This window comes from Aulonocara stuartgranti, assembly GCF_965226115.1.
Source record: "Aulonocara stuartgranti genome assembly, chromosome: 7".
Lineage (NCBI taxonomy): Eukaryota > Metazoa > Chordata > Actinopteri > Cichliformes > Cichlidae > Aulonocara > Aulonocara stuartgranti.
The window spans coordinates 38,817,270-38,931,240 of record NC_138945.1 but is presented as its reverse complement, the minus strand read 5'-3'; the positions used below and the strand labels follow the sequence as shown (position 1 = coordinate 38,931,240).

The window sequence follows — 113,971 nt, the reverse complement described above, 5'->3', positions numbered from 1 at the left end:
TGTAAGAGCACATTTCTTCCCTTCCCTCCTATAAAGTGAAAGAGGAAAACTTCACAATCCTGAATGAGATTTACCTTTGACGCCATGAATTCTCAGGACTGAGCTTTAATTTGAATGCAAACTGTTTATCTCTGGAATAATATGTGCATCTTTAATCCAAGAAAGCAGAATTATTACCTTTTATTACTTCTCTAAGGTTTGTTCAGAATCAGAATCGGAGGCTTTCAAATACTTTCCTGTAAATAATGAAGACGAAAACAAAAGTTAAATTAATTTGAGATATGTTTACATTATAACACATAATCATTATTTATTAATTTACATGAGCATTTCTGCTGCTTTGCAGTCGTCAGAATGTCTTGGTTTGTATTTTCACGTTTATTAATTTATCAAACAGTCCGGTTTGGTGCGGAGAGCGCCCCCATGTGGTAGTAAACTAGTATCATAGTTTTGATCAAACGTTTAGAATCAGAATCAGAAAGGGTTTTATTGCCAAATGTTGAGCGGGTTTACAACATTAGGAAATTGCTGCGGTGCTTCAGTGCAAACATACTGTTATAAATTAAGCTTAAATAGACATGAAAAAAATAAAAGTAAGAATAAAAATTAAAAGTGCTAAGTAGATAGATATATACATGATATATACATGATATATACATGAGTGCAGGTGGTGATCAGTGCCAAACATGGAATGATGCAGTGAACACAGCGTAGGGTCATGTGTTAGTGGTGGGGACAGTCATGTGGTTATTGTTCATGAATCCAACAGCAGAGAGGAAGAAACTGTTCTTATGGCGAGAGGTTCTGGTGCGAATGGACCGGAGCCTCCTGCCTGAGGGGAGCAGGTCAAACAGACTGTGTCCAGGGTGAGAAGGGTCAGCTGAGATCCGAGCTGCACGCCCCAGTGTCCTGGAGGTGTACAGGTCCTGCAGAGATGGGAGTCTGCAGCCAATCACCTTCTCAGCAGAGCGCACAACACGCTGCAGTCTCTGTTTGTCCCTGATAGTGGCTCCAGCGTACCACACGGTGATGGAGGAGGTGAGGATGGACTCGATGATTGCAGTGTAGAATTGCATCATCGTCCGTGTTGGCAGGTTGAATTTCTTCAGCTGCCTCAGGAAGTACATCCTCTGCTGGGCTTTCTTGATGACGGAGGTGATGGTGGGCTCCCACTTCAGGTCCTGAGTGATGGTGGTACCCAGGAAGCGGAATGAGTCCACAGAGGTGATGGGGGTGTCAGTCAGGATGATGGGGGGGAGTGGAGCTGTGTGCTTCCTGAAGTCCACAATAATCTCCACTGTCTTCTGGGCGTTCAGCACCAGGTTGTTGTGGCTGCACCAGGACACCAGACGTTCAACCTCCCTCCTGTAGGCAGACTCATCCCCGTCCGAGATGAGTCCAATAACGGTGGTGTCATCTGCAAACTTGATTAGCTTGACAGACTGGTGGGTGGAGGTGCAGCAGTTGGTGTACAGGGAGAAGAGCAGAGGAGAAAGAACACAGCCCAGAGGGGAGCCAGTGCTGATGGTCCGGGAGTCCGAGACATTCTTTCCCAGCCTCACATGCTGCTTCCTGTCCGTCAGGAAGTCAGTGATCCACCGGCAGATGGGGTCAGGCACATTCATCTGGGAAAGCTTGTCTCGGAGATGGTCTGGAAGGATGGTGTTGAAGGCAGAGCTGAAGTCCACAAACAGGATCCTGGCGTAGGTTCCTGGGGAGTCCAGATGCTGCAGGATGAAGTGTAGAGCCATGTTGATGGCGTCATCTACAGACCTGTTGGCTCTGAATGCAAACTGCAGGGGTCCAGGAGGGGGGCCGTGAGGGTCTTGAGATAGGAGAGAACCACGCGCTCAAATGACTTCATGACCACAGATGTCAGAGCCACAGGTCTGTAGTCATTTAGTCCAGTGATCCTAGGTTTCTTGGGGACAGGGATTATGGTGGAGGACTTGAAGCAGGCAGGCACATGACACCTCAGCTTCACTACTGGAACTTTAACATTATGCACTCCATACTGTACAGTAACGCCACTGTTTTGCACATGTCTCACTCTGTATATTTTATTTTATATATTTTATTTATTGTTTACTCTATTTAATTTGTAAAATATGTGTATACACACACACACACACACACACACACACACACACACACACGTAGAAAAATATTTAGTATACACATCCAGAAATGCATATACTATTATATATTGTACATATATTTATTAGTTTCAGATGTAGCCATTCTTGTATTTTGCTTGTTTACATTATTGTATTTTGCACAGCTCTGTTGCTTGTGAAGCTCGCACACAAGAATTTCACTCACATGTGCTGTACCAATGTACCTGCACATGTGATGTGACAATAAAAGTGATTTGATTTGATTTGATTTGACATGCCTGCAGTGAGGAGTTGAAAATGCCAGAAAACACTGGGGCCAGCTCGTTTGCACAGTGTCTGAGGGTGGCAGAGACACACCGTCTGGGCCGGGAGCTTTTCGAGCATTCAGATTCTTAAACTGCTTCCTCACATCTGCTTCATGAATATGAAGAGTTGTGGTGGGAGGAGGTGGTGTGAAATCCTCTTTTGTGTGGGGTGAGGAGCGGGGTGTTGTAGGTGAAGTGTTTGAAGGTGGTGATGGCTCTATGGAGGGGGGAGAGGTGGGGGAATGAGTGTCCAAAGTGTCTCTATTGTTATTATTTACGTCGGTTTTCTAAGAATTTACCCTTAAATAGGGCTAAACCCTGGTGAACAGTTATTCACCGCCTTTCTTTAAAAAAGGAATCGAAAGGTCAAAAACACGTTTTCAGTGGGGATCCTTTGAATAATTTGTCTCTGTTAAAATGTGTCTGGTAGACGTAACTTTCAGGTCATAAAAGCTTTAACAACAACTTTAGATCATTTTGGGGTAAAGCATTTGTTTTAGATCTTGTTAGAAGCACAAACACTGATCCATTACTACACACATTTTCTTTTTGCTGGGCAGCACTAAACTCATCAGTGGCTGAGATTGTTAACATTTTAAAAATTAGTACCAGTCATTACATCACTCCTAAGGATCCCCCTTTCTTATTTGGGAGGTGTGATGGGATTACAAAATAATCTTATTTACATACTGCAGAGGCTGGTTGATGGTGGGTGGGGTCGGGAGAACCTAAAATCCTGTTTATTATTATGCAGTTAACCTCCAGCTTTGCTTCAGTACGGTACTTAACAGCCTCATTTGCACAGTCTCTTTGATAAAGTACTTTGTGTATTTCTCTGGCGATTCAGAAACTGGGTAATAAAGCTTTTAGCTCTCAAGAAGACCTGGGACCGTCATTTAAGTTTGAAATGGGACAATAAAAGAGTGGGAAAGGATATTTAGAAACATTCAAATACTTTCCCATGATGCAAGGGATACAATTTCTTCACTTTAAGATTGCGCATTGCTTTTATTGGACACCATACAGATTATATACAATACTGCTGTATAAGTCTTATGTACATATGCCATCGTTTTGTAATAAAAATCAGGAGTTTGGGACTACAATATATGAAAATATATGTGATGCTGTTTTCCCTGCGAGGTGAGACAGAAATATACTAAGATTCTGACCTAAATGACTGATCTGACAGTGAAGACTAAAAAACTAATTATTTAGTTTTTCAAATCTGATGACTGGTGGTGGGAGAAGGGGAAGAAGGTGGCTTCCATTTTTGTTGTAAAACAAATGTTTTAGAACAAACATGTTGAGGTTTCCATTCTCCTCAATGTGCACAGTGGAGTCCAGAAATGGCAAACTGTTGTCTTTTGTGTCTTCCCTGGTGAACTTTGTTTTTATCCACAGAGTTGATGTGAACAGTGAAGGATTCTACTTCGTTGGTTTTGATTTGTGGATAAAAACATAAATTTCAACACACACTCAGACAAAAACTGGTTGATCCCAAAGACAAAACTCCTAAACACAAATTTAATAATGTAGACTGTACAATGTAGTGAGGAGTGCTTAGACCTCTACATTGGAGAGACCAAACAGCCACTTCATAAACGCATTGCACAACAAAGAAGAGCCACCTCCACGGGACAAGACACGGCTGTCCATCTGCATCTAAAGGACAAAGGTCACTTGAGGATGCCAATGTTCACGTTTTGGACAGAGAGGACAGATGGTTTGAAAGAGGAGTGAAAGAAACCATCTATATCCACTGTGAGCGACCATCTTTGAACAGAGGCGGGGGTTTACGACACCAACTCTCTGCCATCTATAATCCAGTTTTGAGATCCCTTCCCAGACGCCTTGACGCCCACTCACATCCAGCCATTTGACCTCAGGAAATTACTTGATAGGATGGGGCTAGGTTTCAAGATGAGCTCATCCGAAACCTTGGCTGATTGTGACCACACCCGTTTTCACACCTTGGCTCCTGTGATTAGGTAGAGGATCAATAGGGGCCCATGACCCTCTTGGGTACACTCCCATAGGGCTTGAAATCTGGGACTCTCCACCAGTTGCTCTTAGGACTTTTTATATATTTTATTTATTGTTTACTCTATTTAATTTGTAAAATATGTGTACACACACACACACACACACACACACACACACACGTAGAAAAATATTTAGTATACACATCCAGAAATGCATATACTATTATATATTGTACATATATTTATTAGTTTCAGATGTAGCCATTCTTGTATTTTGCTTGTTTACATTATTGTATTTTGCACAACTCTGTTGCTTGTGAAGCTCGCACACAAGAATTTCACTCACATGTGCTGTACCAATGTACCTGCACATGTGATGTGACAATAAAAGTGATTTGATTTGATTTGAACTGAAGAAGGTTCTCAGATGAGAGGTGAAACGTCTTCAAGAAAACTTAAAGAAATTTAGATGCTTTTAATTCCAAGCTCCTTAGACTACAATGACCTAGATGACTGAGAACCTTCACAGACAAACTTCAGTGTTTGTTGTTGCTGTTTTAAGTATAAAAAAAAAAACACGTGAATCATAAATTAGCTTGTTGTTTCTTTTCTTTCAGATAGATTTGAATAATGATAATAGCTCTTTTATTTCCCAGTCAAGTTTAGTTTCGATGCATGCTTTAAAATAACTGCAGAGGCAAGCAAATGGTTGCTGAGGGGGTGGCAGGGAGCTCGCAGGAAATCAAGAAAATTAGAATAGAATAGAATAGAATAGAATTCAACTTGAAAGCACTTGAAACCGGCTGAAAACAGAGTTCTGATGGTTTTAATGTGCAGAGACCTCCATCAGCATGCTGAGGGTATGTGGCTACCCTGTAATAACAATAATAATAATAATGTATTAATACAACCGCCACACAGAAGCATAGCATTTAATGGTGAATTAACAGATCGACAACATGTTTAATTTTAACGAATGGAAACGGCAATCACTACAGCTTCTAAGTAAAAGTTATAACATTATGAATAAATACAAGTTGGCGGAAGTAAATAGGCTAACAGTGAGTTCCTTTGTTTACAGTTATGAAAATAAGAGTTCTAAATAAACCACTGTGCAAGTTTCAAAGCTTACAAATATATTATTTTTGTGACATGGTTTCATGTTTGATGCACTCAGGAGGATCAGGAGAACTGGAATTCCCACCCTGTATGAGGCCATGCATTATGGCATGACAACACAGTTTCGGAGAGGCCACTCCACTCCTCTATGCCCCCCACCCCGACAGACTTGACCTTTCTGAATGAGATGCTACAGACGAACCCGGCCTTACGAGATTGGTTTTTTATTTATTATTTTATTTTCTTAATATTTATTATTCTTGTTGGAGGTTCCATTTTTTAGGGCAGAAATACCGGGGTTACTCGCATATCTCACGGAGGAATAAACCATACACACGTTGTTTAGAGTTTTACATCAGAGGGACACACCTTCCTCTGCGCCATCATTTATTGCACACACACTTCCGTATTTATACCTTTCCGGTTAAGAGCACATACATATATGATAGGGCAACACCCCCACTTGCTCTTAACACTATACATTACACATTTACATGATATACATATTTACATGATATTCACATATCAACGTTTTATGTTCCAAACAAAATATGCGTAAATTTATCTATTTTCACTTTACTTACAGACTTAGTCATGATGTCTGCTACCATGTCTTCTGTTGCACAATACTTAACTTGTACTTCCTTCTCAGTTATAGCAGACCTAATAAAGTGATACTTGATATCGATGTGTTTACATCTTTGACGGTTTATAGGATTTTTGGACAATGCAATTGCACCTTGATTGTCTGCAAGAATGGTAACTGGTGAATATTGCCTTTTAATGTCCATGCCATTAAGTAGCTGTGAGAGGTATAAGCTTTCTTGTACTGTGGCGGCCATCGCCATGTACTCTGCCTCGCACGTTGACAAAGCTACTGTAGCTTGCTTCCTGGTTTTCCAGCAGATCACTGGCCCATTTTTGGATAGTACAAAACAATAACCCGTTGTACTTCTCCTGTCACTCAAGTCTGTGGCCCAATCTGCATCGCTGTATGCTATAAGATTTAGGTTTCCTTCTATCCTTTTATAGCACAGCTCTTTGTTTAGTGTCCCCTTAAGGTAACGTAATACATGTTTTGCTGCTGTCCAATGATGCTCTTTTGGCTCAGACAGGGATTGTGACAGTTTGCTCACTATCCAACTCAAATCTGGTCTTGTACATGTCATTAAGTAAATCAAACTGCCCACTAATTCTCTATATTTTCCTGAATCAACTGATTCACCATGTGCACCAAAATCATTTTTGAGTTCACAAGGAGTAGAACGTGGCTTACAGTCAGACATTTTGAACTTTTCCAGGATTTTTGTGATGTACCGTGTCTGATTTAGTCTTATCTCATGGTTCTCTTGTATACAGTCAATACCCAAGAAATGTTTGAGCTTACCAAGATCCTTCATTTTAAATTTCTCATCCAACATTTGTTTCACGTTTCTGATAGCGTCCTCACCGTTGGCAGCTATGATTACATCATCAACCCAGATGATAAGAATCACTGTCTCACTCGCTGTCTGTCTGGAATATACACAATGGTCTACAGGATTTTGTTTGTAACCTTTTTCACATAAATGGTCATGTAACATCTTATTCCAGTTCCTGCCAGATTGTTTCAAACCATATAGTGATTTGTTTAGTTTACAGACCAGTTTTTCACCTGTGTCTGACTTTACTTCAAAACCTTCTGGTTGCTGCATATACACCTCACAATCGATTGGGGCGTGCAAATAAGCAGTCTTCACGTCCATTTGATGGAGTTTAAAGTTGTGCTGTACTGCTAATTGCATCAGCGTACGCACTGACGTCATATTTGCAGTCGGCGAAAAGGTTTCTTTGTAATCAATGCCTTGAACTTGGCTATAGCCTTTAGCAACATATCTTGCTTTAAATGTTTTAGTCTGATTTGGGTTCTCTTTTATCACATACACCCATCTCCCCCCCACTGCATTTTTACCTTCTGGCAGCGTGGTTAAAGTAAACGTATTATTGTCTTTCAAGGATCTTATTTCATCTTCCATAGCATCTGACCAACACTTAGAGTTCGATGACTGCATAGCTTCTTCAAAAGTCTTTGGTATGTCGTACATCACCCTGTAACAGTAATCTACAGTCAGTGATGTTTGGTCGTCTTCTGCAGTTTGGACATAGTCTTTCAGGTAATCTGGCCTTCTCCTGTTTCGTTTGGGATATCGTTCAGACTCTGTTCTATCACTCTGTTTGTCTGAGTTTTGTGCATCATTTATGCCATTGTCCTGGATGTCACTTTCAGGTTCCAGGATCATACTTTCATCTGATCTCTGGTCATTCCCTGTTTTGTCCTTTCTAGCGGGGTACTTCAAGATGTCCCCTGGAGTCAAATCATCATCTCCATTGTCATCAACCTGAGTGGTCTGGGTTTGGTGCTCAACTACACTTTTAGTGAGGAACTTGACCAACCTATGTCTAAGAACTCGTCCTGTTTTAGGGTAGTAGATTAGATACGACGGACTGTTTTTATCGTAACCCACAAAAACTCCTTCGTCACATCTTGCGTCTAACTTTTTTTTGTTGTGCCCGTAACCATAGCAAACTGATCCAAAAATCCCCATCCTCGACATGTCTGGCTTCTTTCCTGTCAGCATGTAATAAGGGGTTTGCTTTGTGCGTCTGTTGTAACACCTATTACGAATTACTGCGGCAGTCATAACAGCATAAGTCCATAATCTTTTTGGCAGGTTACTTTCGATCAACATACACCGTGCCATTTCAAAAAGTGTTCGCCATTGTCTCTCGGCAGTCCCATTCTGATGAGGTGAATACGGCGCTGATGTCTCATGCCTTATCGTGTTTTTATTTAACAATGTCTGAAACTCTTTAGATGTAAATTCAGTTCCATTGTCTGATCTGATTCTCTTTACTTGCCCATAGGGGGCGACGTCTGCCAAAAACTTTTCAGTTGCTTTTACGGTGTCACTTTTAGCCTTTAGAAAGTACACAAACATTGTGCCTGAGTAATCATCAGTAAATGCTAACGTGTACCTGAACCCGTCTTTAGCTTCTGGTTCTATCGGTCCAGCTAAGTCAGTGTGCACTAGCTCTAATGCTTCTTCTGCTCTTTCATCAGGCTCTCTATTCCTGGTTTGGATAAATTTGCCTTTTGTACACACTTCACAGTCTTGGTAATGTTTAGCTTTACCTTTTATTTTCATACCCTCGGTAATGTCCTCTAGTTTAACCAAGTCTTCATAGTTGCAATGGCCGAGGATTTTGTGCCAAGTTTCTACATCATGACAGCCATTGCATTCGTCGTTGTCAACATAATGATCAGATGTAACACTGTTCAAATAGTATAGGCGTTCATATTCACTTATCTTAAACCTTGTCCCGTTCTTATGGATAAGCTGGTTGCAGCCCTTCTTGAAGGTTACTGAGGCTCCTTTGGCCGTTGCCGCCTGAACCGAGAAGATATCTTGCGGGTAAGAGGGAATGTAAAGTGCTCCCTCCAGTGTCGCCTTCACCTTTCGTCCCTCGCTGTCTTGTAGATAGACCTCCACATCTCCCCTCTTCAGTGCGACCCCACTCGTCCTCGTTCCGTCAGCTAATTCCATGAAGTGTCTTCCAGGTGTGAATGTCTCATCAAAACTCTTAAATCTCTGAATGTCCGTAATAATGTGAGAAGTGGCCCCTGTATCAACCATTAGGCCTCTCTGTTTCAGCCCTTGATTTCCACAGTCTTTGGCTTTGAACGCGAAACTATGATCTTCTGCATCAGTTACGTGTTTAGCAGTAATCTTCTTTCGTCGGCGACAGTCGCTGTCCTTATGCGTTGAGCTTTTACAGTAACCGCACCACTGCTTCACTTTTTGTTCTTTCCTTTCGGTCTTTGTGTAACACTCACGTGCTATATGACCCTCTTTTCCACAGTTGTAACATATTATTTCTGCATTGTCTCTCTCTTTCTTCCAGTTATTTGCCTTCTTCCTCCGACTCGCCGGGCTCGTTCAGAATGGCATCCTTTAGCCCAAGTAGCCGCAGGTATCCCAGGAACTTTGTTTCCCACAGTTCATAGTTTCTCTCGTCTCCGTCGAAGCATAGACGGTTCCACCGGCTTCCCACCTCCCTTCTGGGCCCATAACCTGTTGGAGGTTCCATTTTTTAGGGCAGAAATACCGGGGTTACTCGCATATCTCACGGAGGAATAAACCATACACACGTTGTTTAGAGTTTTACATCAGAGGGACACACCTTCCTCTGCGCCATCATTTATTGCACACACACTTCCGTATTTATACCTTTCAGGTTAAGAGCACATACATATATGATAGGGCAACAATTCTTTTACTGCTTATTTTTCATTTGTCTTTCTTTATTGTTGCTTCTTTTGGGGTTATTTTTACTTTTTGCCAAGCCCGCCCCCACATTAGCATGCGGGGCGTCGCTGAGCTCTAGAGGTGACGCCGTGCGCAGACGCTCCATACGTAACTACGTCGCGGACACGGACAGGATGCAGCGGGATAAGACAAGCAATGCCACCGGGGCTGAAAAGTAAGATTAAATCTATTTATTTTTCAATTTATCAAACGGGTTTGCTTTAGTTTGTTTAAGCTGCATTTGAGGCGCGTTCTGTGTAAGCCTTGTTTGATGTTACCACTATAAAGTCTCGTGAATTTTCCTTTTGTCCAGGCCCGACCGGGAGGCCGCCATCATGTCGAAGTACTACGACGGAGTGGAGTTCCCTTTCTGTGACGAGTTCTCCAAGTACGAGAAAATGGCCAAGATAGGACAAGGAACCTTTGGGTGAGTAGTACAAAGCAGGCTGGTTGTCTTACTGAATCTTTAGCTGCTTTGCGAATTCCGTATAAACGCCAGCTGTGTTAAGGCTAGCTGTGCTAACTGCTAGCCGCACGGAGTGAATGAAGAGCAGGTAAACATCGGAAGTTTCCTTCCTGTATTAGTCCAGCTGCTTATTAAGGAAGGCTGTTTCGACATGTTTTTTAAAAGGTATTTGGTTTGTAAAGTTGCAAAGCTTTCATGGGCTATGGTCTTCTGCGATCAACTGAAACAACAGGGCACCGAGATATGGCACCGGAATAATTTGTGACTGGCTAAATGAGCCACATGCTGAAAACCAGGCTCACTCATAGAGCACCAAAGAAGGCTTTGCGTTGTATTCTCAATGAGTGACATCTCTTCTCCCCTGACGTGGAAGAGAGGCAGCTTGACCTCTGTCCCGATGAGCTGATTCTCCGATGCTGTGCCATGCTTTTGTGAAGTGGGTGTTTATTCTAGGGCTGAGTATCGTCACTGATTTCTAGAATCGGTTTCAGTGCACGTTAGCATATGCTACTTCCGGTGGGGAAACTCCTGTAGGGCGCTTCGTTTCCGGTGTGATATTCGCGTCTTGTTTACGGTCGGGTTTGCATCTTCCTCTGCCTTTTGTGTGCTACCGCAGGTACCTTTGACGGTGCAAAACGTTTCGTCGACATTGTTGTGTTTGTCGGGGGAGAAAACTTACAAACATACAGTGCAGCACTTCAGTGATCAATGTAGCGATTCTGCGGTGTCGTCATTGTCGATCTCCTCGGCGGCACGGAGGAGATCGACAATGATCTACAGCCGATCGGGACGCAGAACACAATGGACTTTAAAAAAACAAACAAAGCATGCAAAATTGCACTAAAAGAATCCGCTAAATAGCGAAGGACCACTGTAATTGTGAAGATAAGTCACAACATACCCTTCGTAAATACTAACATATAGAGATCCTTACCCGCAATCATTCATGTATTCTTTTTTTAAATATCCTGTGGCTTTTTTCCCACGGTTTGTTGACATGCTGTGTAGATGTGTACTGACATCGACTTAACAGGGAAACATCTGGCTTTGACTATTGTTCACCTGTAGTTTGAATGCTGAACATTTGCCTGTTTAAATCACAAGTACTGTCACTGTACAGAGATGTCTTCTGCATGCAGTAATGCAGTTCTGCTTGTGCTGAGTGATGTAAACAAACAATCGATCTACGCTCTTCAAACATAAAAATTCATCATTTGATTTTTTTTATGACACAGCAATGGTGAGTGTTCCCACCCTCTGCTCTTTGTAACTTAACGTAATGATTTTTGAGTCCACCTTTGCAGTAGCAATTGACTTCAAAATAAAGCTACCGGAAATGTACAACCCTACGCCCGGTCTTAAAACAGGAAGTTAGCATTTTCTCGTGCACAGGGTCTATTTGATTAGATCCACGATTCGATTCCATTTGAGTCTGGGAAATTTTGTCTCAGACAGTAAGAAATATTATAATTCTGATTATTTATCAGTACATGTACATATTTTTATATCTATAAAAAGAAAGCTGACACCTGTGAGACTTGATCAGAGGTGTAACCATCACAGCAGATGACTTTGTGTCAAAGTAACAGAGCATAAAACACAGAAACACATGAAGGAGATTTTCCTGGCCTGTCTTTTTATAGCAGATAACTACCTTAAAATATTCTGCAATAGAACAAAAACAGAAAACCATGAATCAACATATGAACATTACCTGATGCTGCTGAAGTGAAGCAGAGCAAAGTTACAGAAGTTTAGTTAGAGAAACAGCTAAGCATTTTGCATAATTTTAAAAAGTTTAAATTTCTTCAGTATTAAACAGCAGAAATGAGGCTTTCTTTTTGGAAGTCAGTTGAATAAAAAAAACCAAACAAGCAAAAAACACAGCGGCTGACAACGCTGCACATAACGGTAGACTTGTGCATAATAAGGAAGCAAATAACGCAGAAAACAGATTTTTAGATTGGAAGAGACGAAGAGAGCTGTGCATGAAGTGTCATTTTATCGTGGTGGGAGCAGAACAGCAAAAGTAAGAGGGGATTCATGATGATGTTTATGTGAAGCATAGTTTGGATCTTCTTTTGCTGCTGGTTCAGTATAATGTGGTTGGAGAGAGACAAAGCCTACAGCTGCAGAATCTAGCGCAAAAAAGATGTAAACACAGAGCGTGGACCTGCCGATGCACCAGAACCTGTGAGCTGTTGGCTTTCAGTCCAGACAGGGTGTCCGTGTATGTGCCGTCAGGTCAGAGAAGCTTACGTTTTTGGTGGCTGTCGAAATTTTGTGAGGTTTAACCTGAGATTCTGGAGTTTCAGGCAAAATACGTTTATATTTAAAAATTGATTCAGGATTGTAATGAATCAATATCATTTTATTCAAGCTAGAATTGATTTTAATCGGAAAATCGATAATCAAAACCCACCCCTAGTGTTTAGTCTGTAAAGGTCTAAGTACTCCTGTTGTTGTTCACCTTTGTCTTTGGGATGAAGCAGCTCTTGTCTGAAGTGGACTGAGATCATGTCTACCACACAAATGCCAGCAGTGTTGTTTCTCTAGCCTACTATACATTAGGCTATATACTGTTTGAGTCGAGTAGTTTAAAAAGCCGACTGTTCTAAAATTTGTCTTTTGTACAGGGAGGTGTTCAAAGCGAAGCACCGGCAGACAGGGAAGAAAGTTGCACTGAAGAAAGTGCTGATGGAAAACGAGAAAGAAGGGGTAAGAAACCAGAGCATTGGCGTCATTTAAAATCCAGTGTCCTGAAAGTTGGTGTGGATGAAATATAACTGGTTTTCCTCCACTTTAGTTCCCAATCACAGCTCTGAGAGAGATCAAAATCCTTCAACTGCTCAAACACGAGAACGTTGTCAATCTGATCGAGATCTGCAGGACCAAAGGTTTGTGTGACACATCTTTGTGTGGATTTATTTCAGTTAGTTGGGGGTTGTTTTTAATTTGCTGTTCTCCTTTTCAGCTACTCAGTTTAACAGGTACAAAGGCAGCATCTACTTGGTGTTTGACTTCTGTGAGCATGACCTGGCTGGGCTGCTGAGCAACGCCAACGTGAAGTTCACGCTGGCAGAGATCAAGAAGGTGATGCAGATGCTGCTCAATGGGCTGTACTACATCCACAGGAACAAGGTTAGACTCTCAGAGACACAGTGGGTACTTTAAACCAAAGGAAATTCCACTGTCAGAATATTAATGGGGATCTGTTGTTCTTTGCTCAGATCCTTCACAGAGACATGAAGGCAGCCAATGTGCTCATAACCAGAGACGGCGTCCTGAAGCTGGCCGACTTTGGTTTGGCTCGAGCCTTCAGCCTGGCCAAGAACAGCCAGGGGAACCGCTACACTAACCGCGTGGTGACGCTGTGGTACCGACCTCCAGAGCTGCTGTTGGGTAAGAAAGAAACAAAAGACTTGTACTCAAACATAGTCACAGGTATAATCAGGAAAAAGTAGTACAAGTAAATTTCAAATGTACTCCTGGTGCAGTTTTTTAATTTCTGTGTATTCTTTGTTTTTGCAGGTGAGCGAGACTACGGGCCTCCAATCGACCTGTGGGGCGCCGGCTGCATCATGGCCGAGATGTGGACACGGAGTCCAATCATGCAGGGGAACACGGAGCAGCACCAGTTGACCCTCATCAGCCAGCTCTGCGGCTCCATCACGGCAGAGGTGAGCCTTCATTCTTCCTCTCAGACTCTGTTTGTTCTGTTTCTCAGCTCTGTGTTAACTTAACTAACACTCGGTTCTCCCATCAGGTGTGGCCCGGTGTAGACAAGAAGTATGAGCTGTACCAGAAGATGGAGCTGCCCAAAGGTCAGAAAAGGAAGGTGAAGGACCGCCTCAAAGCTTACGTCAAAGACCCGTACGCCCTGGACCTCATCGACAAGCTGCTGGTCCTGGACCCGGCACAGCGAATCGACAGTGACGACGCCCTCAACCACGACTTCTTCTGGTCAGACCCGATGCCGTCAGACCTCAAGAACATGCTCTCCACCCACAACACGTCCATGTTTGAGTACCTGGCCCCGCCTCGGCGGAGAGGACACATGCCCCAGCAGCAGCCCAATCAGAACCGGAATCCGGCGACCACGAGCCAGACAGAGTTCGACCGCGTGTTCTAAACCAGGTTCTTGACGCTTGGCAGTCCAATTTTCCTTCCAGACGTCTGTGGATTAACTGGGAGCAAACGTTTCCTCCTTGTCTTCACTGCATGTTTGAGGCAAAACTTCTTTTTTCTTACAGCTACTCATATCTCTGTGTTACAGAGTTATTTATGAAGACAGTGTTAAAGTTTTATTTAAGACACACTTACAAGGACACTTATTCTTCTGACACAAAGGGACGTGCATACCTAAAATAAAGTTGTTGTTTTTTTTTCTGTTTTTTTCTCGTCTTCCTTAAATGTACCTGGCAGCATGTGGTCCGACACATGTGTGGCCTGACTTGACCATCAGGATGTGAAGTGACTGAAAGACTGCAGTACCTCCAGCAGGGGGCAGCATCATATCGCTGTATATCTTTATACAGCACATGTACATAACGTTTTATACTCCAGCATCGCTGAACAAAAGTGTTTTTGAACTGTGGGCTGGGCCTGTGCCTGTAATGTGAAATTTGGGGTCAATAAAATATTTTAAACCCTATCTGATTCCTGATCTTTATTTAAAAAAATATATATATAAAAATTTTCTGTTTAACAGCTGTAGCTGTTTTAGTCTGGATGAAAAACCAGATGTTGTCTTCTGTTTTATACACACTCACAGAATACCACATCTGGTTTTTGGTAATGTTGTCAACCAGGTTTGAAACTGATAGTGTGTTACATGGGTCCAGGATCATTACTATTTCATTATTTTTAAATGACTTAATAAAAAGTTATTTTATTAACTTTTTCAGGGAAACAACACATTTATGTGGAGATCTCCTTTATTACATAATTTTCTCTTAGATTAATAAGCTTTCTGGAAATTTAAAAAGTGCATTGGTGTGCAAAAGTCTTAAGTCATTTCTTTATATTTTTCGTCCAGCCAGACTTTAATGAAACTTTCCTCAAAAGTGCTCTTGCAATAGTTGTCCCAGCTTTCTAAACTTCTTTCATTGGTTGCTCTTTCACCAAGCCGGGCATCTTAACTCGAGGGATGAACCTGTGTTTTGTCCAAACTTATAAGAAACCCTAAAGTTACAAAATCTTTAGGTACTTGGATAATAGCAGCCTGTCACAGGAAAAAAATCATTTGTGTTTCTGAATTATAAATGCAGAAAAGTACCAACAGATATTGCAGAACCATCTGGAAAGCATCTGATTGACAACAGCTTCATTCTTCATCATGACAGTGATCCGACACACACTGTCAGTGTAAAAACGCACCAGAGACGAGTCTCAGCGTTACTGAAGCAGCGTGAAACGATCCTGACAGAGAACAGAAGAAAAGGCAGAAATGTCCAAGCTTTGAGAGCTTTGAATATCCTTAAAGAAGGCTGGGGAACTATTCCTGATACTACTTAAAGAAATTACAGAAGCTGCCCCAGAGATCAGGCCGTGTCAAAGAATAAAGGTGCTCATTCACTTTCAAGCTAACAAGAATTGTACAAACAGGCTACAATAAATTGTTGCATCTATTCCCCATTTTCCAAGCAAAATATAAAATAAGACACGTCTTCTTCACTTCAGTGACCTACTTCAGTCCAGCGAGTTAGAAGCCTGGTGGCAGAAAGTGGGTTTATATAACATAATTTTATAATATAATAATTTATATAATATATATTTTGTAATTTAATTTGAAAATGAAATGTAATTTAAGAAGTGCTAAATGTATATTCTTATATCTTAACTAAAAAAAATTCATCTGAAAATGTGGTTGACTTGTTTTATGGATGTTCTACATGAGGCCAACAGAGGAAGGGTTTATTAATATGCATGTATCTGCTGTGTGTGTTTGTGTGAACCCACTCTGGGCTGGTAGTTTCCCTCCCCTCAGCCTAACAGCAGTCTGTGTGTGCTGTCAGAGCAGAGCTTTACAGATGATGGATTGCTCTTTTAGTTCCAGAGCTCATTCCCCGTCACTTCTCCTGAAGAGGAGGGTGTGAAGACAACGCTGACAACAACAACTAACATAAATTAGAAAGCGCTCCAGTGGACAGATGGGCCTCCGACTCCTGCAACCGGCTGCATGCAAATGGACTCCCGGCTCTGCTCCTGCCGCTGCTGCTGATGGTGATGATCTGTATGGATGAGAGGTGGATGGTCTGAGCTGTGCCAGGTTTAGGCCTCATCAGAACTGACTGTGAACTGTTTCCAAAGGCTCTTCACACTGATGTGATGATATTCTGGGTTCAGGAGGTGTTTAGGGGCAACTGCCATGTCAGACTGGGATAAATGTCACCTCACATGGAGTCCTCCATGTGGCAATGCTGCTGTTTTTTGGTGTGGCTGTGCTCTGTGGAGTTCATTTAATGTGGAAATACTGATGCATGCTCTGTTTTCTCACAGTCTCCAGGTCAGGAGCTCATCATCATATGCATTAAGAAAACCCTTCTCCTGTTTTATCTTCTGCAAAATCCCAGAAGAAGCTCCATTCTCTAACAGCCAGCAGGGGGCGAGTACTCTGGTTTCAGCCAAAATCTGATTGTCTATTAAGGAAATTATCTGACCTCAGTAAACACTAAGTCTTACTGAATAAAACATGATTCTTATTTTGTAAAATGTGGTCCCATTTAGAGTAAAACAGGTGGCTTAACAGGGTGGTACAGACCACCACATGCCCACGCTGGCTCACTTTACACCCTTGTAAGGTTCACTTCCTGCTTTTATCACATTTCCGGTTCCACATTTCCTTTTTAATTGCCCTCCTCAGTCTCACCTCTGTTCACTTATCTAGTCACACTGCCCTGTATATACGCTCTCAGGTGTTAAAGTTGTTGCCGAAATGATCCCATATGGTCTTCCGGCACCTTCATTTAATGTGTGATTAAATCTGACGGGCAATTTAATACAAAATGATGTCAACCAAGTTCATTCTTAATAGCACTGCAGCCCGGCAGTCCTTCCAGGTGACAAGACAGAGGCAGGTGAGTCATCGTGCAGTCATGCCTACACACTTTTAACCCTTATCATCCTAGTCATGTGCTGATGTGTCCAGACCAACACGGTACTTCAATATGGGGCTAGCTCAGTAACTTTTTATAAGTGGCAGATAATTTCAAATGCAATGTTTGAAAAAGCTAAAAGATATCAGCAAGTACACAAACTGCCCACTCAAAGAGTGACAAAAAAGATTAATGTGTGGTAATATCAGAGAAAGAGAGGAAGAAAACACCTTACTTTCAACATTTGATAAACTGGAAAGATTAAATTTAACAGTTAAGTTTATTTTAATTGTATTTAATGTCATGTTCAGAGGTTCACTGCACAGGTTAGATATAAGTAGCAGAAGAGACATCATGATCAAAGAATTCTGGATTGAATCTCAAAGATGGCTTGTTGAATAATAAGCCAAATACAGACTGAGTAACCAAAATCTACCTGTTATTTGCTCAATCCAAAAGCAAAACAAAGAAAAAAGCCAAGAAGGAAACCATAAACTCAGCACAAAGAATAAGCATGGAAGAAAGCTGGTGAGTACAACTCACTAAGACAAAGTTAGGCAGGAGATGGGACTATTTTTACACACAGAAGGATAATCAGGATGTAGACAATGAAGGCTTACCAGGTAGGAAGCAAAACTAAACAGACCAGAGACACATAATTACCAAAGTAAAGGAGAAAATGAATAACTGAAAGCAGGGAACAGAGAAACACGAATGAACCAAACAGGGGGAAACTCTGGGGGGACTAATCAAACTCTATAAACAAAAGCAGTAACTAGATCTACAATGCAAACAAGATGAAAGGCTCATAATGCTGAAAGTCAAACCATAACTACAAAATAAAAGATGAGCCATCCAAGTTGTCGTGTTTTTGTTGTTGTTGTTGTTGTTGTTTTTTATTAAAGTTTTGGATTTGTGTATATTTTGATTTCTATTCATTCTTCAAAGTTTTTGTTTTTTAAGTGTTGTTTATTGTGTAAATCTGGGTTCATGTTTTTTATTCGTATTCTGTGTTTTCAGTTCCTATGATGCTGTTTGTATTCTCTTTTAGTACTTATAGAATTTATCAAGACTTCCCTTGATTACCTCATGTGTATATTTATAGCCTTGTCCTACTTTGTTCATTTTCAGAATGTCTGTTTGCATATCTTTGTGTGCATTCGCTGGGTCCATTCTGTCAGAAAAGCCTGTGATTAATTTGCGAGACTCAAATGCAGGCTGTAGGAAACGAGAGAATTTAAACCAAGCTTTCCAAGATTCTTTATGCATTATCATGCAAGTACAACACACAGTGAAATGTGTCCTGAAAGGCTTGTTGACTGTGGAAAAAGCTGACTTTGGAATATGAAACAAACAATAAATAAATTTGAAAACCTAAAAAAGAGCACAGTCTGTGCGGAGCGGTCTGGATGTGGCGGCACCATCTTTGAACATTTGAAGGAATTACAAAGTCCCCAAAAAACACAGAGAGGAGGCACATGGGTGTGCAGACAACACAACAAGGGACAAAGGAAGACTGAAAAGATAAATGCACCAGAGGTAACGAGGAAAGATGAAATAGTTGGGGAACTAAACACAGCTGAAAAAAATCTAGAAAGTGAACAAGGGGAAGTTAAACTACACAAGATACAGGAGAACAAACCGCCACCAAAATAAAACAGGAAATAAGATTAACCTATAGGGAATTCAGAGGAAAATGGGGAACAGTGACAGACAAAACACAACACACCGAGGTGGAAGGAACAAAATGAAAAAACAGCAAGTTATATCAATAGCAGGCTGAACACTAACCCAAACACACACAACCCCAAATCAAAGACGACCTAAAATGCAAGACTTGAATAAAGTATAACCAGTGTTGGGGAGTAACGGAATACATGTACCGCCGTTACGTATTTAAAATACAAAATATGAGTAACTGTATTCCGTTACAGTTACTGTTTAAAAGGGTGGTATTCAGAATACAGTTACTTTGTTGAAATAAATGGATTACACTGCGGTACTTTCCTGTTTCATTTTGTCGCGGGTCAGGACTGTTTGGGTTTTGTTTGACAGCTACGTTCTGTTGTTCCAGGCGGCAGCGTTACGGTTGCCATGGTTACAGGGCGACGCTCTCTCTCTCTCTGCGACTGTGTGTTTCCTGGGTGAGAGAGCGCCTTTTCGTTGTTGTGCTAAGCTAACAGGCAGAATGCTACAAGCATAGCTCTAAAGCAGGGGTGCTCAATACGTCGATCGCGATCGACCAGTCGATCGCAAAGGTAGTATTGGTAGATCGCATGGCATTAAAAAAAATAGATGCCAGCCTATCATCCATCCCGTCACTTGATTGATACAGGGAAGCCAGTCAGATGACATCAGATTTTTTCTGACGCTTAGGTCGCTGCGCATGCGCAAACAGCGGCGCGAAGTGTAGTAAAACTGACAAGCTAGTCAGCGAGTTAACTCCAATTTTTAGCTCTTGGTTTCTTCTCTTAAACCTAAGAAAGGGTTAAAAATGAGTGAGGGAGCTGGACCAAGTAAGAAGACAAAAACGTATCACTTTCATACGGAATGGGAGGAGGACTTTTTTTTTTCCACGATGTCATTTTCGAAGTGCGTTTGCTTCATCTGCCAGGCTACCATCGCAATGCCAAAGAAGGGAAATGTGGAGCGGCATTTTCAAACTGTTCACGGAAAATGACAGGTAATGACAAAAAAAATTTACATTGTTAATTGTGTTGTGAAATATTGGATATTGCGGTTATGCATGTATATACATTGTAGATATAAAGAATCCTCAATATATTTATAAATAAGTATATGTTTTGGATTTTTGTAGTGGGTAGATCATTTTGACTTGGTCATTTTATAAGTAGCTCACATGCGGAAAAAGTGTGAGCACCCCTGCTCTAAAGAATGTAGCATCATGGGCAGTGTAGTCCGTGCTGCAGGGAGAATGCACTGCCATACATGTTATGGGTCTGTGAGCGCGAGGAGGTAGAAAAAGGGGAGTGGAATGGTATGAGTTGTCATCGAGGAAAAACGGGAGCTGGAAGCATGTAAATATAATAATAACCACTGCAGCCAAGAAGAGTGCCTGACGAGCCCAGTTGTAAGTAAGCTATTAAGACTCGACTGTACACCGTGTTCGTGTTTTCCTCCGAAAACAATAAGTTCCGTTGGAGCAGCCTTTCAACGCCTCTCTCTGTCTCTCGCAAGAAAAGTTGACCCACACAACAAAGTAAAGCTAGTTTTCGGCTATGAGCCGACAGGGACCCCGCCGTATTAGTCAGAGGTCCCTTTACTACAGTTCGGAGTCGCGGACCTTCAGTAATAGTAATAAATCACACAGCAATAGTACATTCACGTTGTTGTAAAAAGCATGATAATATATTAAGTAATCCAAAGTATTCAGAATACGTTACTGTCATTCAGTAACATAACGGAATACGTTACAGAATACATTTTGGGGCATGTATTCTGTAATGGAATACATTTTAAAAGTAACCTTCCCAACACTGAGTATAACACATTAAAAAACACAAATATAAACAATACTGGCAACCTAATTTTAAAAAGGAGAAAAGAACACAGACAATGCTCTAAAAGAAAAGGAAGAAAAAACTTTTAAAGTCTTGGGTCCCAGAATAAAAGGTTCAATTTATTTGCTCCATCAAACACAGAAAACAACTAAGGGTGTGGCTCTCAGTCATTCAGATCATTGTCTTTAGGTGATTCTGATTTATCTGAAAGACAAAACATCAAAACAGAAGCTGAACAACATAGTGCAGTGCGGTGAGGAGTGCATTGGCGAAACCACTACACAAGCCGCTATACAAATGGCACAACACAGAACAGCCACCTCAACAGGACAAGACCGGCCTTACACCTGAACCTAACAGGTAAAGGGCTCAATCATCCAGCTAAGGAAATCCCAGAAAGTTAATTCTGTTGATCTGGACGTTTTCAGTGGAAGAAACGTTTCCCAACTCATCCAAGAAACTTCTTTAGTGAAGAAGTCAATCATTGTCCTGAAGAACAGAATCAGCTTTCTGGGGCTAAAGGGTAAAAGATGCCAGTGTTCACATTCTGGACTGAGAAGGCAGATGGATTAAGGAGTGAATGACCATCTGTGAACTGAAGTGGTGGCTTACAGCACGAGCCATCAGCCACCTGCAACAAAGTTCTGAGATCCCTTGGGGGGGGCAGTGTTGGGATCTGGGTTTGCTTCAGTTGATCAGATCAGTGAGTGACCAGATTTTCCCATCAGTGGATTGTTTTTCTTCCCTGATGGCAGGGACATGAAGACAATTCCAGGATTCATTAGGCTTGGATTGTGAAAGAGTGGTTGAGGGAGCACGAGATATCATTTTCACACTTGCCACCACGGAGTCCAGACGCGAACCCCACTGAGAGTCTGTGCTGGAGAAAATTTTACACAACGGTGTGACTCTCCCATCATCGATGCAGGATCTTAGTGACAACTTAATGCGACTCTAGATGGAAATCACTGTTGATATTGGATGAGGTCATTTAAATGAATCAAAGCTAAAGGTGGTCCAATAAACTCGTACGTTTCATCATTGTTTTGGGAAACATGTTGATGTAATGGTTTCTGGAGCTGCTTTAAGACAGTCATCAGAAAGCTCCTCCTGATTTTTCTTTTTCAGCTTTCTGGCTCATGTGTTTAACTCTAATTTAACTTTCTCTTTCTTGATTTGATTGTTTCCTGTCTGTAAAAGCTTGGAAATATTCCGGTTCTCTAATTTCATTCCAGCCTGCTTCAAGTGTTGGTTTCACAGCATAGAAGCTGTGAGTTTCACTTTCACATTTCAAATTCAGGGAGGCCTCCGTGTACTCTTCCACTGTTTTCATTGCTTCCTTCCTTCTCTTTCCTTTGCCCCCCTTCCTCTAACACCATTTCAGTCCTGCGGCTGTATGTGGCTGATGGCATCCGGCGTGCAGGGCAGCACACATGAAAGGGGTCCTGTCACTCACTCGAGGCGACCATATGTGTGCCGGCATGAGCTCCATGCCAGCGGCGGGCTGCCTCTGCCAGAAGACATTAGGGAAGCAGCAGGGTGTCATTAAGGCGGCACGATGATTGATTAACTTAAATCTCGAGCATGAGACCTACCAGTCGCAGCTCCTACCTCTCTGCTCACACACACCGCACACACTCAGTGACAGAGGAGAGGTGGAGATGGAGGCAGAGGGAGCCCCCTGCAGATGCGAGGGTGTAATTGCATTATCTGCCCAGTAGGGATAGGATGAGCTTGGGTTGCTCTGAAATGAACACAGCAAGGGGGCCACATCAAGCCATTAGTAGCTCTCCAGCCCTCTGCTTCTACTCAGCGACGGATTTCAGATGCGGCTTTTCTTTCGTGGAGCTGTGGGGAGTTAATGGCAGCTCCCAGTTGCTTATCCACACTGAGTGGCTGGATGTTTTTCTGGTAAAAGACAAGAGGCTGCCTCTTCAAAGCTGACCTCAGAGGAGTTTTTAACACAAAACATCGACTGCAAAGAATGATATTTGTGGTATCTAAATTCTATCAAACACATGGTGTTAAATACAAACTGTGCAAAAAATACTGGTGCAGCAAGTCTCTGAGTGCTGTCTGGGATTAAATTGGAGTTTTACTTCCATTTACAGTGATGTAAGTGAAAGTAGCAATGATGCTACTTCCAAAATCCCTATATGTATTTCAATGCCTTCCCAGCCTGATTCCCAAATCTTTTTTTTAAATCTCTGGATTCCTTAATCACTTCATTTATTTGAAATGTAAACATCCAAAACTGAAAAAAGCTATTCTTCAAAGACCCAAGTCGGTGGGAGGTTCAGTCCACCCTAATTTCCAATATTACTATTGGGCCGCCAATATCATGTGTATGTTGTATTCGAGACACTACCACCTTGACCGGCATCACCAGTTTGGGCCACCATGGAATCTTATTCGAGCAGGAAAATTTCTCTACCCGCAACTTTAGGCTCATCATTCCCTCTGGCCTTGCCAGTAGTGATAATAGAGTAGTCCAGCAGTCTCTTAGAATCTGGTCTCAGTTTAGGAAGAGTCTTGGTGTCCAGGCTTTCTAACTTCAAAGCCCAATTGCAGAAAACCACCCATTTGTTCCTTCAATGACAGTGTTTTTCACATCTGGCACAGAAAGGGTCTAAAATCTTTTGCAGACTTATATGTAGTAGGACAATTTGCAATTTTTTCTTAGTTATCGAACAAATTTTGCATTGCTGCTACATTTTTACATTACAGATCAGACACTATGTGCAGACTATGTCAGCACAATTCCCCCCAGACAATCTGGTAGTACTTTGTATTATACATTGCACTGAAACCTTTGTCTAATAAAAAGACTTTTGAAAGAAAGAAAAAAATAAAATAAAAATGCAGTTCCTCTATTGGCCACTCATGGATGGATCTAAAAGTGAATCCAGCCTCCCGTCATGGGAGTCTGAGGACAAATCAGCAGAAACAAACATGTGTACAACTATACAAAGTGTGAACTTTAAATAAACTCACCATTTAAATCTTACTGGGGTTTGAAGTTGTCATTAATTCATGTGAAGCAGGGAAAGGAGTAACTGTTCCCTCGTTATCTGGGAAAACACCGGATATGTGTCACTAGGTCTTTACGGGATTTCTTATTTTGAAAATTGGCCAGATTTTTTTACATTATCATGTCTGACTTCCTGCCTTTGTCATCTGCTCTGTGCATCTTGATGCTTTAATAGTTTGGAATTTCTTAGATCACAAAGATCCAGCCTTTATGTTACCTCATACAATACCACAATCTTCTCAGCAAATTCACTTCAAGCTCAGAATGTACAATGCTCTGAGACAGCACAAAAAAACCCAAGAGCTACAGCTCAGACTCTGCAGGCCTCAGCCAGCATGTTAAATGTTGAAGTTCATGAGAATACAGTTAGAAAAAGACTGAAATATGGCTTGTTTAGAAGGCAGCACAGCTCAGGTTTGCAAATTTGAATCTGAATGAATCAGAAGACCTCTGGAACCATGGCCTTTGGATAGAAAAAACAGACAAAATCAAAGTGGAGATATTTGTCCAAACATAACACTTCATACCAACAGTCAGCACGGTGGAGGCCTGATGACTTGGGCTTTCTTCTTGTAGCCAAAGGACTGGGAACCCAAGCAAGAAAAAGAAAAGAATGGAGCTGCTGCAATGGTCCAGTCAGAGTCCAGATCTTGAGTTGCTTGAAATGCTGTAGTGGGAGTGGGATCTTAAGAGAGCTATGCAGAAACAAATATCCATAAACCTCAAGGAGCTGAAGCATCAGTGTAAAGAAGAGGCACCAGTCATATAAGAGATTGATGAGAAAAATGCAGTTATTGCTGCTGAAGGTGGTTCTACAAGCTACTGAATCATTGTTCATCAGGGTTTAGTTAGTTTGTGACTGGACTGCACAGAGTCCAGTGGAGTGCTTCAGTTTCCCACAGCTATAGCAGACAGATCCTCCGTTTCACAGAGGGCAAAACAGAAGAGAAGCAGTGAGAGAAGTGAAAGTCATTGTTTTCTTTGATGTAGGAGAGTTTGACTTTTTTTGCACCTTATTCGCAATAAATGACATTATGTATGTATGTGATGCACTTGGTGCTATAGGGTTAGCAGCGGACATCGTTATTGTTGTAATGCAAAGGTCCTTTGTCTCCTGTTTAATTGCCAGCTTGTCAGTCATCTGAGAGCTCTGTGACCTTCACATCTGTGGCTGCTGGGCATCTTTATGACTTTTGTCTTTAATTTGTAAGGTTATAACTGACCTCCCATTTGCCAAATTTGTAAACCTTTCTGCTCCTCGGTTCTTCTTGGATGGACTCGATTGGTTACCCTTTGACCTAGGTCACGTGTGCAGGCTGACAGCTTCCACAGACAGTTGCAGAAATCTCCAAACAGCATGTGTGCAAAATTACCGACCTCTACTGCTGACTGCCTTTCTTTCTTCCCTTCGTCCCAGCGTATCCTGAAGTCATGTGGCGCCTCGCAGAGATGAGTGATGAAATCAGCAGAGAGGGAGTTCACACCGGGACTGCCGCTCGGGCTAATGTTTTGTTTGATATTAACATGCACGAGGCACTTAAACTCCCACTGATTTGGATGAAAAAACATTTGGAATCGGGCTCATCAATCAAAGGGCACACACACAGGAGCTGTCAAAATCCCGGCGTGCGCTGTGTGTGTTACACTGCTCAAAGCAATTGGTGTTATAAAAGGAGAAACTCTGTTTTTCTCTTTTTATTCAATAACTTTAATGATGCATTTCCCCCCCTGAGGACAGAGGAGCACCTGGACAACCACAAACCTGTTTCTACACCGGTGACCACACATCCACGGTGTCAACATATTTGTGTGCATGGATTTTTAGGGTGCTTTGTTTCCTGCATAAAATCTGGATAAGCGATTTGCTTGTTAAGTCTTGCGTCATTAACCACTTACAGATCCAAATGCTCCTGCAGGTCCCAATCAAACACTCCAGATTTTCCTCTGTTTTTCTGTTTTGTTTTTTTCTTTTAAACAGTGAAAACTTGTCCACATTCTTTCATTTCCAATAAAATGATCAGTGTGTTTGCTCGTCTAAGTGTTACAATGAAGTTTAGTTTTCAGGCATTAATGAAAAACAGGAAATAAAAGGTTTAGCAAGAGTTAGACGGAAAACTGTTTCTAGATCACTTTCACAAACGGCGTCTTCTTTGGACAACAGAGCTTTGACCTTCACTGCGGACAGTACAGTGAGCTGTGTTCACAATGATGCCTTGAAGTGTTTCTGAACCTATTCAGTGATTTCAATTTCAGGATCATTTCTGTTTTTAAAAGAGTGCTGCCTGAGGGCATGAAGATCACTGGGATCCAATGTTGATTTTTGGCTTTATGCCTTGTGCACTGAGATTTCTCCAGATTCTCAAAATCTTGTGATATTGTGTACCGCATCAGAGACGAATTGCTGCCCCAAGTGAGGGAGCTAAAGAACTTCGGCGTCTTGTTTATGAGTGAGGGGAGGGTGAGATTGATACAGGGGTTGGTGCATTGTACAGAGTGGTGTGGATGCTGTCCTGGTCTATATTCCCATGCTCACCTGTGCTCATGAGCTCTGGATAAAGAGAAATAAGAATGAGAATGAGGTCTTGGACACAAGCAGTGGAAATGTGCTTCCTCTGAAAGGTGGTTTGGCTCAGCCTGAGAGAGAGGGTGAGAAGTTCAGTCATTTGATGGGGTTTAGAGTAGAGCCGCTACCCCTTCACATTAAATGAGCCAGCTGAGGTGGTTCAGGCATCTGATTAGGACACCTTCTGTGTGAGGTGTTTTGGGCATGGCCTGCTGGGAGGAGGCCCTGGGACAGACCCCAGATGAGTTGGTGGAAGTGGCGGGGGAGACTGAGGTCTAGGCTTCTCTGCTTAGGCTACTGCCTGGATAAGTGGTAGAGGGAGGATGGATGGATGGATATTATCTACTTAGATCAGGATCATTATTTTGAAGTTGTTTCATAACAAGTAGGTGGAGGTTTTTTTGCACACTTTACCAGTTACCCATCTTTACTTATGAGAAACTGTCTAAGATGCTACTTTTTATGCCTGGTCACTCTGTTAGTTGCAAAATGTTTCTTGACTTCTTTGCTTTCTTTTTCCAGTCTACTGTTATCCTTGTTGAGACTCATTGCTATGATCAAGTTCAAAATGAAATTGTAAAATGTGTCGGTTAAACATCTGATATGTTTTCTATATTGTAAATAAGATATGACAGCACAGCCAACCAGCCCACTCCACATATCCACCTTATCATGTTTATGGATTGAAACGTGGAGGAAACACTTAAGTATACTCCTGTTTTGCAGAACAAACATCTTTTCACTCGTAAAAGTCATGCAAAGAGTAAGGTGGCTCTTCTACACAATCCTCAAAGACGCTGCTGCATCTTCACCAATCCCGCCATCTTGTTCTGGCAGATGATGGCTATCCAGCTGCCAAAACACCTGAAGATTTCATACAAATGGTGTGTACTCCCTTCACAGAGCAGTGCATGCCGGCTCTGACCAGAATAGAGAAAGAAGAAGGAATAAGAGGACAAGTACATCCGAGTTTGAGTCTCTAGTTTGAGAGAGAGACGCTTCACAGGTCCTCAACTGCCAGCTTCATTAAATGGTACCTGCAAAACACCAGTCCTGACATGAACAGTGAAGAGGCGACTCTGGGATGTCAGCCTTTTAGGCAGAGCTGCGAAGAAGAACACAGAGCTGACCAATAAAAGGAAAATAATAGGACCGGTGAGAGAACACGGACAGAGGAAGCATGGAGGGGAGAAAAAGAGTGCTATGGACAGAGAGATCCAGAGGTGTTTGGGTCAAAAAGAAGAACATTTGGGAGAAGCAGAGCAAATGAAAAGATGGAGCAGTAGTGCATGACGCAATCTGTCAGCAAGGTGGAGAAAGATGATGATTTATGGGTTTTAAAGTGGGAGATCTGAAAAGGATGAAAGGGAAGTGGAAAATGTGTGTTAATTCACAGAGTGCTCACAGACTTGGACTTAAGGTCTTTCTGTGGTGTAAAAACTGTGCATCATCTCTCACTGGATGGTATGATGATGTAACACTTTCATAATATGATAATATGCTAATAGTCAGGAGGATGCAACGTGATTTTTAAGGGTCCTCTCAGTGTGAACAGACTGGATCTCCTTAGTAATCACCGACCAGCAGAGAGCAGTGTGGAGCAGCTGACCGCAGACAGCACGTCAGTGTGGATGTCATGGGATAGGTTAGAAACAGCAGCTTAAATATCCCTGCCATGCTTTAGATGTGATCAAACATCCAGGTGGATTAGCAAACAGCTGGCACAGCCTCTGGGCTCAAGAGATCAAGCAGCCTCAAAGCCAGAGAGTCTGCAGGAGGTGGCACTTCTTGTCTGAAAGTCAAAGAGCCCAGACAAAAGGCACAGCCTGATGTCTTTTGCTTCAGATCCAAATCCCACACTCATAATGTCGAGTATCTGCTGAGACAGGATCTACATAACCAGCCTGTTATCATCCCCATCCAATAATATTGTTTTGCCAAAGCTGCCAAGGTGTCCTTTAGCAGCATATCAGGTTCTGGTATTTGTCAGACAAGCCTGTCACTACAAACTCTTCACTTCTCTGCTCTGAACAGTCTCATTTCAACCCAAACCACCATCTTTTCTTAAATGGGAACACACAGTTTTTAGGAGAGTGCATTTATCAGAGGTCCACAGCTGTTAAATAAAATCCTCAGAGCCTTAGATAGTCATCAAACTCGAACTCCTACAGGATTATGATGTCGACACTGGACATCCAGGTAGAGGTACTTCATGTCAAGTTGAACCAGCATCGTAGCACAGACGCACGCACATGGATGAGCTAAAGCAGGGATGGGGAACTCCAGGCCTCAAAGGCCGGTGTCCTCCAGGTTTTAGATGTGTCCTTGATCCGATGCAGCTGATTTAAATGGCTAAATTATTTCCTTAAGACGTCTTAAAGTTCTCCAGAGGCTAGATAATGAACCAATCATTTGATTTACGCATGGTGACCCAGGTTGATATCTAAAACCCTTGAAGCCTGGAGTTCCCCCACCCCTGGGTTAAAGGATGATGTTCCTGCTCCTACTGACCAGCCAAACCACTTCATGTCAAAAGTAAAATAATAAGAACACGAGATACACCTGAACAAGATGCTCTGGCAGGGTCCTGGCAGGGTAGGGTTTGGACCATGACCAAAAGCATTCTATTCTCTTTCCAATGGCTGCCCGTCCCAGATCCATTTTGTTTCAAAAAGTTCTTCCTTCCCGTCATGGCTAAGCGTCACTCATAGGGAATAAAGAAACATTCACACAGGAAGTGACATATGTCAATAAAGGTTATTCTTCACTCTTCACTAGTTGCTTCAGTTACTCACCTGAAAGTTGAGAGAAGTTTAGTTTAGGATCCATCAGCAGTGATTTCATGGTCGTCTCTGGTCAATGCAAACTGAATTCTGTATCGTTACACCCGAAACACAAGTAAGAACAACTGAATGGCAGCTTCAAAATGCTTTAGTACTAACTACATTGGAAACAACAAAACTGCAGTTCCTCTATTGGCCACTAGAGATTCCAAAAGTGAGTGAGTCCTTCATAATCACATATTAACGTGTCAAACTTTACAGCAGAAATAAAGATGTTTACAACCTGCTGTACACGCTTGTTTAGGTTTTATTACAGCTTAAAGTTTGGACTTTACAGAGGTCACTACAGCCACTGAACTGGATATGTTATCCATCTTTGTGGTGCTGATGTCTATATTTAAACAGATAAATCAAAAACACCTGATATGGTTGTGTGTCAGAGTTCTTCAGAATGTATGGGACAATACGAAAATGTAAGTAGAAAGCAGAAACAAAAGTGTTTGTCTTTCAAAGCCATCACAGGTTTATATTAGGATTTATTTGGGTTCATAAAGTTCACAGAGGTCTGGTCACTCCTCCCCTGCTTTTGTTGAAAAGTGTCTCCATCTTAGATACTCCTTGTCATCTCTTCTTTTTATATGATTCCCCACGCTGCGGGTCTCGAGGGCGCTGGCCTTGACTGCATATCAAAAAAGAGCAATTTGACTGGGGCCTTTGAAACATTTAGCTGTAATGTCAGTCCTGGCCTCTTTCAGATAGAAAGGAGAGGGAAATGTCAGTGCAGATTTCTATCAGCCAAGTCAGTAAAGAGTGCCCTCTCGGTGGCCAGCTGTGCCTGCCAACAGGACAACTGCCCTTTATTGCTGGTGTTTTTAGACCCTTTTGCCAGGATTTGGAAAAGCTTTTTAACATTCAGTGTGCACATGTTTGCCCCTCAGAGAAAAGACCAGAGGCCACAAAACAAAAAGTCTTGTTTGTACATCAACATTTACTTGTTGCCAAAGTGGAAAAGTAAACTTCTTTTCTTCACTTTCAGCCGATCAGTGCAGGGTGAGGGCAGATACAACAGGAGGTCCGTATCAGTCTTCAGTGGTCTAAATGTTTTCCTCTTTAGTGATTAAGGGGCACATCCACCTGTTAAAGCTGGAAAACACTTTTTTTTAAATCTATATCTGGATGTTCTCTCTGGATACACAACCAGCCAGGGTGTAAATGAGCACTTCTGAGACAAGTCTTATCCATGTGTGAATGCAATCATTACAACCTGACTGCTTTCTTCAGAAAAGCCGCTGTATTTGTGATCAGTGGCTGATATTAATTACATGCACATGCAGGGCCTGACAAAATGACACTGTATGAAACCCCAACATAAAAACCCCTGCAGTCACACCGAAGGTCATCAGATGGTGGCTCAAAAAAATTTTTTTTTAGAAAGTCTGAAATTAATTTTACCAACAGACCATCCAAGAACTTCAAACCTCCAGGCTGGGTGAAGTTCTAGGGTTTTATTTGGATACATTAACTGGCAGGTATCTGTGCCTGTGTGATGCACCTGTGGAGTTTATGTGAGCGCTCCATCCTCTCATCTAAATGTGGTTACTGCGGCTCCAAAAATCAGGACAACCGAAATGCAGAAAACAAATAAATAGCTTGGTGGTAGTTACACCCATCTTTGAAATACAGTCTATGTTTTGACCTTTTCTTTTGTCCTTAGAGCAGAACAAAAGAAGTTTGGCCATATTTTTGACCCCTTTAGGGTTACTGTTAGGTTAACAACCACCTCCTTTATGGGCTTTTCGCCTGCTTGGCTTAAAAGTTTATAAGGGAAGAACTCTTACAAGACTTGACCTCTAGGATAAATTATAGTATCTATAATTTTCACAAAGAAAATATAACTGGAAGGCAAAAATTACCATTTAATTCATTTAAATATTTAAGAATCTTCTCAGTTTAGTTTTTGCTAACCAGCAACTGCACTTCTTCCTTGGCACATTTCAGAGGTGCAGGCATCTGGGTGACAAAAATAAGATTACTGAGAGGTGGAGGAGATCACGTCCATGTCAAAGTCAGTGACTGATTTAGCTCCTGATAGACCAATAGGTTCTCTTCCTTGTCCCTCTATGAGACGAGTCTTCCTGCAGCCGTCTCTGCAAACAGCTTACTGCTGCTTACTGCTAACACAAGTGTTACAAGCGCAGCCAAACCAAACTCCCAGCTGCTCACATATGTGGGCTTAAATGTTCTCAGTGGCCTTCAGGATGAAAGCTGCACAAACCCACAGGCCGAGCCAACACGGGGCCCATTTAATCCTAATAATAAACACGTTAAATTTAATGTCAGCGCTGAAAGGAGGGGGAGGCTTTGGAAGGTCTTGGTATTGAGAGTCAATTAAGCCTGTCTCAGCAGTGGGCTGAGAAAAAATGCAACCAGTGTGGACACAGCAACATTTAGGTATGCTTTTCTCATTTATGTTGCTTTGGTACGTGAGCAAAACTTTATTGGCTCTATTTAGAGCCACAGCACTTACTCCAGGCTGTGACTAAAGAGGAACTGAAAACAAAAACAGCAACTGCAGCACTCAATGAGTTATTCAGCTGTCTTCTGCTGTAATAATGATGAATGATCCTGTACATGATTCATAAGTTTAAAAGAGGAAGCTGCATTTTATATTCATAAAACCCACAAGAGCAAAACCAAAACTTCCCGACTTCCTCTCCAGTTCTCTCCAAGGAATGTCTGCAAACACTCATTAGCCAACATCAGTCAGCCTTGTTAACAAACTGAGCCAGTTAAGTTATTTTTATCTTTTTGTGTTTAGTCTGTGTTTGTTCATTTGTTTTTAGCAAATCCTGCCCAGTCTGAGGAGTGACCCCACAAACCATATATTTAGTAATACCTGCCCAATAACTAGGCCTGCTAATAAATGCTTGTGACCACCATGGTCAGGAGCGAACTGTTTATTGTGGTCAGAAGCAAGTCAGGTATTTGTGCTTGTGCAATGCTTCTGGTGTAATTTTGATAACTTGACTCTATTCTTTTACTGTGTTTAATTTAGTCCTGTGGAAAAGCTAGTCAAGTTTGGTCATTCTAAGATTCAGAATAGAGAATTATCCATGGTACATTCATTGGCTAGTAACCTTTGATTGACAAGTTATAAGCCAATAAGCATGTGGTTTGATAAAATTTCATAGTCAGATCCATCTCTCTCTTATCACATCCAAAACACCACATTTCAAGACACCAATAGAGATTGAAAATGTGACGTCATTCAGGGGTAAAACCGCAAAAAATTCTGGGAACTCGTGGCAAGAGGTACTAGCGCACGCAGGCTTTCAATTGAACTCAGTTACACAGTGATAAAAAGAAACACAAAAATGTCAAGAAGCTGTTGTATTATTAAGGCAAGGCAAGGCAAGGCAAGTTTATTTGTATAGCACAATTCAACAACAAGGTGATTCAAAGTGCTTTACAGAGACATTAGAAACAAGAACAAATAAAAAGCATGATTTAAAATTGATTAAAACAAGCAAATAAACTAACTAACTAATTAACAAACAAACAAACAAACAAACAAACTGTCAGGGTCCTGGGTCTCCTGACCCAGCGTTTCAGTTCTTTGTAATTTTTGTATTATTGTACTTGTGTGAGTTTCTATGGTTTCTAGTTTCGATCCCTTGCCCTTCATGTTTCTCTATGTCCCCTCTGTTCTGTGTAAGTCTGTGTCTGCATGTTTGAGTTCCCCTCTGTGTCTCTCGGTTCTTAGAGTCCTCTGCCTTATGGTTTATGTCTGTGTTTCTTAGTTGCAGTCTCCACTGTGTCAAGTTCGCGTCTCTGTGTGATCCTTCCTGTTTTACTTTGAAGGTCCGTGACTTATGTGAATGTGTCCTGCTTTGCTTGTCTCGTCAGTTCTAATTTCCCCCAGCTGTGCTCTCCTTCTGTGTCTCATTCTCCTCGTTACTTCCCAGTGTATTTAGACCCTGTGTTTCTCTGTGTCAGTGTTGCGTCGTACCCTCAACAAGCTGTGTTGTTTCCCCTCGGTCTCCCTGTATGTATTTCCCCGGACCTCCCTGCACCGTCATTCTTGGTTTGTGTTGTTAGTTTACCCAGTTTAGGTTTCAGTTTCATGTTCCTAGCGCCTTTGTTTGCATTTTTGTTGTTAATAAACACTCACCTGCACCAGAGCTGCCGCCTTTTGGTCCTATATATATTCCACACGGCTTGCCCCCGGAACCGTGACACAAACAAACAAACAAACAACGGTATATAAAATCAGAACAGTAGATAAAATCAGTAGTTAAATGTAAGTTTTGAAATTTAAGCTTAAAGTGTGGATTTGGTGCTTTATTCAAATGCAGCTGAGAACAGGTGAGTCTTCAACCTGGATTTAAATAAACTGAGTGTTTCAGCTGATCTGAGGCTTTCTGGGAGTTTGTTCCAGATATAAGGAGCATAAAAGCTGAATGCAGCTTCTCCGTGTCTGGTTCTGACTCTGGGAACTGATAAAAGACCGGATCCAGATGACCTGAGGGATCTGGATGGTTCATACTGGGTCAGGAGGTCATTGATGTATTTTGGTCCTAAACCATTCAGAGCTTTATAGGCCAGCATCAGAACTTTAAAGTCTATCCTCTGACGGACAGGCAGCCAGTGTAAGGACCTCAGAGCTGGACTGATGTGGTCCACTTTTTTGGTCTTAGTGAGGACTCGAGCAGCAGAGTTCTGAATGAGCTGTAGTTGTCTGACTGATTTTTTAGGTAGACCTGTAAAGATGCTGTTACAGTAATCAAGCCTGCTAAAGATGAATGCATGGACTAGTTTTTCCAGGTCCTGTTGAGACATCAGATCTTTTATCCTTGATATATTCTTGAGGTGATAGTAAGCTGACTTTGTTATTGTCTTAATGTGTTTTTCTAAGTTTAGGTCTGCATCCATCACTACACCCAAATTTCTCGCCTGGTTTGTGGTTTTTAGATGTATAGATTGAAGTTCTCTGGTGACCTGTAATCATTTTTCTTTGGCGCCAAAGACTATTACCTCAGTTTTGTTTTTGTTTAGCTGGAGAAAATTGTGGCACAACCAGTCATTGATTTCCTCAATGCATTTACCAAGAGCCTGTACAGGGCCTCGGTCTCCTGGTGACATTGTGATATATATTTGTGTGTCATCTGCATAGCTGTGATAGTTTATTTTGTTGTTGTTTATAATCTGTGCCAGTGGGAGCATGTAGATGTTAAACAGAAGGGGTCCCAAGATGGAACCTTGGGGAACTCCACATGTGATACTTGTCTGCTCAGATGTGAAGTTACCTATTGATACAAAGTATTTCCTGTTTTCTACGTATGTTTTGAACCAGTTTAGTACAGTTCCTGAAAGACCTGTCCAGTTCTCCAGTCGTTTGAGTAATATGTTGTGGTCAACTGTATCAAATGCTGCACTGAGATCCAGTAAAACTAAGACTGACATTTTTCCACTGTCTGTATTCAGACATATGTCATTAAACACTTTGGTCAGAGCGGTTTCAGTGCTGTGGTTCTGTCTAAAACCTGACTGGAAGGCATCGTAGCAATTATTCTGTTTTAAGAAGTAACTGAGCTGTTGAGAAACTGCTTTTTCAATGATCTTACTTAAAAACGGGAGATTTGAGATCGGCCTGTAGTTGTTCATTTGTGTCTTGTCAAGATTGTCCTTTTTCAGTATAGGTTTGATTACAGAAGTTTTTAGTGATTCTGGAAACACACCTGATAATAAAGAAAAGTTGACGATCTGTAACAGGTCTGACTCTAAAGTCTTTGAGACCTTTTTGAAAAAACTTGTTGGCAGGACATCTAAACAGCAGGAGGAGGAGTTCAGTTGACCTAAGATGTCCTCCAGGTCTTTGCGGTTAATAGGTTGAAACTGTTTCATGGTGTTTAAACAGTTTTTTGGTGGACACAGTACATATCCTGGATCTGCTGTTGATGTACCAATTGCTTGTCTAATTTTTTGGATTTTTTCAGTGAAGAATTTGGCAAAGTCATTGCAGGCCATGGTCGAATGAAGTTCAGCTGCCACTGACACAGGGGGGTTTGTTAGCCTGTCAACTGTAGAAAATAAGACCCGAGCATTATGGCTGTTTTTAGTGATGATGTCAGAGAAGTAGGACCTCCTTGCATTCCTCAGTTGTAAATTATAATTGTGAAGTTTCTCTTTATAAATGTCATAATGAACCTGGAGGTTTGTTTTTCTCCATCTGCGCTCAGCTTTCCTACACTCTCTTTTTTCATTTTTCACCAGTGTGGAGTTTCTCCATGGAGACTTTTTCCTTCCAGAGATAACCTTCACCTTAATGGGAGCAATAGTGTCCATTACATTTAACATGTTAGCATTGAAGCTATTGACGAGCTCATTGACTGACCCTCTGGACAGGTCAGGTGTTAATGGGAAGACCTGGTTAAAGATCTCACTACTGTGTTCAGTTATACACCGTTTTGTGATCACTGTTGTTGATATATTTGTGTGGGCTGAGATTTTACTTTCAAAGAAAACACAGTAATGATCAGACAGGCCCACATCAGACACAGTAACCTTTGAAATGCTCAGGCCTTTGGAGATCAGTAGGTCAAGAGTGTGTCCTCTATTATGTGTGGCCTCTGTTACATGCCGAGTCAGCCCAAAGTTGCCCAGAGTGTTACTCAGGTCTTTAGTCCCTTTGTCCTGAGGGTTGTCCACATGAATGTTAAAATCCCCAGCAATAATTACACAGTCAAAATCAACACAGATCACAGACAGCAGTTCACTGAGGTCATTAAAAAAGTCTGTGCAGTATTTGGGAGGCCTGTAAACATTAAGAAACACAACTTTGGATGGGGCCTTCAGCTGTAAAGCCACATATTCAAAAGACTGAAAACTTCCAGGAGATAGCTGCTTACATTGAAATGATTCATTAAATAAGACAGCAACCCCTCCTCCTCTCCTGCTCGCCCTGACCTCACTGATAAAACTGTAGTTAGGAGGGGTCGTCTCGATGAGAACAGCTCCACTGTTACTTTGGTCCAACCAAGTTTCAGTTAAAAACATAAAATCAAGGCTGTGCTCAGTGATTAAATCATTAATTAAAAATGTTTTCCCAGCTAGAGATCTAATGTTTAATAAAGCCAACTTAAGTGTTTTAGAGGTATTACTTGTCCCCTCGTGTTTGGGAGCAGTCTGTGGCACACAAGGTATGTTTACTATGTTTAAAGATCTTTTAGAGTGCAGCTCTCTGTGTTTTGACCAGGCCACATGTCTCCTGTCACCTAAAAGTACAGAAATTTTAAAACCTTCTAGTAAACAGGGTCCCAGCTTCTGCTGGGAAAAGTCATCACTGCCATAATCCTCACAGCCCGGACCCTTCACACATCACGCATCAGACTGCGGAGACAGGGCATGAAGAGGAACTAAGGGGGGCGAGGCTGGGCAATGTGACTTCGATTGCTCTGTTGAGGGTGGGGCTCGATGGCGAACCTTTGGCCGCTCTGGTGGGGGGTTTATGGGGGACAAAAAGGGATTGGGACGGGGGGTAGATCTGAGCCCAGCATTGACCCGCTCCATCATCTCCTCAGTGAATTTCAGGTGTGGGGAGGAGGGAGAAAGGGAGGGGGAGGAGGGTGATGGCCTGTCAGGGGTTTGGGGGACTGGGGAAGGTCGTGGTCCCTGGTCCTGGTCGTTGGTGTTGTTGAGAGAGTTGGAGGCAAATAGGGACCCCTCTTCTTGCCTTAGATGTCTCTCCTTTCTGAGGCTCTTCCTCAGATGCCATGGATGTCTCTCCTTTCTGAGGCTCTTCCCGGGTGGGGGCAAATGGAGCTCCTCCTCAAGGTTTCTGCTGGGCTTTGTCTGTTCTTGGAGTACTGTTTGTTCCTCTTTATGAGATAACTCCTCGTTTATCTCAGCCTTGGCACCAAGCACGGATGGATGACGTATGGAATAAAACAAGTTGGAGGTGAACAGTTTCACCCCTGACTTGTTAAAATTAAATCCATTTGCTTTAAACAGATGCCTGCGTTCCCAAAAAATATTAAAGTTGTCGATAAAATGCACTGAGTGGTCAGCACATGCTGATATAAGCCATTTATTCAGTGTAAACAACCTGCTGAATCTCTCGTCTCCTCCTCCGACTGGCAGTACAGGTCCACTGATGAATACAGCTGCATTCAGAGAGTTTACAGTATTTAATAATCCAGTAAAGTCCCGTTGCAGAACCTCCGACTGTTGTTTGGACACATCGTTTGACCCTGTATGCAGAACAATGTTTGTCACAGTTGGATATTCATCTGCAATTTGAAGAATTCTCTCCTTCAGGTTGTTGACCATATCGTTAGGAAAGCAGAGGACTTTAGTGTTCTTACCGCACATCCTTTGTACATCCTTTACGGCAGAGTCACCCACAATCAGAGTTTCAGGCCTAGCCTTTAGCTTTCCCTGTGGCCTTTCACTTTTCAACAGATTTTCAGACCTTATTTCGCTGCTTTTAGATGGATGGTTGTCCGATATAGATCCAGGGTCCTTTGATAGTGGAGCAAATCTGTTCTGCAGTTTCACATTCAGTTGTTTTGGAGGTTTGTTGTTAACCTTCCTATTCACGGTTGTCCAGTCCTGTTTCCTCCCGTATACAGGGGTAGAAGAGCTTCTCTGTCTCGTAGGAAGTGAAGGCCAGTCGGTTTCAGAGATTTCAGCTCGCTGTGCCCTGCCTGTGATACGTCCTCCCCCTTCCAGGAGACATGATTTATGTCTTGGTTTTGCACCAAGACAGTCTAAGGGGGGATTATCACTTGAGGATTTATAATAATGCACAGAGTCTACTTTCTTGGTCATGTTATCTGTGCTCCTTAGCTGTGTACTAGCTTGCTCATCGCCATTGTTTTGAATCAAAGGCAAGGTTGTTTCATTTCCACACAGTCCATTTACCTCCACGTTTACTTCTAAGCGATGAATTTTTGTCTCCAGTACTGCAATCTTCTGCAGGAGGCTGTGGTAGTCATCTGTGGAGAGGGAAGGCATCTTGTTGCTAGTTAGCCTAGCGGTTAGCACCTTTCCAGGCTATTGAGGCTGCTCGGTGCCCAGACGCTGTAATCAGGCTTCAGCTGTGTCTAGGCCACAGACACACGGAGCGCTGAGGACAAGGTAACCATAAAATGTTGCTGTTTCTGTTAAGAACACTCTAGTCCTAATGATCTACAAGTGTCCAGAAGTTATCGCAGGTAAGCTCACACGGAAAAAAGGGAAAAAATCAGCATAAAAATCAATAAAAATCAATATAAGAAGCAAAGCATTCAAGAGCAAAGAGATGAAGCGTCCACACTCACAAAGGGGAGGAGCTACTTTTAACTGCAATAGCCGGTCGCATGACAGCCACGGGAAGCCGACGGGTAAAGAGATCGGTTGTTATCGGATTACGTCGTTGAAGAGAAATTGTTCGAGCCATGTTTCCGAAGTAACAAAGAGGCGACGGATGGCCTGGATTGCAGCCATTCAAAGACAAAATATAACGTCCCAGAACACTCCAGCTCACAGGTTAGTCTGCTCCAAGCATTTACACATAGGTCAGTCTGCTGTAGTAGTTAATACGTCATTTTCTTAACATAATTGGTGATATAGGTTACAAGCAAGTCTGGCGCTGAACAGAAATTGTCGCGCTATGCTCCTTTATTTATTGTGCATAAATAGTGAATTGTCCTGGTACATTGACAAAAACATATACTTTTATTCACAGGATAAAACAGTTGTTTTGTATCACTAATTGCCCAGTACGATTACAGCATACAATATTATTGTCACTGCTACATTTCTGTGATGCTACCAGAAATTATTTCCACTACTAATTAATTACCATTGAGCTCAAAGGTCCTATTAATAAACGGTTAACGAATGTGTATTTATGAAGACAATTTGTGAGACTGGTAAACTTATGATATGTACGATGGTCTTTCGTTCTACAGGGTGCATTTCAAGGGTCTGCACCCATCCGTTGGTAAACTGTACCTGGGCTTGTTGCAGTGACCGGAAGTTACTAAACTTCACGAGTGTATGCACTCACTCCAAGAACCGTATGATTATAAATATGAGCGTGGTGAAAGTTGGGCAGCATGCTAACGTACTTTGTCCCTCTGTGTGCTCATAAGGGTCTGACCCTTTCACTGGTTTGATTTTTTTCCTCGTATCTTTTCTTTGACTTTTCATCAAGTCTGTCTTTGTACGGACCAGCATTGTTCTCCTTCGTTTTGTACATACCTTTTTAGGGGGCAAAGAAAAAGCAAGAATTTATTGGAACCGAAGAATGAACGTTTTGCGGTGCTGCAAATGCTTGCATTTGATGCGGTACTTGGATTGTTTTGCCACGAGTTACCGGCATGCAATGCACGAAAGTCACGTGGTCTGTCAATCTCTATATGGCGATGGGTAGCTATGTCCATCCTTTATATACAGTCTGTGGTTTACACATTTATTAACTTGACTTAATTTAGCGAATTTTGTCTAAATTTTTAAGCACTCTGTATCTCTTTGAAGTACTACACAAATGAATTGCTTGTATTAACAAAACATATATAGAATAACATTTCTAGATTGTGGCCGAGAGCGATTGCATGAATTTCTAGTTAGCTCTTCTTTGATGGTAAATTTCTACAGAAAGATCTGATTTGTGAGTAGGCTATCCAGTGTCCCTCTTGTCAGTAAAGGCATTGCATTTCAAACAGACTGACTCCTGAATTGTTGGATAAAGTCAACAGAAGGACGCCTGAATTCCATCTCAGTATTTTCAAGCCGTGATTATTTCACACCATGCTGATGGGTGAAGAACTTGGACAGGAAATGTTACAGAAACTGAACCCTGCTCCTGAGCTGCAGACTCATCTGGTCACCCAGCTGCTTTCTCTCATAATGCCTCGGTGGCTTTTGATGCTCACAAGCAATTTCCTACAGATGACTATCACATTACATCAAATTAAATTGCATTACCTCACACCCAGCGCAGAGGTTTATTTACTCAACAGATGGCGGCCTCATCCTGGGGAAATATGAAACGTGCCTCTTTGGATCCTGCAGGTTTGCTCATTTTTAATGGCTTTATTTATGAATTAAGAGTCAGGCCAGCTCACATGGCTACAGGTTGACACATAGAAATCAAAGCAGGATGTTGATCTTCACTAATTTGGTTTTGGTTTAAACAAGAAGAAAATTTATTGCAGTGTTTACTTTCTGGAAACAGCATGAGAGCTTAATCTAATAATTCATAAACATTTAAGATGGGTTTTAAATAAACTGTGAGTAAACTCCACCTGGTATGTGAGCTGATCTGTGTGGGAAAACTGAGATTCAGTGAGTGGGAATGTGTTGCAGAAAAACACAGTCTGCGAGGAAGCATGATGCATGGCTGTTTCCTGTTTTCCTCCTGTGAATGGGCTCTTTGTTCCCTCTGCTCGGCTGCAGTCGCACTGAACGTGTCTCTGAGGTATCCCGAGCCGAGACCTGGACTCTGTCTGAGAGGCTGCCGACACTGCCGGAGCAGATAAGGACAGAGGTGGCTGGTGCCAAGGAGGGAAATGGAAATAATGACCTCCTTATTATCGCCTTATTATCTGCTCTTTAGCCTGCTGGCTCCTTCGTTAGGCACAGCAGAGATGTATGGAGCAGCTGTGCAGGGCAGGAAGAGCTACAGTGACATGAGAGGTTTTCATTAAAACTACATTTTACCTTCTGACATTAGCCGAAGTTACAGGGAAATTTTAAATTTGCTGTTTAAACAGTCTCATTAAGGAGACCTGTCCTTGCTTCTGAGGTCAGGAAGTGAGTCCCTATGATGTAAATCATTACATTTAATCATGAAGACCTAGTTTAATGGAGTTTAGCTTTAGAGTAAGGGCTGGGGTAAGTCTCTGGGAAATTAATGTGACATTTTTAAATCAGTTTTCACCAAGTTTCAACTTCCAGAGCTGAAAAATTAATCCTGCAAGTTCATAATTGCAATTCCTCTAGTGTCCAGTTAAGGTTGCTTCCAAAAGTGAGTTCATCCCCACAGACCCCGTTTTTTAAAACGTCCCATTTTCCAGCAGAAATAAACATGTTTAAAGCCTCCTGCAAAGAATAATTTTGGTCTCCGCAGCTAATTTCCCCTTTCGGAACAACTTCACTTTGTTCAAAGCATCGTTTTGACTTTTGTTAGGGGTTATAGTTAGAGGTGTGGCTACTAGTTGTCTGCTAGGCCTCACTTAAAAGATACACCTTATTATGGCACAAAAATTCGGCATTGAAATTGTTCTGATCAAACTAAGGCAACCTCTGGTGCTAAAAACTAGAATTTCCTTTGATGGCCACTTTGTTTTGCCTAAAGAATTTGGAGGGAATTTCAACACCCAAAACTAATTTATTGGTAACAAATATAATGTTTAATGGATGAAAAACATTGTGTAACCCAGTCCTTTTACTTTCCATCCTTTCGTAATTATTTTGTTTCTATTTTGCCTCCCTTTGTAGTCCTTTAAAAATATTTTACATCTCTTTGTAGTAATTTTCTGCCACTGTAACACATAGACTTCATTAATCCCACATTGTTACAGCAGCACAAGAGCCAGCGAGAAAAATGAATTAGAGCTATATTAGAAAATTTAAAAATAATTAAAAACAATAGCTATATACATGCTATATAGCACATACTACATACTACATATGTAGTTCCTCATCCTTTTATGGTTCTAACGTGCCTCTTTGTTTCTGCTTCCCGTCCTGTTATTGTCAGTTTTCATTTGTATGTGCTCATTTTGTGTCCCTTTATTAGTCTATTGTAGACTTCTTGGAGAGCTTTGTGGCCACGTTTGTGATCATTTCGATAGTTTTGCATCTACTGACATTCATTTTGTATACTTTCATTGGCGGTAAATTTATTTTGCATAATTTTGTTGTAATCATGAGTTGTTTTACATCTATATGTAATTATTTTACTGCTGTTTTGTTTACCTTAGTTTGTGTTGTCCATCCTGTTGTTATGTTTTGTTCACTTGTGCTCATTTTGCTTCCCTTTGTAGTCTTTTGTATTTCTACCACTTTGCAGTTGTTTTGCATCCCTTCATAGTACTCTTGCCTTTCTCTGTGCTTTATTTACATCTGTTTGTATTAATTTTTAAATCTTTTTGTTGTTATGTTGCATAAACTCACAATCATTTTAAGTTGTGATTGTTTTGAACCCATGTGTAGTTATTTTGGATTGCTTTTTGATCTTTCAGCAGTTATTTTTTGTTATTTTGTGTTTCATGTCAAGAAGAGAAGTTAAGTTTTGGCCTCTTGGATTTTGTGTTTTTGCTCTTTACATCTGCTCAGTAGAACAGCCATGTTGCTTGCCTGTGATAGCTCTGTGAGTCTATAATGAGGCGCTGCCCTTGGCTAAATATAACATGCTAACATTTACACATGAAACTGTATATGGAAATGAAACGGATGCGTCGGTGTGAGGACGCATCCGTCCATTTACCGAACTTAATTAAAAGTTAACACTGAAACAGTGAGTGGAGTGAATCTTTAAACATTCAGGCTTCTCAGAGGATGAACCTTCATGACTTCACACCCACTAAAAACCAAAAAAAGAGAAAAAGCCCTTTGATGTTTTCATGTGTAAGAAGCAGTGCCACCTACAGGGGGCACCAGCGGGGTTCTAGCCTGGTCTATTTTGTCTTTATCGTCGATGTGTGCGTGTAAGTGTGTGTGAACAAGGTTAGGGAGTGCCAGCCACCGGGTGCAGCTCCTGCGTCAACAAATGACTCTAAAGCTATTCTCAGCACCGTGTCCTCATTAAAACATTCCCCAAAGTGCCCCTCCGTTAAAACGCCCTTGGCTTCGTGTTTAGGTGTCTAATTAGGGTCCTTGCCTCAGCCGTGGTCCTGGCTTGTGTGTCAGTTTAATGAGGCAATTAGGGATATTAGAGATATTGTATCTGGACCAGAGATTTGAGGGGAACTGGGAAGTGTAGTGCAGGCTGTGGGGGCAGTGGGAGGACAGAGGTGTAGAGTTGCAGGCGTGTTGGTGCAGGCTCCAGCAATGACCCACTGGAAAAAGAAGAAAAAGTTAATTAAAGAAAAGTTTAAGAGGGAAACACTGGTTCATGGAGCTTCTGTGGATAATTATGTGCAAAGTACAGTCGCTACTGCAAATCTCAGGCTTTAAATGGTTCACAGGGACTTCTGATTTGACCTTTTTACTTTTAAGTGCTTCATAACAGTATGTAATGAACAGGCTATAACAAAGAGCTTCTGCCATCTTAAACGGGAGCTCTTGTGTTCATTTCTAGATACATATTTTTATTCATGGACTCTATTTCAGTAGCTTTGCATAACTCACTGTTCAAATTAATCTTTCACAGGTCAAAATGCATCCTACCATTTAAGCCAACTTGCTTCTGAATGGCTTCAGAAGTGGGTGGGGCTTATTAGGAACATCCCCCTCTTGCTGACATCATATGGTCCCGGGGATTTAAAAAAAATGACATAAACTGACTGTTTAGAGCAGTATGCTGAACCTCTATCTGACAGGGATCACATGTACATGCACTGGCCTCATTTTTTAAAACTTTAAAATCATTTAATATACTATTTTAATAAGCTAATAATCTTCACCAATGTCTGATATTGATATTTTTTGATATTCATGTTTTTTCATGTATATCTATACTGTGAATAGCTGCATATATTCAAGCTACAGTGGGGCAAAAAAGTATTTAGTCAGCCACCGATTGTGCAAGTTCCCCCACCTAAAATGATGACAGAGGTCAGTAATTTGCACCAGAGGTACACTTCAACTGTGAGAGACAGAATGTGAAAAAAAAATCCATGAATTCACATGGTAGGATTTGTAAAGAATTTATTCGTAAATTAGGGTGGAAAATAAGTATTTGGTCACCTCAAACAAGGAAAATCTCTGGCTCTCACAGACCTGTAACGTCTTCTGTAAGAAGCTTTTCTGTCCCCCACTCGTTACCTGTATGAATGGCACCTGTTTGAACTCATCATCTGTATAAAAGACACCTGTCCACAGCCTCAAACAGTCAGACTCCAAACTCCGCCATGGCCAAGACCAAAGAGCTTTCGAAGGACACCAGGAAAAGTATTGTAGACCTGCACCAGACTGGGAAGAGTGAATCTACAATAGGCAAGCAGCTTGGTGTGAAGAAATCAACTGTGGGAGCAATCATCAGAAAATGGAAGACATACAAGACCACTGATAATGTCCCTCGATCTGGGGCTCCACGCAAGATCTCATCCCGTGGGGTCAAAATGATCATGAGAACGGTGAGCAAAGATCCCAGAACCACACGGGGGGACCTGGTGAATGACCTGCAGAGAGCTGGGACCAAAGTAACAAAGGTCACCATCAGTAACACACTACAACGGCAGGGAATCAAATCCCGCAGTGCCAGACGTGTTCCGCTGCTGAAGCCAGTGCATGTCCAGGCCCGTCTGAAGTTTGCCAGAGAGCACATGGATGATACAGCAGAGGATTGGGAGAATGTCATGTGGTCAGATGAAACCAAAGTAGAACTTTTTGGTATAAACTCAACTCGTCGTGTTTGGAGGAAGACGAATACTGAGTTGCATCCCAAGAACACCATACCTACTGTGAAGCATGGGGGTGGAAACATCATGCTATGGGGCTGTTTTTCTGCCAAGGGGACAGGACGACTGATCCGTGTTAAGGACAGAATGAATGGGGCCATGTATCGTGAGATTTTGAGCCAAAACCTCCTTCCATCAGTGAGAACTTTGAAGATGAAACGAGGCTGGGTCTTCCAACATGACAATGATCCAAAACACACCGCCCGGGCAACAAAGGAGCGGCTCCGTAAGAAGCATTTGAAAGTCCTGGAGTGGCCTAGCCAGTCTCCAGACCTCAACCCCATAGAAAATCTGTGGCGGGAGTTGAAAGTCCATGTTGCTCGGCGACAGCCCCAAAACATCACTGCTCTCGAGAAGATCTGCATGGAGGAATGGGCCAAAATACCAGCTACTGTGTGTGCAAACCTGGTAAAGACCTATAGTAGACGTTTGACCTCTGTTATTGCCAACAAAGGTTATGTTACAAAGTATTGAGTTGTATTTTTGTTATTGACCAAATACTTATTTTCCACCCTGATTTACGAATAAATTCTTTACAAATCCTACCATGTGGATTCATGGATTTTTTTTTCACATTCTGTCTCTCACAGTTGAAGTGTACCTCTGGTGCAAATTACTGACCTCTGTCATCATTTTAGGTGGGGGAACTTGCACAATCGGTGGCTGACTAAATACTTTTTTGCCCCACTGTACATTAGCCATTTTTCTGGCTACTAGGTGGTAAGGAAACATTCACGAGGGGCTTAAACATGGATCAGATTAAACTGTATTAGGATCATTCTATCTCAAATCCACCAATCTTTACATTTCCGGTTGTAAAAAAAAGAAATTTTAGCTTCATATATCAAATATACTTCTCAGTATATGTTTTCTTTGATAAATGGTCTGTTAGTCAATTTTCCTTTTTTCGCACATTGACATTTGCGGCAATGTTTGAACATTGAAACTGTTACCAGAGTTTTAAGTCATCATCAAGAAATAAAGAGAACCTGTTCCCATGTTACATGTTTGTAACTGTTACAAATAATGCTTCTGGTCTCTGTGATCCTTTTACCGCTCACTACAAATGGTCACTAGATTTAGTTGAGGGTTGGAGGTAATGGAGCGTGATGCAATGTGGCAATGTAAAATCCTTAGTTGTGCAGCAAGCAGCAATCGTCTCTTGTCCAAATGTGGTCACATCTGGCTGACAATAAACCCCAAAATGAGAATGCTGAGGTTTCAATATGTTTCAACTGAGGCTGCTCCTGTCTTTTATACTTTGTGACCAGTTTATGCTCTCCTTTTTGACCTGTTTTATTTTTCCATTGTTCTTTAATGACATCTGTGTTGATGAGGGTGATGAAATTGAGCCAAGCCATAAATGAGCCAAAAAGTCCAAAACACTGAGCTGAAGACACTAAAGGGCTCAGAAAAACTGTAAAACATGGGTTATTGTAGGTTTAAATAACTGTGTTTTATAAAGAAACAGACTTCAAACAGATGGGACGATGTCCTCCTGCAGGTCATCTGCACACTTTGACCTGTGAGTTTGCTGGAGGTGAAACAGGGCACAGGTCTGTGTAAGTGGAGGAGGTACGTTACCTCTAAGTTTGCCTCCATGTGTGCAGGTTTCTGAGTCACTGTGAGAGCCGAGTGCCGTGCTGCAAATTGCATCTGTTCCTAATTACAGAGTGCTAATGAAAGCCTGTACTCCTGGTGGGCCTACTGAGGACCGGCTTGGCACCTCGCCTCCGCCCCTCCAAGGAGGCAAGCAACTGACGGCACATGCAGTCGTAAACAAAGCGAAGAACATACAGTGGGTGCCGAAGACTGATGAAGACGCAAATGTGACGGGCTGATTGTTGAAGGACAGATGCCGTCCTCCTCTGGTTGTCGCTGTGTAGCTCGTCTTCGTCATCTCCGGCAGATCTCTATAATAAGTCCAGATTAGATTAGTGTTCTGACTGCAGCTGACAGCAGCCATAACTCAAGCTGCTAAACTAGTTTAAAGCTTTTCAAACCTATTCATCAACGTTAGAGCCGACGTTGACAACTTTTGGTTTGATTGAAAACAGAATGATGTGAAACAGGAAACCCTGTTTTGTGGTTGTTTTGTCATCTTTCTTTGGGCTTTTTCTCTTATTATGTGGGTTTTGTCTCTTTTTTTAAAACTTTTATTCTTGTTTTGCATCTTTTATCATTTTCTTTGTGCATATTTTTGTGTTCTGTGCGTTTTTGAAGGTATTTTGTGCTTGTTTGTTCTCATTTTTTCATCATTTTGTGCTTTATTTTTAAATTTCTTTGTTTTGTGGTTTGTTTTGTGGACGTTTTCTTTTGCTTTCCATCACATGTAACACATTTTTGTGTCACTTTATTTTATGAAATGTTATAACTTTTGAAGTTCTTTGGATTTTAAGTATTTTCGTGGTTATTTTGAGACTCTTTGTAGTCATTTTGTGCCCTTTTGTGGTTACTCTGTTTTCACACAGGACCATCCCTATGAACACCATCTACTCCAATCAGAGATGTTATCAGATGATGATGATGGCACTTCCAGCTGATTTCAAACTGAATTTGGAACATTACCTGCTCCCAACCAGGAGATGCCCCAGCATAAGTTACCATGGTGGTTTAGCCAGGTATGAAAAGGCTGACTTTTGTGACTGAAAACTCGGGTTTTAAGCTTGACATACATCAGTAAGTCTGAGTTTAATCTGGGTTTGCAGTACAGCTGTCTGGTGTAATTTTGCTTCCATTTGAATTTGTTGAATCTCTTTGAGGTAATGCTGTGTCCCTTTATTATTGCCTCTTGTCCTGTTGAAGTTGTATTGTGCTTGTTTGTTTTGTTGTTGTTATGTTTTGTTTATTTAAGCTTTTCTTCCAATCGTAGTCTTTTGTAGATTGCTTTGCATTTGTTTTGCATCCCTTCAGAATCATTTTGCATCTCTTTGTAGTCATTTTGAGTCTTTTCGTTGTCAATGTGATCTTTTTGTACATATCCGATATCTCCCTGTGGTTGTTTTGCATCTCTTTGAGGTCAGTTTGGGGACTTTTTGATTTATTTTAATCTTTATTTTGTCCTTTTGCATCCCTTGGCAATAATTTTGAAACCAGTTATGGTTGTTTTGCATCCATATGTAGTTATTTTGAATTACATTGTGGATGTTTATCGCCCCTTTGTATTTTAACAGTTACTTCTGTGAGACACTCTGGCCTCATGACCTCTTGGACCGCGATGTTTTCTCTCCTTATTCCTGTTCAGTAAACCATCCATGCTGTCCATGATGATTCTATGTAATGAAGCACTTCTCTCAGCTAAATCTAACCTGTTCGTATTTGCACATAAGGTGTTAGGACTTTCTTCAGAGGAAGGTAGGGTGATATATTGTCTCCTCCCGAGAAGAGAAGTCGTCACTCATTCCTATCACTTCTAATAATTTCTGGTTTACTTTACATTTCAGTAAGGCTTCTTTCTCTTTTCAAGTGTTTCTTTAAGTTGGAGATCTGCCTGAAGGTCACATTTTAAAGAGTACCTATACGACGTGGCTGCAGCAGATGGTACAGCCGTATATTTTTCTATGTTATCAGGCTCTTGATCGTAATCTGCATATGGTGTTTAGCTATCAATATCTCCTTTACACAAGGTCACCTGAGCCCGCTGCCTCACTCCATCTGCACTCCAAGCTTTATGTGTTTGGGTTTAAGTCAGAAGAAGCCATGCGCACACATTATACTTAAGTATAATGTTTGAACTTGCTTCTCTTTCCTTTTTTTGTCCAGGGGAAGCCTCTATTTATCCTCATTTCCTTCCTTTTTATTATGAGAAGTATCTGGAAGGTTTGCTCTGGGAGGTTGGGTGTAAAACTCAAGCAGGGACCCTCAATGTTACTAATTCATTTACAGATTTAATTAGATGGATGGAGCCCTTGCCGTTATTAAAACAGGGAGGGAGAGGATGTTGCCAGCACTACAGGACTTTTTAATTACAACTCCACATCCCTGCTTGCTGACGTCTGGGGAACCAGTTAATTAAAATCCTCATTATTTTACTTTTAATTAGTTCCCCCCTCTTTTGTTTCCTTGCACCATATGGCAATGTTCTGTGGTCAAATCAACTTAATTGAGCTAATTAAGTTGATCAGTTTAATTATTCAAAGTACTCTGATTGGATGGAATTACGGTCCCATCCCCCCTCCCTCTGTCACCTACCAAAACATGTCTGCTTCAGACTCAAATTCACATCATATCCATTTCATATCATACCAACTGTTAGAGCTGTGGCTGTAAATTTATCATCATGATTCAAGTGCAGGATGTCTTCAAGTCTTTAAAAACTCACAAGTTCATGGACTCACGGTATCCTGAACACCAAATATCCATATCGAGTAATCCAAACCATGTGCAACGCATTAATGACTAACCTCACGATGTGGTTGGATTATCTTAGATGTCTGCCTCTGCCCATAGAGGACCCTCAGCATCAACTTTTCCTGAGAACATTTTAACCCTCATTTTGAGTCCCTATGTAGTTTCCATCCAATTCTACTTCTGTTGTGTCTCCTGATTTTTGCTTTCCTTCCTTTGTGCTTAGTTTGTGTTTTTTGTGGGTGTTTTGCATCCCTTCACAGTCAGTATCTTTTGTTTACAGCACATCTCTTTGATTTTGTGGTTGCATTATGTCTCTCTTTCCTGCTCTAGTTATTTGTGTGTGCTCATTTTGCATCCCTTTGTAGTGTTTTTTATAACTCTGTTGAAGATGTTTTGCACCCCTTAGTGGTCATTTATCATCTTCTGTAGCCAACATATCTTTTTGTGGTTGTTTTGCATCCTTTCATAATTGTTTTAGCATCACTTTGTTCGCCATTACACATTAAAGTACTTTCAAAAAAACATTGACAAAAGCTGTAAAACCGGGGCACCCACACTATTTTAGATACAACTCCAACATTTTGGCATCAACTGACACTCCTTGTTCTGCTTTGCATCCTCAATGAACTCCAGGTAGCAGGGATTGAACCATTCCTCCTCGGTAGAGAAACACGAGACAGGAAGGTGTGGATTTCATGTTTTAACCATCAGTGGTACCTCAGTGTTTAGTTGCTTTCAGATTTTATGTTAAGTTTTGTTTTTGGTTGTTTCAAATACATTAAAAGTCTACAAAAGAGGGATAGATTTTAATCTGACCACACACCCTAGGTGAGTCGCTGTTGACCTGGTGGATGCTAAGAGCTTAAGCAGCATTGAACTTCACGGTGATCCGTTCAGTTTCCTTGAGACATTTCTGACTGACTAACCAGCGAATCCACAGTGTCACTCTGCTTTAGTGGCAAAGATACAATTAGCTTGAATGGCTGTGGCATCAGTGGAGACCTACTGCTGAGTCCATGTTTGGTGTACTCATCACATGGCTCTAAACTCTGTGTACAATATGTGTGGAAACCTCCTGAGGGTGGCACTTCTCACTGATGCAGGAAGTTCCGCATATGGCACCAAAACACTGATGCTCTTCACTTCTGTTACAGTCTGTCAGCACTCACCTGATTCAGTTTAGAGCAGGTGTTCATGCTCTAAATTGAATGTTCAAACATCAAATTATCTTCATTTCCTTATTTATTAACCATCATTGCTTGCTTGTTGGTGCTTGAATGGACTCTCAGCGGATGATTCAGACAGCTCAACGGGTTGTGAGTTAACTTCTGGAGCTCACTGTGAGATTATTGTCAACACTGTTTGTTTATTCATCAGCCAGATTTACCAAAAACTGCCAAACTCTGTGAAAAGGTGAGCAAAGAAGGAACCTTTAAATCCATTATCTTTAAATCTTCAAAATGGGACACTGACCTTAGCAAGACGAAGTGCCATTTAAGTTTGGAGCTGCAGTCTTCTGGTTGTAATTATAGGACCTTGTCAAAGACACTTGTGTCTTTGAACCTTTTCTTCCTTGTGCGACTGACTTTAATGGATTCCAGACTTTGACATGAGCCCTCATTTCAACATAATCATTGTTCACATTATCTCCCATTACTGATCAGGTCTTAAAGGGTCAATCTGACAATATTCCAGTTTTATTTTACAGTCCAGTATTAGTTTTATTGCCAATAAAAAAAGATTGAGTATTTCAGTGTGTGAGTAAACATGTATGCTGTGATAACTTCAAAGTCTCTAGGGTGATTTTCTTTAATGTCTCTCTTTGTTGGAGTAAAGTTTGGCAGGTTGTTATTCTACACTGCTAAAAATAATAATAATTATCATCATCATGGGTACAATACAAAGTCAGTTAAATTTCAATGATATCCATCATCCAGAAGATCATTGTCACCTTTGGTGGAAATCAAAGTGACAACAGGTGCTGTGGAAAGGCAACAGCACCATCCACCTGTCAGTCAAAGAGGCCACACCCCTAATAATGAAAACCTTAAGTGTTAACAATATTAAAAGAGAAGAGCTGGCAGAGACCGAGACTGTTTATGATAGAAGAAGATATAAAAATGTTTAGATTACGGTGCCAGATGAGTAGGTCCTAATTTTGACTTCAGTTCTCCTTCAAACAGCTACCATCACTTTATTGAGACCTTGAGTCCTTCAAACAGTTTCTTTTCCACAGAAAAAGTTCCTGCTGTGGAAATTCATCCTACAACTTATGAAATTATTCAACAAGTTTCTCTAATATTTCATCTCGAAGTGGCTCACTGAGCTATACGATAGGTTTGTTACACCACAGGACTGGACACCGATTTCATGTATTTATGTTAATCCAGCCTTTTGATATGTCTCCTTTTCATATTTCTGTGTTTATAGTGAATATGAATAAACTCCGTGTGGGTGAATATAAAGCCTAGGAGGAGAGTCGTGTAACAGCACGGGCAGCTTTCAGTTTGGTGACTTCACACGGTTGTGATGAAGGCAGCCTGACGTGCTCAGCCTGTCCGTGCTGATAGGAAATCAATTATTTACTCCACGTCTGTGATCTTGAAAAGCATAAGACAAATTCATTAATGCATGCAAATGAGTTTAATTGCAATTATCTCCATACCTTGATAAGGAAAGAGGGGGGTCTCCCAACCTCCCTCCATAGTGCGAGTTCCATGCCGGCCTCGAGCCAATCAAGCCTCATCTGCATCTCGCTAATTAGCCAGACGAATTCAAGAACCAATTAACAGCACTGCAAAGATGTGAGACGAGGAGAATGAAAGTTTTCAGAGGGTATGACTTACATTTGTCCTCGTATTACACCACACATGAAGAACGAAGCATGTTCCAGTACTGTGAAGCGATTTTATGTTTCTTTAATCCTCCTCTCCTTATGCTTCTGTTACACTTTAGGGAACAGACACTTCATCATATTATGGGCACAAATCACCAAAGGCTTTGGCAGAAATTGTGTTTTTTTTTGTTTTGTTGATTAAACAAAACACAAACTTTTGGAGATTTCTTTGCACCGAGCAGAATTAGATTTGATCAGGCCGTGTTTTAGTTTACATTTTAACTTTATTTTAAAGTTAAATGTTTCTATTCTCAACATATGGCCACGTTTCATGTATCTCCTGGGCAGATTTCTTGGGGAAAATGGAGAAACAATGGGATCTTTGTCCACAGATACAGGATTACCAGTGAGGCACCGCAGTAATCAGTGCTACGCCTACTTCTGCCCACCACCCAGATTAGCCCCAGTAAGAAAAATGTGCTGCTGAATAACACTAGAAGCATGCTGGAGAGTGGGATTTGGAGGAATTAAAAGGAACCTGCTCTGCATCCACCTCTCCTGTTTTTATTCTTGGACTCTTCTCACAGACTGCATATAAAGGATGAACGAAGCCACCACAACACAGTGAAGTCCTTCTGAGAAGCTTCAATCTGCAGGCTTCTTTGTCGCCATCTTGGTGTTCTGAAACCAGCCCTTGAACATATCCTGGTTCATCACGGATTATTGAAACTAACAACTGAGATCATGGACACATCAGTGTTCACTGAAGTCATAGATCAAGAGAGGAGGAGGGTCATTTTTGCACAGCCTTCAAGGGAGTTGCTCCCTGCTGGCCACTGAAAGATTCAAGATTCAAAAGATTGAAAGTGTTTATTGTCATGTGTCACAAGAGAAAAGGCATTTCTTTGTGCAATGAAATTCTTTCTTTGCTGTCCACCCACAGATGCCGATTAATATATACAATAAAAATGGAACATATAAATATAAATAATACAAATAAATAGCTGAAGACAGAAAAGGAGACAAAATATGGAGATTTGAAACTGATGTGTGCAAAAGAGCTATGAGCTTAATATGCTGGCTTAATATGTAAGATGACCAGATGTGCAAAAAAAAAATTATTATTACTGTTCAAAATGGGTCAGCTGTTCAAGAGTCTGATGGGGAAGAAGGAGTTAGTGAGTCTGGACGTTCTGGATTTCACACTTCTGAGCCTTCGTCTCGAGGGCAGAAGTGTGAACAGTCCGTGTTGGGGGTGCGTGGGGTCTTTGAGGATGGAGGCAACTCTCCTCTGGACTCTGCGATGGTAGATGCTCTGCAGAGAGGCCAGCGGAGTTCTGATGATCTTCTCCGCAGTTGTTATCACTCTCAGCAGGTGTTTGTGGTCCATAGCAGTAGTGCTGCCGTACCATGCAGAGATGCAGCTGGTCAGTGTGCTCTCTACAATGCAGCTGTAGAAGCTGCCGAGGATCTTGGCCGACATACCAAATTTCCTCAGCCTCCTCAGGAAATACAGCCGCTGCTGGGCCTTCTTGACCAGCTGTGTGGTGTTCAGTGACCAGGTGAGGTCCTCCGTGATGTAGATGCCCAGGTACCTAAAGCTGCTCAGCCTCTCCACTTCAAGGCCCTGGATAGACAGCAGTGGGTGAGGCCTCCTCTTCTTCCTCGTGTCCACTATCATCTCCTTTGTCTTGTCAGTGTTGAGGGTGAGGTTGTTGTCCTCACACCATGACACCAGACCAGCCACCTCTCTCCTATAAGCCACTTCGTTCCCTCCAGTAATGCGACCGATCACTACAGTGTCGTCCGCGAACTTCAAAATGATGTTGTCTTTGTTGGAGGCGACACAGTTGTGGGTGTACAGGGTGTAAAGCATAGGTGTCAAACTCAAAATTACATTTGGCCCGCGAAGCCATACCAAATCACTATTAGAGCTGGCCTACTGGTATTATACAGCTAATATATATATTGTTTAGTATTAAGCTTTGTTTGTTCCATATTCAGTTTTTCAGCAAAACATGTTTGAGTCCATAAGAAAAGATTCATTCTTATATCTGGAGATATAAATATATTTCAATAAATATTAACGTTAGCCCGCGAATTTGTTCCAGTTTTGAATTTTGGCCCACTGTGTATTTGAGTTTGACACCTCTGGTGTAGAGGATGGGGCTGAGGACGCAACCTTGTGGGACGCTAGTGTTTGTAATAATGATGGCTGAAGTCCTGTTGCTGATCCTGGCGGACTGGGGCCTGCCAGTCAAAAAGTCCTGTAGCCAGTCACATAGGGTGGGGTGCGGGCCGAGTGTTGCCGGCTTGTGAGTGAGTTTGTGTGGGATGACAATATTGAGAACGGAGGTGTAACCAACAAAAAGTACCCTGATGTATGAGTCTTTATTTTCCAGAAAAGAATGCATGTTTAAAGAAACTGACATCTTTGATATACAGCATATCTTTGTATCAAAATAATTCACTTTTCCACCAGTCACTGTCACACAATCAAAGCTGAATCAATAAATGATTTAATACTAACATGAATTTTTATAATAAATACCATCCATTCATCCATCCGCTCTCTCCATGTCTTCTAGGAGGACACTAAGGTGTTTCCAGGCCAGCTGAGAGATGTAATCTCCTTATTGTCTTCTGGGTCTGCCCTGGAGAATTCTCTCAGCTGGAAGTCCCTGAAACACTTCACCTGGTCCTGGTTTCAATGTGGAGCTGTAGGGGCTCTACTCTAAACCCCTCCTGAATGACCGACCTCCCAGGCCTCATTTTGGTAGCTTTTATTGTGATGTCATTCTTCTGGTAATGACACAAAGCTCATGTTCATGTTGGCAGCGGGAATGTAATGAAACAGATTCCCTTTTACACTCTTCACCACTGAAATCATGCCCCCATGTCACACCAATCCTTCTGTCAGTCCCCCGTTCAGTGCTCCCCTCATTCGAGAAAAACACTGTGAGATACTTGAAGTCCTTAACTTTAACCTGGAGTGGGCACTCCACCGTTTTCTGACTCAGACTTGAAAGTGCTGGTTCCCATCTGTGAACTTAATGAACTGCTTTCTTTCCTCTTGTCTCTATATACACAATACTGGGCGCACACGTTACTGTGCTAGAACAACTTTGCATTACTGTTTTAGCTCCCTCCCCCCTCTCCTTTTAAGCCAACTTTCTTCTTATTGGCTACCACTTGTAACATAAAAGTGGGTGGGACTTCTTTCTGCCTGTGAGGACCATATTAAAAAGATCCCCTCCCTGTTACTTGCAAATGTTAATGCTTCGTATTGTTTAAACTAGAGATGGACCGATCCGATATTACGTATCGGTATCGGTCCGATACTGACCTAAATTACTGGATCGGATATCGGAGAAAAATAAAAAATGTAATCCGATCCATTAAATATCACGAAAGCACCTCACAAAACTTGCAACACGCCGTAACTCACCTCAGAACGTTAGCACGTCGGAGCAGTATGCATCACGTGATAGAGCAGCTGTGGCATGCGGGACCTGTCAGTGGTCTGGATAGCATGTGGAGCTTCGCTAGCAACCCGGCATTTCATCTCCGACAAAGTTATCCCGAGAGAAGTAAAGCAAGTGTGTAAGTCCATCTCTGAATGTTTGTAAAGCATTCCTGCGTTAAGCTTAACAAGCGACTGCCTCTCCTGCTGCTACTTCAATCATGAAACTGCTTAATGATCAGCTGATCGGCTTTTCTGTCGCGAGTCCGTGTCTCTAGTTTGCTTTTGGCCCACTTTGCACCAGAAAGAGGAAACCAGCAGATAAACAACAGCAGCACGTTTAAGCTTGATCAGCTGTTGTTAGAATTTATTTAATATTACTTTCTACTCGAGGATCTTTTTCTACGTAGCTGAGGCTGGTAACTGTGCAGGGGCGGATCTAGCAAAGTTTAGCCAGGGGGGCCGATAGGGCATTAACAGGGAAAAGGGGGCACAAAGACATACTTTTCTTTCTTATTCTCATTTAAAATGTCTAGCTTTTAATAAATAATTATCTGACACCCAAAGTTTTAATTTGATGTAAAATGAATAGAAGTCAATTACTGTATATAGTAACTATTAAGTCTAATATATATACCCTAGTAAGCTATAGTACTTTTTCCTTTGGGAAGGTACCATCTGTGCAGTCTGCAATTTTGTTGAAGAAAGATGTTGAATCTATTTAATATTTCTTGAAAAATAATTGATTTCTGTGCATTTTTTTTCACACTGCATCAAATTAAGGTTGATTACGTCGATTAAGCATCATGAGGTGGAGTGTGAGGGGTGGTTCCCTATTTTTTATTTATTTATTTTTGTTGCTGGGAGTTGGAACCCTATTAGTTAGGTTGCTTAATATTTATGTTAAGTACTCTTTAAAATACCAGAATAGGGAGGATGGTGTAGGTTTAAGTTTATTAGATTGATCAGTATTGCTGAACTATGAAATTTTTTTTTTTGCATACAGGTATAACAGAATAGCTTTAGTGTAGTTGTTGTTTTAAACTTGAGTATGAACTTATACAAAATGCAGCAAGATATTTAAAAAACAGTTTTGTTGATTAAAAAACACTATATCGGATTCATATCGGTATCGGCAGATATCCAAATTTATGATATCGGTATCGGTATCGGACATAAAAAAGTGGTATCGTGCCATCTCTAGTTTAAACAGGTGTCTTATAAACATGTTTATCCTCCATATATAGTAGGCTGTAAACATGTTTATTCCTAGTTAAAGCTAAACATTTTAACATCATAGTCTATGGGGACTGAGTCACTTTTGAACCTCAAGTAGCCATTTGAGGAACTGGAGCTTTATCTTCAGCCCGAAAGGTTGGAGTCTGGATAAAATATGAAGATACCACTAAATCTTAAATTCCGCTTTGACATAAGAAAAAGAGGCTTCTCTTGTTAGAAACTTTTATTTCGCCTCTACAACCTCTTTTTTTTGAGCCTCTGTCCAAAATAAGCTTTTTCACCTCCACATAAAGCCAGCCTCCCTTGTAATTGAAAGTGGGTGGGACTTGTGTGTTCCTCTCACTGACATCATTAAGATCCAAGAGGAGAAAAAAATCTAATAAACTGTGTGTTTATTAAATTAAAGCCTGAGCTTTTGGCTCAAGTGGATTATTTGTTCACACACTGACCTTGTTATTTGAAACATTAGCCATCTTTATTGGGAACATACATAACTGAAAAAGGATATATATGAGCGAAAAAAAACCCACAATCGCACAGACTGTATTTTGTATTTTTTGTGATAAGAAGCTACAGCCTGACTAGCTTAAACAGGACTGAGGTTGAATTGGGAGAAACTGGTGAGACTCCGGGCTTACAGCAGAGTCATGAGTGAAAAACCAGAGGAATGCACTCGCCCTCCATCATTATGAAAGAGCTCTCTGAATCACCACCATTAAAAGCCTCATTGTTGCTGTGAATGTGAAGCTAATTGGACTAACCCTGTGAGAGGGAGCTGCCGACTTCTCCGGGCCCCGTTAATTTGAGGAGTCGCAGCTGGCTACTCATGTGTGCCTCTGCCCGTTCTGTGTGCCTCACTTCCAGCCTTTAATTTAGCTCCACAGAAAGCTGCATAAAACAATACAGGGGGAAAAAAAGGGGGACGAGAGATCCCAAAATTAGCGTGGAAGAGATGATCTTGTAGTTTCTATGCCAAAAAGATTTAAAAAGGCTAATTTAAAGGCACTTTTCATGCCAGAAAGCAATCAGAGCCGAGAGCCTGGAAGGATCAGAGAGCATGTAAAAAAAGTTTTAATTTGAAGGGACACAGAAAAGAGGAATCCGAACGTTTTTATGGCTGAAAACAATGTAAGTCTTCGCTCTTGTATTTTATTTTTTTTATTTTGTTTCAGACAACTATGGAGACCACAAACTGCTGGCTGCCTGGAGCCCACAGGAAAAAACAACCCTCCCTTTTAATTAGACCAGCTCACCAGATTAGGCCTCATTAGGCTGCAACACTGGAGTGCAGCTAAAGCCCGCGTAGGCCTCCAGCGCATCCCACTTTAATTGCTTCTGTAATGGCCTCAGCTCAGGCCTTTGAAATCCCATTCCTGTGGGTAATCAGCCATGTTTGTCTGAGAACCACAAGCGTTTCTCCCCTACTTACCCCTCAGTCTCAGGCAGCCAGAGCTAGCTCTTTAGCCCAATCACACACTTGTCACATGTGAGTCGATTGACTGAATTATTATTATTATTATTATTATTAGTTCTTCTGAAAGAACTCCAAATACTCAAGAATCAACAGAGAAATGATGGTTTGTACTGCAGCAGAGAGAATGTCAGCACAATGAAAACACGTCAGTATAAAGAGTAAAAATGTGAACAGTACTGCAGTAAACATTTAAACTACACAGTATATGTCACTGCAGCTGAGTAATCTTTCCAAACACGGTTACTGCATGAAGCTTAAACATGTTCCAGATGATACTTCTTTCATACAGCATCCTAGGAAAAAGGTACATCATGGGTGCTGCCGTGCTACGCCCAGTAGCAGCTGTGCTCCTAGTTGATCTAAGAGAAATTTTTACCTGTGTAGAAATGACTATGTTTCTAGAATCTTGACTTTCTTGTTTCGCTTATGTACTGAGAAAAAATTTAACTTCAAACTACAACATATAAAAAATATCTACAGAGTGCTTGAGGATGACTGTTTGTGCAGTTTGACATTAAAAACAAAGAACTAACTGAAGCTTGGTTAGGCTGCTTTGTGATCATGCCAACAAACATACTGCCCAACCACTTCTGAAGGACTGCCCTTCAGAAACAGAAGGTCCAGACTGCAGGGCGATGAAGCTTCTGTGGCTGAGGTGGCCATATTAGGGATATTCTCCCTCTGACATCACACGGATCCAAGAGCAGAAAAACCTGTCTGAAAGTGAGTATTGAGCGGTTTTAGCTGCTGTTTTAGCTCCTCCCATCCTTCTGTTGTCCCACGTAAACAGATGTAGGCGGAACTGATTCCATTTTTATGATATTGCAAAGATCCTAGAGCAGTAAAACCTCTCTGAAACTGAGTATTTAGAGCATCCTGAAGCCTAAACTATCTTATTTTGGTCCATAGTGCAGCATCGCTCAAACAAGTCCACCCTTTCAACTTTTTTCTGATTGGCTGGACCATGTAAAGAGAAGTGGGCAGGGCTCATTCCATCATCATGACATCACACAGAGCCAGAAATAGAAAAACAAAACAGTGAAACACTGTATTTTTACCCCCCCTTCCCATTTCCTTTTGATTGGCTGAGCCACATAACGAAAATTAGGCAGGGTTCATCTACTCTGTATGACATGAACATCGAGGGCAAACATGATAGGAGATAAATATCAAAGCCTGCTTTAATATTTCTTTAAATACAGTTTCCTAAATCAATAAAGAATGTTAGCATTTTTACTTTGTTGTTATCATGTTTACTGGAGATGAGGCAACAAAATTAAAAAATGAAACTGTGGCACAGATTGTGGTTAACTCAGACTGTCAGATGAGTCTTTATTCAAATAATCAGTCTTAGCTGTTTTATTAATCGCCATCAGCACACGGAGACAGGTGGAATCAACTTTAGCGCACTATAACTTTATCCTACAATGGTTCACATGGTAAAGCTTCCACAGCACTAATGCCATCAGTACAACAACAACAACATAAACATTGTTTTGCTAAAAGAGTATTACCTTCACACTCTTAATTCTTCTTAGTAGAAGGAAAAGTTGGACTTGGCCACTGCCATGTCACCCACTGTTGTAACTTTAACTTTATCATTCTTTGGCCTCCGCCATGTTGGTTTTCTGGAGCTGGAAGTGACCATATTTGGAGGAGAAGGTGCTGTGCCACGTTGTCAGCTAAAAGTGAGCAAGCCAGTTATTTTAAGCCTCAATAAAATCCAAACAGCTATAAACAAATGAACCCCACCGTACACCTGTTATTTAGGAGAAAACTGCTTCAAAGTTGGACATTATAACATGGGAGTGTATAGGGACTGACTCACCTTGGGAGCCAGGAACTGCACATATGCATAAGCTGATGTTTTATTCCACAACAGAAACTCAGTGATAGTAGCTTCTTCCTGAGAACAGGAAGAATTAAAAATCAAAGCCAGTCTTTAATAAAGTAAGTTAAATAAAGGGTCCGTCCTTGTTTTTGACACTACAGTCAAAAGACGACTGTTCTTGGTTTCCATTTGTAGTCATTTATATATATATGGCAGTACATCTCCCTTCACATATAGAACAGAGCAGGTATCAATGTCAGCAGATATGACACTGAAAAAGTCAGAAACGGCATTAAAAAGAGAAGCTCAGGTGGAGGTGGGTTGCAAAGCAGCTTGCACAGACTAAAACAGGTCATACAGAGTCACTGATATGAGACATGTGGAGGAGAACGAGCTGATTTAACTGGGAAAAGACAGTCTTAAAATTCATGGAGAAATCAATCCCATTGTCTGTGACATTCACACTGCCACTAGGGAGCAATTTCTCTTCACTAACTCGCTAAAATGTGAATATTTCACAGAGAAGTACACGTCTTTAAGTCAGTACAGATGTTATGGTGTCCAGGTGTCTCTCAGCGTGTCGAAGGAAACGTCGAGTAGCTAAAATGACGACACAACAGACCCAAACGAGTTTTACTCAAATATGTGGTCAAATATAGTTCACCTCCTGCAGGAGTCACATTGCTTTCATTGTCTTCTCCTCATTCAATGTCCACAGTAACTGGCTGGCTGGGAAAATTAAAATCACACAAATGGGACAGTTCCACTTTTCCTCTTTCAGCCAGGCCACAGCTAATCAGTGAAATCCCAACAGACCTCTTTCAGATTTTACTCCTCGTCATCTTCAGAGTCTGTTGGGAAGTTAAAATCTGAACCAGCGGCAAGGGTCCACGAGATCAGAGGGAGGTTGACCAGCGGTGGGATTTACAGCGAGGGGGAGAAGGTGAAGAGGAAAAAGGTGGGGGAGAAGGCACACATTTGGTTTTCCATCCTCTTCCTCAGCAGACCTGTAGATGGTAAAGAGAAGAGGTTATAAACCAAACCAATCACCAGCTTGGATAAACATCCATGAGTCTGCATTAAAGTTAAACTGACTGGAAAACAACAAAACAAAATTCCAATCCACTGGATTGGTCTGTTTCATTTTCATTAAGAACTCTTTTTTTATCTGCATGTTGTTAGTCCACATAAACTACTTCCAGGTGCAAACACCACATTTTGAATCATCTCCAGATCTTCTCCCCAACACGGAGAAAATTACTCTCAGCTGCTGATGAAGCAACTTTTGACTGAACTATCAACCTCTATTTAAGCCTCTGAAAAAAGGGGGATGGAGCAAAAAATACTCGCCAATTCATCAGCAGTTAAGCTCACATTTTTGCTTCATGAAAATCTTCCTGAATGAAAATGATGTCACTGTTCAAAAAAGTCTTAGTCCAGAAACTGCCTCTCACCTTCTGGTCAGACATGATGTTGTTGCCCTGCAGTGGAGTTGAGTGTCCGCCGAGCAGGCCTCCTCCCGGCCGGTCGTGCTCACAGAAGATTGTCCCGTTGACATAGTGGAAGCGATCGCCGGGAACCAGGCGGTTCCTGCATGTTGCACACGTGAAACACTAAAGAAAAACAAATAAATTGGATTAAAAGTTTCACCGGTCTGAAAAGATGAAAACATGTAAGGTTGACAACGCTGGACTGGTAGAAGATCACGCTCACCTTCAGGTGGTAAACGCTGCCTTGTGCTCGCATCACCATCTCGCTGGCAGGTATAGACTGTCCACAAGCGCTGCAGGCTCCACTGTGTCCAAACAGCCTGCACATGAAACCAAACAGTCATGCATCAACACAACAGCCATAAAGCAGATGTCGTGGGTTCTCAAATCCCATCTCTACTATTTCAGGTACCTGTGAAATGTTGAAATGTTAAGACATAAGTTCAATGCCACCAAATACGTCAATATATCTTAATGCCAGAAAAAAAGTTGCCATCACAGCAGTAAATGTCAGTTTTTCTACATGCTGATGTAGTAAAGGAAAGAAATCTGTCAGATGAGTCTTTGGGCTTCAAGTGTAAGAAATAATGTATAAAATTACAGAAAAGACTCCTATAGTTATTATAAAACTGAAGGTTTTACTGTAGAATAACCTATGACCTCCTTCATATTTTCAAAAGCAGTCCAGCAGGCCGGATTAGAGTCTTTGTGAGGCAGATTCTGGCTTCCAGCCCTTATGTTTGACACCCCTGCCTTATATAAACACAGCATGTTGGCACCACTGAAGCTTGGGCAGAAGGGTAATAACAAAAGTTTGTGATTAAAGCTGTAAATGGTTTTAAGTCTTCATGCATCAGTTATATATAGTCTGTATTTAGCACCCATAAAAGGTCCAATGAGAGGGTATCGGCTCCGGGTCGTTTCAGTGTGGCGGCACACAGCAGCCGGTCCTCATCAGTCTGAACCTGGAGGAAGGTCAGTGCCTGTGTTGAACCTTTAAAGGAAGCTGCTGTCATCATTAAAGCTACACGTGAAACCCCGCGATACTCACTTGACCACTTTGGCGTCTCTCTCTTTCTCCCTCTTTCTTTGTCTTCCCCTTTCAATGACTCCACAGAGTAATGAATTTTTTATCTTAATCCAAACAGTCATTTAATGAGTGTGCCTGAGAGGATCCCTGTCCTCCTTAATTAACCCTCAGACACACACACACACACTCCTCCCGAGTCTCAGTTAAGGCTCATCTTTCTTTAGCAGCATGACGAATCTAAGGACTCGACCCCAAACCAGACCTTAGGTAAGTCCACCTCAGCTCAAGGTTTGGATAATTTAGCCATGGCTTTCCTGTCTGTTGGTCAGTGTCTGTAGCTTTGAGTTCATGGGATGGATGGCGGTTGGAGGTCCTCCCCACTCAAACACAAATTAGCCGAAATCCACTGTAGGACTATTTATACATATTTTGAGCTCTTTATTTGCACTCCTGCCACAGAACGGAACAAACGGCTGCCAAGCGAGAAATCTGAGGCGGCTGTAATTCTGGAGTGGCACTGGAAGTCCAGAGTGGATTTAAATCAGACGTTTCTTCAGCTCGTTTGCGGCTGGAAACACACGCAGGGTTTTTTTTGTTTGTTTTTTTGTGAAAATTAGGTCTGGTGTCAGGTGCCAAAAAGCTAGCACTTGAACATCAGTACAAAACGGCCACATGATGCTGTGAACATTTGGCTTTCAAGCCAATCAAAATGTACGCTGGTTCTCAAAAGCCATCAAAGCAGGAGAGCTTTCACACTGACTGGACTGCTTCTCAAGTGCTCCATCACTGCTGATTGGGCCAAAAATAAGAGGTATTGGTGGAGTTAAAAGCACACATGACTTCAATTTCCACAAGAGTAACAAAAGCCATGAGCTGAATTAAAAAAAAAAAAAAAAATCTATTCAAAAGCATTCAGCCAATCAAAAAAGGCAAAATAGGAAGTGACTAGACCAGGGCGATATGACAAAAAATATTTATCACGACATACATTTGAAAATTTGCAATAACGATATAACTGACGTAGAGCTGGGCAATATAAGATTTTTTCATATCACGATATGTTTTTTTCATTTCAGGCGATAACGATATCTATCACGATATAAGCCAAATAACTATATTTGTAAGATTTAAATGTGCCGTTGCTCACAAGTAAAATGTGAAATAATCAGCAGCTTGTTTTTATTTAAATATTTGTTTCCCATAATAAGTTCAACAGGGTAGATGTACTTAAGAAACATGAGACTTTTTCAGATAAATAAAGGCAAATATTGCAAACTACACAAAAGGCAGCCGCTAAAGCGTTTAAGTTTCAAAATAGAACAAACGAAACAGACTACTAAATTGTCAATTCAACTTAGAAACAAAATATTAATTCTAAAAATAAATCTTAGTTTGTTTTACAGAATAACAGACAAAATTGACTAACTTTTGTCAATATCAAATAAACTGAGAACTAAAAGGAAATTCTCAATCTCTCCTTGTTGTATAGCTTAGCTTTTCAAACAGTTTTAACAGTTACTTTAGTCTGACAAAAGCCGAATGACGAATTAGCGCTTCCAGTCAGAGACTGAGGCTACGTCCACACGTACACGGGTATTTTTGAAAACTGAGATTTTCCGTTTTCGTTTTAAAAAATAATCCCGTCCACACATAAAGGCAGAAATGAAGGAAAACGCTGCTATGAACATGCCAAAGCAGCAGGTGGCGCTAGATTCCTAACCGTGCAGAAATGTTGGCCAATCAGAAGTCTAGAAGCCTCGGTGGGAAAAAGTAAACAAAGCTGGGGCATAGAAGCAGAACCGAGTCGTATGTGTGGAGGGACAGTAACTGTGTGTATGTGTAAGTATTTAAACACTGCAGAGAGTAGAATTAACAGTAACAGTATTGTAGAAATTCATTTCACCGAAACAATAACGTGGCGCACAGTGTGACGTCAAAAAATGCGCACACCTTTGACGCTGCGTTTTCTCCGTTTTTCTAGTCGGCACACTCATTTCCTCCATTACCCGGGCGGTACGGTGGCTGGCTGCTTCCCAAACAAATACACATGTGCGGCTTGGCACTTGTGCTGTACGTAACAAGTCACGTGACGTGACGCTGCGGCTGTGATTGGTTGATTGGTTCGGCTCTGCACTACTTAATTTGGATTGGCTGACCTTTTTTTTTTTTTTTTTTTTTTTAAAAGAGGACAAGAGCGGCGAGGTCTATCGCGATAGTTTAATTTTTCTATCGAGAAAAAGTTATATCGCGATACATATCGTTATTGTTCTATCGCCCAGCTCTAAACTGACGATATAATTGACACTAGACAAAATGCTTTACAACTCCACAACTTTATTAGTGCAAAAAACCCCAAAAACATCAATGTATTTTCACTTAAACAAGCAGCTGTTTTTTATGTGCATTAAAGTTATATAAAAAATTAACAGTGCAAATGCAAAATCCTTGCTGACAGTTTAACCAAAAGGCATTTCCAGTGGAAACTGGCTGACAGATCCTCAGCATAACCATGTATAATATCCACAAAACTTAAAAAGTGGTTATACACACACAATACGGTAATATTATGTTGAAGCACAGTACGTATCACTCTGCGAGGCTCCTGCCTACGATAGCCGCAATGCTCCGACAGTCCATCAAGCGGTGCGGGTTCATAGCTTAGCAAAGTCGTACTGAAACATTTGACAGATTTTCGAGCGCCGTGTACGACATAAAATCGTTTCGAGGTCAGTAAACACAACCAGAATTCATACATAAGGCACATGGGATTATAAGGGGACCTGTCGATTTTCAGAAAAATCAAAGGATTGATTTTAAGTGTGCCGTCTTTTCCAAACAACACGTAATAACGACGGCCCGCTAGCATGCTCTACCAAAAATAGTGCTTTGTTGTGTATCTGACGGGCGAAAGCTAAACCAGTTCCACACCACTGAAGTTGCAGCATTTTTACAAACCAATTTTGGTTCATCTGTTTCATTTAACGATCCGCTTTCGCCCTTCTCATTCTCTGTCGCCGTCATGCTTTTTCCGCCATGTGCATATGAAAACAAAGGCACTGCACATGTGTGTTTTACCCATATTATATCACAATATTTCATTTTCTTATCGTTTGCCCGACATTATACCGGTATTACTGTGAACAGTATGATATGGCCCAGCCCTAGAAGTGACATCACAAAGCAGCATTCATAAAACAAAACGTAGCTCATGGGATCACTAATCTTATTTTGGACGAACCACAGTAAAGTCTTGACCACTAGAGGGTGCTACAATGACCAGGAATCATAGACTGTATATAAAAAATGGACACTGCCAACATGCTAGCTTGCACTGCTTTGAGGTTTTGTATTTTGAAGCTTGAACGGGCACATTCCAAAAACATGTATAGTTACTAACAACGAGAGAATAGTGATAGAAACCAAAGGTATTTTTGTAGAAGGCTGTAAACATGTTTATTTCTGCTCTAAAGTTAGACACATTGACACAGGAGTCTATGGGGCTGATTCAGTGCCTGAGCCAGCCTCAAGTGGTCACTAGAGGAACTGCAGGTTCTAACATGAGAAGCCATCACATCTCAGCACCTGAGCTTCCTGAGACCAAACTGGTGTATCGACTTGGCACACGTTCCCGAAGCTGTCAAAAAAAAAAAAAAAAAAAAAAAAAAAAGCAGCATTCAACAACTGAAGAGCTCCCTGTTAGTTTAGAATCATAGTTTGATTGTGACTCGACTGACCAGTCTGTTTTGTAAAAGGCAGATTTTTGCCTTCAGTGAAGCCTTTTTCAGTTTGGATGAGTTTGAATGAGCTTAATCATGAGCCAGTCATGAATGCATAGGAACCTGTGAGAGTCCAGCTTCTAATTTGGAGTCACACCAGTGCAAAAACCGCATGAATACTAATCAGGGACATTTATATGCACCTGCATAAACATCCCATTTTACGGCTGGATCGAATGTGGAATTTCCTCCAACACACTGCAGACCTCTCATGATTATTCAGTGTATCTTATTGCAGATTGTGGCGTAATCCGACCGTACAGTCAGAGCTTTATTTATTTCATGAGAGGCTGCTGTATTATTACTGGCCTGATGCACAAAGTCTGCTGTGTCTCAGGGTCCTCCTCAGCAGCTTTCCAGATCCAGCCCTCAGTTTTTCCTAGAGATGCCCACAAAACCCCTGCCTGCACCTCCCTCACACACACTAACACACACACACGTTTCACGTTTCTGAAAAGCCTCACCTGATGTAGTCGTTCTTGCAGAGGATCATGCCGCCTTTGCTGTAGCAGGTACTGCTGTACTCGCCCAGCTGAGCGTGGCAGCAGGAGCACTTGAGGCAGCGCGTGTGCCAGTACCGCTCCATCGAGAAGAGCAGGAAGCGGTCCGCGATACGACCCCCGCATCCTGCACACGACCTGCCCGCTGTCCCGCCGCCGCTGCCCATCACCGCTACTGTGGGTGCCTCCACCCTGCTGTTCACCATCGCCACTGGAGGGTAAAAGGAAAGAGGAACCATTGGAGGTTAGATATAAAAAAGGTGTCAAAGATGAGACCAAATAAAAGCGTGTCAGTGATGTTAACTCCAAACCTGAGGCTGCGACTCACTTTCTAATATTAATAATTACTTTCAGATTTTGAAGTTGTTGCCACCTAACTGATGATCAGTGTGGGACAGCATGGCAGGGTGAGAAAACCAGGATTGGACTGGACCATGATATTTTTCTAAACTAGCTGTAAATGCTTCTTTTCTACTCGAGCACTTAGAGCACATTATACAACATGTCTCATTCACCCACACACGCAAGCACTTTTCTCTACACACAAGTGCTTTCCATCCAGCATTCACACGCATTCACACTCCAATGAGCGAATCAGGACCAACTCTGGGTTTGGTTTCTTTCCCAAGGATACTTGATCGAAATACCGACCTTCTGATTGGTAGATGACCTGCTCTACCTCCTGTGCCACAGCTGCCTCTTGTTGTATAACCACCAGAAGCCCTCTGACACACCAACTGTCAACTAATGACATATTTCTTCTCCTCCAAACAACGCTAAGTTGAATATTTTTCTGTAGCCACAGTTTTTAGTGTTTGTACTTAGTTTGGAGACTAAGTTGGGTATCTGGTATCTATCTATTGGATATCTATTAGAGAGGAGGGTGGGAGCTCAGAGTACAGACGCTGCTCCTCAAGACCAAAAAGAAATGCATGGAAGGAGATGCTGGGGTAGACCCAGGGTCTACCCTCAGTTTGAGAGGAGCTTGACAGGTTGAAGGGAGGTCTGGGCCCACTTATGGAGTGAGACTTTTACCTGAATAATTAAAGGCTCATAAAACAGTGCATGAGGCAGGAGCATATCCTTGAATATGAATGTAATACACAAACATAAGAACGATCCCCAAACAAGCTCAAAGATGGTAAAACAAAACCACACACACTCTTCTGAACCTGATAAACGAGCCCCGTGAGCAGGGAATCTGTGCAGGATCTGGGCCTTGATTTAATTCTTTCCTTCATCATCTCTTTTTAAACATTACGGAAACACATGTACCGTCGGGCAGCATTCAGCATATTCCTCCTCACTCTCGTTTTTCCATTACAGAACTGAGCTGATTTCATGCACAGCTGGGAATAATATTGCTTTTGAGTACAACCACAGCAGTGTGTGTGCCGCTCAGCAATGAGTCAGCAACACTGCCTCTTCAGCCGCTTCCATGATTTATAATTAGGGCCAACAACAACATAAAATAATTGCAGGGCTAGATTTCATTTTCCAAATGAGCAACAGCAGCACAATTTGTCCTCCAGAGCGTCTAATTTCAGCAAGGGCATGTTTAGCTTTACGACTAGCCTTCCCACAAGATCATTTGAGATTGCAGCAAGCAGCAGCTGGTCCTCTGCGGCGAGGCGGGCTGCCCTCAATACCCTCATTTTCTAGAGTAGACACCTGGCTCTAATCAACCACAGGAACACCATGTTAAGAAGCCCAAGGCTACGTTCAAACCACAAACAGCCACACGCGCTGGGACCAAACCTTCTTATTAGTGACGGCTCAGTCATGAATGAGTCAATCCTCTGAATGAGAAGTGAGGCCATTTATTTAATCCACAAATGAAACCTTTACATTTGAAAAGGGTGAAAACTCGAGCTCATCGTTTTAGCCTTAAATTCTCCTCGAGGTGTTTAAACAGCTTGTAGTGCACAGCAGGACAAACCACAGACACAAAGCGTGACTAAATCCGACAACTTTTTCTACCAGAAAGACATAAAACTAAACAGTGCACAGTCGGGGGTTTGCATTCAAATCTGTGGACCTGGGCTCTGTGCTTCCCTCTCTACTTCCTGCCATGAATCTCCTGTTCCAAAGCTGGATTTTCACATTAAACACGTCCAAAATTTCAAATAATGAGCTCAGTGTTTCTACAAGTAATCCCTGTGAGCGGAACACTCATTTGTCACTGTTTTTTCTACTCTTGGCTCTGTTTGATGTCAGACCTTACACATATGGGTTTATGAGGGGCAGCCAATCAGAAGAAAGCTTGCTTAAAGGGGAAGGATGCAGAATAGCTTGTTTTAGACAAGATGAACTGAAGGCCCAGTATAAGATAGGGTTATTTTGAACTGTGAATCATGCAAAGCTGCTTTATTAGAGTCCAAAAATAGAATTAAAGAAGCTGGAAATGAACCGACGGGTCCTTCTTCATGTGTCTGCTGACAATGAAAGACAAGAATGATTACATAAACCTGCATCACTGGTATACTTTAAATTCACTTTGTATATAATCAGTACATTGCCCTGATATTTGGGGCTACATGGGCTGCAGTTCTTCAAATGCCCACTTGAGGTTCCTGTGAGTCAATCCCCATAGACTCCCATGTTCAAATTCAACAGCAGAAATAAACTGCTTTGGTCTCCATCCATCCATTCGCTTCCGCTTATCCTTTTCAGGGTTGCGGGGGGCGCTGGAGCCTATCCCAGCTGTCGTAGGGCGAGAGGCGGGGTACACCCTGGACAGGTCGCCAGTCTGTCGCAGGGCCAACACACAGGGACAGACAACCATTCGCGCTCACATTCACTCCTAGTGGCAATTTGGATTATCCAATTAACCTATCCCCACAAGCTGCATGTCTTTGGACGGTGGGAGGAAGCCGGAGTACCCGGAGGGAACCCACGCAAACACGGGGAGAACATGCAAACTCCACACAGAAAGACCCCGGCCTGATGATGGAATTGAACTCAGGACCTTCTTGCTGTGCGGCAACAGTGCTAACCACCGCGCCACCGTGCTGCCCTGCTTTGGTCTCGATAGCTATTTTTTCTCCTTCTTAGCCAGTTATCAGGGGTGTAAAAGCAAAAGACAGGGACGTGCCTGATGTGGTCATCTCAGAGAGACAGAAGCTACACCCACATGTGTTTACAAGTGGCACCCAATCAGAAGAAAGTAAAAGTAATCTCAACTTGGAGGCAATTAAAGTGACGTCCAATAAGTGTGAAGTATACTGATCATTGTCATAATGTAGCGCCAACTGTTATTAGCTACAAACTGATGGAAACTGAGCCATTTCCGCCTCAGTGGGCTTTTTCATCCAACCAGGATCAAAAGCATTTATAGCTGACCAACTCATTACTAAACCTATCCTGAAGTTCAACCTCTGACCTCACTCTCCCGTTAGCATAAATCCAAAAGGTCATCACAAGGTCAATAATTCTGGATCTGTTCCCACTTGGTGTTTTTAATGTGACCGTGTGCCTAAACATCTCTTTCTCCTCCTTCTGTCTCCTGTCTTTGGTGCCAGATTCCTCTGGGTGGCACATCACCAGCCGTGAAATCAATTAGCGGCCCGAGTCTGCAAAGCATAACAGCTCCCCTCCCACCCCTGTGAAATAAAGTGAAAACCTGTACATCGTCACGAGTTTGTCTCTACAGTGGCATCCAAAACACAACCCTGTCCTCTGGATATCATTCAGGTGGTGAATCAGACCTGACCGGCTCATATGCAGACTAAAAAGGATAAGAAACCTCAGTTAATGAGTCTGAAACCTTTAAAAGAACACACACACACACACACACACACACACACACACACACACACACACAGCTCTTTAATCTGAAAAATGTCCAAACGTTCCCAAAACAAAACTGTGGAGCAGCGGCCAATGCAATCATCACACTAACACCTGTGTTAATTCGAGAAGATTCGAGACAGCTGCCAAAAACCTCTATGATACAATTCTTATCCAATTAAAATGCAAATCCTGCTTTTAATCATCTCCTGCAGCACACAAAGCCTCAGCGTGTCTCACTGCTGAGACGGGGACGTTTCAGGCTACAGATACTCAGATTTATACCCAGCAGGTCGTACGATATATTTGCAGAAAGTAAATATCTTTGTCTAAACAAAAGCTGCTTCTGTGTAAAGTGTAATTATGTTGCCATATTTACCAGGACGTTTGTCACATTTTGGGTTCAGTCATTGTGTTTTCATGAATGTTTTATCATCTTCTGGAATGTTACCAGAAGCTTTATTTTATAATTTCTGGATGCTTTATGGAAAATCTGCTTTGTTGTGTAATCTGGGCGTGATGTTTTTTTGTTTGCAAGTTATCTGAAAGGTTTTCTGGAAACATTGCAGTTCTGAAACATTTGTCATGCTTTGCTGTTGTGTTTTTGTATTCTCATAAAAGTTCTGGAATGTCGTGTTTCCTGAACAATTCTCTCGTTAGGTTTCTGTGTTGTTGTTATTTTCATATTTTCCTAATATTAATTACTTTTTTTAATGTTCCTTTTTGCAGAAATGTGATTTCTGAAACATATTTCTGGTTTTGCTGCTGTGTAACATGTACAGGACATGTGGTTTCCTGAACGTGTTTCCTGAAGTGGAACTTCTTCTGGAATGGCATTGTGATTTCGTAAAGAAGAAGGAGTGTTTTACAGATTTTTGCCTTGGTGCAGTCAGGTGGTTTTTATTTTCCCATTTTGTTTGCCGGAAATGTCATTTTGTCGTTTCCTGCTGAAAGCTTTCCCGTCTACTTCTTAGTTTCCTCTAAAGCCTGATAAAACGCTGCACAGACTTCCGATTCTTCCTTCCTGCACACGCAGGTCTGACCATGTCATTTCCAGCTCCACACTCACCTGTGTGGGCTTTACTTTCTGAGCTTCCCCTCGGGGTGTCAGCAGCAAACACTACGTGCTTTCAAACCGCTGCCGGTGAGCTCTGCTGCATGGCCGCTGAACCACCACAACACTCGCTGAAGCTTGGCTCTTCAAACGAGTCTTCATCTTCGAGTCTTTTTGGTCGGATGTTTGGCTCTGGTGTCAGACTGTAGTTAGTGGAATCTGACTGAAAGCTGGCCAGAACATTCAGGCTGTGAGTATCTGTGTGACTTCTCGGTGAAGCTGAGCGTCACACAAACATTATGATCACATCCAGCAAACTGAACTGTTCCCACCTTTGCTTTTTCTTTCTTTATTAGCAGCTCTTTAATCCTAAAGAATCGCCGGTAAAGGAATAGCTGCGTGTGATGGAGCAGTGAATAAACACAGGGGCTAATGAAGAGACACAAACTGGTGAATCAGATCCAGTTTCAGGCTGATTGGGTTGACAACAGCTCTTTTTTTTTTTCCTGGCAGTTGACGGATGTTCCTCATATTAAGAAAAATCTTCGTTCTGTGCAGATTGGAGGACCTCAATTAGTCTAAAAGGAAAGGGTTTAAGAGTATAATGTGTCACAGGGCGTATCAGGTTATGGCTGATATGTCATCTAGTAATTCATCACAGTCCACAGGACTCCCAGTTTGAGTGGCTTATATTCCCTTTTAATCAATCTTTTTAATCATTTCTTTCACTCAGTGTTTCTTATTCCATTTAAATTGTGTTTGCCTGATTTTTTATTTTTTATTTAAGCACTTAATAGTTATTTGCCATTTAAGCTTGTGACCATCAGGACTGTATTTCAGCTTTTTACTGGTTCCAGCATCACCCCAGTCCTGACATCTCACCACTGGCTTCTTATTTGGTTTAGAGAAGACAGTGGTGAGATGTAAGGAAAGATTTGGGGGGAGAAAGGAGCAAAGAAAGGAAATTCCAGTAGAAGAAAGGAGAGAACCTAAAGAAAGGGGAAAACAAGGACACAAGCTAAGAAAAAAGGATAGATAACAAGGATAGAGGCAAGTAAGTAAGACAATAAGGGCAAAGTGAGGAAGGGATAGGTAAGGAAGAAAGGTAAAAATGCAGGATGGGGAAAAATAAGGACAGGGAAGCAAGGAACAAAGAAACAAATGAATGAAGAGAAAGGAAGGAAAATGGGGTATTCAAAAAGAAAGGAAAACAAGGAAGGAAGGATAGAAGAAAGAAAGGGGAAATAAAGGCGAGAATGAAGGCTTGATAAATGGAAGAAAAGCAAAACAACTAAGCAAGGAGGGAGGAGTGAATGGAAATGCAAGGAAGATAGGTAAGGAAGCACAATAGAGAAGAAAATAATGATTGACAGAAAGGACAAAAAAGGAATGAAGTGAAAGAGAAGAAAGTAAAGAAAGAAGAAAACAGGAAGGTAAAGTAAAGAAAGTAAGAAGAAAAGCTAGGGGAATAAGAGTAGAAGATGAAAAGGAAGGAAGAAAGAAGGAGGGTAAAAGGAAGGGTAAGAGTAAAAGACAGGATAGGAGGAAGAAATGAAAGAAAGAAACGGAACGAAGGACGGATGCCCTGAATGGTTTGCAGCCATTTTAGCGGCTGCTGGATGCTGACAGGACGAACTGTGCACGAGTTGTTTTATTCTGAAATTATGAAGTGCTTCCTTCCTTCTTTTTTCAAAGCAGCTCAGTGAAGCCTCCTCCACACTCTTCAGAGGTGTAATTAACAAATAAGCTGCTTTCAGTCTGAGGGGGTAAAAGTGACTAAACGAGCCCGAGCGAGGGCGCGCCGGTCACACAGATCCAGTTTCTTCTCCTGAGACTCTCACAGAGAGACGTGCCGTTTCATTAAAACAGGCCTCTTTTTAATTAACACCGAGGGCACGGGTTCGTGTGGCAGCAGCGATCCTGCTCGCAGTTTCAGTCAAATTAAAAAGACGCAGCTCTGCCGCAGAAGCAAGAGCTGATAGAAATATCCTTTTTAATAAAAATTTGGTCAAATTTATTCAGTCAGTCGCTCGTTTAGGAAAACAGTTTCAGAGACAACCTGCAGATTCTCCCACAGAGACTTTCCTGTGGTGCTGAGAGCTGAACAAGTACAGCTCAGATCACTTAAACACACCGACACACACACACACCTGTAACGACGTGATGAAAGTTCACTGCATGCAGCAGGTTTACTGTATATGAAAGAGGGACATGGCCACTGTGATGTCCCTCGTTAGTGAAGTCCTGTTCTGAGTATTTTCCCGCCTTTTTTGGCTCTTAATGGGACCTATAATTAACAACACGGTTTTTAATATGACCTAAAACCAAGATCATAAGTTCATCATGAGGATCTTGAGAGACACTGCATCATTTTCGCACAGACTGTTTAATCAGAGCAGTCGCCCCCTGCTGGTCATTAGAAAAAACAGGTTTAAGCGGCTTCACTTTTCAATAATGTCTTTTTTATAAAGAGCATCGTTGACACCAACAGTGATGGATGAAGCATACATGCCAATAGTTTTTTACATTTATTGCAACTCTTGATTTTTAGTTATTTATTTTTAGGAGCTTTTCTGATCATTTGATTTTGATTCTTATTCATAAGCTTGTGTTTGTTATTTTTGTGAAGTCAGAATAAAAATATTTAGCTATAATAACTGAATTAAAGCATAAGTTTGAATGAACAAGTCAGCGGATATTTTACTTGAGCGTAATTTTCCTCTCTGAACGATTCATTACACAGAATTAAAAGTCATTCACTTACAGCAGAGGTCGTGAAACAGCTTTTTGAAAATGTGCTTTTGGGTATTCTCTGTTTAAACTCATTTATAAAACAGTATAATCATCAGGCAGTTAGGGCTGTTGGATATAACGATATATATCAGATGACGATATAAAAACGTCTGTCGTTTCATTTTACGCTATCGTTTGTTTCGTGGTGTCGCAAAATAAACTGTTTACGGAAATATTTTTCATTATTTTGATGGTCACTGTAGCGGCTATATTAATTTCTTAAAGTTCTCTCTTTCTCTTATATTTTATATAACCACACTACGGATGGACAAGCGCCTGTTTTTATGCGTTGTGGTTAGCAACAACGATGGTAACACTATCGCGTGTCCGCTTGTTTATGTTCCACATAAACCTTTCACAATTAAGCTCAAGATCCTGTTGAGACTTTTCAAAATAAACTGAATCACGTGAAAGAGCAGATTATTTACAGATGAGAAGTAAAAAAGAGCCGCCGGGTGCTAAAAAATAAACCTTAGACTCAAACGTTAAAACAGGCTTTTCCCCGCAGCACGCCGTGTAATAAATACTCACAAAGAAAACGGCGGCCGTTACAACTTATGTCTAAAAATGTATCGCTTCATGCGTCGGTTAAAACACTCGACTCCAGCTACATGACGTGGAAACGCTGGAAACACTTCCCGCAAGTCGAGCTGCCCGAGATTCACAGAATTTACAGAAAATGTTACATTTTTGTGATTTAAATCGTTATCGGGATGATAACGATTAAGAGCTCTAAATAGAGTGTGTGTAGTGCTGAGTTAGAGTACACTCGCCCACATCTGCTAACACATTTTTCTACAAGTTTTCCAATTTCTTTTGAAAAAAACAACAACAAACAAAAAAAAAACAAAACACAAAACATTTTTTAAACTACATTTACAAAACTGAGTGTTTGCTCAAAGTCACAAAATGTTTCATACCAGACACATAAACAAAGCCAGCCAAAATATTACCAGTGCCGAGCATTTATTACACGCTGCGGCATGAAAATGAAAAACACAGACTTCAGGACATGACGCCCGAGTCGTTCCAACCTACTCGGGCTGTTTTGTTCCATAAAAGTCACAATGTGAAGCAGAAACTCCAGAAACAAACCACAGGCTGGGTAAAACATCTGAAACCTGAAGTTATGAACCTTAAACCTGCACTCTTTATAATGACCAGCAGGGGGCGACCTGCTTCTCCTGCGATCTCCGACCCAACAACACTTTGTCCAAATTATTAAATCAATCAATAAATAAATTTACCAAAAATGATAAATAAATGATTTTTAATAAATTATGATGCAATTAAAGAAAAAAGGACGATAAAACAGAGGATGCTCATAGGCTAACGACTTGATTTCACCAAAATGATTATAGCAACTAACCCATGAGTGATGTCACAGTGGCTACTGCCATCTTTTATATACAGTCTATCATATCAACTATCTCTTGGCCTCTCAGGATGAACATTTTTTATTTGTTTTTAGTTTGAATCTGCAGTTGTGTTTAACAAAAAAGGTTAAATGAGATCTGAGATTGGTTTTAAAAGTGGGTGAATATATTAAGTTAGTGAGGACAGCAGTGTTATAGCATCTAAACTTAAATCCATGTGCACAGTCCTTTTTAAATAACCAAAAATGAACGTGTGTTCCTACAAGTCTGATGAGATATGATGTAAACACTTCTTATATCAAAGAGTAAGGTAGGACAAAGCAGATTCTCTGGTTCCACTTCATCACTTTGTGAACATAAATGAAGCAGCACATTCCTGTTTTCACTTCATATTTTTGTCATTTCATAGAATAAAAACGGGCGGATGAGCTTGGAAAGACTTTGGCTTCATGTCCTGGACCCTGCCTGTTGTAAATGTCATGCTGCAGTGTGAAATAAAGACTCGGTGTTGATGCTTTTCTGAGAATATCATGCGGTTTGGAGCAAAGATAAAACTGTGTTTGTGCGTTTGCTTGTTTCTGAAGAGTCAGAAGTTTTAAAAATGCTGTCTGAAAAGAAATGTGTCTGAGAAAGTGTAAATATTAAAGACGAAAACATCAAATCTGAGGCTTAAATCGCGGTAAATATTTCAGTCTGGTTTAATTTCATTCCGCTGACAGTAAAATAGTCCTTTCAGGTTCGTGAACTCACCTCCGCGCTTTGAACTTGAATCTCTCTGTTCGTCCACCTAATGTTTGTGCCAAAGGTCAAACAGCTGAGAACTTTTCGGCTCAGTATTCCTGTGAAGGAGCTCCTCTCCGCTCTTCTTCCATGCAGTCTTCTGCTTTTTTCTTGCAGATGTTTGAGCGCTCTCTCGCTCTCTCTTTCTTTTTCTCTCTCCTGCACCTACTGCGCTTTGTTCGCGCACTGAGCTGTTCACGGAGGAGCGCTCCTCCCCAATTTAAACCAGCCAGGCCACGCCTCCTCTGCGTCACGAAATGGGCGTGGTTCCTGCCTGTGGTCAGGAAGATGGATGACTGCTGATCTAAAATCTAAATATGCCATAATTATCTCCTGACTGTGACTGCAAACAGTCGTTTATTCACATGACGCTTTGCTTCAAGAGAGAAATTATTCTTCTTACAACAACAGGGATTTATTACTAAATAAAAACAGAATCAATAAATAACTCAAATCAGTTTAACTTAAAGAGTTAGGCTTTCTGCTCCAGATTTATTTATAATATTTATTTAAATCTAATTTTATTTATGTATTTATGTAGTTTAATGGGCGTGTTTCTAATTTATTGTTCGAATGTGAAGAGCCAATCCTGAAATAAAAGGAGTCCAAGAGGACCAAGAAACAAAGAAGGAAGGAAAGTATAAGAAGGAATGGAGAAGGATGCTAAGGGGAAGAAAGGAAGGCATTTAGGAAGAAGGGATAAAAGGATGTTAAAAATTAAGGAAATTACAGTTCAAATGGAAAGGACCAGGGGAGGAAAAAATTAAAGAGCAACAGGTAATGAATGAATGAAGGAAGGAAATTAGGAACATGGAAAATAAGGAAGAAAGAGAAAAGAAGGAAGGAAGAAAGGGTGACAGACGGACTCAAAAAGTAAGGAATATGGAAGGAAGGAAGGAAGGAAGGAAGGAAGGAAGGAAGAAAGTTGGGAACAAGGTAAGAAAGGAAAGTTTGAAGGGGGAATGAGAAAAAGGAGAAAAAGTAGAAAAGTATGAAGGACGGTATAGGAGCAAGAGAAATAAGGATTTAAGGATGAAAGTGAAAAGAAGGAAGGTAGGAAGGAAAAGAAGAAGTGAAATAAATTAGTAAGGAAGTAAACTGCATGTCTATTATATTTATAATTATTATTATTATTTTAAGTTCGTTTCACCTGTCTTTTATATACAGTCTATGGATGAGGGTAATTATGAACCTTTGGAATTAATTTCTGACTTTAAGTTTATTAAAAGTCTCCCCTCCTTCACTGAAGATTCATTAGTATATGCACAATAAGACCATGACAAGCCTCACATGTAACACCTCCTCTGGTAATAAGCCCACACATGATCCTGTTCTGAGGACGCTGGTGTTGTTGGAGGGGGGGATCTGTAGTGTGTGTGAAGCTTTTTAAACTAAAGGGGGGCTCCGGGGAGAGCAGCTCTAACCACAGTGTCAGTTCCCTGTCAACACCTTTAATTATGTGGTTATTTATAGCTGCGCGGGCGCCTCTTGTGGGTTCAGAGTCATACATCACACCTGCAGAGGGCTGTGATAAACACTGCTCGGGTTCAGGTCTGCAGGTTATCTGGTTATGTTAATATTTTTATTAAACCGACCAGGTGTGTTTAGTCAGTGGAGTTATAAAGCATGCAGAGAGGGTGAGGCTTAAAACCACAATCAAAAACATCATGCTTTAAGAGCACACCTCTGAGATTATAATTACTGCCACATGCAAACAGCCGGGCTTCGTTCGGTGTGGCATAAACGTGCCTAGCGCGACCCCTGCTGGACAAAGTGCTCACGTGCGGGGTAAGTGCAAAGAAGCTGCACTACCTTAAAGGAGCGTGTTTTCTAAATTATCGGGCCAAAAAACAGAGGTAACAAATATTCAGACGCAGCATTTTCAGCCTTCGGGCTGTTTAAAAACGTTTTTAGATCTGAATGCCCTTTTGCCAAATTTAGCCTGAATCTTCGGCGCAGACTAATTTTTTTGTGGGAGCTTTAAATAGGAAAGGACCTGGGCTTGTTTAAGTTAGTAAAGATATTTCACATCTCCTCCAAGAGGAGTCTTCATTTTTAAGACAAAAGGTGGAGGGTCCCAGGTATGCAATTCATAGGACTCATAAGACCGCCCTAAACTGGATGACTGAAAATCTACATAATCAAACACCATTTTCAGTTATTATAATTAAGTAAGTAAGATGGGAGCAAAGCAAAAATAAGAAGTCTACACCACTCTTTGAAATATCAGCGGCAGTGCGACCTGATATGACTTATGTGCACATGCGCAGTGTGAACTATAGGGGGCGACAGGCTCCTGCTATCACGCTGGAGCCGGTAACGGGGCGGAGAAGAAGAAAAATGCAGTTAACTGTTTGTTTTGATTGCATTAATCAGCTCGTGTAGGTTAGCAGCAGTCAGCCTCATTCGATCTGAGTGGAAATATTACCGTATGGCTTCATTTTTATGAGCTACGAGGGTAAAGTGGGGAGGAGTTCAGATTTAAATAGTTAAAATCGACTAACTGGACCAGCTACTTCACATGTTAGCGAACATCGGAGCTTCCTTTAAACATTTTTATCCTGAGAACAGCGAAGAATAGGAGAGACTGTAATAATCACACGGTGAGTTTGAAACCTGACATTACTCTGACTCCACTTCCTGCTGTTGACACACTCCAACAGGCTACAGTTTAATGTTATCTTTTAGCATGTTAGCTTATCCGTCAGCACAGTTTAGTGTAGCTGAACTTGTCGGCTGTCAAAAGGTGAGCACAGGTGGGTTAAAGGTGGTTGTCATCAGGTTTAAAGTCTACTGAGGTTTATTATCTTTTTCTAATTCTACTGATTAACGTCATGTCAGTTTACGGTAATCCTCCGTTCCCCTCCCCAAAGCCACACCCACAAGGGCCTTCAGCTGTGGGAAAATCCATACACCAAGCTCCCCGTGACTGCGATCATACAGATCACATATGTCATTGTGAAACATCTAGGAATGAACTGAGCAACCAAGTCTTTAAAGTCTATTCATAAACAAATAAGTCAATAAATAAACCAAATAATGCCATTATATACAATGTAAATCAGTGTAGCTGTTTATGAATTTAAAAAGTAAAACATAATTTTGTAATTTTAGTTTGAATTTGTATTCATTTGCTTCAATGTGTAAGTGTAAGCCCAAGGGGCCGTGCTGTTTACTGCAGCTGCATTCGCATTCACATTGAACTGTCTGAATGTGAAAACACTGAGGCATTTTACTTTTCATAGAATCTATATATATATGGTGGTCTCAGAATCTCATCTCTGCTTTTTGCGGATGATGTGGTTCTGTTGGCTTCATCGAGCGGGGGCCTCCAGCTCGCACTGGAACGGTTCGCAGCCGAGTGTGAAGCAGCGGGAATGAGGATCAGCACCTCCAAATCTGAGGGATGAGTTCCTGCCCCAAGTGGAGGAGTTCAAGTATCTCGGGGTCTTGTTCGCGAGTGATGGGAGAAGGGAGCCGGAGATCGACAGATGGATTGGGGCTGCGGCTGCAGTGATGCGGCCGCTGCACTCCGCTGCACTGGTCCGTCATGGTGAAGAGGGAGCTGAGTGTAAAAGCGAAGCTCTCAATTTACCGGTCGATCCCTACCCTCACCTATGGCCATGAGCTGTGGGTAGTGACCGAAAGAACGAGATCGCGGATACAAGCGGCGGAAATGAGCTTCCTCTGAAGGGTGGCTGGCCTCTCCCTTAGAGATAGGGTGAGAAGTTCGGCCATCCGGGAGGGGCCCAGAGTAGAGCCGCTGCTGCTCCACATCGAAAGGAGCCAGCTGAGGTGGTTCGGGCATCTGACAAGGATGCCCCCTGGGTGGGGTGTTCCAGGCATGTCCCACCGGGAGGAGGCCCCGGGGCAGACCCATGACACGCTGGAGAGATTATATCTTTTGGCTGGCCTGGGAACGCCTTGGTGTCCCCCCCCCCAGCCACCTCCTTCACTAGCTGAAGGAGGTGGCTGGGGAGAGGGAGGTCTGGGCTTCTCTGCTTAGGCTGCTGCCCCCGCGACCCGGCCTCGGATAAAGCGGATGAAGATCGATGGATGGATGGATGGATGGATGGGTGATTTAAGTGTTCTAATTTCTCTGAGCATTGTAATAGACATATTAATAACGTTACTTGTGTGAATACATTGGAAATCTGCGATTGTTCACCTCTGAACACTGGTGGGATGAGGGGGAGTGTAATCCATAGTTACAGAAACACCTTTAACACCTACACAGAGCTTTGTGAAGGCTTTAGGGGTAAAACAGCTTGTCTCAGACAGAGAGTGAGCTGAAAGGCTTCATATACCTCCTAAACTAAACCATAAATAGTTTAGTCCCGGGATAAAAATGTAGTGCTGTAAATGAGCGGAATCGTTCCCTTTAAATCATTCAGTAATCACACTACAGCTTATTGTGTTTCTGTGATACAAGTTAAATTCATATTTATCTGATTAGTCTTTCATGTCTCTGCTTCTCCTAGAGTGCAGGTGGTGTGGTCAGGGTTGTCCAACCTGTCCGTCAGACCTCCGTGTGACTCTTGTTTGAGTGGAGGGGGAGGGAACAGGAAGGAAAACACCCGGGGTCAGGATGCCTCTATTCTTCAGGAAGAGGAAGCCCAGCGAGGACTGCCAGAAGAGACTCGAGTATCAGCTGTGCCGGGTAAGAAGAAGAAGCTGCTGGTGCTAGTGTTAACGTATCTATCACAAATCCACCCGCTTACTCTTAGTTATCCTCCTCAGTCTAAGGAAGCTGGTGCTGATGACATCCTGGACATCTCAGCCTGTGGGCTGTCAGAGGTGAGAGGAAAGCTGCACTGATCCCTGACAGCCATCGTGTTGTGGTTTACACATTAACCTGATGAGTAACAGTAGCCTTTATTTCTCTTTTTCTGTTATGTTAGCAAACTACTAATACTTCTAAACTACTAGTATTTTTGCTCTCTGTATAGCTATATGAACATCTGTTTACTTAACCTATTTGTGGATAATCTGTTCATCAATATTCCCACCTTTTATACTACCCATATCTGTATATAATCTGCTCTTATTGCACTTACTGCTCTTGCACTTCTGATTAGAAGCAAATTGTATTTCGTTACCCTGCATATATATTTTATATATTTATACATGTGTTATGACAAAAAAGTCCTAATCTATCCTAAACAAAGGAAAAACTCTGCAAACAGAAGAGAAATGGAAGAGAGCAGGGAGTCATTAGTGGGAGCACTAATGAGTCACAATGTGAATCGATTAGTTAGCAGTTTCGACTTCTGTTTAAAAAAAAAAAAAAAAAAGCCAAGTTGGAGCTAAACTGTGTTTTTATTATTGCTATTTTTGCTGAGAGATTACTTCCAGCTGTGCCACCATCAACAGAACAGCATTTTTCTTTCATTCTTTTCTTTGAGTCTTTTATCCCATTTTTTTTCCTGAGATTGACTAAGATGTGATTAAATTGTGCTGGCTACAGCTAATGTTTTCGTGTGTTACATCACAGGCCCCCTCGAGTGCCTTTTCCATCAGCAAAGTGCTTCATAAGAAGGTGAGACAGAGTTGCAGAGCTTTTAAGTGGTTTGATATTTATTTACTCAGTGAAGAGTTTCTGCAAAAAATCTCACACACAATATTCCTCAGACTCCAGAACTTAGAGCTTCAACTAGTGCTTTAGCTCCTCCTCTTTTTAGCTATCTCTCTTCTGACTGGCCAACCCTCACAGACTAACAGCAGATAGAGCAATGAAAATGTTACCTCTGTTTCTTTCATTCAGGTACTTATCCTCCACAACAACGAGCTGCGGCATCTGTTGCCCAAAGGCATTGACATCAGCACCCTCATTACATTAAAGGTAAGCCCTGGGACCCTGTGACATCATCATATCCTCTTCATAGGTGATGGTGTTTCTCTCGTTTTTTGTTTTTAAACGTACTGCATTTCGAATGTGTACCTCAGCTTGAGGCTCATAGCTCATCATCGTTTTTAACTCTGTGTTACCTTAGAGTTTGTTAGAGTTAGCATGCAGATGTTAGTGCTGGATTTATTTTCTGAGAAAACCCTCCTGTGACCCTCCGAAGGTTTTAGACCTGCATGAGAACAAACTCACCTCTCTGCCAGAGGACATCGGGAAACTGACGGCGCTGCAGGTAAAGCCTGCTCTCCAGTTATACGGGAAGTAAGTGTGAATAAATGTCGTCAGCATCCACCTGCGGTCTTTCTTCTTCTGTCAGATCCTGAATGTGGAGAAGAACCGTTTGAAGGCCCTGCCAGATTCCATCGGGAACCTGTGCCTCCTGCAGACTCTTAATTTAAAGGGTACGATGCTTCCTGCTTGCTTGCTCTGAAGCGAGATGAGTCACAAGAAGCTAGTTGTGTATTTTCTTTTTCTCTAACAGGAAACTGCCTCACTGAGCTGCCGTCCTCTGCTGGTTCTCTGAGCAGCCTGCGGACACTCGATGTGAGTGACAACAACATTGTGACGCTTCCCAAAGCGCTGGCCTACATCCGCACCTTAGAGGTGAGGTGTCCACTGATTCAGACCTACAGGAAGGCTGAAAACAAACTGGTGTTTTATAAGTGTGTGTGTTTTTCTGTGACAGAGTTTTAGCCTTGATGCTGCCATGATGTCCTTCCCACCTTCGTCTGTGTGCACAGAGGGAACAGAGAGCATCCAACGCTTCCTGTGCACGGGTAGGATTTGCCGCTCGTGGTCACTCATTTATTTGTTGATTAACGGCAGAAAAACGTAAACCTACAGGGTTCCTGTCTGAGATCACAGTCAAGAAAATTAATCTTAAAATGTCTTATTTCCTCAAACTGTAGGTGAGAATTCTGTTGATTGCTGCCTTTCCTACTGGCTCACTGAGATTTAGTAGCTCCTTAGATTTACCACATAGGGCGCAGATGCTGATGCTTCTTTGCTGTGTTGGAAATAATGAGCCTGTGGCGATGACGCAGACTAAATTGTAATCGATTGATGGTTTCTTGTAACAACAGTGAAGTTTTTATCAGAAGTTTAATCTTTTCTAAACATGCTTCAAGTGAGTATTTATCTATTTGCATCAGTGATACAATAATAATAAAAAAGGCACAGTCTGTTCAGAATTCATAGAAAATAAATAATGATAAATAAATAAATCTGTTTTTACACATTAATCTTGAAATTTTAAATTTGAGGAAACAAGAAATGAAAATGTTGGTCTTTCTGTGTTTTCCCGTGCCGCGTCACAGATGAGGTAAGCAGATGATGATGCTGATTTGTTGTTCGGTTCAAAATGCAGAAGTGCACAGAAAAAAAGGAAAGATAGCAGGGAGTTTGTTTCTAATTTCCAGTATAAAGAAAAAAACTGGTTTAAAAAAAAGGATTTAAAAAAGGGTTAAAAATACAACATTTTTTTCCACACGACTCTGTGTTAGTTCTTATTTACTACGTCTTAAAAAAGGTCTTAAAAGGAAAAACTTTGATATTTTTAAATAGTGCAGGAACTGTGCAGCCTTTGGTGTAACAGCACGTTCATGTAAACGTGATATGAGCCGAGTGTGGCTAATGTTAGCAGCTCTGGCAGCAGTAGACTTCTTCCTTCGCTAGTTAGCGTCAGCACGTCTGTGTGAATGTGGTTTACACCTCGATCATATCGGTTGGCTTTGGGTGCCCGGTCTGCATGTTTTTAACTTCCTGTCACAGAAAAAGAGACAAAGCTATGACTTTGTCTTTGAACTGATGGTGTTGTACATGAATGGAACGTGAATAATTAGTTTAAAGATTTCAGATGCTTACAATATATTGCATATAAAAGAAATGTTGTAGAAAAACATCAGATGAGCTTAAGGTCCGGGACACCGGTTTAGCTCAGTGCGTTGAGCGGGCGGTCACATGCCATACGAGAGATATGGCTGAGAGTGGCCGGCCCAGGTTCAAAACCAACCCGTGGCTCTTAGCCGCATGTCATCCCCTCTCTTTCTCCTTCCGCTTTCCTGTCAATAAAGCTGAAAAAGGCAAAAAAAGGCAAAAAAAAAAAAGCTTCAGGTCTTCCACAACAGAGTTACTCTAAACAAACGGCAATAAATTCTACAAAGAGTTCAGTAAAATTCACAGATTTGACACGAACACAGACACTGAATCTGAAATCAGAACATGCATGTGTATTTTTACTGTTTCACTTCTCCCTCTCTCGTATGTGTGCGGTTACTTCTGCTGAGGCAGCGACTTTCATCTTGGCATTACCTCATGTTGTTTTAATCAGGCCGTGAGAATTCCTGGTCCAGCCTGCAGCTCCACCACTTTAACAGCATTGTACACTTTGCTGACCGTAGCATCAGGAGGCTTATGAACTCAAAAGACCTGCATATGCCCTCCTGGTTAATGAACAGCAGTTATTAAGGTGGAACCCATCTATAGAGACCAAAACTGTTGTTTTGGCACAAGTTAGAAGTTTTAATATCTAGGCTTCTCTGTGTCACATCACGGTGTAAACTAAAAATGTGCTGTATGATTGTTGTGGTTTGGGCAGCATGAAGGTGAATTGACTGGTTGGTTGGTTTGCTTTCCAGAGCTGGGAGAGGAGTACTGCCCACCCTCTCAGTACCTCCTGCCGGTGCTGGAGAGCGACGGCGGCAGGCAGAGCTCCGACTGCCTGGATGGGTTGGATGAGGCCTGGCAGGTACAGCTTTCTCTTGTGGAGTGTGTAGAGGACACGAACACCAGCTTCTTTGATACGTTTATGGATTTCTGTGTGAGATACTACAAGTGTCTTTCAGTGTTTCCTCTTTTTCTGTTGCAGAACAAATTTAGTGACTACGAGAAGAGAAAGGTTGGTGACAAGACATTCCTCATTTTTCTTCAACATCTTTTAATATCTTAGTTTTATCTAGTACCTTTTCTACTTCTTTCAGGCATACAAGTTTTCTTTAATATTTCCTGTGTCGTTTTTCTGCAACACCAGGGTGAAGAACAAAGTTATAGCACATCTTTCAACACAACTACTAGCTTTTACCGAACTTTTGAGTACATTACACAAAGAGAACAAAAGCCCTTCTCCTAGCAGAGAGCAGTTTTGATGTAATTTTTTTCGGTCAGTTTCAAACACGAGGTGCCATAAAGGACAGTATACGTATCTGATTTCCTGCTGTCTTCTGAAAATAACTTTTTTGACCACCAACTTCTCAACTGAAGCGTTACTGTGGTGCACCACAAGGTTCGATTTTAGGTCCCAGTTTAATTTCCATTTCTAGACTCTGATAAGTTTTGTAGTTCCTTTGCTGCTTTTTTGTGTTTTAATTGTTTCAGTGAAATTAAATATTCTTATTTTATTTGTTCTTATTACAATTTCTTGTTCTGTCCCCACAGAATTTTTTTTTTTTTTTTTAGCTTATTATTGTGGAAACTGGCTGCAGACTGTAGCAGTAGTTATTATTTAGAGGGCTGAGAATCTGCAGATAAGGCTTTCTGTTCAGAGGTGTTGCATTATTTTTACATGAGCTGAATAAAGTGAAACCTGTGTTTGAGCAGCTGAAGTTTGAAAGTTTTCTGACTGGTTTGTATGTCCTGCAGGAGCAGAAGCAGCAGGAGAAGTTGGCCTTCGAGAAGCACCTGGAGGAGAAGCAAAGGGAGCATACCCAGCTTGTAATGATGAAAAACTCCAACAAGGAGAACATCCTCAACTCAGTCCGACAGGTAATAACAACCGCCCAGAAGTCTTCTTGATAGGTTTAATTGTCAGCTCCTTCTTTCTGTTAACACCGAATCATCCCTGATGATGATGATTCTGTGTGTAATTCCTAAAATTGCCTGTTTTATATGCTGTGTGTGCCTTTTAGGAGCAGGAGAGGGTGGAGCAGGGCGTCAGCAAGCAGCAGAGAGCTCAGGAGGCTGAGAGGCAACTGGTGCTGGAGAAAGTCAGACAAGCTGAAGACAACATCAGCAGTCGCATCAGCAGCCTGCTGATGGACAACAACAGGTCTGAAGGAGGGGTTTCTGCGGATACTTTAAATATGGCGTCTCCACTGATGAGTCTGTGCTAACTGCAGTGTGTTCATCTGCATCCTTGCAGGCAGAAAAAGAGTGCAGAGTTCCTCCAAGCCATGGAGGAGGATCGGTGAGTGTTCTGACCAATGATCCATAACACACAGGGAAGAGAAATAAGACTCTACAACACAGCAGCACTCATCCAATTGTTTCCCACTTAGCTGTCTATTTCTGGAGCACTTTGTGAAGGAGATGCATAAAGTGCTTTCAGGGATGGGAGGGTAAAAAAAAAAATAACAGCAGGACAAAAGAACACTTTACAAACCAGTTTGGAGGGCTTGATTTTCATATTCTGATCTTAATGGAATACAGATCGTGAGTTGCTGCGTTGCTCCTGTCTGGAATCTGACTCCATCAAAGCCAGTGGCGATGCTGTATTGTGATGGAGGTGCTGGTAGTTGTGTGAGATATTTCATGAGGGTACAGCGTGGTCCTAGTTGGACTTCAGTTGATATCTTGTCAACACATTACAAAGATGTTTTGTTGATAAAGTCACAGTGATTGTTTCTTCACATCCTGTTTAGGACTTAGCCGTTTTAAACACAGGAAGTTATAGAAAGTTCCTGTAAGTCTGCAGTGAAATGCTGAAACAAAATGTTTTCCCCTCAGGATCCGTATGGAACATCTGACCACCATCACGCAGGAAGAAGCTAACTCACTGAGGAAGAAGGAGGTGGCAGGTATAGAGCTTGTCTCATTCAGGCATTAAAACACATAATTTTACTCAGTTTTTTCTACTCTGGCTCTGTATGATATCATAGAGAGGGGATCTCCCTAATATGGTCATCTCAGGTATGGAAAGTTGATACTTAAAGTGTGAGATAAAGAAGGATTATTTTGAAGTCTGAATCATGCAAAGCTACTCTAAGAATGAAAACATAGAGCTGGAAAAGACAAAAACGTAGCTAGCATGCTCCTCATGTGGTGTTTTCTTCCCCTCTCCTTGCTCTCTGTTTTTAGCGGCCATGCAGAAGATGCTGTCTGACAGCTGCGCCATGAGCCTCCTCCAGGAGGCCAGTGACTACCGCAGACAGAGCCTGGTCACTGAGGCCTGCAGGAGGTCAGAAACACACATATACACAAACCATAAACAGGGAGACCTGTGACAGCTTTTGGAAAGATGTTGTAATCTCTTCTCCTTATGTAACAGTTTAGAGAATTTAGACAGGAAGTTTGACAAGATGCTGTGCCTCCAAGTTCTGGACAAGTCCAAAGCTATCGCCCAGATCTTACAGGAGGTAGGATGAGTAGAAATCAAACCCCCACTCTGTTTAAAGCTGCTGGACTCGGTAACCCACCTCGGTGACCTGCCTTGAATGGTTGTCTTTGCAGGAGGAGATGCAGAAGGCAGCATTCCAGGCGCTGCAGCTCCAAAAAGACGCCGTTCATGGGTACATCCGTAACCAGGTCGGTGACGATGCATCATTGTTTTTTTATTTGTTTTTTTATTTTGCTTTGTTTTGTTTTTACAGCTCGTTTCTGCCAGAGGTCCAAAAAACTCAGTTAATTCAAGTCTAAGGAAAAAAAAATAGCTGAAAATGAAAAGACACTGGGCATTAACGTCATTTTACTTTTTCCCACAATCTGCTCATAATCAGATTCATCTTACTCATCCTAACAGTAATGAAGATGTCCAGTTTAAGTTGCTTCTCATAGATTATTATAGCCTCGGCAGCATGTCCCCTCTCCTTGCTTGCCTCATGTCTGCTTCTCCACTGTCCCTCAGATCCATCTCATAGAGGGTGAGTTAATGCAGCTGACTAAACTGGAGATTAAAAGACGCAATCTGGATGCTGAGAACCTGCAGGTGGGTGTCACCGCCTTCTTTGTTTGCCCTCCCATGTTTATTTTCACTTCCATGTCATCGCTTCATGGCAGCAGTTCAAAATGTGCGACTTAAAACGAGTGACAGAGGCAACTACAGTAAACAAACTGTTAAGGTTTTAACTGGCTACCAGTGAGGTTTCAGGAAGAAAGCTTAAAAGCAAAACAGCAGCCAACATTAGACAGTCCTTTTAACTGATCGAGCTGCGATCAATAAAAATGCAAAGAACTGTCAATGCAGGGTTATCAAAAAACAAACAAACGCAAGACTAAAAAGGTGTTCCCCAAGGTTCAGTTCTGGGACCACTGCTATTTATTTTATATGTAAATAATTTCAGTCATATAAGACAAGTACAAACTTGGATTTTATGCTGATGACATGGTGATGAACTGCTCTGCACCTCCTCAGGACCACCTCTCTGTCAGCAGCAGACAGCTTTTAATACAGTACAGCTCAAACGGTGTGATTTATGCTGACAAAAGTAAACTGATGAAACTGTTTCATGTTGTGTATTTTTGCTGTGTATAGTCACGTGTGTGCTGCTACTTTATGCGACTGCTGTTGGTTGTACTGCTGTCTGCTTTGGTGCGGAGGAAAAGATTCATATTAACTCATTCATATTAGTTCTTTTTTATTTACTTATTTTTAACGATGGAGTCACACTGCATTTTTTCTATGGTATTTTATTATAACATTGCACTCGAGTCCTGCATGGCCTTTTGAATTTGATATCCAATTTTTTTTTGTGTAATATTTAAATTTAAGTTTTTGTAATGTTGAATAAATAAACCTTAGTACTAACAAACATTGACTGCCCACAGCTGATAATGATGTGTGTGTAACGTCACTCCATTTGTGTGTGTTTGTGTGCAGGAAGTTCTGGTGGAGCAGCGCACGGCGCTCAGCGACATGTTGCAGCAGCTGCTGAAGCAGAGAGACCAGCGAGAGCAGGAGCTGCTGCAGGTTCTGGTGAGGAATTATCTCGTGGCGGTTTTGTTCTTCTTCTCCTAATTTCCTGTCATGTTTCTCCACTTCCTGTGGTGGGTGTTCATATTAAACATTAAGGTTCAAATAATGAGGTCAGCTTCCATACAGCAAGGCTTTGGTCTACTCTTAGTACTCCGTTTCATATAGTGACCTGAAACAGAATGGGCTCAGCATAGTCAACTTGTACCCTCTGTTTGTGAGAGGCAGCCAGTCAGAAGAAAGTTGGCCTAAAGGGGGAGGAGCTCAAACAGGTTGTTTCAGAGAGATGATGAAGGCTGCAGGTCTTGCAAGTCCCAGTATAAGATGAAGAAGTTCCACAACTCTCGGTGCTGAATCCAATAGAATTTGCTTTGTACATCCTTCCTTTATGTGGTGTCATTCAGTCATTTTCTGACATTTTTTTAATCATTTCTATACTGATGACATTCTGCTGTGTGCGTCTTTTAAGCCTTAGCGGATGAACAGATAACCGTTTATCTCGCACTATCTCTCCATCAATGATCTTGATTGGGTATTGTGTGATTATTGATCCTCCTGAACTATATAAATGTCAGTCAAACTCTTTCTACCTTCTCACAAGTCCAGCGTTCGTGATCTTTTCATTATATTTGATTCTTCTTTGAGCTTCAACTCTCATGAAAAATCAGTTTCACAATCCTGTTTCTTTCAAATACATTTCTGGTTTCTTTTCTTTTATTCAGTTTTAACTTTTACATTTTGTATTGCAATTAAATGCATTTTAATTTTCTATTATATTTTAATGTTTTTATTCCTTTTGTTGTTATGATGGCTTTGTGACCAGATGTCTATGAAAACTACTTTATAAATAAACTTTATACCTGTTTGTAGAGTTTGTGTTTCCTGTTCTGAGGATAAACAAAAACCCATGTTGTGTTTTTCAGGCTGAGATGGAGCTGAAGTCTGAGTCCAACCAGCAGAACTACTGGATGATCCAGTACCAGAGGCTGCTGGACGCTAAGCCGCTGTCACTCCGCATGCAGGTTACATAGCACAGATGAACATCTGCAACATCTGGAAACAGAGTGTGGCATCCCACCTAAAGCTGTAATCTCTCTGCAGGAAGCGGGTGTGGAGAAGGAGCTGGTGAACTTGCTGTGCAAACTGTCCGCTCAGCACTACCTGCCCATCCTGGCTCATCATCGAGTGACGACCGAGGCGCTTCACCACATGAGCTCCTCCGACCTCAAGAAGGTGCGTCTGCAGCGCAAGTTTCTGTCTGGGCTGCTCGATTTGTTTTTTGTTTTTATTTTTTAAAATGTTTATCTTGATTATCTGTCATATTAACTGGAAGCCATTTGATTGGCCCAGGTCTAGTTTCTGCACCAGCATCTGTATGAACATCAACATCAAATAATCAATCTCCAGCGTAATGAAACAGAAAATTGGTTTATTTCACTCCATTATTTAGTTACTACTTCTGCCTTATTGAATATTAAAGATGAGATTGTTACCAGAGACAGGGCTCAGCCTGGCTCTGGATCCAGCAGTGTTTTGGACAGATTCTTACTTTTGACAGATCAGACTAAACTATACATTTGATGTTGTTATTTTCATAAATCGGGTAAAATTAGAAAAACAGGGAGGTGCTGTTTTGATGGTCTCTACTCTGAAGGTGAATGGTGTCTTGATTCACCTTCGTCACTGAGTAGCTGACATAGCCATCTGCAGGTTTCTATTCTCCAACTGGATCATGTTGCATTTAAAGATAATCTCAGTGTAACTTTTAAAGCTTTGTTTTTTTGGATCCATGGTGCCATGTCACATCCAGGTTTATGAAATCATCAGCTTTATGGAATTCTTTGTTTTCAGTTGGGCATCAGTGAAGCAGGAATCCAGAAAGCTCTTCTGAACTGGGCCCGGGAACGCCAGCCTCAAGGTACAGTCCACACATCACACCACAGCTGAGCGTTAGTCACATTGTAACACTGACACACTGCAACTGTTTAATGGGACAGAGATGTTAGATTTTCAGTGTTTAGCATGTGGAAAGTGACGTGATCCGTTTCCTCCTCTACAGGACCTTGTAAAGTCACCAAGCAGGAGGCGGAAGTGGAAGTCACCCCCTCTGCGCCATCTCCTTCCCCGCCTCCGTTCTTTCCCAGCACCTCAAACATCCAAATGCCCAGCCCACCACTCACCCCGGGGACCCCGGGGACCCCCGTCACCCCGTCAGCACCTACCCCTGTGGAAGGGCCGGGAAGCTCAGACTGTGTGGTCTGCATGGAGACCGGGGTAAGAAATGCTAAAATGGTCATGAGTTTAGTCTCAATGAGATTATAAGATCAGATGTCAGATTTGAGAGCAGAAAACACGTTTTTAGCATAAAAAACTGTTTGGGGTTTTAATAAAGGGGCAAAGTGACAAGTTTGACTGACAGGCATGATCTCAGTTATACAAACATGATTTACTAAGGTTTAGTACAAGTGTTGCTGCTGGGAGCATTAATGCATTAGAAATGAGGAGGAGGTGTTATCAGGATGAACGCTGAACCATTGTGCTCTGAAACCTGGATTTTCTGATTTTTTTTCCCCTCATTTCTGATCTGATCTTAAATGGCAGTAAAACTTAACAAGTTTTATTCACCAAAACTGGAGCTCAGGCTTCTCGGTCAGTCTGTTGGTACAGCATCCTCACAGCAGCCCTATTATTGGCTAACTGCACTGAAAAGGCTCCAACAGCACAAACATGGTCCTGAGGTCCAGTTCAGGGACTCCAGTTAGCTGAGGTGAAGCCAAGCAGCTACACTGCCTGTGTGGCCATCCACCTGTCTGTCAAAGAGGCCACGCCCCTATTAATGCAAACTGTTCTTCAGATAAGATCCAATGGGACTGACACGCTTTTGGAGCCTTGTGTGGCCACTAGAGGAACTGCAGTTTTTGGCATGAGAGGTGTTAGTTTTTACGTTTTTTCCACTGTTAAGTATTTTGGTAATAACAGTCTCCACCTGCATGGGTGCAGAGGAAACAGGAAGTGCTGATGGCTCATTCAAGATGGTGAGAACCAGGACAGCCTGAAAGATGGCTTCAAAGTTCAGATTACTCACTGTCTCTCCTGTCTCTGCAGTCTCAGGTGATCTTCCTGCCGTGTGGTCATGTGTGCTGCTGTCAGGTGTGTAGCGATGCCCTGCAGAACTGCCCTCTGTGCCGGGCCAACATATCCCAGCGCATACGCCTCTACCACAACTAGACCCTCTTCCCTCACAACTGTCACTTTCAGCTATTTATGCATGACGATGAAGCTGCTGCTGTGTCGTGTCGAGAAGCTTTTAGTGGGTTTTTAAAGCGCTGAGCCACTTTTCCTGTAATCACCAAACTGTATTCTGTGAAGGACATTCTCAGATCTTTTTAACGTGTTTCCAGTCGTCTCTGGTGGATTTATTTGTGTCTGTTCTGTTTAAGTTGTGTAATTTTTATTTTATGTGATATATAAAGAGCCGAGTGGATGACACCACTCACTGACTGTTCACTGCCTTCATGACTGATGCGTGCCTTTTTCTATGACTTATTTTTTTATTTTTATTTTTTAAATTCTAGTGTAGTAACCAAAGCTTAACGTTTAAATAACTCAGTATAATCTGGTGATCCTTAAAGATTTCTGTCCTCATTGCTCATCGTTTCCATCTCTGATTCGGCCTCTTACTGCTGCTTTTCCTTTCGTCCATCTGTTTCACCTGTACCATGTAACAAATGTCACCTGTCTGTGTGTAGCATCACTAATGCTGGTGTATTTTACCAAGTGCTCTTAACCTCTCGCATGCTTCAGTAAAGTCTCTCCTTTAAAAACTCCACATGAGTTTGTTCAGTGTCAGAGATTCCACCTCAGTGTCAATGTGATGATATCGTCAGACTGTATGAATATAAAATCCATACGTGTTATTTCCTGTGGTCAGAGTGGGTGTTTTTTTTATTGATTATAACTACACAGGCAGATATCTCAACACAGTGTATGTATATAAACATGAGCTATAAAACAACTACACACTCATTTCTGAGCTTTTTCTACCTTTACTGTGACCTTTAACGTCGATTTGAGGGTATAACATTTGGATTTGATTAAATCCTGAGTTCCATTTTATCGAGCTATTGATGAAGTTGGAAGGCTGGAGCAGTGTGATCAGAGATGTTACCTGGATCTAAGCCCAGCCTTGAAATATTCTGGATTTTCACTCAGTGACAGCACCTTTTCTAAACTTATTCACTATACTATACATTGAAATGATTATAATATGTTGGACATAGTGTGCTAGGCTCTTCCACAGAGTGACACTGAAATTAAAAATCTAAAGTTCTCACAGTTTGTTCAGTGTGAATCTTGTTTCCTGTAACTCGGCACAAAATCTGCTTCTCGGACTATGAAAGAGTATTTTGTATTTCTTCAGTGGTTTAGTGACCATCAGATCAATCACAAAAGTGCTCTTATTCCATAGATGACAGTCCCTGTGACAGCATATGAAGTGCTTTAACCAGTCCATTTATCATAATACCAGAGACTGTATCAAATGATTAATAATCTATAAAGAAATTTTTAAAAAAGAAAAAGAAAGTCTCTGACTTTTTCCAGAACATTCATCTGTTGTGGTTCAAGGTGAAGGAGTGAGGAGGTTTGCAGGAAATTTACTTGACCACGAGGTGGAGACAAACACAGAGCAGTCACTGTTTGATATTTGACATAAGACAACATTAAGCACTGTAGGCTAATATAATTTTTAAATGAGACAATGAAGCTACATAGTGGATGAATCAGGAAATTAAATTAAAAAAATATGTTTTTTTAAGATGTTTTGGGTTCAAATTTAAGACAAATCAATAAAAATAAGTCACTTTGTAGCTGTTATTAATTAATACTTAAACGAAAATTATGTCTTCATCAAGTATAATGTTAACAAAAATGAAAGAATAAAGAATAAACAGCAGAAGTTGCTTGTGAAAGAATTTTTTACGTAAACTTTGTTATTTCTGATTTTCCTCCGGGGCTCTGAACGCAGCATCGGCCTGTGAGCTAATCACAGCGTGCCTGCCGTAAAGTGTGGCGTTGAGGGTCATCATGACCAGTTAATTTTGTTCATTTGTATAAGTTTCTAGGTAATTGTCGACGAAGACAGCGACGGTGAGTGGATTTGTTTGCTTGTGGTCATAAATGTGAATTATAGACGAAAAAAAAAAAAAAAGTAAAATAGCGGATCAGATTTTTATCAGTCGGTTAGCTAGTATTCTAGCACGTTAGCATGCAGCTCAGTTATGTAGTCCTGAGTGAAGGTGAACATCTGCTAATTTAACTGTTATATTTTATTCATTTCATTATATCTACTGTAAAAAGTAACCGAGATACCTGCTGGTCACGGAAAATGGTTTGTTGTGGCCCAAATAAAGAAATGCGGAACATATATTTCTGAGTGAAAAATGAAAGTATTGCTAATCAATGTGTTCAGAGCCAACGTTTCCTGTTTGACGAGTCAGCATGTATTTATCACACAGACATGTGTACATGTGCGAAGACAGTCTCATGCTTATAAGGATGAAAGTCAGATGATTAGAATTAAAGTCACGTTATGGTTTGTATTGTTTAATTGATTGTTTTTACTGAAAACTAACAGCAGAGCTCTGCTTTACGTTTATTGGTTTCGAGTCTTCTGTTTATGGGCACTGTTTTCGTCTAGTATCTATTATAGAATAGATAAAACTTTATTCTGCGCCAGAGTCGAGCATCATCTTTGTTTCACCAAAACATTCATTCAGAACTTCATCTGTTTACATGTACACAGCAGGCAGCTGAACAAATACTTGTGTCAAGCCAGCCTCCAATTCGAGACTTGCAGTCAAGCCAGCCTCCAGTTTGTTTTACGTTCCCTGTGTATTCAAAGTATTACGGGAATGGATGTGGAAACTGGATTTCAAAATAAAAGCCAACTTCGAGTGAATTAACAGATATGTTAAGAACATAATAACATATAATTTAGGCTTTTTTTTTTTTTTTTTACAAACTCTAATGTTAGATCTATATGACACAGCCTTGTACCCTAATTGTGCCCTGTCACTATCAAGGCCATCTTATTTTGGATTTCAAAGTAAAAGCCCTGTGAATCTTCATTTTTGAACTACTCTTTCAATGACTTAATAATGCTCTTAAAAGCAAAAGTCGTATTTCCAAATACTATTTGAACTTTATATCAACACTTTCCAACCACAGTCTTTTTACAGTGATACCATATCAATATCAAGTCAGTCTGATTTTGCCTTTCATAGTAATGGCCCTTTGAAATTGTCCATAATTGACTTAATCTTCTAACGATTCAAAATGCTCTAAAATGAAAAATTCTTGTTTCCACAGGGTAATTCCACCTTAGATCAACAGTATACAGCCCCACAGTGATACCATATCAATATCAAGTCATTCTGATTATGCCTTCCAAAATAAAAGCCTTTTTAAATTGTCCATAATTGACCTAACTTTCAGTGATTTCAAAATGTTTTAAAATGGAAATTTCCTGTTTCCACAGGGTAATTCCACTCCAGATCAACAGTATACAACCTCACGATGTTACCATATCAATATCAAGACATTCTGATATTGCTTTAAAAAATAAAAGCATTTTCAAACTGCCCATATCTGACTTGCTCCTGGAACAATTTCAAAATGCTCTAAAATGGCACATTCCTGTTTCCACAGGGTAATTCCACTTTAGATCAACAGTATACAGCCCCACAGTGATACCATATCAATATCAAGTCATTCTGATTTTGCTCTCAAAAATAAAAGCCTTTTCAAATTGTCCATAATTGACCTAACTTTCAGTGATTTCAAAATGCTCTAAAATGGAAAATTCCTGTTTCCACAGGGTAATTCCACCTTAGATCAACAGTATACAGCCCCACAGTGATACCATATCAATATCAAGTCATTCTGATTATGCCTTCCAAAATAAAAGCCTTTTTAAATTGTCCATAATTGACCTAACTTTCAGTGATTTCAAAATGCTCTAAAAAGGAAATTTCCTGTTTCCACAGGGTAATTCCACCTTAGATCAACAGTATACAGCCCCACAGTGATACCATATCAATATCAAGTCATTCTGATTATGCCTTCCAAAATAAATGCCCTTTCAAATTGAGCATATATACGACCTACTTTTTTAACGATTTCAAAATGTTCTTAAAAAGAATTTTGCTGTTTCCACAGGATAATTTCACTTTAGGTCAACAGTATACAACCTGACGATGTTACCACATCAATATCAAGTCATTCTGATTTTGCTTTCAAAAATAAAAGCATTTTCAAAATGCCCATATCTGACTTGATCCTGGAACAATTTCAAAATGCTCTAAAATGGAAAATTCCTGTTTCCACAGGGTAATTCCACTTTAGATCAACAGTATACAGCCCCACAGTGATACCATATTAATATCAAGTCATTCTGATTTTGCCTTCCAAAGTAAAAGCCTTTTCAAATTGTCCACAATTGACCCAACTTTCAGTGATTTCAAAATGCTCTAAAATGGAAATTTCCTGTTTCCACAGGATAATTCCACTCCAGATCAACAGTATACAGCCCCACAGTGATACCATATTAATATCAAGTCATTCTGATTATGCCTTCCAAAATAAAAGACTTTTCAAATTGCCAAGATACGACCTACTCTTTTAAAGATTTCAAAATGCTCTAAAAGTGAAAATTGCTGTTTCCACAGGATAATTTCACTTTAGGTCAACAGTATACAACCTCACGATGTTACCATATCAATTTCAAGTAATTCTGATTATGCCTTCCAAAATAATGGCCTGTTGAAAATGCCCATAATTTACCTAACTTTCAGTGATTTCAGAATGCTCTAAAAAGGAAGATTTCAGTTTCCACAGGGTAATTCCACTTTAGATCAACAGTATACAACCTCACGATGTTACCATGTCAATTTCAAGTCAGTCTGATTTTGCTTTTCAAAATAAAAACTTTTTCAATTTGCCCATATATGACTTACTCTTGGAGCGAATTCAAAATGCTCTAAGATGGAAAATTGCTGTTTCCACAGCATAATTCCACTTTAGATCAATAGTATCCAACCCCACAGTGATACCATATCAATATCAAATCAGTCTGATATTGCCTTCCAAAATAAAAGACTTTTCAAATTGCCGATATACGACCTACTCTTTTAAAGAATTCAGAACGCTCTAAAAATGAAACTCGCTCTTTCCACAGGATGAATCCATGTTAGATCAAAAGTGTACATCCACACCATGGTACTACTTCAATTTCAAGTCATTCTGATTTTGCCTTCCAAAATAATGGCCTGTTGAAAATGCCAATAACTTACCTAACTTTCAGTGATTTCGGAATGCTCTAAAAAGGAAATTTTCTGTTTCCACAGAATAATTTCACTTTAAATCTGTGGAAAGATGTCATTCTAAATAAAGAAATTACAAAACAGCTTGCAAACCAACCATGACATCTTTCCACAGACTTAAAATATAAACGTACTATCAATTACAACCTAGTGGCAATTTCGGCTTCCTTTTACATCATCTTTATGATTCAATTCTGTCATAATCAATTGAGTCTGATTTTGCTTTTCAAAATGAAAACCCAATATGTGTTGAAACAGCAATTTTCATTTTTAAAACATTCTGAAATAATTGAAAGAGTATATCACATATGGACAAATTCGACGGGCCATTAATTTGAAAGGCGAAATCAGACCAACATGAAATTTACATGGTTTTACTGTCGGGTTGGATACTGTTGATCTAAAGTGGAATTATCCTGTGGAAACAGCATCTTTCAATTTAAGAGCATTTTGAAATCGTTAAACGAGTAGGTCGTCTACGGGCAATTTGAAAATACTTTTATTTTGGAAGGCAAAATCAGAGTGACTTGATCTTAACATCGTATCTCTGTGGGGTTGTATACTGTTGATTTAAAGTGAAATTATTCTGTGGAAACAGAAAATTTCCTTTTTAGAGCATTCCGAAATCACTGAAAGTTAGGTAAGTTATTGGCATTTTCAACAGGCCATTATTTTGGAAGGCAAAATCAGAATGACTTGAAATTGAAGTAGTACCATGGTGTGGATGTACACTTTTGATCTAACATGGATTCATCCTGTGGAAAGAGCGAGTTTCATTTTTAGAGCGTTCTGAATTCTTTAAAAGAGTAGGTCGTATATCGGCAATTTGAAAAGTCTTTTATTTTGGAAGGCAATATCAGACTGATTTGATATTGATATGGTATCACTGTGGGGTTGGATACTATTGATCTAAAGTGGAATTATGCTGTGGAAACAGCAATTTTCCATCTTAGAGCATTTTGAATTCGCTCCAAGAGTAAGTCATATATGGGCAAATTGAAAAAGTTTTTATTTTGAAAAGCAAAATCAGACTGACTTGAAATTGACATGGTAACATCGTGAGGTTGTATACTGTTGATCTAAAGTGGAATTACCCTGTGGAAACTGAAATCTTCCTTTTTAGAGCATTCTGAAATCACTGAAAGTTAGGTAAATTATGGGCATTTTCAACAGGCCATTATTTTGGAAGGCATAATCAGAATTACTTGAAATTGATATGGTAACATCGTGAGGTTGTATACTGTTGACCTAAAGTGAAATTATCCTGTGGAAACAGCAATTTTCACTTTTAGAGCATTTTGAAATCTTTAAAAGAGTAGGTCGTATCTTGGCAATTTGAAAAGTCTTTTATTTTGGAAGGCATAATCAGAATGACTTGATATTAATATGGTATCACTGTGGGGCTGTATACTGTTGATCTGGAGTGGAATTATCCTGTGGAAACAGGAAATTTCCATTTTAGAGCATTTTGAAATCACTGAAAGTTAGGTCAATTATGGACAATTTAAAAAGGCTTTTATTTTGGAAGGCATAATCAGAATGACTTGATATTGATATGGTATCACTGTGGGGCTGTATACTGTTGATCTAAGGTGGAATTACCCTGTGGAAACAGGAATTTTCCATTTTAGAGCATTTTGAAATCACTGAAAGTTAGGTCAATTATGGACAATTTGAAAAGGCTTTTATTTTTGAGAGCAAAATCAGAATGACTTGATATTGATATGGTATCACTGTGGGGCTGTATACTGTTGATCTAAAGTGGAATTACCCTGTGGAAACAGGAATGTGCCATTTTAGAGCATTTTGAAATTGTTCCAGGAGCAAGTCAGATATGGGCAGTTTGAAAATGCTTTTATTTTTTAAAGCAATATCAGAATGTCTTGATATTGATATGGTAACATCGTGAGGTTGTATACTGTTGATCTGGAGTGGAATTACCCTGTGGAAACAGGAAATTTCCATTTTAAAACATTTTGAAATCACTGAAAGTTAGGTCAATTATGGACAATTTAAAAAGGCTTTTATTTTGGAAGGCATAATCAGAATGACTTGATATTGATATGGTATCACTGTGGGGCTGTATACTGTTGATCTAAGGTGGAATTACCCTGTGGAAACAAGAATTTTTCATTTTAGAGCATTTTGAATCGTTAGAAGATTAAGTCAATTATGGACAATTTCAAAGGGCCATTACTATGAAAGGCAAAATCAGACTGACTTGATATTGATATGGTATCACTGTAAAAAGACTGTGGTTGGAAAGTGTTGATATAAAGTTCAAATAGTATTTGGAAATACGACTTTTGCTTTTAAGAGCATTATTAAGTCATTGAAAGAGTAGTTCAAAAATGAAGATTCACAGGGCTTTTACTTTGAAATCCAAAATAAGATGGCCTTGATAGTGACAGGGCACAATTAGGGTACAAGGCTGTGTCATATAGATCTAACATTAGAGTTTGTAAAAAAAAAAAAAAAAAAGCCTAAATTATATGTTATTATGTTCTTAACATATCTGTTAATTCACTCGAAGTTGGCTTTTATTTTGAAATCCAGTTTCCACATCCATTCCCGTAATACTTTGAATACACAGGGAACGTAAAACAAACTGGAGGCTGGCTTGACTGCAAGTCTCGAATTGGAGGCTGGCTTGACACCAGTGAACAAATGCAGCTTCCTGTCCAATAAACTCTGGGTTATTAACCATGACAGTGAAACTCTATCACTGTCACATCTGGGAACTTCGCCACTGCCTGGGTCACCCAAGGAAAACTGAACCTGAGTCCCCATCTGGGGCCAGTTAAGAGGAAAATAAGTGGCTGTGTCACATGAGCCAGGAGCGAGTTTACCAGGGTCTTGGCCTGAATGAGCCACACGTGTCCTAACTCCTGCTGTGGGACTGCATGCTGAGTGGCTCAGAGAGAATCAAACTCTTTGCTCCATGTTTAATTTAGTCCCTGAGGCTTTTTTGTATCCAAAACATGATGAGTTTCTGTTCTTGTGTTTCTGTCAGCAGTCATGTCAAATCCTGCCCTGCTCGTTCTGTACGGGAGTCAGACCGGGACAGCTCAGGACACGGCACAGAGGCTTGCCCGGCAGGCACAGAGACGGCGGCTGCGGGTCCGAGTGATGCCACTGGACGACTACAATGTGGTGCGTAAGACCTTATTCAAAAATAAGGGGGGGTGTTAAAGTTTTCAGAGCTGTGACTCGATAAATGTGGAATAACTGTGGGGTCACAGTCGGTGTTTCACATGTTTATACCCAACTTTAGTCCCAGAGCTGCTCCTGAGTACTCCTCCTCAACCTCACAGCGTGCCTTTTTCCTCCCATCAAACAGGCCAACCTGATCACCGAGTCTCTGGTCGTCTTTGTTTGCTCCACTACTGGTCAGGGAGATCCTCCCGACAACATGAAGGTAAGAAAAATGAAAACTGGAAGAGTGAAAGGTGACCTTCCAAAAAGGAAATATTATTTTTAAGCACAATTACCTTTTTACTTCAAGTCTTTCCAGTTTGAAATTAACCAAGAGTTTTCCTTTTCAAAGTTTAGAGTGTTTCCCCTCTTCGTCCTGCTAAATGTAAGGATCTTTGAGGTCTGTCCATAAGGTTTTTGAGTCAGTCAGTCATGGTCAAAGCTTCAGAGTGAATTAGATTCGAATCCTCAGATTAAAATCAGATCAGATTCACGCGAAACACATGAAACACATTCTCGGCTGAGAGAGACATTAAAGCTTTTTTAAAACTGTTGTACACTATCAGTAGCGTCAGTAGCGTCGGACATAACAGGTGGATTTCTCCTGGACTTATCAATATGAAGGTAAAGTGTTGTATGGCTTCATTAAATGTAGTGAAGTTATATTAAAGAAAGAAGCTAATTCTGAGGGTCAGTGAGAACCTCTGTGGTTTTTCTGAAGAATGATAAAAGATTTCATGCACAGCCAATTATATTTTGAAAACCTTTACCTGTGTCTGAGACGTCCATGTGTTCTTTGTTTTAAGAATTTCTGGCGGTTCCTCTTTAAGAAGTCTTTACCTGCCGGCTCTCTGAGTCAGCTCGACTGCGCCATCCTGGGCCTGGGAGACTCCTCGTATCCAAAGTCAGTCCAGGATTTATGCTCGCTGTTCTCACCATTAGCCTACAGTGACTCGTCTGGTTTTTGTTAAAGCCTGTGCACGTTGTGTGCACCGCAGGTTCAACTTTGTGGCCAAGAAGCTTCATAAGCGCCTCCTGCAGCTCGGTGCCTGCGTGCTGCTGCCCGTGGGGCTGGCTGATGACCAGCATGACCTCGGGTAAGAGACAAGTGTAAACATGAACATGGCGGAGGGTTTGTTGCGCGTGTGCTGAGCTGACGGTGTGTTTGACGCAGAGCGGACGCTGTGATCGACCCCTGGTTTGCTTCGTTTTGGGGGAAAGTGTCGACTCTTTACCCGACTCTGTCCGGCATGATGCAGCTGAGGGAAGACGAGCCGTGAGTATCTGCTCCACGTGTCCCTCTCTCAGAAAGCGTACGTTTAATTTATAGGTTTGTTCTGTCTTTTTTGCGACAGACTTCCTCCAACCTACACGTTCCACTTCCTGGACGACATGCAAGAGAAGGAGGAGGTCCAGCTGAGGATTCCCATGGATCAAACTGTCCCCTCCCAGTCTCACCCATTTCCTGCCAGAATGGTGTTCAACAGGAGGGTGACGGAGCCGTCGCACTTCCAGGACGTCAGGCACATTGAGTTAGACGTCACTGGGTCCAACATTGAGTACGTAACCTTGATCCCCTGAAGATTACTTTTCAGACCTGCATGGTTTTTTTGTCCTGAAACGCCTTGTTTGGAGCAGAATCTGCTCTGAATATGACCCTGAGTTTCAGTATTTAAGTAAAAGCAGTAAGCCTCGTTGGTCTGCCACCATCTCCAGCTGTGTTGCTGTCCTCCAGGTTTGCTGCCGGTGACGTGGTGATGATGCGCCCATGTAACGCCCCTGAGGATGTGCAGCAGTTCTGCCAGCTGCTGAAATTGGACCCAGAGACCCGGTTCACTCTCAGCCCCACAGACAACACTGCAGGTCAGTCCCTGTTTCATAAATATCCCTTCCTATCAATGCACTTCCTTTCCTTTGAATAAATCTGACCTCTGAATGTTTTAATGACTCTTAGTCAGATCTATAATCTGTATATAAAAGATCGAGGTAGCTACAGTGACCTCACTGTTTTCATTTAAAAGCAGCTTGGAAATAATTTTAAGACAATCACTGATCAGTCTGAGTCTATCTTTCAGTCCCAGCCAGGCTTCCTCAGCCCTGCACGGTGCGCCACCTGGTGGAGAGTTACCTGGATATCGCCGCTGTGCCTCGCCGCTCCTTCTTCGAGCTGCTGTCCACCTTCGCCACCAACGAGCTGGAGCAGGAGAAGCTGGCCGAGTTCAGCTCAGCGGCGGGCCAGGATGAGCTGCATAACTACTGCAACCGACCCCGACGCACCATGCTGGAGGTAACGGTCGAAGAGGTGGAGCTTAGAAGCAATTTTGCAATTATTAAACCCAAACAGGATTCAGACCTGTGTAATAAATAAATCTGTCTTCATCTGCGTTTTACCTCCGATCTGCTCCTTGTTGCTGCAGGTCCTGGCAGATTTCCCTCACACCACAGCAGAACTCAAAGTGGACTATCTCCTGGACCTTTTCCCTGAGATCCAGCCTCGCTCCTTCTCCATCGCCTCCTCTCTGCGGGTAGATCATCCTTCTTTATTAGATTTAAAAAGTATTTATATTTTAGCGTTATAGCCGTCACTGTAAAGATGTGGTCTGCCTGCAGGCCCACCCAAACAGGATTCAGGTCCTGGTTGCTGTTGTTTGCTACAAAACCAAACTGTATAAACCTCGAAAAGGCCTCTGCTCCTCCTGGTTAGCCTCTCTGGATCCTGCACAAGGTACTCCACCTTATCTGTAGCATATGCTCACCGTAACTGTTAGCAGCCACCTACATACACTGATGATTAGATTAGGGCTGATTAATCAAATTCCAGCAGTGAACTGGCATCAAATGACGACTCTTTTTAAAATTCATTTTGGATATAAAGCTCTAATTTTGAACAAACCTCATGCAATGTAACCCTGAAACTACTTGTGGTATAGGATAGTCTTCATTAAATAAAGTTCAGCTGAAATCCTGAAGAACTTTAAATAATTAGATCGGATTAATAAGTCATTCTAATTAAAGAATTTAAATGTTTTCCTAATCTGTGTCCCAGGCGATGTGTATGTGCCTTTGTGGGTGAAGAAGGGAAGTCTGAAGTTCCCCTCAGACAAGGAGACCCCGGTGATCATGGTGGGACCTGGAACAGGAGTGGCCCCCTTCAGATCGGTGTTACAGGAGAGGACCGCTGAGGGGAGAACTGGTGAGATATCTGATTACATTTCCCAGTCGCTCCACAGTCTCTCAGAGCTCACGTGACGACACGCCTCTTCATCCTCTTCCTGCACGGCAGCTAACGTCCTCTTCTTCGGCTGCCGCTCCAAGTCCAAAGACTTCTACTTCAGGACAGAGTGGGAGGAGATGATGGAGGCTGGATTCCTCACCCTCTTCACGGCCTTCTCTCGAGACCAGGTCAGAAACACGCTCCTGTTAACCCTGTAAATAATCACCAATATGAACAACAGCAAATGGGAGATGATCAAACTTCCAGTGTCCAGGAGTTCGGTAGGTTTTGACCTTCAAGCATTATTGTGTTTGTTCAGGAGGCAAAGGTGTATGTGCAGCACCGTGTGAGGGACAATGGTGAGCTTCTGTGGGACCTGATCGCCAATAAAAACGCCTGTTTTTACATCGCTGGGTGAGTCTGAGGCCTCGAAGCTGCCGCTGATAACCTCCCCCACTGAAACTCAGGTTGTAGAGTTTAAAATACAATTCTGGGACAAAACAAAAACCCTGGTCTTTTATTGTCTAAGGATCACATCTGGAAGCTAGTTTTGATTCTTCTTTAACTAAACTTCAGGTCTTCTTTGTGTTTCCGTGCAGCAACGCTAAACAGATGCCAGCCAGTGTGTGCGACGCCCTCAAAGAGGCGTTCCAGCAGGCGGGAGGTGTGTCCGCTGAAGAAGCCGAGCAGATGCTGGCGACCATGGAGAAGACGGGTCGGTTTCAGAGCGAGACCTGGTCGTGATCGCTCGGCCCCAACAACCTTTTGACTACACTGGGATCCGTCCAGCTGTCAGAATCAACTTATTCCAACAAATGAAAGAATAACCAAAAGTCTCTGTTTGACGCTCTCTTCATAGAACGAGATCATTTCACCCCACAGAAAGTTCACACTTTGGCTCTGTTTGTGGGTTTGGATGCTTTTAGGGTTGGGCTTTAGCTTCATCTGCATATTTTCTACACACTACTTTAAAAACCTGAACAGGCTGCTTTGCTTTGAGCTAAGTCGACTGTTATTGTGACGCAGCCGCAGAGATGTGCTGCAGTAGATCATTGGACCAGTTTCCTTAATTCTTTCTACTGCGTTGGCCTGCTGTGGAAACCCAAACCAAATCTGGTGCTTCCTACACTTTCATTCATGAGAAGTCTCTGGAGGTCATGATGAAAAACCTCACTGATCCCCCAACATATGAATCATTTTAAAGTCAAGCAGTAGAAGATCTAAACCCTGATCCGTGAACGACGTACCCAATAGTTTTTAGCTTTTTCTGTGGAAGAGTACTGTAGTCACCACACAGTCTCTGGTGTACAGCATCACTGAATATTACCCAATAACAGGGACAGAGAGGATTGCATCTCACAACTGGAATCAAGTTACAGAAACAGTTTAAGGAACAAGTCGCTCTTCTCCTCCTTCCTGCCTCCATTTCTGATCGTCTGTGACATCAGGAGAATCTCAGCAGGTGGTGATCACAATATTTCATCACATCAGTTTGCCTGATTGCATCTAACCTGTATGAAATCATTTGGCGTGAACTTTTAGTCAGATAAACCCTTTGAGAACTGTATGCACTGCAGATAAAGGGCATGTTCATTCCTCCTGAACAGGAGTTATAATGGTAATCTGTGAAGTATTTATTGCCTTTCTTGAGCTTTATTAAGTGTGTTGACCAGAAAGTAAAACCAAGTAAACAGTGTTGCCTTAAAGTACGTCAGTGAGGTCCTAAACTCTTAAATGAAGCTATAAGCATTCAGTAAAATACGTCACAATAAACTGTCTGGATCTGAAAACTCCTCCAGAGTGTTTTTGTTTCTGGTTTCTTCCTGAAAATTAATAATTCATACAAGATACATCCACCATCAGGCTGCATCTGAAATTAGCCGACTATGAACACTCCAGTGACTAAGCTACTGATCATTACAGGAATGAGCCAATCAAATCATGCAAACGCCACAGCACTGCTGCTGACCACTCAATGTTATGAAAACAGCAGACGTTGATCATTGTGAGTAATCAGCCAAAGCAACGAGCGGCTAGCTCAACCTAAATTTTAAAGCTCCGGGGTTATTCGCTGTTACTATGCCGACATGCCAAGCAAAGACAAGTCTACGCTGTAGCCCCCACAGCTGGCTGACGGTGGGTTTGACATCTGTAACAAGAAACAATGGAACTGAACAGGCCAATCACAGTCATCATCAGCCGTGAAAACACGACATGCAGTTGTTTATAAGGAGGCGCACGGCAGATTAAGGTGAAGGCTTTCATTAGGGTTTGTGACTGGATCTAATGTATAAATCCCACATTAAGAGAATTCTTGTTCATGTAGTGCTTGAACACCTGATGTGGGCATTGCATCGGTTCATTTTGATGTGAAACTGCACAGCCAATTGTAACACAGCTCCACAGGTTTCTAAAAGTAAATAAAGATGCTTGGTTGTGTGCTGTGAACAGAGAGCAAAGAAACACGACACTGACTCCATTTCCTTATTTTTATCTTCCAGCTTCCCTGAGGTAAATGACTCTCAGCACTGACTCCGCCCCTTCATACAATCCCACTACACTACAACTCCCAGCATCCAATGCGGTGTCACCGTCCACCAGATGCATGTGGTGCTCTTTTCTCCCGTGCATCATTAGGCAGGCTTTCAGGAATTGTAGTACAAACCTGGTAACCCGGATACAACCACTCAGTTAGCTAACCGTTCACACGTATAAAAACACCTTAAGGAGAACGTCCAGCCTCACAGATCAAAAATCGACTGCTGCAATAAATACATCATTTTTATTGATCGTTAATCTGCAGTTTGGTGTATTTTTCCTATAAAATGTCCAGAAGTAACAAAAATCTCTGTCACATTTTCCTTAAAGTGAGCTTTTTAAAAATACTAGGCGATATAAAAGCAGCAAATCCTCACAGAGAAACCGTCCGTTAGATAACTGTTCAGGAGACAGCGACACAGCTGCATCTGGCGGACGTCCTGAGAAAGTCCAGCACAGGAAGTGGCGTTTGTGGATGATGCAGAAACATTTTGATCATTACCCCACGCTGCAGTGACCCCAGAATAGACAAAGCCCACAGTTAGAGAGCGACCCATGATAGAAAACAGACTATTAAAAAGCCCCACCCCCTTCGCCGCTTGTCCTCTATCTGATGGCCAGCGTGTGGACCTGGTAGAGCTCCTTCGGGAAGTTCTTTTGTTGCTCCTGATGGACGATGCGGAGGCCGGCTTTGCTAACCAGGCTGCACACTATGTTCAGATCGCGGCACACGCTGCTGTCCTCCTCATCAGGGATCACGCCCTCGTATGACACGTTGTCCTTGATGACAATGAGACCGTTGGGCCGCAGCGCCTTCTGACAGCGGCGCAGGAAGTCTATTAGGTGGTCGTCTGTCAGGTGACCTAAGGGTGGAAAGAACAAAAAAATGAATTAGAATGAGGAAAGTTTAGGTCCCACTCCGGGTCAGGGATGAGTTCCTGCCCCAAGTGGAGGAGTTTAAGTATCTCGGGGTCTTGTTCGCGAGTGACGGGAGAAGGGAGCCGGAGATCGACAGACGGATCGGTGCAGCGGCTGCAGCGATGCGCACGCTGTGTTCCCCTGGACAAGCTGGTGGAGGTGGCTGGGGAGAGGGAGGTCTGGACTTCTCTGCTTGGGCGGCTGCCCCCGCGACCCGGCCCCGGATAAGCGGAAGAAAATGGATGGATGGATGGAAGTTTAGGTCATCTAATCGCGCACCATTTTTCATTTGCTTTCCGACTCAGACTCACCAATGACCCACTGGATCCAGATGACATCATAGCGCCCGCTCTCCGGCACAAAGTCCTGCAGGCCGCAGCAGAAATAGTTGCCCACCCTCTTGCTGTCGTCTCCCAGGTACGTCTTGGCTTTGTCCAGGAACTCCTGTGTCACGTCCACCAGGTCAACAGTCTTGAACAGCGGCAGCAGCAGGCGCTTTGTGATCCTACCGATGCCTGCGCCGCAGTCCAGAGCGCAGCCTGAGCCAGTCTTCCCCTCGCCATCCTGCAGAGGAAAGAGAAAAAAAGATGACTAGGGTTTACACAAAGACCCAAGTAAAGCACAATTCAACTGCATCACAAACAAGGAAACAGCAGCACTCGCTCCCTTTGAAGGTCATACAGCTGTTATCACCCATTTTTATCCACAGATTACAAAATAATAAGCTTTTCCTACATATAATCCAAAGCATAATGATAATAATTCACTGGAGAACCCTACAAGGGTCAGATCAGCATGTCGGATTAGTGGCTGCTTGGCACGTGAAAGGTCTTGTTCTCCGGTTTTTCATTTCATTATTAATTTTATATTTTAACAACCAATGTCTGAAAACAATGTTTGAAAACCATGAATTCCCTGTACACAGAGTGCTAACTCAAACATGCTACAATCTTTTTAGAGGTTCTTACGCCAAGGAATTTCTGCAGGAAGGCCTTGGACCCGTTAATGTCGATGCTGGAGATGCTGCCATAGCCTCCCAGCATGCCGTCCACCGTGGGTGGGATATCCTTCCAGTAGTCCTGAGCGTTGGAGTAGAAACTCACCTCGTCCTCGACTATGTCCCCCATCCTGAAAGGAAAATGCACAAAAATGTGAAAATCAATCAATGGCTGAATCATGAAAAAAAAAAAAAAGCTTCAGTCAACATCAAAAGAGATTCAATGATTTTTGAAGGAGGTTAAATTTGCAATATCACTGACCACTCTTATTTTGAAAGTTCAGTTGATGCTAACCAGCTGCTTCTTCCATATAGAGTACTTGTGTGCTTGTTTACACTGAAAGACTGAATTATTAGCGGCGTGGTGCTCCATGGACAGGACTTCTGGACCACATCTGTGCTGTTGGTGTCTTTTTAGTGTTTATAATTCCATCATCTGACCAATGATGTGGCCGCTGTGCGGTTAATTGTATAACAGGCCATCCAAGAAGTCTGAGCTCCAGTTTTGGTGGGTGAAATAGTTGGATTTTTGTTTGGAGGTGTCTGCACTTTAGTGGCTCTAAAAAGATCCAGAAAGATTTCTGCTGTGGCGTCCATGAGGTCACGCAACTGTTTCGAGCTTCAGCTCATGGTCAGACTGACTCACATTCCTGTGGGAAAAATTTAAATACCTGCCTAAAGGAGCCTGAGAGTTGTGCTGCTTTTATTGTTATGATGACAGCAAAATGCTTTTTATTGTCTCCATTCTGGACAGAAGACCGAGCCACACTAAAAATAAATAAAGACACCTGCGCAGAAATAAACAGGCTAGGTCCTGTTTCTGAGCAACAAACCTCACTCTCTGGCACCGGACAGTGGGACATGAGGTCTATCACCTGTTCATCATGAAAGGGGAACGCGCGCGCGCGTGCGTACACACACACACACACACACACACACACACACACACACACACACACACCAAATGTGGCATCATGTGGCTGCAGTTCAGCTGTCAGCGCCTGTCTTGTGAGCAGGACAGAGTGGATGGTTTAAATGTGCAGAGTTTTGTGTGTTTCACACACGAACAGCCTGACTACAGAAAGAAGCAGCTACATGAAACCATAAAACTGCTATTTATTATTATTATCATTATTAATAATACTTCACACTGGGGCTGTGGACGTAATCACTGCCAGGCTTTAGGACAGTTTTCTGTTATATTTTTCCTTCTTGTATCTGATTTACAGTTACAGAACGAAATACTCGCTTTTTACAGCCAATATTTTCCCCAAATCTGAGTAACTGTGTTATAAGTGGAAGTAAATGACTGTTTATGATTTCTGATTTAACCGAGCAGTTAATAAAGTTTACAAAGTCCTCTTAAAGTGACAGCTGCACCTATATCTGCCTCCCACACCTGCTCACTACAACAAATAACTGCCTGTTTCTGTCGTTTTTAATCAGAAACTTCCCACCTGTCGCTCTCTGTCACTTTTTACGTACTCTCCCTCTCCTTCGTCTGACGCTCTGCACGTGCTAACTTGCACCTAGCCGCCGTCGTTACGCTGTTTAATACCCGCCTCTGCCGGATATCAGCCCGATAGATTCACTCTCCGTGATCACACCGACCTGGTCTGGAGTCAACGCCTGGTCCCACTCCCTCCTCGGCCCCTGTTGAACCCACTCCCGGTGTCTGCTGTGCTTCACTTTTCTATTTGGGACCGTCACACACGGTACGTTACTTCCTCTTTTGGTTTCCTGGGAGAAGAAGCGGCCACAGCGCCCCCTGCTGCCCTTCGTAGACCCACTTCTTTCACCTGTGCTTTTGGACCAGGTCATTTCAGACCCAGGATGAAACATAAAAAACACAGCTCAGGATCATCTCTGCTTCCTGTCAGGGTTACTTATTATGACTTTCTATAAGAACTGTGGCAGGACAAGGAGAAAAAAAGCCGAGTATAAAACAAAAAGGTCCACACCCATCTGCCTCACCTTAAAAATCCCTGTTCACTTTTCAGTGGTTCCAGTCATCTCTGCATGTTAAAAATTAAATAATAAAGCTACTACTACTACTCATTATTATTATTATTATTATTATTATTATTATTATTATTATTATTATTATTATTATTATTATCTTGCATTTGCCTGAAGTCTGTATTCCAGATGTTCTTCACATCAACTATACTTTCCACTTCCTCCTTGGAATCCAAAGGTGTTCCCAGGCCAGACGAGATATGGAATTTATCCAGGGGGTTCTGGGTCTGCTTTAGGTGGCGTCCTAACCAGATATCTGAACAACCTCATCTTTTTTCAACACGCATGAGCAGCAGCTCTACTCCGCTGTAGTAGTAGTAGCAATAGATGTAGTAGTAGTAGTAGTAATAATAGTAGTATTACTGTATTAAGGTTGAAGAAATTTTTCTAGAGGGTGTCTGAGCTCAGCCTTAGAGATGGGGTGAGGCATTAATAAGGTGGTCATTAAAGCCTCCTCCACACTGAACAAAACCAGCTGAGGTGGTTCAGGCTTCTTCCTGGACACCTCCTAGATGAGTGGTCTGCAAACACCTTATTTTCTCTCTGGAACAGCTGGAAGAGGTGGGGATGGATGGATGGATAAATCCTCATTTTTCTTTTTTCGTTGTTTCATTTTTGTAACATAAAAACAGCACCACTGTCCTTCTAATTCTAAAGCTTAGGTGGAATTTTAACAGCAAAGGAATAAATCTCACAGTAAGCCGATGGAGTTAGAGTAAGAGTCCTATCATATAAAGTGAGATCTCTTTTTACAGACTGACCCGTGTACAAAAGGCATATATACACTTTCAAAGCATACAAACACAAAACATCACATAATAGATGTGACAAATGAAACTGCAGAAATATAAATATAACCTTCCTTTAAATCAAAGACTGTAGTTCACATTTGTTGTTTGGGCAGCAGGTTACTTAAATCCCATTTCCCGAGTTCAGTTTGTATACGAAGTACAGCTCATGCTAGAAAGTGAACAGACAGTTTCAGCAATATAGTGTTTAAATTTCTTCAGAGCAGAGCTTGCTGGGCAATCTTTGCAGCAGAGCCAACGATCATTACAACAGTCCTTCACTACATGCACAGGACCATGCTTAACTATTTCACTTCTTCATACAAGATGTGTGAGAAAAGAAATCAGAAACAATAATCCACCCCAGCTGCTTACATTACAAAGAGGTGCAGTTTCATGGTGGAGCTGCAGTGTTTTCATTGAACCACAGGAGGGCAGTACAGTATAGAGCTAAATGGGAAAAAAGGAAAAGGTGGGGAGAACTTCACTGTGATGATTTGGAAAGTTCAGTCTGCAGAGCCAGTCTCCATCTGCATCCAGTCCTCAGCGCTTACACTGCGCAGATACAACCAGCCACATTCCTGCACATGTGCACTCATTAAAAATATAACTAATTATTTCTGTTTTATACCTCCAGAGAAAGGCTTCCTCTCTGAAATATTTAAAACCGTCGTGAAAATAATCCCGTGTTTCAGTCACATCCACTCCGCTGCTGCTTTCAAGCGACACACAGTCAGTTCCTGCGGTCACCAGTGAGAGGAGCTCCAGTGCAAAAGAAAACGAGAGAGAGAGAGAGAGAGAGAGAGAGAGAGAGAGAGAGAGAGTTCATTTTTGTCATCGTTTGAGGATTCAGTGCTGAAGAGCTGTTCATTCCTGCACTGAACACACAGCAAACCTCAGTAAACCTGCAGGGACAGCACATATCAAACAATCATGAGAAAACTGGGATGCTCTGTGAGGATATGACACATGTTTGTATGTACAACATACTGTTTGCTCAGGAAACACGTACTCTGCACACAAACAGCAGTTACTGATACTCTTACATGAAAAAGACAAAGAGAGGATTCATCACTGCTTTTTCTGAAAAGCAGTCCATTCCACTCTGAAGTTTACGTTTTTCCTTCTCTGCGTCGTTCACAGCTGACAATTTCCACTCATTGTTTTCCCTTTAGGAGCTTTAAAGTGGCCAAAAATCACCCTATTTCTCACTGCCTGATGGGTCCATCATATCCATATCAAGACTGAACCAAGAGGAATTGAACAAAGTCTGGATGCATGTCATAAATTTGAAAGAGACCCAGCAGTCAGACTCGGCTGAGCTGCCAGTTATGAGTTAAATTGCTTCTTTTTTCAGTGTGAAGCCATGTGCTCATGTTCTAAATCACCATCACTGATGTTACCCACCGGTTTTGGACTCGTTTTGAAGCCTCAGCATCAATGTTTTGGTCAACACCATGTTGGTTTTCTTGGAGTCAGAAGTGACCAAATGAGGATGAGAGGAGTGATGAAGCTGCGTGCACAGACTGTATTAGTGCACCACACAGACAGAGATACCTGCCAAACAGTGCTAAGTAAGTAAGTAACGGGCTAATAAAAGTATATTTAGACCACTTGAAATCAATCATTCCACTTCATGTGAAATCATCTACAAGTGATGTAGCATGGTTACCAATTTATTTATTTATTTAAGACTGGCTGCTCCAGTAAATTCAGCACCTTGAGCAACAATAAATAGGAGACTGTGCCAGAAAAAAGAAATATTTGATGATGAGTGCTCGGGCAAAGACCAGGCCTTTGAGAAAGAGGAACAGAGAAATGGTAAATATCCTATATTTATATAGCGCTTTACTAGTCCCTACAGACCCCAAAGCACTTTACACATTCAGTTATCCACACACTGGTGATGGCAGCTACATTGTAGCCACAGCCACCCTGGGGCGCACTGACAGAGGCGAGGCTGCCGGACACTGGTGCCACCGGGCCCTCTGACCACCACCAGTAGGCAACGGGTGAAGTATCTTGCCCAAGGACACAACGACCGAGACTGTCCAAGCCGGGGCTCGAACCAGCAACCTTCCGATTACAAGGCGAACTCCCAACTCTTGAGCCACGATCGCCCACAGAGAAGGTCAAACTAAGCCTGTAAATGTTCAGATTACTGAGGTCACCTGTAGTTTGCGTGGAGGGCGCCAACTTGTCACTTGCCGTTTACTCTTTTCAAGGGACTAAAAAAGGAGTAAAAGCTGCTCCTTACCACTGCAACCAACACGTTTCAAAAGGTGCCACTTTTATTTTGAAAGCAAACCGTCTTTGCTTCTGGTTTTCATTGTACTTTTTGATGTTTTACACAGTTTCACTGGCGACCATGGCATCCTGCTAGCGGTTAT

The 113,971-nt window shown here is 41.6% G+C and overlaps 5 protein-coding genes across 7 annotated transcripts; 3 read left to right on the top strand and 2 right to left on the bottom strand.

The window, feature by feature from the left end:
- The first annotated feature begins 9,878 nt into the window (after positions 1-9,878).
- cdk9 (cyclin-dependent kinase 9 (CDC2-related kinase)) lies at positions 9,879-14,992 on the top strand. The gene is made up of 8 exons (XM_082541661.1): positions 9,879-10,047; positions 10,186-10,299; positions 12,975-13,056; positions 13,145-13,235; positions 13,313-13,479; positions 13,569-13,740; positions 13,870-14,018; positions 14,105-14,992. The coding sequence occupies exons 1-8, from the start codon at positions 10,007-10,009 to the stop codon at positions 14,468-14,470; spliced, it is 1,182 nt and encodes a 393-aa protein (XP_082397787.1). The 5' UTR covers positions 9,879-10,006; the 3' UTR covers positions 14,471-14,992.
- Positions 14,993-59,607: 44,615 nt separating this feature from the next.
- Positions 59,608-76,928, bottom strand: LOC309711360 (LIM domain transcription factor LMO4.1-like). Its single transcript, XM_082541628.1, has 5 exons — positions 76,696-76,928; positions 66,898-67,144; positions 61,851-61,947; positions 61,592-61,750; positions 59,608-61,144 (listed from the first exon to the last, which is right to left on the bottom strand). The coding sequence occupies exons 2-5, from the start codon at positions 67,137-67,139 to the stop codon at positions 61,136-61,138; spliced, it is 507 nt and encodes a 168-aa protein (XP_082397754.1). The 5' UTR covers positions 67,140-67,144; positions 76,696-76,928; the 3' UTR covers positions 59,608-61,135.
- Positions 76,929-79,002: 2,074 nt separating this feature from the next.
- On the top strand, positions 79,003-93,446 carry lrsam1 (leucine rich repeat and sterile alpha motif containing 1). Of its 2 annotated transcripts, XM_082541623.1 has the most exons (25): positions 79,003-79,328; positions 81,207-81,385; positions 81,466-81,522; positions 82,220-82,264; positions 82,490-82,567; positions 82,794-82,862; positions 82,947-83,031; positions 83,112-83,233; positions 83,316-83,406; positions 85,267-85,376; positions 85,497-85,526; positions 86,267-86,389; positions 86,533-86,672; positions 86,766-86,810; positions 87,350-87,420; positions 87,701-87,800; positions 87,891-87,978; positions 88,073-88,147; positions 88,467-88,547; positions 89,439-89,534; positions 90,455-90,553; positions 90,633-90,764; positions 91,383-91,449; positions 91,591-91,805; positions 92,637-93,446. In XM_082541623.1, exons 2-25 carry the CDS (start codon positions 81,314-81,316, stop codon positions 92,757-92,759), a joined length of 2,214 nt encoding a protein of 737 aa, XP_082397749.1. In that variant the 5' UTR covers positions 79,003-79,328; positions 81,207-81,313; the 3' UTR covers positions 92,760-93,446. The 2 variants fall into 2 exon arrangements, with proteins under 2 accessions (XP_082397749.1, XP_082397750.1); XM_082541624.1 differs by lacking the exon at positions 82,220-82,264.
- A 1,102-nt stretch (positions 93,447-94,548) lies between these two features.
- On the top strand, positions 94,549-106,111 carry ndor1 (NADPH dependent diflavin oxidoreductase 1). 2 transcript variants are annotated; one of them, XM_082541625.1, is made up of 15 exons: positions 94,549-94,679; positions 100,926-101,065; positions 101,253-101,330; positions 101,914-102,011; positions 102,106-102,204; positions 102,282-102,383; positions 102,463-102,666; positions 102,843-102,970; positions 103,183-103,394; positions 103,525-103,632; positions 103,718-103,832; positions 104,154-104,300; positions 104,391-104,509; positions 104,641-104,735; positions 104,921-106,111. In XM_082541625.1, exons 2-15 carry the CDS (start codon positions 100,931-100,933, stop codon positions 105,063-105,065), a joined length of 1,785 nt encoding a protein of 594 aa, XP_082397751.1. In that variant the 5' UTR covers positions 94,549-94,679; positions 100,926-100,930; the 3' UTR covers positions 105,066-106,111. The 2 variants fall into 2 exon arrangements, with proteins under 2 accessions (XP_082397751.1, XP_082397752.1); XM_082541626.1 differs by having other exon boundaries at positions 94,550-94,679; positions 100,929-101,065.
- Positions 106,112-107,081: 970 nt separating this feature from the next.
- On the bottom strand, positions 107,082-110,521 carry ntmt1 (N-terminal Xaa-Pro-Lys N-methyltransferase 1). Its single transcript, XM_082541627.1, has 4 exons — positions 110,386-110,521; positions 108,746-108,905; positions 108,089-108,341; positions 107,082-107,722 (listed from the first exon to the last, which is right to left on the bottom strand). Exons 2-4 carry the CDS (start codon positions 108,902-108,904, stop codon positions 107,466-107,468), a joined length of 669 nt encoding a protein of 222 aa, XP_082397753.1. The 5' UTR covers position 108,905; positions 110,386-110,521; the 3' UTR covers positions 107,082-107,465.
- Positions 110,522-113,971: the final 3,450 nt, after the last annotated feature.

What these genes read in the sequence shown, in the direction of transcription:
- lrsam1 (XM_082541623.1), top strand. Translation starts at nt 81,314, where the DNA reads ATGCCTCTATTCTTCAGGAAGAGGAAGCCCAGCGAGGACTGCCAGAAG. An exon ending in CGCTGTCACTCCGCATGCAG is followed by an intron (nt 90,554 to 90,632) that starts GTTACATAGCAC and finishes ATCTCTCTGCAG; the next exon opens with GAAGCGGGTGTGGAGAAGGA. An exon ending in CCGGGAACGCCAGCCTCAAG is followed by an intron (nt 91,450 to 91,590) that starts GTACAGTCCACA and finishes CCTCCTCTACAG; the next exon opens with GACCTTGTAAAGTCACCAAG.
- cdk9 (XM_082541661.1), top strand. Translation starts at nt 10,007, where the DNA reads ATGCAGCGGGATAAGACAAGCAATGCCACCGGGGCTGAAAA. An exon ending in AATGCCACCGGGGCTGAAAA is followed by an intron (nt 10,048 to 10,185) that starts GTAAGATTAAAT and finishes CCTTTTGTCCAG; the next exon opens with GCCCGACCGGGAGGCCGCCA. An exon ending in ACCTCCAGAGCTGCTGTTGG is followed by an intron (nt 13,741 to 13,869) that starts GTAAGAAAGAAA and finishes TTGTTTTTGCAG; the next exon opens with GTGAGCGAGACTACGGGCCT.
- LOC309711360 (XM_082541628.1), bottom strand. Translation starts at nt 67,139, where the DNA reads ATGGTGAACAGCAGGGTGGAGGCACCCACAGTAGCGGTGATGGGCAGC. An exon ending in TGCAAGAACGACTACATCAG is followed by an intron (nt 61,948 to 66,897) that starts GTGAGGCTTTTC and finishes TTTCATGTGCAG; the next exon opens with GCTGTTTGGACACAGTGGAG. An exon ending in GCAGCGTTTACCACCTGAAG is followed by an intron (nt 61,751 to 61,850) that starts GTGAGCGTGATC and finishes GTTTTTCTTTAG; the next exon opens with TGTTTCACGTGTGCAACATG.
- ndor1 (XM_082541625.1), top strand. Translation starts at nt 100,931, where the DNA reads ATGTCAAATCCTGCCCTGCTCGTTCTGTACGGGAGTCAGACCGGGACA. An exon ending in ATCCTCCCGACAACATGAAG is followed by an intron (nt 101,331 to 101,913) that starts GTAAGAAAAATG and finishes CTTTGTTTTAAG; the next exon opens with AATTTCTGGCGGTTCCTCTT. An exon ending in CTCTCTGGATCCTGCACAAG is followed by an intron (nt 103,833 to 104,153) that starts GTACTCCACCTT and finishes TCTGTGTCCCAG; the next exon opens with GCGATGTGTATGTGCCTTTG.
- ntmt1 (XM_082541627.1), bottom strand. Translation starts at nt 108,904, where the DNA reads ATGGGGGACATAGTCGAGGACGAGGTGAGTTTCTACTCCAACGCTCAG. An exon ending in TCCTGCAGAAATTCCTTGGC is followed by an intron (nt 108,342 to 108,745) that starts GTAAGAACCTCT and finishes TTTCCTCTGCAG; the next exon opens with GATGGCGAGGGGAAGACTGG. An exon ending in CTGGATCCAGTGGGTCATTG is followed by an intron (nt 107,723 to 108,088) that starts GTGAGTCTGAGT and finishes TTCCACCCTTAG; the next exon opens with GTCACCTGACAGACGACCAC.